General features: G+C 36.2%; 1 protein-coding gene across 2 annotated transcripts; it reads left to right on the plus strand.

Annotated features, from left to right (window-relative positions):
- The first annotated feature begins 35,463 nt into the window (after positions 1-35,463).
- Positions 35,464-119,474, plus strand: LOC131683554 (NGFI-A-binding protein homolog). Of its 2 annotated transcripts, none has more exons than XM_058965615.1 (7): positions 35,464-36,445; positions 108,696-108,797; positions 108,865-109,654; positions 109,807-109,900; positions 118,256-118,350; positions 118,530-118,602; positions 118,669-119,474. In XM_058965615.1, the coding sequence occupies exons 1-7, from the start codon at positions 36,100-36,102 to the stop codon at positions 118,888-118,890; spliced, it is 1,722 nt and encodes a 573-aa protein (XP_058821598.1). In that variant the 5' UTR covers positions 35,464-36,099; the 3' UTR covers positions 118,891-119,474. The 2 variants fall into 2 exon arrangements, with proteins under 2 accessions (XP_058821598.1, XP_058821599.1); XM_058965616.1 differs by having other exon boundaries at positions 118,256-118,340; positions 118,669-118,843.
- Positions 119,475-121,896: the final 2,422 nt, after the last annotated feature.

A 121,896-nucleotide genomic window follows, 5' to 3' on the forward strand; every position in this document is an offset into this window, starting at 1 on the left:
TATTGTAAAATTACTGTACTGTCACAGTAAAAATTATGGTTTTATTGCTGTGCATTACTATTCGGGGACGCCTGCTTTAACCGGTAGCTTATTAGATGTACAAATCTGATAAGATACTTGTAGGGCACGATGAGTAAGATAAGAAGAAATCCCACATTTTGGAAATTAATCCTTTGTACCAAACACTGTCGAATGTTTTTTCAGCGTCTAGAAGAGCAACTCCAGTGAAGAGATATTTGCCTTTATCATGTTAATTACTCTCACAAGTTGATGAGTAGTTGAATGTCCCATACGAAATCCAAACTGCTCGAGAAGGAAAATGGAATTCTTATTAATATGCGATATCATTCTAGTTAGAATGATTTTCTCGAATAATTTACTAATAGAGGAGAGTAAACTAATTGATCGATAGCTAGATGCTTCTGCTTTCGGTCCGGTTTCAGAATAGGAATAATCTTGGAAATTTTTGTCGAATATTTCGGCCAAGTATCTCTAAGTGATTTCGGATGGGTTTTTAAGAAGAATGTTGAAAATTCCATAACCTAGAACTTTCAATTTTTTTTTTAACTTTTTCATGATGGATTGGATCTCATCATAGTTTGTTTCAACAATCTCGTCTAGAGGCAATACCTGATTCGAAACGTTTTCATATTTTTGTAAGACTTCGTTTTCATTAGGACTTACATAGTTGAGATTAAAATTATGGACGCTCCCAAACTGCTGAACAAGTGTTCGAGCTTTCTCCTTGTTTGTAAGAAGTATGATGTCACCTTTCTTCAAAGCTGGAATTGGTTTCTGAGATTTCTTAAGAATTTTTAAAAAGTTTCCAGAAAGGATTAGAATATGGCTTGATTTTTTCAACCTCTTTCTCGAAATTTTCATTTCTTAAGAGTGTGAATCTATGCTTAATTTCTTTTTGTAGATTGGTACATTTACTATCAGGATCACGAGAACGTTTATATTGACGTTTTCGAACATTCTTCAAGTGAATCAGAAGTTGAAGATCGTTGTCAATAATAGGAGTATTAAAGTCTTTCTGTGCTGACGGTACATATAAATTTCTATCAGGACATCAACTACAGGAGCGATTCTCAACTTGGGGTCCGCCGACCCCTAGGGGGGCGTGAAGTAGTTACCAGGGGTCCGCGAAGAAGATTATTCATCTCGGAAGGAGCTTTTTTGTAACAGACTGAAAATATTATTTGGATAGTACACAAAATGGATGTTGGAGTGCGCATAAGAATTTCTGCTAATGGATCCAACCCTTTTTGGCCCTTCATACAGCGATAAATTAAAAGTCGTTTGATAGCAAATTTTGACTTTGCGGTTAAAAGCAACTGCAGCCACTAGCGTAGCCCTTGCACTGATGGAGGGTTCACTACATCATCATCATCAGTACACAAAATGGATGTTAAGCCGTGGGGGTTCGTTGATCATGATTAAAATTATTCTCAACACAAGTTTTGTACCTCTCCCAATTCGCTTTGTGATAATAAAACATTGAGCCAATGGGATTGGAAACGGTTTCTTGAAAAAGTGAAAAAGTTATTGGAAGGTGGTCAGAATTAAAGTCAGCAAGTGTAATCAATTCGCTACAAATGTGACTTTGATCTGTAAAAACTAAATCAATTGTTGATGGATTCCTTACAGACGAATAGCACGTAGGTCCGTTCGGGAACAAAATTGAATAATAACCAGCAGAGCAATCATTTAAAAGTAGCTTGGAATTGCTTTGAACATTATTCCAGGATCGGTGTTTAATGTTGAAATCACCGATTATAGAGAATTTCCAACGATTTCCTGTAAATTATTGCGATTCTCCTTTCAAGAAATTACAGTGCGCTGAAAAGACAAATACGCTGCAGTAACAAAATTAATACCAAGATTCGTTTCAACTTCGATCCTGCGATTAACCGCTATTGCGACTCCACCGACTCCAACAATTCGATCAAATCGATGAATATCAAAATTAGAGTTACTCTTCAATTTAGTATTTTGTTTTAAAAAAGTTTCAGTTACAACGGCTATATGCACATTATATACCTCAAAAAGATGAAAAATTCGACTTCGCACGTTTTTAATGAACGACCATTCCACTTTAATAAATTTAAATGATTATTTAAAGTCATTATTCAACTTTAAATTCATTAGAATTTTGTTAGCAAATTCCCACCCAGTTTGAAAAACTTCAAACATGAAGGTAGAATTTAACATTACAGTCATCAACTGAAACATTGATTGCTGCAAGAAATTAAATTTTTCTTCCGTTATGCTACCTAGATCCATTAGAACAAAGGAAGTGTTGTGTGAGAACGAAATTGTAGGCGTGGTAGTCATCTCTCTTTTAGCCGTGTTACCTGACACTGAAGCCATTGTTGGAAGTAGTGACGGGGATAGGAGATCCTTGTATAGGTTCAGAAGTTGTAACTCTATTATGAAGCAAATTAAGGTATTTTTTGTTGCTTTGAATGAGAAATTATATCTTTTCTCGAATAAAACTTACCCAGGAATTAGATTTATGGTTTTCGCTACAATAAGCGCATTTTTCTGTGCTTTCTTTCACCGGACAATCGTCCATTGTGTGCGATTTATCACCACAAATCATACCTTTGGAATCCAAATGACAGGCTGTGCCCAAAGCCCTGGCATCTACGACACTGTGTCAGATTTTGAATTCTGCCTCCATGTCACCTATAATGTTCCCACTTTACTCATAATTTAAAATTATTAAGGGGTCTATTTATATAATTGTGTCAAAAAGTACCTAATGTTTAATAGTTTTTTAAGCAGTAAAACGACTTAGACGTGTGCGCTATTCTGCAAAATGTTTATTAAGGGTTCATAAAATCAAAACCGCAAATTCGGACGCCATTTTTGACACATTACACACGATGTAATGTGTCAAAAATGGCGTCCGAATTTGCGGTTTTCTCGGAACAAGATTTTTCGAATCTGCGAACATTATCGTTTTTGAACCATTCAACCTTCGGGTTTTTCCCGCTTAAAAGAAGACAACATTCTCGGGCACTGTAACCTACAAAATCGCAATATTTTGATTATTAAAGGTTTTTTAAAGCCGACCAAAGTGGAAAAATCATGCGAAAAAACGATACTTTATTTTAAAGTGGCCGCCATTCATCTATATCGAATTTTTTCATGTTTTTTAGGTTCGGGCGCCCCTACGGAATGTAATCTTCAAGACCGTTTTGTTTTGCTGCTTGTAGACGACGAATTGCAACCTGTATCGTGCCCGCTGATGGAGTCAGTTTTCAAAACACCTTTTGCTGGAGCTACCATTTTCGACGCCATTTTTGACACCTTTTTGCCTTTCTCATTTTTGACTTTTTTGACTTTGGCACATTTTTGTCTTTCTCATATAGAAAGGTTATGCAATCGCTCTAAAAATCGTCAACCTAATCCCGGCCAAAATTTTTTTGGTTTGTTGCTCCTTTAAAATTATAACTAGTATAAAATTTCTTAAAGGATCTTCCTACTTGGTTCGCCGCTGGTTTCAAGCGATGTTTCAGTGTCTCAAGATCGTGGTTCGAAAATAATTATCAAACATTAGGTACTTTTTGCACAACTATATAAGAGGACCCCCTTGATCTCCTTACGGTTAAAATGAATTAAATAAAGCTCTTGGATAATTCCAGAGCGTTGCACAGTGGCACGACGAGTGACAAAACCCCAAAAATCAATGTCTTGTAATTCTTTTGTAGATATTTATTTTATTTTTCTCTCAGTTTGAATAAAGATATCTTTAAATTTTACTATAATTTGATGAAAAATGAATTTTTAACATGTCGTTGAAGCAAGTGATGTTGAGGATTTCTGTTCAATTCAATTCATTAGAATTTTTACTACCTTAGAGTTTCAAATGGCGATATCTCAAGAACTACACAGCCGATTGGAGCAATGTTAAGTTCATTGGAAAGAAGAATGAATATGCTAAACTATAAATGGGAGATTTTTGTACAAAACTGATTTACGTTTGTTTTGCATCAAAAAAATCCAATTAAAAAGTTTTATATCATATAAGTAATTTATCTTTATACGTCTTCCAATTTTTGAGATGGTCTCCCATGGATCACTTATCATGAATCTGACTCAAACTTTATTGTAGTTTCAAGATATATAGGGCTCATCTTGCGCATTTTTGCGCCGAAGTTGGTATATCTATGTTTTTGAAAATACCCATATGGAGACGCCCTGCAGCTCATAAATCTCCTTACAAATTAACTGCCTAAACAACATCATACATACTTATAATTTAGTGATTTTTACTAGTTTTGTCAACCATTTCTGCTATCCGATGAGATTGGCTACTATGATTAATGTTTATATTAGCCCATTAACGACCAACGCATTCAAATGGGTTTATATAAAATTAGTCAAAAAATGCAATATGGAATATCAAAACTGATAGCAGAAATGAATTCAGCGACCCAAAATTAGTTAAAACCCCAAGTTTTAGCCACAATTCAAACTTTGGCCTTGCGGTAACCCTTTCAATGCCTCTAGAGGAACTCATTGCTGGTGAACAGCCTTGAATGGCTATATGTCTTGAAATCATGCGATATTTATATAACGTCTCCGTAAGATTTGAGAGGGAGAAGGTGAAATCGGTCAAGAACACGGTAAATAAATAACGAACAACCAACTTTTTTAATGTAGAATACATTTAAGCTTTCAATATAGGGGTCCCGTTTCAAAATATCGGCTGCGGCGCCGCGTCAGATTTTGAACGTTAATAACTTTTATCATACTTAACAGAATGATTTGATTTTTAGGCCAATTTGTTGAAAATACGTTCCTCTATGCTGTATTAAAATTTGAAGTATGTATAACATGCATTAATAACAAAAAAATGTGTTTTGAAAAATCTTTCGAAAACGACTCGGAAAAGTGAAAATTTTCAGCCCATCCCGCACACAGCCGTCACTTTGGTAGACCAACCGAACAATAAAATAATGAAAAGTTTATATATAGGTCCACTACATGTTTGTTTCTATGATTATTCGCATTGGGTTGCTTGACGAGAGCAGTTGGTGGGGGAAAGACGGCATATTCCTTTGGTTAGGCCATTAGAAGCCGGACGGAAAGGAAAGGCTCATGCACGGCACGAGAACGAGCGAGAAAGCGATAGTAGTGCATATTAGCGCGATTATAAAAATATCTGTCGGTCGGTTTTTCTCATCATTCGTATTCGTTCAAGTTCAAGCACTAGCAAGCAGCCAGTCCGCCGAAGGAAAGCAGTTGGCGATGACGACGGTCGGAAAAAGTGCCCCAGCTACTGGTGACTCATCACAACCCGATCAGGAACTGTCGCCCTGCAAGAATTTCGCCCCAACTAAAGGGCAACAGAGAAACTAATCTGTGTTCTAATAAGAGTTAAACTGGCTCACCGTGTCCGCGGGGAGTGCGTCTGAATTATGCTCCCGCAATAAAACAATAAACGGTTCTTTACAGGACCAATTAATTGTGTTCTAATAAGTGTTAAACTGAAATTTACATTTTATGGTGTATAACAAATAATTTTCAGAAAGCTATATAAGAAATACGATGTGTGGAAAGAAAGAAAGAGAATTTAAATTATCCTCTCTCGCTCGTTTTCGTGCACTGCATTTCCATTCCTTTCTGCTGCTAATACCATCATAACGAAAACGAATGTGCGTATTCTCCCGCCATGGCCAGTGTTGCCACAATTGCATGTCGCTATTACAATTTGAATTATTTTATTGAACTATTTGGCAGCTTCCGTTGATTAACTACATAAATCGATTTGTTTGTGCAGCTCCTTGCTAGTAGCAAACTAAATATCCTTTATCAGCGCTAACAAATAAAACAAAAGAATTTAAATTTGTAAAAATCTTCTCTTTCCTTCTTTTCAAATCTGCAACATTCTTTGAAAATATTGTTGGAATGTTGTTATTGAAAAACTGAACATGCAAGTTTGCTAGCACTGGCCACTAGATTGAAGGCGATGGAAAGACAGAATATTCGTTTTGGTTATGCTAGTATTGGTAGCCGAACGGAAAGGAAAGGCACAGGAATGGCACGAAAACGAGCGGGAGAGCGATAGTAGTGCTTTCTCGTGTTTTCATATATGAATATTGGTCGGTCGGTTTTTCTCATCATTCGTATTCGTTCAAGCACTAGCAAGCAGCCAGTCCACCGGAGGAAAGCAGTTGGCGATGATGACGGTCCGCAAAAGTGCCCCAGCTACTGGTGGCCCATCGCAACCAACTACCGATCAGGAACTGTCGCCGTGCTAGTATTTCGCCCCAACTAAAGGGCAACGGAGCAACTAATCCGCTGGCTAACATTCCAGCGTCTGGTTCGTAAGGTTGTGTATTACTTCAAAGTCGAGCTACGCTTACAAAACTCAGCCATAATGAAGCCACTGATGCCTACTTGGTCGGTTTGTGGGAGTGGGCGTAAATTACAATAAAAGCAACGGTTCTTTTCAGGACCAATCAATTGTGTTCTAGTGAGAGTTAAACTGAAACTTTTATTTTAAGGTGTGTAGCAAATTTTCAACAAGCAACATAATACGTTGGGTGGAAAGAAGTAGCTTGCACACGGAACAAAAATTTAAATTATCCTCTCGCTCGTTTCGTGCACTGCTTTTCCATTCCTTTCTACTGTTATTATCAGTATTACCAAAACGAATGTGTTGTTGCATGTGTTTAAGAGAAACGTTGAAGTCGCATGCTTCTATTCAAGCTTTTTGGCAGCCCCCGTGAACTAACTGCATTAAATGATTTTTTGTGCAGCTCCGTGCTAGTAGCAAACAAAATGGCCCTACCAGTGTCTGATTCGTGAGATTGTGCAGGATTTCAAAGTCGAGCTAAGCTTATAAAGTTCAGCCGTAATGGTACCCGAAGAAGCCAGTCTTGTCGTTTTGTTCGAGGCTACAAAACAGTTCGCCAGGCACGTAACTATCATGCCAAAAATATCCAACGATCCAGCGCATCACCATCAACACCAACGCCGATACCAAAGGTTCTTTTCAGAACCACCATTATTACCATAGAGAATTATTTGAAAATTTCCCATTCAAACGTGATTCTGTTGAATATTATTAGATTTAAATTAACGTCTCGAATTGAAATAACGACGCTCCGGTTATGTGACAGACATTACCCACCCATCTTTGACCACGACACCCCATTTCAATATTTCTGAATGAACAGAAGGTCGAGTTTGGAAAGTTTGTAACTTTCATTGTACTTAACCAAATTACACAATGTTCGCACTAATGATTCAGAAATATGATCAGGAATCTTCTGTTAGATTTGTAAGTATGTATAATTTACATGAATAAAGAAAAATTGATTTTCAGGAATCAATTATTATCTGTTCTTCCATTGGCCAGTACTACGCGACTTCCTCATGCTAACAATTAATTTCATCGTTAGCCATCTCCCTCACCAAGGCCAACAACGCCAACAAAACCGGTCCTTTTCAGGACCACCATCATTTTTGTAAAGAATAATTTGAAATATTCCTCGCCCAAATCACCTTTTGTCCGAAAATTCCAATGAGTATCAACATATTTGAAGAACGTGTTCCTTATGTATTCTACATCTCTCCGGTTATGTCGCAGACATTACCCACCCATCTTTTTTTTAATTCAGTTGAACACTTTCGACAATCCTAATCATCGCAGCAACGGTTTTGAAAAAAAAACCTGTTTTAATCAACCTAGTGGTGCAATTGTGCCTTTTTCATTTGTCCACGATTCCATGGCTGGTTATGTTCAATACAACGGTGGAAATGAATATTACATATTCAGTACGATTTGCACATACATACAATGGATCGACAGTCACAATCTTGAGATGCTATGTGTCGACACTGAAACATCGCTTGAAACCAGCGGCGGATCAAGGAAGAGGATCCGGAGGGTCTTGACCCTGCCGAAAATTTTCAACTTGTTAAGAAATTTTAAACTAGTTTCAATTTTAAAGTAGCAAATCCTCATTGCATACTCCTACCTACGCCTTCAAAAGTCAAAAAAAAATCGCGGCCCTTCGCCGGCCGGGATTAGGTTGTCGATTTTTAGAGTGATTGCATAACCTTTCTATATGAGAAAGGTAAAAAAAATGCCAAAGTCCAAAAAAGTCAATTTTCGTCAAAAAAATTTTTTTTCGAGATTACATCAAATCTCAACGTTACATGTTAAAGTCATTTGGCATCCAAAATACAAATTCGATTTTTAAATTTTCCCTTACTCCCCCCTTTGAGAATTTTTCATTTCAGTTTATATGGGAATTTGCTGTGTGGTCGCACTCTTCAACCCATAATTCTGGAACTAGAAGTTCAATCAACAAAAAATTCAATAGCAGTCGATGGGAAGGTTGTTCCTTTCATTTGAGAGTTTGTGCAAATCGGTCCAGCCATCTCTGAGAAACAGAGGTGACATTTTTTCCACATGCACACATACATACACACACATACATTTTCCGATCTCGACGAACTGAGTCGAATGGCAGCCCTCCGGCCCGGGATTAGGATTGATTTTTAGAGTGATTGCATAACCTTTCTATATAAGAAAGGCAAAAACATGAATCCGACATATTCTTATTTGAAGTTTCAAGTATAGCCACGCTCTCGTAAGAGAACAAGATGAAAAATGGTATCACTGTTCTTCTACTGTATGAATTGCTAATGAATTTCTAAAAAACAATAAGATAACATTCATAACAACCTATATTTTAAGAAAATAGTTCGCTGATTTCTTAAACAATCTCAACGTATATAACCCTTTGAATAATGTAGGTAATTTAAAAAAAAAATATTAAAAAAAAGTAAAATATTTAAAGTAATTTTTTTCCTAACGCTCAGAAAATTACCAAATCAATCTTGTCAAAAACTTCCGACCCTATGATACTGACAGAATATAACAACGGAAGAAAGTATCACTTCCGAAAATAAGATAAATGTAAAATAATCTTGGCATGATGGGCAATCTCAAGTGTGATTGCCACTGGAAAGGGTTCAATGCTATTTTCTTGTTTAAGAAAACCACGAGAAAAAAAATGACGAAGGTAGCGCTAAAGAAACAAGAAATTTTTAACATTTCATCTCAGTTTCGTCCCATCCCCACACCGCGCTTTACGCGGATGCCCTTTTGTGGTTGATGGAAATTCATGCGCAACGTGCCAATGTCTTGTTCTCTAATGCAAAACGCCTCCTTCTTTTCGAATGAACAATTTCAGCAACGACGAAAAAAAGGATTCATACTTGTAACAAAGTTATTGTTTCTAGCTCCTATCATAATCGCCCAAATTTGTTTTTTTGTTTATTGAAGTTGAAATTTTATCTCGAAACTCATACAGATAGCCGCAGCGCTAATTTTCGCCCATCAGCAGCATCTCTTAGGGAGGCCACTGAGAATTTTTATGTTCGATGTTTCTTTCCCATTATGTCAAATAAACCTTACATGGAAACCAAAACCAGTCCTAATAAAAACACAAGAACAGAATTTCGTCCAGCCAACTTTTTCGCGCAATTTCGACTGTGCCGAAAATCTCTGAATTTTGTTTGCTTTTAGGCTGCTTTTCCAATTGCTGCATCTTGAGGCGGTTTAGTTTTTGCACCATATGATTTTTAATGTTTTCTCCCAAAATAATTTAAACTGGTGCCCGATGCGCGCAGAAGTCATTTGATCGGAAAAGTTTGGGAAAAAATCTTGCTCAAATCTACTGAGTTTCACATATCGCGAGAAATGATCGAAGCACGGGGAAGGATGTTTGACTAAAGCTTCAAACAAAAACGAGTAAATAATTTATTTTGTGTTTTATTATTTTAATCACGTGATCGTCGTGATGTAGAGTCATTTGTTTTTGTTACCAGTGCTTTTTTTATATTTGTACTGAGTTGCAATGGTGAATGTTCGCTTGATATTTGCCCGAACATTCCACTGCACTGCACAGATCGAAGGTATATGAGCGACGAAGTTTTTATCATCACCAAAGAGGAGTTTCAGATATGTACCAAGTTTCGAAATTCTTCAAAACCATTGGATTTGAGCGAATGTCGGGTCAATTGATTTAATTTGTTTTTTGTGCATTTCTTTCATGTTGTACTGTTAGATAACGTTTTCCAAAGACGTGGTAGATTATGATGCACACAATATCTAATTCTTAATTGAGCTTTAAAACATTTTTTTGTAATTTGGATGGAATGTTGTTCGTAACACGAAATTCCATTTTGACGAAAACAATTGGAATCAAATGCAAAACTTTCAAAATACAAGAACTGTTTCCTATCATTAAAAGTTCTATTTACAATGTCTCCAATAATGAAAAAAATGTTTGTACTTTATATTAATTCATCGGAAAAAGAAGATATTTTCCAAAAATATATTACTGAAAATTTGTAAAATTTGTTCGGATATATCACATAGTATACATTATAAGTAACATAATCTCTGTTTTTCGAATCCCGAGCTTTCCTAATTACCCCCTACAGAATTATGACCATTGAAAATCTTTAAGATCGTGATTCGTAGATTCCGATGAAACTTTATACATTTCACCGGCATGCAAGACTAAACATTTTCCAAAGTCAACAAGATTATCTTGACTCAAAGGCATTTTTAAAAGAGCGTAAGAGTTCTACATTTAGCATTTTCGAAGAAAAATTGTTCGATTGCTATATTTTATACAACAAAACTATCTGAGAATGAGTAACAGGGAATCAATACTTCAGAACGAAAAAATATTCACTGAAAAAAATGTCTCATTTTTCACAAAAGCAAAAATGTATGTTAAAAATTTAAAATGCATAAAAAACATTATTTATATTTTGTCAACAAAAACCTAAAGAGAAAAGAATCATTTTGAATGTGATTGTATGAAGGAGAACTTCTCGGTAAAAAAGTTTATCTAACGATAACTTTATACATGTTTTTAAATTTCATACTAAGTGACATAAAACTGTAACTTTATTACAGAATATGTCATTTCAAATCAAAATGCAATTAACAAATGGCTTCCAGAATGCGATAGTTGTGGAGATATTTGGAATTTTGCTCCAACAAAAACAATTAATTCGTGAAATTATGCCCTTGTTAAAAGTTATTCGAGTTTCCCCCATCATAAACTATCAATAATCAAATGTTGATCATTTCGGAGATGTACAAAAACTTTTTAAGAATATTTGGATCACAGAGAAGCTTCCACTCAAAATGTTTTTTCTAACAACAACTTTTAGCATATTTTTAAATTCCATGCTTTTTTTATTTTTTATATATAATCATATATATTCTATTTGAGTAGGATTCCAAATTCCATTTCAAATCATAATGATTATAACAAAAATTTTCAGAAATGTAGTAGTTCTCGAGATATTTTAAATTTAGTTATAGCAGCACAACTATACTCTTTTAGTACGACGTTTTCACAAGTTATTCGCATTTCTCCATCAACAACAATAGGTTTTTCAGAAGGCCTATTATATTATCTGAAACTTTCCCTTCGACATCAAGGCGATATAACCATTTGAAAGCTACATGAAAACAAGCAAACTTACCCCAACCGACAACTAGCCCGGGGCTCTCCTACTTTGTATTCATGATTAATGAACTTAACAATACCTATTATCTAAAATATCAGTTCTAGGACTATCCATAATTTGTTCTTCAACATGATATTCGTATTTCTTCTCATTTCGTTGAAATTTCATTATTAAATTTTTTTTCTGTAGTCGACTTGTAAGTGCCTAAAAGGCTCTAGCCTAAAAATATGCTTTATATTCTTATAACCGAGATATCATTGGAAAGCTGGGAACATTTTCTACGAAATCATGTACAAATATGTTTCAGTTGAGTGTACTAAGTGACGTTTTACCAATTAAGTAACTCAAAAATGGTTTTTGTCGAGGAGTTTTGTACTTTGTCTAATTACTATTCAACAAAATTCATCATTGCGATTGTCCATTTGATACTCCTTAACATTCTTTACAACTAGTTATTTACACTGATCTCTACTTATTTTGTTACAATTTAATAGTAGATATAACATGACGTCACCATAAATGCAGCGCACAGTGGTCCAGAATATAAATTTAGCAGAAATTTTAACTTTTTGCTAAACCTAAATGACTTAGTCTTACAATATAAATAAGAAAGTTGTTGTACTTTGCAAAGCCCTTCTTTTCGTTTAAATAGAAGTTAGAGTGGTTCTAACTTTAGCAATATTTAAAATTGATGAGTTTTAATTGGTCTGAAATAGAACATGACTGTCTTCGAGGAAGTTTTAGAACAAAACATTTTAGATAAATTTGCTGAAGGCACGCAAGCTCTATCTTTTATTCTTTCCATTGCACGAGAAACTTATTTGTAAGCTTTAGGGTGTTCCTTGAAAAAAAGGTTTTATTTCTTTAACTTTTGAAGTTTTTTACACTAAAGGACCATTTGGGCAACTTGAAGATTATTTTAGGGCGAATAATTTGCGTAAAAACTCCAATTACTAAACCTTTTTCGTTTCAAAGTTATGACAGCATTTACATAAAAATATATTAAACAATATTCAAATAGCATTATTTTCTATTAGGGCACTTAACGTTTAATACTGCTGCTATCATATAAAATGGCGTGCTTTGTAGTATAGATGATGATGATGATGATGATGAAGATGTAGTGAACCCACAATCAGTGCAAAAGCTACACAAATCGCTGCGGTTGCTTTTAATAGCAAAGCCAAATGTTGTTAGCAGACGACTTTCAAATGATCGCTGTATGAGAAGCCAATAACGGTTGGATCCATAAGCAGAAGCTCTTATGCGCACTCCACAGGAACAAAGGATCTCCTTCCAACTATAAAATCCAGACGCGTGGAACCTCCAATCAATTTGCAACCTTCAACAAAGGTTTTTTGTTATAAAATAAGCTACGTGACCGTAAGTTTTGAGGTATGCAGAGTTACTGAGGAATTTTATATTTGATTTTAAAGTTTTTATTTACGAGTTTCCATATATATTATTATAGAAACTTTTTTATATTGTAACGACATATAATTAGCAAGGGACTGGAAGGTGAAGTATTTTTCAACTATTAAGAGCCATAGTACTCAAGGGAGAGCAAGGATTTGAAGTAAGAAAGTTTAGAAAAGCGTGGAGTAGGGTCAATGAACAAGCTTAGAGTTTCCCGGTTACTTAGCTTTTTGTCTTCTGCAGCGCAGGAGTCAGGATCTTTTGGCATTAAATGCGAATCACCTGAGTCTGCGGCATGTCCCGACAAGCGTAAAGTCAATTTAATGACTTATGCTGTCGGAGCCGACTCCGCTCCGACAGCATAAGTCATTAAATTGACTTCAGAAATAATTTTAAAAAGAGTTCTAACAAACGAGTTTCGAAATTCTTTTCATATAATATCATTTATTAGGGGTAATAATCTCTTATTTCGTAAACTTGAAAATTGTAAATTATCCATTTTATACCGAGTCATCCATCAACGAGATTTGCGTGGTGCAACTGCCCATCTTTGAATGGATAAAAAACGAAATAAATATTAGATTTTTTTCAAACGTCGATTATAACATACCTCAATCCTTTCTAAACGTATCTTGGAAGAATTTTTCCTTGCACTACAATCCTGCTTAGCCAGTGCACGTACGAAAATTTTCTACATAAACACCTCCACATGTACAAATGGCCGCAATTTGACAGTTCATGTCCGAGGATTGAAGGATTTACCGAAGATCGGTACTTGAGAGATAATTTTACAATTCGTTCAGTATTTTTTTACGGTTTTCGTGAATAAATCAGGTTTACCGTACGTATTGTAATTTAATTTACAAATTCCGGTAAATCAGATTGTATACAACAGACTGTTCTGGTACAATTTTACGAAACTTCTGTAAAATAAGCTACGTTTACCGATGAACCAGTTTACCGAACAGTGAAAAGAAATCTGAGTGTGTGTATTCCCTTTATATAGAACATAAACCTCTTTATGATTTTGTATTGATTAGTAGTACGAAAAGTGCTGAATAATGTCTACATGTACTTTAGGCCTCCCCCTTCGTAGATAAACGTAAACATGGTGTGTCTAAAGATTTAGTACTCAAACACTTTCTCCGTTAATTTCTAAATCCATCGGGATAATTGACAGATATTGAAATTTGAGGTCTTATGTCAATGTTTCATATAAGCTACAATCATATATCTATAAGTTTAAACATTCGTTTATTGAAAACCTGTTTTAATCCACCTAGTGGTTCAATTGTGCCTTTTCATTTTTCCAAGCTATGATTCCCTAGCTGGTTATGTTCAATTTAATCGTGGAAATGTCCATTACATTCTTAGTACAGCCATATACAATGGCTCGCCATCTACGAGCTCGATGAACTACGAATCGACACTGAAACACTTAAAACAAAAACCTCTTTTAATCCACCTAGCGGTGCAATTGTGCCTTTCTCATTTCTCTAAACTATGGCACGGAGGCTTTTTATGTTCAACATAATTGTGGAAATGTCCATTACATTCTTAGTACACTTTGCACTTACACAATGGCATGCCAGCCACGAACTTGATGAGCTACGTGTCGACGGTGAAACACTTGAAACAAAATAATATCATACTCCATTAACCTAATCAGCATTAGATCAATGTTATCTGCTTGCTAACTCATTTTGTCATGCGGGGGTGGGTATGTGAGGAGGGCGAAAGTCCCATGAACGAACGACTCCCCAGCTTAAATTGGTATGCTTTGTGATATAGTGGTGGTTTAAAGATGATGGGGTTGAAAGGGAGGGGTATGAGGGCTGGACGAGGTGGTGGTCTGAGGGGTGATTTAAGGAGATTTTTAAAGGGGGGAGCGAACAGTAGAGGGGGGGGGGGGTGTAACCCCTCTCCGTAAACCATCAACTACGCCCCTGTCAAAATCCAGAAACCTTATGCGAGTCGAAAAAAAATTTGACGACACGCCGGGATTTGGTTGACGTTTTTCAGAGTGATTGCATAGCCTTTCTATATGAGAAAGGCAAAAATGTGCCAAAATCCAAAAAAGTGAATCGTCGTCAAATTTTTTTTCGAGTTTGCTTCAAATCTCGACGTTTCATGCACCTTGAACACATTAGCATCAAAAATAAAAGTTCTATTTTTAATTTTTCCTATAGTTTATATGAGAAATTTCTGTGTGGCCGCACTCTGAAACCCGTAATTCCGGAACCAGAGTTCCGATCGATCCAAAATTCAATAGCAGCCGATAGGAAGGTTGCACCTTTCATTTGAAACTAAGTTTGGGCAAATCGGTCCAGCCATCTCTGAGAAAAATGAGTGACATTATTTGACACATACGCACATACATACACACACATACATACACACACATACAGACTTTTTCCGATCTCGACGAACTGAGTCGAATGGGATATGACACTCGGCCCTCCGGGCCGGGATTTGGTTGAAGTTTTTCAGAGTGATTGCATAACCTTTCTATATGAGAAAGGCAAAAATGTATATCATACTTAGTTATCTTAATCAGCATTAGATCAATGGTGTTTTTTTCTAACTTATTTAGGCATGCGGGGATATATGTGGGGGAATGAAAAACCCACAACTCAGAGGCACCACCCCCTGCTTATTTTGGGTATGCCTGTTGGATGAAGGCAATGGGAATGAGAGAGTTATGGGTCTGTAAGAGGTGGGATGGAGTGGTAGCCTGGCGAGGGGGGAATGATGGAGAGGGATCTGAGGGGGTTTGATGGGCGGATGAGGAGCGCTGTTGAGGTTGTAAAATATGTTGGGGAGTAACCCACCGCCACACACCCCTATAAAAATTCAGAATATCCATTTAAATAAAAAAAAACCTGTTTTAATCCACCTAGCGGTGCAATTGTGCCTTTCTCATTTCTCTAAACTATGGCACGGAGGCTTTTAATGTTCAACATAATTGTGGAAATGTCCATTACATTCTTAGTACACTTTGCACTTATACACAATGGCATGTCAGCGATGAACTTGATGAGCTACGTGTCGATGGTGAAACACTTGAAACAAAAAATATCATATTCCATTAGCCTAATCAGCATTAGATCAATGTTATCTGCTTGCTAACTCATTTTGTCATGCGGGGGTGGGTATGTGAAGAGGGCGAAAGTCCCATGAACGAACGACTCCCCAGCTTAAATTGGTATGCTTTGTGATATAGTGGTGGTTTAAAGATGATGGGGTTGAAAGGTAGGGGTATGAGGGCTGGATGGGGTGGTGGTCTGAGGGGTGATTTAAGGAGATTTTTAAAGGAGGGGAGTGAACAGTAGAGAGGGGGGTGTAACCCCTCTCAGTAAACCATCAACTACGCCCCTGTTAAAATCCAGAAACCTTATGCGAGTCGAAAAAAAATTTGGCCGGGAACAGGTTGACGTTTTTCAGAGTGATTGCATAACCTTTCTATATGAGAAAGGCAAAAATGTGCCAAAATCCAAAAAAGTGAATCGTCGTCAAATTTTTTCGAGTTTGCATCAAATCTCGACGTTTCATGCACCTTGAACACATTTAGCATCAAAAATAAAAATTCTATTTTTAATTTTTCCTATAGTTTATATGAGAAATTTCTGTGTGGCCGCACTCTGAAACCCGTAATTCCGGAACCAGAATTCCGATCTATCCAAAATTCAATAGCAGCCGATGGGAATGTTGCACCTTTCATTTGAGACTAAGTTTGGGCAAATCGGTCCAGCCATCTCTGAGAAAAATGAGTGACATTATTTGACACATACGCACATACATACACACACATACACACACACACACACATACAGACTTTTTCCGATCTCGACGAACTGAATCGAGTGGGATATGACACTCGGCCCTCCGGGCCGGGATTAGGTTGACGTTTTTCAGAGTGATTGCATAACCTTTCTATATGAGAAAGGCGAAAATGTGCCAAAATCCAAAAAAGTGAATCGTAGTCAAAATTTTTTTTCGAGTTTGCATCAAATCTCGACGTTTTATGCACCTTGAACACATTTAGCATCAAAAATAATTTTTAATTTTTCCTATAGTTTATATGAGAAATTTCTGTGTGGCCGCACTCTGAAACCCGTAATTCCGGAACCAGAATTTCGATCGATCCAAAATTCAATAGCAGCCGATGGGAATGTTGCACCATTCATTTGAGACTAAGTTTGGGCAAATCGGTCCAGCCATCTCTGAGAAAAATGAGTGACATTATTTGACACATACGCACATACACACACACACATACATACAGACTTTTTCCGATCTCGACGAACTGAGTCGAATGGGATATGACACTCGGCCCTCCGGGCCGGGATTAGGTTGACGTTTTTCAGAGTGATTGCATAACCTTTCTATATGAGAAAGGCAAAAATGTGCCAAAATCCAAAAAAGTGAATAGTAGTCAAATTTTTTTTCGAGTTTGCATCAAATCTCGACGTTTCATGCACCTTGAACACATTTAGCATCAAAAATAAAAATTCTATTTTTAATTTTTCCTATAGTTTATATGAGAAATTTCTGTGTGGCCGCACTCTGAAACCCGTAATTCCGGAACCAGAATTCCGATCGATCCAAAATTCAATAGCAGCCGATGGGAATGTTGCACCATTCATTTGAGACTAAGTTTGGGCAAATCGGTCCAGCCATCTCTGAGAAAAATGAGTGACATTATTTGACACATACGCACAAACATACACACACACATACACACACACATACACACACACATACACACACATACATACATACACACACATACAGACTTTTTCCGATCTCGACGAACTGAGTCGAATGGGATATGACACTCGGCCCTCCGGGCCGGGATTAGGTTGACGTTTTTCAGAGTGATTGCATAACCTTTCTATATGAGAAAGGCAAAAATGTGCCAAAATTCAAAAAAGTGAATCGTAGTCAAATTTTTTTTCGAGTTTGCATCAAATCTCGACGTTTCATGCACCTTGAACACATTTAGTATCAAAAATAATTTTTAATTTTTCCTATAGTTTACATGAGAAATTTCTGTGTGGCCGCACTCTGAAACCCGTAATTCCGGAACCAGAATTCCGATCGATCCAAAATTCAATAGCAGCCGATGGGAATGTTGCACCATTCATTTGAGACTAAGTTTGGGCAAATCGGTCCAGCCATCTCTGAGAAAAATGAGTGACATTATTTGACACATACGCACATACATACACACACACATACACACACACATACATACATACACACACACATACAGACTTTTTCCGATCTCGACGAACTGAGTCGAATGGGATATGACACTCGGCCCTCCGGGCCGGGATTAGGTTGACGTTTTTCAGAGTGATTGCATAACCTTTCTATATGAGAAAGGCAAAACCTGTTTTAATCCACCTAGCGGTGCAATTGTGCCTTTCTCATTTCTCTAAACTATGGCACGGAGGCTTTTTATGTTCAACATAATTGTGGAAATGTCCATTACATTCTTAGTACACTTTGCACTTATACACAATGGCATGCCAGCCACGAACTTGATGAGCTACGTGTCGACGGTGAAACACTTGAAACAAAAAAATATCATACTCCATTAGTCTAATCAGCATTAGATCAATGTTATCTGCTTGCTAACTCATTTTGTCATGCGGGGATGGGTATGTGAGGAGGGCGAAAGTCCCATGAACGAACGACTCCCCAGCTTAAATTGGTATGCTTTGTAATATAGTGGTGGTTTAAAGATGATGGGGTTGAAAGGGAGGGGTATGAGGTGGTGGTCTGAGGGGTGATTTAAGGAGATTTTTAAAGGGGGAGCGAACAGTAGAGGGGGGGGTGTAACCCCTCTCCGTAAACCATCAACTACGCCCCTGTCAAAATCCAGAAACCTTATGCGAGTCGAAAAAAAATTTGACGACTCGCCGGGATTTGGTTGACGTTTTTCAGAGTGATTGCATAACCTTTCTATATGAGAAAGGCAAAAATGTGCAAAATCCAAAAAAGTGAATCTTCGTCAAATTTTTTTCGTGTTTGCATCAAATCTCGACGTTTTATGCACCTTGAATACATTTAGCATCAAAAATAAAAATTCTATTTTTAATTTTTCCTATAGTTTTTATGAGAAATTTCTGTGTGGCCGCACTCTGAAACCCGTAATTCCGGAACCAGAATTCCGATCGATCCAAAATTCAATAGCAGCCGATGGGAAGGTTGCACCTTTCATTTGAGACTAAGTTTGGGCAAATCGGTCCAGCCATCTCTGAGAAAAATGAGTGACATTATTTGACACATACGCACATACATACACACACACATACACACACACATACACACACATACACACACATACACACACACATACATACACACATACACACGCACATACAGACTTTTTCCGATCTCGACGAACTGAGTCGAATGGGATATGACACTCGGCCCTCCGGGCCGGGATTACGTTGACATTTTTCAGAGTGATTGCATAACCTTTCTATATGAGAAAGGCAAAAATGGCTTGGATTAGGTTGACGATTTTCAGTGTAATGGCAAACCCTTTTTTATGAGAATCAAAAAGTAAACATTATGATTGTGAAGGCATATGGAAAATTCCTTTAAACCACTCTGTATCTCCGGAACTGGAAGTCAGATCGGGATGAAATTTAATAGCAGCCAGTTGAAGCATTACATCAATTATTTCAAATTTGGAATATGGTGGAAATCGGTCAAGAGTTTTCTGAGGAATAAATGTGAAATTATATCTGAACATTGACAAGTTCCCTGGCATCATTGTTGTACCAGTTTATATGAGAATTTGCTGTATGATCGTATTTCTCAACCACTAACTCCGGAACCGGAACTCGGATCAGAATTTAATTCAATGCCAACCTGTGCCTTACATTTGACAAAAGGTTTGAGAAAATTGGTTCGGTTATCTCCGAGTCACTGATGTGCGATATAACAAACATACGCACACACACACATTTGCCGAACTCGACGAAGTGAGTCGAATGGTTTTATACCTTCGGCCCCGGGCCTCTGATAAAGAGTCGATTTTCGACTTTTGACTCGAGTGACTGCATAACCTGTCTATAGGAGAAAGGGAAAATATTCATTCACGGTTGATCGGATTTTTTACTCAACTTAGGAACCAAGACTTCGTTCAAATGAAGTTTGGTAGCAATCAAGGTGAATACTATACCGTTCATTTAAGACTAAGCTTGTGAGAATCGACTCAGCAATATATGAGAAACAAGTGTGACTCTAATTTTGGAACTTGGTAATTTTTTCGGATTTTCCAGAATCCCCAATGGTTCCCAAAGTGGTAACAGAGACTTTGATTTGCAATTAGTAATCAGGATCAACAATTTCAAGCAATTTAAAACTCATTTCAATTAGTTTTCTATCATTTAGAAATGTTTAAACCGGTTTATATGGGAACTTCACATGTGCTTCAACCCGTAGCACAGGAACCAAAAATCGAAATCAACTGAAATTCAATAGCAGACTATGGGAACTTTGTACGTCATTTGAGACTAAGTTTGATAAAATCGGTTCGGCCAGCTTCGAGTAAGCGACGTGCGTTTGTTGCTCGCATACATACATACACACGCACACACACATACGCACACACATATTACCGGCCTGGGCAGCTGCGCTGAACTCAAAACGGAACCGGACGAAGTTTTTTTTTTTTCAATTTGTTTATTTGATAAGGCACGTATGCGTTAGCTTAAAGGTGCCATTTTTTCATTGTTTTACATTTTGAATTTCTTAAAACTAGGGGGTTACACATTTCAATATTATTTTGTTTTATATAATGAAACTAAATAAAAAAAACTTCACAGCTAAAATTATACATATAAAAGAGGGTATAATATAATATTCGTAAGATTTGGGGGACGGGTCATTTTGTGTGTTCTTTGTATAGTAATTCACTTTATGATTTTTAGAAGGGAGATTGTAGGAGAAATTAATTATTAACTAAGCGGAACATTTTACAAGCTTATTAACTAGAAATAACTAGAGAGAGTGGTTCAAGATTAGGGGGAATTAATTAGGGCTATTTTAAAGTAGTGGTACTGTTGGGCATTTCTTAACGAGATTAAATATTGATCAACTAAAACTAGAAGATAGGGGGGCACATAAGTTTTGGGAAGATATTCAAGGGGAGGAGGGGTGAAGTCATACATCTGTGTATCAGAGACATGGGAGAGAGGGTGGACAAGGCTAAACGGGGGGGGGGGGGAATATAAACTTTCAGTTTCCGGCATCAGGAATCAACGGCCAGGATTACAGATTCGAACGGATGTATCAAGTATTGGGACGCCAAATGGTTTTCCTCGAGCCGGCAGGGGTTCCTCCAGACGATTTCGTAGTACGGTTCAGATACGGATCGGAAACACACCGCGCTGCGCGTGTGATGTTGTACTGTAGATCTCGTGTTGTTGGTTCATTCGACAGATGTTTTGTCTCGTCTTGGAGTCGTATCAAACCATCGTTGGGGTACGGTAGGCGGAAGAGGGCACTTCTGGGAATGATAAGAGAAAAGATAAGGGCATTTAAATTTGGATATTGATGGTTTTGAGGAACGTGTATATAAGGGACATGTAGAGAATATCGCGGCTTGCTAGTACATCTCGAACCGGAACATTGGGTGATCTTCCTCGGGCCCGAAGGGAATCGAATAGTTGAGATCTGGCAGAACAGTACTCGGCGCATGCCCAGACTTTCCGAACGAAGTTGACAAGCGCATTTCGCCTAATGGCTGTTTGTGTCGCGAGTGCGTACAGAATGATAACGTCGGAACTAAGATTCGTTGGCTAAGTAGCAGCAGACCCACCGACTCATCCTAAATGTGCATGATTGGGTACATAGGAAACATGGAGAGGTGAACTTTCATTTGACGCAGTTATTGTCAGGGCACGGATGCTTCCGGAAGTACCTGCATCGGTTTGGACACGCTTCGTCACCCATTTGCCCGGAGTGTGTGAACGTGCAAGAGACACCGGAACACGTGATTTTCGAATGCCCTAGATTCGAGGAAGTCCGAAGGAGTATGCCTGGTGTGACAGTGAACAATATCGTTGAAGAAATGTGCCGCGCGAGCGTATCTGGGACGCTGTCAACAGCCTTGGCTGTTCGGCCATCTATGGAAGTTGTCCTTTAATGTCAGCTTCTTTCTCTGAACAGCCTAGATAAGCCGTGTAGTGTCGGTAGTGGTTGTTTCAACCGGCTAAGAATTACACTACGGACTACCTATTCCAGTGGTAAAAATCCATCAAACAGGGAACCCTAAATCCATAGTGTCATGCGACCCGTGCTATGGGTAAAATTGTTGAGGGGGTTTAAAACATTCTCAATGGCGAACGGAGCCTGGGAAGAGTTGGGCGAACTCCCCAGTATGCTGTATTACGCAGCGGAACGTTCACTCTACACACCGAAGTTTTTTCACCGATGATCCACTTAATTTTGCCGAATTTTAGGTGGCTGGGGGTTTGCTGAGACTCTCGGCTGATGGTAGTTCGGTGAAGTTTTGTTGAGTTTCGATTATCAAATTTCGATGTGTACAGATGAACCTACCCAGAAGCCGTGTGGTATCCGGCCTAGAATTGAGCCACTGGGGTCCTGCTCCCATGCCGTAGGAGGCGACTGAAAGTAGGAGACCCTAAGTCAAGGTGTAGTCGCGTGCCGAGGACTTAATGAATCGTGGGAATCAAATGATCATGTCCCATTTAAACCTGATATGGCTCGCTATATGCGTTAACATCCCAACTCGCTTGGTGTCCTCTAGTTGTTGTGCAATTTATGTTGCAAATGAAATGTACAGTTCTCTAGTCAACAATGGTTAGAATAGCACAAATCAATCTCCAGCATATACGTACAGCAACTATGAATTTATCTCGACTAATGCAGGAAGGTAACGTTTCCATAACATTGGTTCAAGAACCGTATTTCCATAAACGAAACTTCTATTTTGGAAAGATACTTAACACTGCCTTAATTGCTTATAACAAGACAGGCATGACTAACCCACGTGAAATGCCTCGTGCTTGCATTCTTGCAAATAAGGCTATTGACGCGTGTCTCATATCGGAGCTCACAACTCGCGATATCTGTGTTGTCACAGTTACACTGACTGTCGGAAACGTAGTCAATATATATATATATATATATATATATATATATATATATATATATATATATATATATATATATATATATATATATATATATATATATATATATATATATATATATATATATATATATATATATATATATATATATATATATATATATATATATATATATATATATATATATATATATATATATATATATATATATATATATATATATATATATATATATATATATATATATATATTGACTACGTTTCCGACAGTCAGTGTAACTGTGACAACACAGATATCGCGAGTTGTGAGCTCCGATATGAGACACGCGTCAATAGCCTTATTTGCAAGAATGCAAGCACGAGGCATTTCACGTGGGTTAGTCATGCCTGTCTTGTTATAAGCAATTAAGGCAGTGTTAAGTATCTTTCCAAAATAGAAGTTTCGTTTATGGAAATACGGTTCTTGAACCAATGTTATGGAAACGTTACCTTCCTGCATTAGTCGAGATAAATTCATAGTTGCTGTACGTATATGCTGGAGATTGATTTGTGCTATTCTAACCATTGTTGACTAGAGAACTGTACATTTCATTTGCAACATAAATTGCACAACAACTAGAGGACACCAAGCGAGTTGGGATGTTAACGCATATAGCGAGCCATATCAGGTTTAAATGGGACATGATCATTTGATTCCCACGATTCATTAAGTCCTCGGCACGCGACTACACCTTGACTTAGGGTCTCCTACTTTCAGTCGCCTCCTACGGCATGGGAGCAGGACCCCAGTGGCTCAATTCTAGGCCGGATACCACACGGCTTCTGGGTAGGTTCATCTGTACACATCGAAATTTGATAATCGAAACTCAACAAAACTTCACCGAACTACCATCAGCCGAGAGTCTCAGCAAACCCCCAGCCACCTAAAATTCGGCAAAATTAAGTGGATCATCGGTGAAAAAACTTCGGTGTGTAGAGTGAACGTTCCGCTGCGTAATACAGCATACTGGGGAGTTCGCCCAACTCTTCCCAGGCTCCGTTCGCCATTGAGAATGTTTTAAACCCCCTCAACAATTTTACCCATAGCACGGGTCGCATGACACTATGGATTTAGGGTTCCCTGTTTGATGGATTTTTACCACTGGAATAGGTAGTCCGTAGTGTAATTCTTAGCCGGTTGAAACAACCACTACCGACACTACACGGCTTATCTAGGCTGTTCAGAGAAAGAAGCTGACATTAAAGGACAACTTCCATAGATGGCCGAACAGCCAAGGCTGTTGACAGCGTCCCAGATACGCTCGCGCGGCACATTTCTTCAACGATATTGTTCACTGTCACACCAGGCATACTCCTTCGGACTTCCTCGAATCTAGGGCATTCGAAAATCACGTGTTCCGGTGTCTCTTGCACGTTCACACACTCCGGGCAAATGGGTGACGAAGCGTGTCCAAACCGATGCAGGTACTTCCGGAAGCATCCGTGCCCTGACAATAACTGCGTCAAATGAAAGTTCACCTCTCCATGTTTCCTATGTACCCAATCATGCACATTTAGGATGAGTCGGTGGGTCTGCTGCTACTTAGCCAACGAATCTTAGTTCCGACGTTATCATTCTGTACGCACTCGCGACACAAACAGCCATTAGGCGAAATGCGCTTGTCAACTTCGTTCGGAAAGTCTGGGCATGCGCCGAGTACTGTTCTGCCAGATCTCAACTATTCGATTCCCTTCGGGCCCGAGGAAGATCACCCAATGTTCCGGTTCGAGATGTACTAGCAAGCCGCGATATTCTCTACATGTCCCTTATATACACGTTCCTCAAAACCATCAATATCCAAATTTAAATGCCCTTATCTTTTCTCTTATCATTCCCAGAAGTGCCCTCTTCCGCCTACCGTACCCCAACGATGGTTTGATACGACTCCAAGACGAGACAAAACATCTGTCGAATGAACCAACAACACGAGATCTACAGTACAACATCACACGCGCAGCGCGGTGTGTTTCCGATCCGTATCTGAGCCGTACTACGAAATCGTCTGGAGGAACCCCTGCCGGCTCGAGGAAAACCATTTGGCGTCCCAATACTTGATACATCCGTTCGAATCTGTAATCCTGGCCGTTGATTCCTGATGCCGGAAACTGAAAGTTTATATCCCCCCCCCCGTTTAGCCTTGTCCACCCTCTCTCCCATGTCTCTGATACACAGATGTATGACTTCACCCCTCCTCCCCTTGAATATCTTCCCAAAACTTATGTGCCCCCCTATCTTCTAGTTTTAGTTGATCAATATTTAATCTCGTTAAGAAATGCCCAACAGTACCACTACTTTAAAATAGCCCTAATTAATTCCCCCTAATCTTGAACCACTCTCTCTAGTTATTTCTAGTTAATAAGCTTGTAAAATGTTCCGCTTAGTTAATAATTAATTTCTCCTACAATCTCCCTTCTAAAAATCATAAAGTGAATTACTATACAAAGAACACACAAAATGACCCGTCCCCCAAATCTTACGAATATTATATTATACCCTCTTTTATATGTATAAGTTAGCTGTGAAGTTTTTTTTATTTAGTTTCATTATATAAAACAAAATAATATTGAAATGTGTAACCCCCTAGTTTTAAGAAATTCAAAATGTAAAACAATGAAAAAATGGCACCTTTAAGCTAACGCATACGTGCCTTATCAAATAAACAAATTGAAAAAAAAAAACTTCGTCCGGTTCCGTTTTGAGTTCAGCGCAGCTGCCCAGGCCGGTAATATGTGTGTGCGTATGTGTGTGTGCGTGTGTATGTATGTATGCGAGCAACAAACGCACGTCGCTTACTCGAAGCTGGCCGAACCGATTTTATCAAACTTAGTCTCAAATGACGTACAAAGTTCCCATAGTCTGCTATTGAATTTCAGTTGATTTCGATTTTTGGTTCCTGTGCTACGGGTTGAAGCACATGTGAAGTTCCCATATAAACCGGTTTAAACATTTCTAAATGATAGAAAACTAATTGAAATGAGTTTTAAATTGCTTGAAATTGTTGATCCTGATTACTAATTGCAAATCAAAGTCTCTGTTACCACTTTGGGAACCATTGGGGATTCTGGAAAATCCGAAAAAATTACCAAGTTCCAAAATTAGAGTCACACTTGTTTCTCATATATTGCTGAGTCGATTCTCACAAGCTTAGTCTTAAATGAACGGTATAGTATTTACCTTGATTGCTACCAAACTTCATTTGAACGAAGTCTTGGTTCCTAAGTTGAGTAAAAAATCCGATCAACCGTGAATGAATATTTTCCCTTTCTCCTATAGACAGGTTATGCAGTCACTCGAGTCAAAAGTCGAAAATCGACTCTTTATCAGAGGCCCGGGGCCGAAGGTATAAAACCATTCGACTCACTTCGTCGAGTTCGGCAAATGTGTGTGTGTGCGTATGTTTGTTATATCGCACATCAGTGACTCGGAGATAACCGAACCAATTTTCTCAAACCTTTTGTCAAATGTAAGGCACAGGTTGGCATTGAATTAAATTCTGATCCGAATTCCGGTTCCGGAGTTAGTGGTTGAGAAATACGATCATACAGCAAATTCTCATATAAACTGGTACAACAATGATGCCAGGGAACTTGTCAATGTTCAGATATAATTTCACATTTATTCCTCAGAAAACTCTTGACCGATTTCCACCATATTCCAAATTTGAAATAATTGATGTAATGCTTCAACTGGCTGCTATTAAATTTCATCCCGATCTGACTTCCAGTTCCGGAGATACAGAGTGGTTTAAAGGAATTTTCCATATGCCTCCACAATCATAATGTTTACTTTTTGATTCTCATAAAAAAGGGTTTGCCATTACACTGAAAATCGTCAACCTAATCCAAGCCATTTTTTTTATTTAAATGGATATTCTGAATTTTTATAGGGGTGTGTGGCGGTGGGTTACTCCCCAACATATTGCACAACCTCAACAGCGCTCCTCATCCGCCCATCAAACCCCCTCAGATCCCTCTCCATCATTCCCCCCTCGCCAGGCTACCACCCCATCCCACCTCTTACAGACCCATAACTCTCTCATTCCCATTGCCTTCATCCAACAGGCATACCCAAAATAAGCAGGGGGTGGTGCCTCTTAGTTGTGGGTTTTTCATCCCCCCACATATATCCCCGCATGCCTAAATAAGTTAGAAAAAAAACACCATTGATCTAATGCTGATTAAGATAACTAAGTATGATATACATTTTTGCCTTTCTCATATAGAAGGGTTATGCAATCACTCTGAAAAACTTCAACCAAATCCCGGCCCGGAGGGCCGAGTGTCATATCCCATTCGATTCAGTTCGTCGAGATCGGAAAAAGTCTGTATGTGTGTGTGTATGTATGTGTGTGTATGTATGTGCGTATGTGTCAAATAATGTCACTCATTTTTCTCAGAGATGGCTGGACCGATTTGCCCAAACTTAGTTTCAAATGAAAGGTGCAACCTTCCTATCGGCTGCTATTGAATTTTGGATCGATCGGAACTCTGGTTCCGGAATTACGGGTTTCAGAGTGCGGCCACACAGAAGTTTCTCATATAAACTATAGGAAAAATTAAAAATAGAACTTTTATTTTTGATGCTAATGTGTTCAAGGTGCATGAAACGTCGAGATTTGAAGCAAACTCGAAAAAAAATTTGACGACGATTCACTTTTTTGGATTTTGGCACATTTTTGCCTTTCTCATATAGAAAGGTTATGCAATCACTCTGAAAAACGTCAACCAAATCCCGGCGAGTCGTCAAATTTTTTTTCGACTCGCATAAGGTTTCTGGATTTTGACAGGGGCGTAGTTGATGGTTTACGGAGAGGGGTTACACCCCCCCCCCTCTACTGTTCGCTCCCCCCTTTAAAAATCTCCTTAAATCACCCCTCAGACCACCACCTCGTCCAGCCCTCATACCCCTCCCTTTCAACCCCATCATCTTTAAACCACCACTATATCACAAAGCATACCAATTTAAGCTGGGGAGTCGTTCGTTCATGGGACTTTCGCCCTCCTCACATACCCACCCCCGCATGACAAAATGAGTTAGCAAGCAGATAACATTGATCTAATGCTGATTAGGTTAATGGAGTATGATATTATTTTGTTTCAAGTGTTTCACCGTCGACACGTAGCTCATCAAGTTCGTGGCTGGCATGCCATTGTGTAAGTGCAAAGTGTACTAAGAATGTAATGGACATTTCCACAATTATGTTGAACATAAAAAGCCTCCGTGCCATAGTTTAGAGAAATGAGAAAGGCACAATTGCACCGCTAGGTGGATTAAAAGAGGTTTTTGTTTTAAGTGTTTCAGTGTCGATTCGTAGTTCATCGAGCTCGTAGATGGCGAGCCATTGTATATGGCTGTACTAAGAATGTAATGGACATTTCCACGATTAAATTGAACATAACCAGCTAGGGAATCATAGCTTGGAAAAATGAAAAGGCACAATTGAACCACTAGGTGGATTAAAACAGGTTTTCAATAAACGAATGTTTAAACTTATAGATATATGATTGTAGCTTATATGAAACATTGACATAAGACCTCAAATTTCAATATCTGTCAATTATCCCGATGGATTTAGAAATTAACGGAGAAAGTGTTTGAGTACTAAATCTTTAGACACACCATGTTTACGTTTATCTACGAAGGGGGAGGCCTAAAGTACATGTAGACATTATTCAGCACTTTTCGTACTACTAATCAATACAAAATCATAAAGAGGTTTATGTTCTATATAAAGGGAATACACACACTCACAACTCGCGATATCTGTGTTGTCACAGTTACACTGACTGTCGGAAACGTAGTCAATATATATATATATATATATATATATATATATATATATATATATATATATATATATATATATATATATATATATATATATATATATATATATATATATATATATATATATATATATATATATATATATATATATATATATATATATATATATATATATATATATATATATATATATATATATATATATATATATATATACATAAATATATCTTGCGATACTTGTAAGCGTTGGTGTTGTTGACAGCGATTGAAATGCTATATTGTCTTACGAAAGGAGTAAAGACGAGAAGGGAAATACAATGATAGCAGAGCAAAGGAGATTGAAGGTAGTGGATTATTTAAAAGCAACACCTAAATCGGAAGCTTAGAAGGAGTGAAGTAAAAGTGCAAATTTGATCCGGTTCAGCCGAAGCCAAAAGGAGCGTAACAAATAAGTAGTATTTACACTTTGCTCTGATAGAATTTTGCATGAGCTGGGAAATTGGCAGGTTCCAAATGAAACTGAACCGTCTCTATCCAATCATAAATATATATTTTTCGATCATTTTGATGTCACCTTCAATGTGGTGACATATCGTAATCCTAAATCTACAAACTGGGACCTCTTTTTGGAAAACTTGGCTACTAAATTTCATGGATATTTTCCAACAATTAGTCAACTAGACGACTTAGATGACGTCGTGGATACGACAAACTCATTCATATTAGCATCCTACGAAGAAGCTTGTCCACTTCGTACTGTTAAATCGACTAGGGGAACCCCTTGTAATGAGAAGAGCTTGGAACCGGCGTCAGCGTGATGACTACAGGGCTTTCAGGTCAGCTCGTAGTGCATATAAGAAATGTCTTAGGGCTGGCTGGCAAAACCTATGCACTAATGTCTCTAGTCTGAACGAGGCTAGCAGGTTAAATAAAATTCTCTCCAAATCGAATGATTTTCAGATGAACTCCTCAAAAACCAGAGATGGTGTTTATGTGACGGAAGAAAAAGATGTTCTTAATTGTCTATTCGACACACACTTTCCAGGTTGTATCGATCCGGAGTTGAACAATGTTCACAGATCTCATTCTGGTGATTCGGACTCGTGGGCGTTAGCACGCACATTGGTTTCCACTGAATCGGTCAAGTGGGCAGATGACAGCTTTGCTCCATACAAATCACCCGGAAAAGATGGAATACTTCCCGTGCTACTGCAAAAGGGGTTTGATATTCTTAAACATGTCTTGAAAAACATTTTGCTTTCCAGTCTTGCTACCGGGTATATCCCGAAAGCATGGCGAGAAATAACTGTTAGATTTATTCCCAAAGGGGGGCGCTCAAGCCATGAAGAAGCCAAGAGTTTTAGGCCTATCAGCTTAAGTTCTTTTCTTCTGAAAGCTTTGGAACGGATAATCGATCATCACATCAGGAACGTTAGTCAGAGTCAAGAAAGCGTGCATGGCCTTCGGGCAGTACAGAAGAACTTTTGGAAAGACCTGGGGCCTCAAACCTAAATACATCTATTGGATTTATACGACAATTGTACGTCCAATACTGTCATACGGATGCCTTGTGTGGTGGCAGAGGGGAGAGGTGGTGACAGTCCAGTTAAAGCTAAACCATCTGCAAAGAATGGCGCTCATGGCGTTGACTGGTGCTTTCACCACGACTCCGACTGTTGCTCTTGAGGCACTTCTAAATATCAAACCATTACACATACACCTCAAACAAGAAGCACTATCATGTGCATGCAGACTGCAAGTTACTGGGCTTTGGAACAGTAACCATGTTGATCTTGCTACCAGTCATACACGATTGTGGTCACAAATGGTTACATGTACTGTATTCCAAGCAGAAATCTTTGCGATTGTGTGCGGGGTACAATCAGCCCTTCAACTGAGTTTGTCCGGCAGAGTAATGAACTTCTGCTCCGATAGTCAGGCTGCAATCAAGGCCCTTAGCTCAGATAAATCCCCGTCCAAGCTAGTGATCGCGTGCCGAACCCAAATCGAAGAACTAAGCAATGTCTACACTATCTACCTTGTCTGGGTGCCCGGACATTCTGGTATTACTGGAAATGAATGGGCTGACGAATTTGCCACGGCAGGTTCAGCGATTGACTTCGTTGGTCCTGAGCCCGCGCTGCCAATTTCGACAAGTTGGATAAGGGAAAGAATACGGTCCTGAGCTTTATCCGAGCACCGCAATTAATGGAGAAATCTACAAACGTGTCGCCAAACAAAGGCGTTTCTAGAACAACCGTGCCCAGTGATTTCGAAAAATCTCCTACATTTTTCGAAGCTCAACTGCGGCATGCTGACCAGGGCTTTAACCGGCCACTGCAAACTCAATTATCACATGGCAACTATTCAGCGCGCTGAGTCTTTTTCATGTGATCTTTGTGAATCCGACTACGGAACCTCATATCATCTGATATGCAACTGTCCAGCGGTAGCGCAAATGCGATTTCGAGTCTTCGGCCGTCCTTATATAGACGAAACCATGTTTGGGCGACTGAAACTCAGAGACATACTAAAGTTTCTTATTCAATGTGGTAAAAAGCTTATGGCTTATTTGCAGGCAAGTTGAACTACTTGTGAGTTTAACTTACCTGTTGTTTATTTTTGTTTTTGTGCTGTTATTTTCCTACCCTTCCAATTCTACTTCCCCACACCTCCTTATCCTTTCCTTCTGCTCAGGAAATGATAAAAACACACGGCAAGGCACAAATCCCCGACTACATACGGGGAACGGGCCATTTAAGCCAATATATTCTGATTCCTGAGTGGTTACGAGTATACTCTCCGTGCTGCAGAGGAAGTGACGAAGGGACCAACAAAATAGTGCCATCGGCTAGAACGCCGCCGGGAAAACTACAAATCGTGCTTCGGGAGAAATTCCGCCACCGGGGAACTCTCCGACGGTGTAGACTAGGTCGATCGCCGGAGACCAGTTGAGTAGTACGCGATATTGCACCGGGTTTGGGTCGTCGGAACGCCAGTGAACCGGACGTCAGGCTTCACCGGAATCGCCGGACCGACCTCGACACCCTACCGGGTAGCTCGTGAGCAGGCTAGATCCACCGTCGGGGATTAGACCGAGTAGATCGTGTCGCTAGCTAGCAGTGGGTCGTTGGGGCGCCAGTGAACCAGAAGCTACGCTCCACCCGGAATCGCTGAATGGACCTCAGAACTTACTGGCTGGCCCATCGAGTAGGCTAGGTCCACCGCCGGGTTCTAGACCGAGTGAACAAAGTGGGGAGCTAAATAGCTCGCAGAAAGGTACATTGGCGTCGCACAGTGGCGGATCTTCGAACAAAAGTCGGACAAAACCTAAAATGTTGCCCGATTTGGCTGAAAATCACAAGTTAAGCTAATTTTGAGGTGCTGAGCTCACTTTCGATGTCAAAAGTCATAAAATATTTAATGCATTTTTCCATACAGTGTCATTGAACCTTTCTTATGACTATGATCCCATTTTCATGATGGATTTTCCTTTACTGTTCACCAATATCATAAAACATGAAGAATACTACTTTAAATCCATTATATAACGTGTTGGTTTACTGTAGATTATTCAATTATCTTGCACAAAACACCATGCGCCTCCATATCAGTAACAAAACATTAAAATCTCCTTCAACGCGTTTGCGCACCTAGGCGCAGAACGAGACATGATATTCGAAAAGTAGAGGTAGTTTCTCATAGAATGTATACAATAAGACCTTCCGAAATTTTTTGCATGTTTGTACAGAATACATTACTGAAAAAAGTATTTTTGATCTGACCACCTCAAACATAACTAAACGAAAAAGTCGTAGTTCCAAGCAAATTTAGCGAATATATTATAATCGCTAACCAAGTTCTTTCATTTCCCTACACAATGAAACCAGTTGTGCTAAAATCGGATCAAAATCAAAAGAGCAGCATACATTTGAAGTGAACAGAGCAATTGTGGCTTCGAAAATTAAAATCATTAAAAAGTCCGGACTTTGCTACGTTTAAATTAATGTTAAAAATCGTGTTGTTATTCAATGATCATAAAATTTTGAATATACATCATTCAATACATGTGAATTCTAGAAAATATAAAATATGAATATTTCAAACATAAATTTTTGAGGTTTTGTCCGGCCTCCAGATACTGTGCGTCGCGAGCAATCTAACGAATTCACGGTAGGGTAGATTCGCCGCAGTGGACTACCCGACATAATCGTGACGAAAAGGGGAGATAATTGGCTCACGAAACAAATTCCGGCACCGAGAGAAATTCCGTTGCCGGTTAATTCTTAGGCGGAGTAGGATAACATCCGAGTTAATCTCGATAAAGCTCGGAGCTAAATGGCTCAAGGAAGCGGTTATTGGCATCGGAGAAAATTCTTCCGTTGGGGAACTATCGGTCGGAATAGGGTGAGTTCACCGTCGGGGACTATCGAAGTAGATCGTGATAAGGCCGGGAGCTGAATGACCCACGGAAACATGAGCTAAATGGCTCAAAGAATCAGCACCTAAACGGCTCACGGATACGAGAGCTAAACGGCGACGTCATAGCTGGAGACAAGAAGCAAGAGAACCTTACCATATATAAATAGGTAATTGCCGGACTTATTAGACGAACTGATTCGAATGGTATAAGAGACTCAGCCCTCCGGGCCTCCGTTAAAACGTTTTTTCAGAGTGATTGCATAACCTTTATATAGGAGAAAGGTAAAAATAGTTCATCAATTTGGCATCCGGAGTTCGAAAGATAAAGTATTCAAACATTCAATTGTGGCAATATACCATTGACGGAATTGAAAGTTATAACCATTTGAATTTATATTCGGACATCCGTGGGTTTTCACGATACTTTACTCTTGGTGTTTGTCTATCGATTATCAAGAGCAGTCTTTGTTTTTAACTGAACCTCACTTTTCAATTGCACATTAATTTTGTACAGAAGGTGTTATTACATGCTGCACTCAAAATGGATTGACTACTAGTTATTGTAAAAAGTTAGAACGCTTACTTTAAATTGACCTATCGCAACGGTTTGTTGACTGATTCGAATTAATTCTTCATTATTAAACATATGATTTTATTCATTTCGTCAAACACCTTTGATCAAAAATTTGCAATAAGAAGAAAATAAAGTATAGTCGTCCATCTCAAATGATTGGGAAGGTTTTTACGTGCATTTGATAGGTCTAATCTTCAAATGGGCTTTTCCTCATTCAGCGTTTCATGTTGACCATGAAGGTCAGATGAAAAAAGAGAAATAAATAAATAAATAAAATAATTATTCATAAATATAATTATTTTCCATATTTGGTGCAAATCTTCCTATTCAAAACAAAGATCTATTTAATCGCATACATAAGTTGATTGCAAATAAAGGGGGGTGGAGATAGCGTAGTTGGTAAATCGATTGCCTTGTACACAGCTCACCTGGGTTCAATTCCCAAACATAGGGTTACAGATTTTTCTAAAGATTCAAAATTCTAATATTGCTCTACGTGTTTTATGAACGATCTCTATGAATAATTGGCATAAGATTTCAAATCTTTTGATTCTCCTGATAGATTAAGAAATTCACGGAGAAGACACTTAAATACTATATTTTTCGAATGACGAATGCCAAATTTGTTGTTATTTTCTGTTAATAACGATTTAAGACACACCGTGTGAACTTTTACTAGATGTCCACGTTCCCCCTCATGAGTCTGCGTAGTTTATGAACAGAATCTAATTTCCGTAATTCGACACATTATAACATAGAAATAATTACAATCTGCACACGTTTTTGACTACTCCATAGGCGATAAAATGTCACATTTTTTCATAAACACCCCTTCCCCCTACCCTTCCACTAAACGCGTTACGTTATGTATTGATGGTCCCTAACTGCTGAAAATTCGTTAATAAAATCTATTATGCTAAATAATTTTTTGTCACTTGTAATCTCAGCTTCATGTGATCAAAGACCGGATCCTAGGAATACTATTTTTTTCTTCGAGATAACCACCTTATTGCAATCCTGACATATGAACCCTGTACTCGGCACCGATAGGTTTATATGTCTTATGCTCCTTTCTTACGCCCTTAGAAAGAATGCCACATAGAAAAAAAAACTCCAGCGTCTGCTTCGATGATGACGACAGCCCCTCGTTAAGCAACCAAGTGGCTCTGCCATCATCGATGATCATCATCACGAAGGGGCTCGAAAAAAATTGGTTGTTAAAAATTATGCTGAGGGTTCGAAGCATATTGAACGCATAGGAAAAAAAACTTTGAGGCGGAGTCTGCGAGTCGCGCTCAACTACTGCTTCTCTCACACTCTCGATTACAGGTTCCTGGGCTAACTGGATTGCTCTGCTACCGTGTTTAACTCTTTCCTCAGCTAGTTGCAACCACGGGGTGTGAGAGTGAGAGGAAAATCCACCGAGGACCACGCGGTACACACATACCGGCTCGCGACCACAACGATACCAATTGCCCGCTCTTTGGCTGATTTTCCTTGGCTCGAGCCTTTTTCGTTCACGCGGCGATTGTTCAGATATTCTTTTGACTTCGATCTGAAAAGTTGTTGTCATTAGAGCTAATCTTTTTACCCTTTTTTCACCAGAGACGCAAACAATAAGGCTTGCAAAATTGTTCTCACTTTTTGTGAGCCGGCAGAGTTGACAAGTAAAGCAGTGCAATTTGTGTTGTCCGTTTGTTGTGATTTGTTCGGAGGTGACAATTCGCCAACATTGCTAATAACTGGCCGGAATTAGCTGCACCGGCACAAGGATACTGAACTGTGAGCGACGATTGCGCGCGCTGTGTAGGACAAGTGTGACAAACAATCAACGAGTAACTGTCACGTGCATGAGACTGAAGCGCGATAATTGTTTGATAACAGGAGAGAGAGAGAAGATTATAGGAATTGAGAGACACTTTTAAATGATTGATTAGTTTAAATATTCTTCGTTAATTTTTGGTTATTGGCTAGTGTATTATTATTAGTTTTTAAAAAGCTTTGGTTATTGAGGGTTTAGCTGCAATTAGATAGTCTCGTAGTATATTTAAATAACGACTTTGTTAGTAAAACGCGATTTGGCAATAGTTGTTAGTAAAACGAATAAACAGATTTATGATTGGCTCCGGTTAAATGCATCCTTGCATCCGCGGTAATTTTGCGATCGATCGCGCTTGTTTTCGAGCAATGCTGTAAATGTGCCTTGTAAATTTGCAACCGGGAATGGAACAGACTCCAGTTTCCTCGCCAACGACGGTATCTAGTGGCGTAATAGTACAGAGTTGTGCACCGGTAGACGATGGTAGTAGCTTACTGGGGGGTGCTAGCGTTAGTGTAGGTAGTCTTTCCGACAGCAATCTTAGCTCGACGACTGCAGTCCACAAACCGAAAATAACATCATCGGCAGCCGGTTCCACTACGGCCACTCCGGTGAAGGCATCATCCGGGGCACTGACGACGACTTCGGCGGCTACATCCTGTGTACCTAGCCCGGTACTAAGTCCCCAGCGAAAGGTGTGGGGCCGCAACAACAACGGTACAAGTAAGTGGAACATTTTTCCTTCTCATGTTCAAACGCAACGAATTAAAAGGAAGGGTGCGATGTATGTTTTTATTTTGGGGATTCGAGTACCGTAAAACGGGGGAACATTGATCACTTTTTCCAAAGTTTTTCGAATAACTTCTATCAATTCAACTGACAATCATAGATTGACAACGTCCAAAGTGTTGGGTGTTTTATTTCGTTTTAAAATAAAAATAACATCATAGTAAATTTTCATTCGTTGCTTTCGGGGTGACTTTGATCAGCAAATTATGTGTAACCATAAGGAAATAACGCTCGAAATGTTGTGTAAATTGCATATTTGCAAGCAATTCCACGGTCCGATAATTTGATGTTTCGAAAGAAAACAAAATTGCCGAGAAGAATTCAGTAGTCTTTTATTAAACTAGTTAACCATGAAAATTTCTGATTTTTTAAATGCATTATTGGACAAAAATATTTACCTTTTTAAAAAAGTGATCACTTCAGTTGAAGTTGATTGATTTCATTAATGTACAAGGGATTGTTTGAACATATTGAAACGACGTAGAAGAGTTGTGTCATCTTTAATTTAAATGTTTGTTCATGAAAGGTACATTAAATAACGAAATAATAGATCCCGATAGGTGCAGAACATGTTCAGAGTATATATTTTTTTTTGTTTCGACCATCTTATTGAACGTTACTGAAAAAAGTCTCATTTGATCAAAGTTACTCCAGTGATCAAAAATGCCCCGTTTTACGGTATCGTTATAGTTCTTGAAATACAGTTTTTGTCTGCTACTATTTTATGTACAGTCACATAAAGGTCCTTACATTAACAGTACGCACAATCACCACTAGCATGTCCTAGATTATGCCATGGAATCTGTATTATTTAAGGAGAAGCTTTTAGTTCTTTTGAAATTTGCTGTATTAATTACTGCAAATTGCACGATCCGCCTTTAAGGTTTGCTAAAATATCATCATTGGGATTGATGTTGGTTCATTGAATAGGCATATGATCGTTTTACTCCTACTTCGAGCTAAAGATTTTTCTTTTTTCAAGAGCTTTTTGAAGTGAGTAACAAAAGTTTATGAAATTTACCAAAACAATTTCGTGGGGATACCTCCCGATATGGTGTATAACCGGTTGTTTTACAGTCGTTGGAGTGCTTAATGATGCAAAATACCCGCTTTATCCACCTGGGGCTAGATGCCGGTGGTTAATATATAGACAACGAGAGATATCACGAAGTGTCTAATATAAGGAAAAGAGAAAGAAAGACAAGAGTTCCGATGGCGTATTCAAGCCAAGTATCCATATGCTTCTCTATTAAGTGTTTGGATTTATCTCTACTAAAGTTGCATTATACAGAAGGTAAGCTTTCGCAAAAACCATCAATATAATCTGTAACAAATTTCACAATTATCAAAATACCATAAAATAATTTCAACAACCCCTAAATATAACAAATATGTTTTTTTTTTCTAATTTCAAACACCCATGACAAATACCATGAGCATGGGGATATTATAGGCTTTATGTTTAGTTGGCAAATCAATCCAAGCTTCAAAATGAAAAGAAAAACTTTTGATATTTTCCTGTTATGTTTTCGAGATATGGAAATATCCCACAAATAATACGTTTAATTTCATGAACAATTCTTTGAAAAACAATTATTTCTTTGCATTTTTTCCGTGGACAATTATGATTGCATATAACAAGGTTAGATTAATACTTTCCAGTCCTGTGATCAGATAGCACATTACAAAAATCACACATAAAAAATGCAAAGGAAAACTTACGTACGGAAAGCAAGTCTCCAATATTACAACCTGAACAACAAACAATTGCCAGTTATTCAGCTGCTGTCAATAATGACAACTGCAAGAGCTGCATCCAGCATCTCAAAATCAATAGCCAGCACAATCCTCAAGAATTCAAATATTAAAGACGCGAATTCAAATTCGTGACCCATTCGAGAAGAAACATGAAAGAATATCTGATCGTGAGCACCAAAACACCATTAATAATGACACATGTGTACGATTAGAAGATAGAACTAAATAAAAATTCAAGGTGTCATCGAGGAAAGAAATCTATAGAAACCGCGAAAGAGGGTCTCAATTCCTCAAATTCTTCAACATTTTACTGATTCTCCGACTTCAATGATCGTTGAAATCTGCTAGGTTCAATTCGCCAGATCCAAGGGGCGGTTGGATCGGCCTTTGCTTGGAACAATAAATTGACACGACACATTGCTACAGATTAACGAAGCCACGGGTCTTTTATTTGTAGGGTTCGTCGCGGTGCGAGTACTGGCGGTAAATTGATTGTCCGCACCGCAACCGCAAATAATAATAAAACCGCACCGCTTACCGCAACCGCACTGTATTTACCGCACCATACAGCGCGGCAATGCAGTAAAATTGATGTATTTTTAAAAATAGTGTTGAAAAATTATTTATTTATTCTGTATAACCATATTATTCTTATTCACACGAAATTTAGCTTTGACGGACTTCTCAGAATGTAACGTTTATGGAAAAAAAAACTTTTGTGATTTCTTATTAATAAAATGCCGTACATTTTACGACAAATACTTTTGAAACAAGGTGAAATATTGCCCTTCCTCCAAATATTATAATAGCCCTAAACTCATATGAAATGTAACGTTCTTCCGCAACAATTAATAGGAAAAAAATTTCTTAGCTACCCTTCAATTAATTAAAAAAATGGAATAAAAGTGAAATGCGCAATGAAGCTGCATAATTTTTTCTTTCTATTTTCATATATTCAACGATTTTGACACATGAAAATGGAATGGATGTTTTCTGCAAACGTTGTAAAAATCACTTGTCATTCTTAAAGGAATTCGTCAAAAAAAGTTAAAGGTGAAACACCGGTACTTCTGCGGTAATTACCGCAACCGCGACGAACCCTATTTGTTTGTGTATATTGAAAATTGTTTATATATAAAAATATTAAATGCGGTTTCGTCGCATCCTACGTACGCTATTCTCCAATTTTACAATTTTTATTTAAAAAAAAAAGATCATGGTTTGAAAAAAAAATTCAAATGGACGTTAGAGTGGCTCGCGGTTGTATGGGAAAACTTCAAAATGATTTATACTAGCCAGCACAGCTTTTTTTGAGTTCCTTTTGTGGTCCCAAATGCCTGTGAAAAATTTGGTAGCGGTTGGTTGCTTCCCGGGTTTGCGTTCAAAGTTTGTATGGGATTTTATATGGAGAAATCAATTGTTTTGAATTTACGGTAACATAGATAGCTATTTTACGCAATGTGAAAAAAAGAACTTCGATTGAAATGAAATATGACAAATATAATCTTCAAGAAGAGTTGCATAACGAATAAACCCACAGCATTACAATGGCATTATATCGGCTTTCTACTTGCTCTATAATGGCACTAAATGCACATATAAAGCTTACATGCTTTAAAGATCATTGAAGCATATACGCGTTATATCAGTTTTATACACGCATATAGAGCAAGCGATAATGCTATATTTCGGCTGTGAATTTATGCATTATTGATGCTAATATAGAGCATTGTTAATGTTGTAATGGACTTTCAATGCAACATTAGTGCAAATGTATTGCCAATATAGTACAATGGCTCAATGATTATGGTTACTTGGGTACTCTTATGACTGGCCTTAAAGGTATATGGTTGTCTCATTATGTAGGGAATCCCGAACATGAAACAACTATGCATATAACGGCAGTGTAATGCTCCAAGAATCTTTAGTAGTAGGTCTTCGAAAAACTTCTTCATTACTCCAGGCTATCTTCTCACCTCGCACAGAGTACAAACTAGAAATTGCTCATTTATATCTATCAGTAATGAAAGCAAGCTATACTTTCAGCCGATTTGTAACTTATCTTAAGGGACCGTACACAAATGACGTAGCTTTTTTTGACGATTTTTGACCCCTTCCTCATCCCGTAGCATTTGCTAACAAAATTCTAACCTCCCCCTTGTAAATAACGTAGCATTTACATACCCCCCCCCCCCTCATCCTGTGCAACGCGGCCGGAGTATGAAAAAAATTACATATGTTTTACAATTATTCCAAGTACATATCCTTTCAAAATGTTTGACGATTTTTATCAACATTTTCATTATAACAGCAAATTGCGTACAAAATAAGCCCATTCCATGACAAATATAGTGTTGATAGTTTTGTTTTGAATTTTATATGTCAAGGGGAGCATTAAGAGAAGTTCTCTCAGTTCACAATCCTGCAGCTGCCAATGATTCTAACAAGCATACGTTCATCTAAATTACTAATTTTTGTTTGGTTGAATCCGAAGAGAAAATTTAATTCTGCTACCAAACCAAGTTTACTAGTTGGCAACATTAACTAAATAATGCAGCAAATTAAATACGCCTACAAAATTTTTCGGTATTTTTGCAAGATTGTAATTCCACGAATCGCAAAATATACATCACGAAAAACCGCATGAAAAGTAACTTGTGTGAACTTAAATTTATTTTTCTTTGGAATGGAGGAACATTAAATTGTTTTCTGTAATCAATGGGTTTTGATGCCCGTCAAAAAAATTTAAACTTTATGCTACGTCGCCCAACTACTGACCCTACCCTCCCCTTCGTCACACTTCGTCACAAATTTGGTTTTCCCTCCCTACTCCCCAAAGTGCTACGTCATTTATGCATGGGCCCTAAGCACAAACAGTACAGTATCGTTGCCTTTGGCTAAGCAGTAAAAGTAAAAATGCACATACTACGGAAGCACAATTCAGATTAATTTTACTCCATTCACAAGTGGAAAATATTCAAACAACTTTCTTCGAGATTATAGAATAAATCTGGCAAAAGTTCAAGTCATATGTTTTACTTACGATTATTAAATATTTTATTACACATATAGTGGGATCAAAATAAACTCGTCTTGCTGCATATGTTTGAGCATCAAAAATGACTTAGTTTTACTTTTACATGACGTTGAATTTTATTTTACTCCACATTGCGCATGTTAAAGAATATTTTTCATGTAAAATTAAAAGGAACACATCATTTCGTGAATTAACGATTCGTTAAATTGTGTCATGTTTGCAGTTACGTCAAAGATAAAATTCATATTTTTTGGAGTGCAGTAGAAGAGAAATGAAAGAAGATGATGAGGTAATACGTACCCCCGGGACAAAATGCACCTCTTACTTTTAACAAAATTTGGGAAAAATTTCTGGAAAACAATGGCACCAGCAGGAAGTCTTTTTTGGTAAACATATACTGTCAAACTTGCACAATCGTATATCAATTGCAGCCCGAGATATAAACAAAACACAATAGCGTGCTCTTATCGTATAATTATTGTGGCTCATGTAATATGGATTTTCAGCTCAAATAAATGCTGTTTTACCTTATATATCAGCGCATTCATGTGCCATTTTTGAAGTTTTTCGTTAATCTCTCTCACTACGTATAAAACACATACATCTACTAAATAATTCAGTTTTTGCTAGATTTATATCTTTACTCTTTCGGGTTCAAAAGCTCTCTGATTTTTTTATCTAAAACAGAAAAATTGTTCAGAAAACCTGATAAGTGCAGAACCGTAAGGCGATTTAGTGCTATACTTTGTGAAATCCCGACAGGAAACAAAATTACGTGCTCGTTCAACAAGCATTCTGCCCAGTTGTTTTAGTACATTATGTCCCCTTGATGGGGTACATTTTACCCCCACACAAGCGCGTTTTGCCTAGCCTATTTTTCAAAGCGTAATTTATAATGATTTTGAAACATTAAATATCCTTCATGTGTTTTGACTATTTTGTAAAGCGTTATGATTGCTATTACAGGGAGAAGTGTTAGTTAAATGATATTAATAATAAAACTTTCTCAATTAATGTTCTATAGCTAAGTTATGATCATACTTCCTTTGAGGGCGCCTCTTCCCTTAAATAATAATATGCTCAAACCTTAAACAAAGAAGGTTTCTTAGTGGGAAATTTTTGGAATATCCCTGCAATTGTTTTGTATGATAAAAATTCTGATTCTACGAATCGTTATAAAACTGTGTTTATAGCATAATATGCGATGATAGGTAAAACGTTTTCCCAGTTTGTCCCCAGGATCGAGTAGTTTAAGTTCCCCGGGTAGTGTAAAAATGCTTTATATACTCTTAAGTAAGCTTTACGAACTAACTCGTAGCAAATCATGAAATCGACATCTAGTAAGCCAACATTATATCCTTTACACGAGGCACCAACCAGTGCTCATCAAATCATCTATCAAACCCGCACTACCGCTTGCCAGAGGAAAGCGAACCAAATAGTACACACCAGTGCACATTATCATGTGTACACCGCAGTGCACCCTGGAACGCTCGACATGGTGAACACGTCTGACGCTACACATTTTTAAAGAGCAAGGTAGTGCGAATCTTTCGCGCCAAACCACACCATCGCCAGCATACACTTACAATCCATTTATTCAACTCCAAAAGATTCATTGGTGTTTGATCATTGTATCTTCTGTGTATGCATGAAACTGGCACGCCAGTGAATCATTGGAATGAAATGCTATCAGTGCCTGGCGGCAGTCATGGGATGTATTACCATCGAAGAACAGGAGCTGACACGAAACGCAAACTAACGAATTTTTCTTATGCTCCCTTTTTATACGTGTTGTCGGCAGTTCATTCGATGGCAAAGGAGCAGTCCTAACAACGCTCGCTGCTTGGTCGAATTACACGGATAGTTACCGCTTTCACTAAATCCATTATTTCCGTTATTTTTAGTATTTGTACATTCTACGGAATTAGTTACAAAATTGTTGTGCACATTTTCAGATTCACATTCTGTACAACAGCAGATATTCACGTTTAAAACTCGGGTAAAATTCCGGCCGAAAATTTGGAAACGGGGCCCCTATATTGAAACGTTAGAAGCATTCTACTTCAAAAACATGGTTTGTTTATAGTATATTTAGTATTACGGCATGCCAGTTGAACGAAGTGAGAAGTTTCATACATCAAACACAGATTAATCTATGCTGTTCATTAAAGGGAGGGTAAGGTAAATTCGGTAAAAAAGACACATTTTTAGAGAAATTGCCGTGGCTATACAAAGAGCTTTAGTATATGCATTCATTTTCTATTAAATAATGCCACCATTGAACAATATTTTCTAGGGGTCAACATACATTAGGGTACGTTTATCCTATGTATACTAACCACATATTTACAGGGTGCGGCACTCAAAGTGCAACCAACATTAGACAGAAATTTTGATTTTGGGATGAACATTGTACAATACGTTATGCGTAAAAACCTCACTTCATGAAAATTAGTGGTGGTGGTCAAATTTGGTTTGAAATGATTTTAAGTTTGAAACTAATATAAAATTGAAACTAATTCAACATTTCTCAACAAGTTGAAAATTTTCGGAGGGAGTCCGGACCCCCAGGACCCCCCCCCCTGGATACGCCACTGACCAGGAGGCAGCACCAACAACAAATAATGATTTGGGCCGCTGTAACCGCTGATGGAGAACTTTAGGCGGACGGGTTTTTTCGATTGGAGAGCACAATCGTTTTCATCGAGCCGTGCGTTAAATCAAATGCGACATATTATCGGCAAAGTGTTCTGGAGGCTGCTTTGAAGCCCTACACAGGCAAACATTTCGGTTGTAAACCATAAACGGTTCAACAAGACTTGGAACCGTCTCACAAAGCGCGAATGACCCACAATGGCTCTCGAATTCACCCTACTGGATTATTTTCACTAAGCCATTTTGGAAAGCAAGGTTCGAAGTAAAAATACACCAGCCTCGAAATGCTGAAGAAAGCCATTATCCGTGAGTGGGCCAAAATACTGGCACGTCACAATCTGGCAGCTTTTGAAACGATGTTTGACAGTCTTAAAGTCATAGTCAAGGTAAGAGGTGATCATATCGAACAAAAATGAATTATTTCTGAATTTTTGATTATTTTCACACATTCTGCACTTTAAAGTTAATCTAAAGAATTTTTCAAATCGAATTTGAGGCCTTTTTAATTGGTTACACTTAGAGTGCCGGACCCTGTAACTTCACCAAAATGGATGTGTTTGGCAAACATGTTCATCACTGTAATTTACCTTTTTTGACAGCCTCAGTAGGAACATAGAAAACCTTACGATAATTTGGATAGAGTTCATGGTTACTAACAACACATAAGCGATGCGACAAGTACAATTCTAGCCAAACATGTCAAATGGTCCTAAGTGCAAATGACAGTTTCTCTTTGTTTACTTTCTCTTTCGCTAATAACTCGGCAGTTTATACGTTTGTTACTCAACTCTTAACAGAATAAGATAGTCGAAATAAGAGTTTTTCGATATGTCCTGAAACTATATTAAAAAGTTTTAAGATGACGCTGTAATAATCGAAAGAGAAAGTAAACAAAGAGAGGCTCTCATTTACACTTAGGACTATTTGACATGTTTGTCGAGAATTGTGTGTTTTTATATTTGGTCTCCGTATTGTCAACGTTATCCTTATCGTTTTCATCTCCTTATTACCTTCTACTCTATCTCCTACCACCTTATAGGTATCCGATGATAGTGTTAAACTATAACAACCCCTTCCGCCAATTACAGGTAGAAGGTGTACCGGGTCCGTCATCCAGAAACAGACAGACAAGCACGTTCTTCAGTATAAATTTGTTGCAACTGCAAGATGTTAAGTTTTTTTGAGCTGTATGTACTAAATGCAAAACAAAGAGTGCAACAATTAGGCTTCTTTTATCATTCGTGCAAATTTATCACTTTTAAATTAGCCACACATTATCTATCTTGATCCGATTCAAAGCTATCCATTAAAGTTTGCTTGTTTTTTGCTCGGTCGGTCAGCTCCCATTTGTGTGACATGAAATATCAAGGAGAAAGCTTTTTTTTTCTTCTCCCTTCTTGCAACAGAAAAGTCCACTTTTTCTGCCATCCTTTGGCGGACGGGTTGTTTGTTTGCTTTTCAGCATTGAAGCATCGCCACCGCGCATATATGTTTAGGCACACATACGACGTCATACGTGCGCTTCCTCGTACAGTTTCCTTGTGCTGTACTGAGCGATTACTCCTTCACCTTTCCACATCCTTTGCTTCAAAACGCGCGCGGAGACCAGCTTAAATTGAACTCCCCGAAATGTGCTGTTTTTATTGTGCTCCACAGACGGATAGGAGCCACACGATACAAATATTCCTTCCCATATTTTTTACCCCGAGTATGCATTGCACCCCGGCACAAGCAGCAGCAGCCGGAGCCAGTCTGTGGGACGTTGCTCGCTTCGCGACCACCAAATGCCGACCCATCCTCAGTGGCAGCCCCGTTGTACTTCAACCTTGTGCACATTTTTTTCCAATGCCCCACACTGGCTATTCTCCCTTCAGAATCGTATTTTATGCTACGATATTTTATAGATTATACTAGCTCGCTAGCTGGCAGGATAAAGCTCCAATATGTCGGTCGAAGTTGAAGAAAATGGAAAGACCGAAACGAACAGAGAAGAAAATTTCTTCGTTTTCAAGTTTTTTGCTGCTGCGGCTGCTACTGGTGGTGGCCCACTGTTACTCTGTTTGCTTCTCGGACGCGCAAGGAGCAACAGCGGCAAAAAATGACTGCCCCGAATTCGTGCATGGCACACGGGATTGAGTGTGGCTCGGTGGATTGGGTTGTTCTAAGTACCTCTTTAAGGTCAAATGTTTTCTAAAACTTACCTTACAATTATCTTCACGATCTTATCGATGTTTTTGGAATTGAACGGTCACATTTTATGGAGACATTCATGCAGCGATCATATGGTATTTGTTACTTTCAAATACTAAAATCGACGGAAAAATCATTCTATGATATTTTAACGTTTCCAGAGAGCACATTGCGTAGTTTGACACTGACGCTTTATTTCGAGTATAAGCACCACCCCACAGCTTCTAACTAGCTCAATGCACAGTGTCGAGCTTTTTTCTTTCTTCATACGATTTTCCAACTGCATCGCTTTTTCTCACGTATAGATGATTCTTTTTCGCTTTTCCATGGCCTCGATCCGATGGCTGGTGCCATCGAGCTCGCCTCAGTGTACTGACAATTTTTTTGCTACAACTTTTCCTTTAGCTTTGGCACTTTTCCTTACGAGGCAGTCTCGTTCTGGTTCGACTTTTTTTTCACTTGCTATCCTTCGGTGGCGATCTGTTTTTTTTATCCACGGCAATGCTGAAGATCGCTGTGTGCCATTCTTTAATACCAAGTGAGAAGCTCACTTTAGCTAGATACCTTGTGCTATGAACGTATGAATATGGGATGAGTGGAACTGGGGGCTGCAGATATCCTCGTACCAGCATCGCCCAAGAAATTGCATTGATATAGCAGTTTTCTAGAGGTCTACACTGTCCGTGTTATATGTTCGTTTTTTTAATATTGTTTCTGTTTGCTCTTTTCGCATTTTGCTAGGGTCTATGTACCAACAAATATTCGTGTTATTAAGAAAAATAAAAAAATATGAAAATAAAAAAATATAATTTTTTTTTGGCGATCTTCCAATTCCTTTTATGTAAAAAATATTAAAATTGCGCATAAACATATAAATTCATTCAATACTGGCATACGTGTATCAGAAGTTGCACTATTATCGACAATTTTGGTTCCTAAATATGCACATCACATTCGTTTCAATAGTGGATGAACAGCGTCTCTTTCCAACAACTTTATTCGAAAGAACTCTCTAAAACTTTAGAATTTGAACGAGTGGAGTTTTTCTTTCTTTTAAGACCAAAAGTAAAATAATCGCTCGGTGGGTCTAGAGAAAAAAATTTAAAGTTCATATGTAAGTTTTATAATAAAACTACTACACATGTTTGCATTAGGGGATACATTACATTCGAATAATACAAAAGCCGAGAATCTGACGGACAATTTTGTTGTCTATTTTTTTTTCGAAAACTACAAGTCGGTTTAAATTAACCTGGGATATTAAAACTTCATCGAGAATAATTCAAGATTGGGTACCTTAGAATGAGCAAAAAAATGAAGAAATAAATATATGAAGGAGAAAACTGGTTTATGCTGTATTACTCAACAATTTGATAAGAAAAACCAATATTGTACAAATTTTATCTACACTTCTAAATATTTGCTTGTATGTCATCAAGAACCGTTGAATCTGGAATTATATTTCTTCCGTTCAAAGATGATACTTCGAAAGCACTCAAATTCTTCCAAACACACTTTCATATCATTTTTTTTAAAGTAAATTGTAAATTTCGTAGAAATCGATTTCTTAACCAATAGTTTCCAATTCGAAAATAAACTTCGATAAAATTTGAATACATCCCTCAATCATTTTAGATTGATTCGTAGTTTACTAGTAATGGAATGTTTGAAGTTCTAAGTAGGGGTAAAAATGCGCACTAGTTTCATTAAAAACATTAGAATAGATAGTTATTGTGGAACCCCCGACCGCTTTTTTTTATTTTTAGTAACAAATAAAATGGGAAAGCACGTTCTTTTGCATCCCGCAACTTTAAATATGCCATTTTTGCAGATGCCCATGCAACTATAGGTATATTGCTATATTTGATTTACTACTAGTGCAAAAATGTTCCAATTTTGCGAGAAATCCATTATTTCAATCATTTAAAATTTCATAGATAAACCATTTGCAGTCGCATGATTTGAATGCGATCTACTAAGCAAAAATTAATTCATGCAGGAATAACAGGTTTGTCTCACTACCCGATCAGAAAGACATAACAGAAAGCTATCAAATTTATATCTCATGTTGATATTTATTACTCACTGTGTTATCTTTGTGATATCCCAATCAGCAAGGCAAGCAAACATATATCAAGATTATATCTTCCGGTGATATGGATGCTAATATGATATTAATGTATGCATATAACGATGATGTTATAATAAGTTATACATATGTTCTTTCACAATTATCTTTGAACGCTAACGGTAAACTGTAAAGCGGGCAAATGACCATATGGTTAAAGCTCCAATAAACAAATCAAACAATCAACTGTGAATGATTGTTACATTACACAAATAACCGTCCATTTACTAATACGCTGAAGTCTCTTTTCATGCGTCGTTATTCAACTTTTTAAAGCAAATTTTCGAAGTTTTAGATGTAACTTGTCAGTAAGGTGTTTGACTTACTTGGTTGCATTTTGATTAAAAGATTATGTACTTTCTGAGACACTCGTATGGCACACAATTTCGAATATGGGGCTAATGATTTCAATGCCTTTATTCATTTTTTTTTGGAATCATAAAGTTATCAACAAGATATTTTAAAGTTTATAATTTTCATATAAAAGTTATTTTGAAAAAGATGCAGGAAGTATCAAGCACTCCAGATGAAATAATAAAACGCGAATTGAAATAAAAAAGCATTTTAAAACTATTTGTTATGGTTTAGTCAAATGGTTATATGATTAATTTTCTTTTAATCAATTGTGAATATTACGAAAACGAATTTTCAGAGCTTAACAACTTTCTGCATACTGATTTCTACAATATCGTTATGTATTTTGAGGATCTTCGAGGATCTTCAGTCCGATTTCTCCAATTTATGCGGGTTTTTCATGAACAATTAAAATTGGCCAGTTTGTGCGTTCTCCAAACTACCAAAGCGTTGCATGTTTTTAAACTTCGCATAAAAATGTTTGAGTTACTTGATTGTTATATCTTTTCATTCCACGTAAGATAAGTTTGACATTTTACGGTTGAACTGACAATTGCTTTGAATGCGCAATGTTCTAATGTTTCTGCTGTATTCGATTTCGAGCTAGCAAATTTTTGTAATAGTCAAGATACTTGATTCATTTTGTAGAAAGTTAAAACAAAATAAGGCGACTTGTTCAAATTGTTGAAATATTAATATTTGTTAGTATGCTGCATAAAGCTGGCCTAGAAATCTCTGATTATATACATATCCCAGCTGGTATTATCGTGCGCTGTTACAATTTAAATGAATTTTAAATAATGCTTGAAGTAGCTAAAAACTTTAATGTAAAAATATTGAATAATTCCCCTTAAAATAAAATAAAATTTAGAATGGAAAATATATTTTACAAAAACATGAAATATTCTAGAATTCGTCACACCGAAGAATCTTCAACAATTTCTCAAATTTTCTGATTATCTGTTATAATATCCGCAGTTGATAGATTGCATTTGTATTTCTGGGAATTATTAGGTTGCGATAATTGTACTGACTTCATCTTCCCCATATTAAAAGTGCTAATAACAAAACCTCTTGAAATTTCAAAAAGCAATCCTCAAAACTATGGTGTTTGTTTATTTGAATCTATTCGGAATCATAAATAACATTTGCCGTATTCTCCGTTAAATAATGTACGTAAATTATCCACTCAATGTTACCACATCGCGTCGACATTATTACTAGAAATCGTGTAAATTATGTTAACATACAAGAGAAGCGCCGATGTGCACTATTCAGAATCTAAAAATAGCCACTTTCCTAATCTGCAAAGATACCATAAAGCTATTCAGTCTATCGTAATTTATACAGCTGTAGTAGTGAGTAAAACTGCATGAAAACAAAGCGTATGACATAAGGAAAACAAACAGTCCTTAGGCTTTGGCAAAGTTCAATGTGTGCGTTCTGGAAACAAGATGCATCTATAATCGTTTTGGTCTTGACGGATGCGAGGAATATTATGCAAAAATTAAACATCAGTCGAAAGCAACGTCTTTGGTTAATGCAGGAAACATCCACATAAAACTCAGAATACCCAGGTTCAAATCGCTATAATCCACAAATAACCATCAGCGTGTCATATATTCGTAATAACCAATCAGCCAGCAAGGTATGCAATCATTTGACCAAACTATAAACAGCTTTTTGCTACATGAAGCTTTTCGCTGCCAAGCGAAAAGCGCCTTTATGTATGCTATATTTTTCTATTCTATTCTATTTTTAGACATGCACGCTAAATTCGTTGATACTATACAATAGGTAATAAAAGCTATATTGGCCGTGGGAGAACCTAACAAAATTTGTTATAATTCTGATAGAAGCCTATCACAGGTTGTCATATTTTTGATATATACTAGAAGAATTTCTGTTATGTTTTCTGTTATTTTACCAACTAACTAGACCAGAGTTATTACACAACTTGTTATCATAACAAAGTAACACAGTCTGTAATAATTTTGCTATTTCTTTCTGATCGGGTAGTGCCACAATTGACACAAATGCAACTAATCGAGCACTCACCCTATGTATCTCCGAGTTAGGCAAGGTTTTTCACAGAATTTTTCATTTTTTTTTCTCTGCGCTATTATCGAGCAGACTTTAAGATTTGGAGCCAATATGAGCAAAATAATATAGTTTTCTTCCCGTACTAGTGTAAATACCTCGTTTCGGAATTGAACGGTGCATTTTGTTTTTGTTTCTGCACCACTACACTCAACTCTGCCTTTTTTGTTGGTGACCACCATCCGCGGGAGAAATGCGGTTTTTCAATCATTCCAAACGGGGACATATACTGTGATTAATGATTTCCGTGTTTCCGTTAAAGTAACGATTTCCAATAATTTTTAAAAAGCAAAACTTAATTCAGAAGTCGCGCATTGCACCACAGACAAACAGATGAAATAATTTGTATACATATGTCAGCTTTCCATCATTAGGTACCCCTATTTAGCTTCTATTGAATTTAAAGAATTGATAGGAGTGGAGCTGTTAATATATCAAACCTGATCAAAATTATTTTGAAACTTCGCTGTTTTCATTTGTCATTTTATGTATTGACATATTGTAAATAGTTTGTTTGTAGCATTGCTAGAACTTTCAATGGTGCATCTTCTGAAGTAGTAAAGTTGTTATGTCTTCTATTTAAAAAGAAGAAAAAACGCTCTGGCAGTTTTTTTTTACCAAAAACGAACTCAGAACGAACAAAGATATAAAGATTTTATGAAAACTATTTTTATGAAAATTCAAATCTCCAAAATTCTCTAGAACCGAGCATTTGTGAGAAATATACACATTAAAAGATAATATAACCGGATTTTTTAATGGTTACCCTATCTAAATTTATTTGATAAAAAACCATGGACCATTAGAGATGATTAAATTAGATTGATTGTTTTATAACATTGTGGTGCATTACGTAGGATAATTTCGCATACCTAAAAAGTTTTTCGAAGATACCATACCTCTAAAACTAACGGATTATTCGGTAATTTTTAAAACAAACCTGTCAGAGAAAGAATTAGTTGAAGTTTTAGATGTCTTGCTAAGGAACAGTCAACTTTTGACGTAAAATACGTTTAAAATAACATGCACAGATAAATTCTATGAAAACGAAACTGAATGTGATTTTTTTCTATGGAAGCGTATTTTATAACCAAATTTTTTAATCTCGTAATTATTCAGAATTTTGGGGGTATATATCAAGTTTTGGCTAACCGATTTGGCAAACCAAGAACACAAATTTATGGTTAAAATTCTTCAACTTTCTAGTAGTTACTTTTAAAATTCATCCAGTACTTGGATGATGGGAATGTTAATAAATTAAAAAATGCCTTTTCATCGAACATAATATTACAAAGTTTATACTGCAAGAGAGACTAACCAAAAAAAATTGAAACTTGGAACTCAAAAACGTTTTATTAAATCAGTTTTAACTACGAATTTAATGCGCATTGAGCCAAATCCATTTTTTTGTAAATTGTGTATTGGAATATTGCATTTTTTTTTTTAAATTAAATTATGAATTTTTGACCCTTTGCAACCTGTGGTCGGCTTATTTTTAGCTTAAAAGCTGTACGGTTAAACTAGAATATTTATGTTCAGATGTGATATCTTTTTTGTTAAGTTGTTAAGTTTTGCTCTATTTATTGAGTTTCTTATTACCATCGAAATTGCTAGATGAATCTCAAAAGTATTTATTATAAATAAGTAGAAAACTCTTCAAGAATTCTAAATAACTTCCCAAATCAAAAACAAAAATGAAAATTTGTGAGAAAACGATTGAATTTTTTTATAAACCAAGGGTTTCGTGTTCATTGGGCAAATATTAGGGCGATCCGAAACTAATCACATAAGCAAAATAGATGTTAAAAGTGTTTTCAATTATTTATTTGATTTAAAACGCATGTGGGTCCTTTGAAAAAAACGTTTCCCGACTTTTAAAGCAGCTGCACAAGGTAGTAGGTTTCTATTTGTTGGAGCTAATAAGGCTACAATAAAAGTGTACAAACTAGCCAAAAATGCATGATCCGAAACCGACCCTCTCCCCACGATCCCATTCCAATTGTCTATTTTTATTCAGAAAATCTAAGGATAAGCCTGTCCTAAATCAATTTTGAATATTTTGAGTAATACTGAACAATTTACGAATATTTGTTATTTATTTTTGAACTTATTTTTTTATTTTACCCTTCTTTTTGTATCTATTTTTGCTTGTTGAAAAAAACGAATTTCTTTGTTCTTTTTTGCTTGTTTTAGTAGTCTTTTTTGTTCAGTTTATTCTCTTGAGTTTAGTTTTTCTGTTTGGCATCTTCTTGTGATTTTCTTTTTTGTTCCTTTTCGCAATGATTTTTTCATCTGTTGCTTTTCTTTTTCGGCTACTTGTCCCAACTCAGCATCTGACGTCAAAATTAATGTTCAGCCCTGTGCTCTACCTCTCTTTCTCAGACTGCGCGACGGACCTTTTAGGATAGGCACAAGCGACTCAAGACTTGATTCCATCAGACATGTTGATGGTTTCGGAGTTGTGTCCGTGTAAACGAGTTCTTGTTAAAAGTGTTAAATCTTTTCATTTGTTTCTTCTTCATAAATGTTTTATTGTTCATTTCTTTTTTAAATACTTGGACGTTGTTGGTCGCTCAATAAAACATATATAAATAATCGAAAACACACTGAAAAATCTGAAAAACGCGAAATCGCGGGAGTCAGTCTCGGACCACCACGACTCTTCTTGAAAAATGAATTGTCATTTACACAGAAGGGAGAAAGTGATATAAATTTAAAACTGCGTTTGGTAGTCTAGATTTTATGGAATATAAACAACCTACCTTTGAATTTTTCATGTCAAGAAACAGTACTACTAATACGAGTTCCGTGCAGTTCCAAACTCAACTTCACAGCTGTCAAACCTTAAAATTTTTCGAGAACCATAGGGCTTAATACAAGAAGAGAATGGCGTCGAAGTTCTGAATTATTTGTTATTCAAAAATCGGAATTATTTGTTATTCAAAAACAACCACTGATGAATTTGACGGCAGCACAAGAACTGAGAACTGTCTGAGTATAGGTTTGAAACCACCGGTCGGTTTTGGACCACATTTCCCTAATTATAATCGAAAATAATGTTCCTAATGTTTTATCTTTTATTTTTAGCTTACATTATCCTTTCTTTTTATTTTGTCATATCTTAATTTTGATATATTATTCCATTTTCGGTTTTCTTTAGAATTCCACATTCTTCTTACCACCTATAGCTTAATTATTCCATATTTCACATTTACATTTATATTTCTCTTTTGTTAGTATCACTTTTGCCTTTTTTATAAAATTGGACCCATTTTATCTTATCGGCACATTTTATTTTTGCTTTATGTATCGCTGTTGTATTTAGTCGATTTTTTCAATTTGCACGATTTCATATTTTTTAATTTTTTGAATTTTCTAATATTGTTCATTTTACCGATTTTATCATTTTTACCCATTCGCCATTTTTCCATATCATTATTTTTTCTATTTTACGTTTTTCCACATTTTTTCATATATACTTTTGCCCAAAATTTCTATTTTGATTTTATTTGTTTTGGGCATTTTTTCCACTTTCCATGTGATCAGTTTTGAATTCTATTTAGATATTCTTTTGTATGGATATACTCCGTTATCTCGTTTATTTAACCCAGATATTATTTTTTTTTTAATTTTCTCCCATTTTCTTCGTCGCTGTGCATATTTTGTCCATTTCCTCAACCATTTACCTTTTGCCCAATTAAAACAATCTTGATATTTCTCCTTTTTTCCGTGTTTTCCATTATGTCCTTTCTTTTGTTTAAGCTTTCCCCATTAATTTCATTTTGAGCTTTTTCGTTTTCATGCTTATTTTTAGTTTTTTTATTTCACGTGTAAATTATTCCTATTATTTAATTTATTTCAACAATTTCCTAAAAAAATCTTCAGCGTTATGTTCTTAAACTTTTTCATTTTCTTCAAAAAAATTCCATTTAGTTACTTAAAACTTTTTAATATGAAGAGATGGATTTTTGGTCACGGGTTTCATACGACAATATCTATATTTCGTCTAATACCAACGTTTCAAATGTCTACGCCTTCATCTTCAGGGCAAAAAAAGGGAAATGGTGCCCTAAATATGAATACCGAAACGTTGGTATTAGACGAAATATAGATATTGTCGTATGAAACCCGTGACCAAAAAGCCATCTCTTCATATTAAAAACAAAGTGTTCGTCCTTCCTACCATCGTTAAAAACTTTTTAAATTTTCTCTTTCTTTTCAAGGTCTTTCCTTTTGTTCATTTTTGGACTATTTCCATTTGTGTATAAGTCTAGGGGTTTGCGTTTCGACTTCGTCTTCTTACTTGACTATTGCACCAGGCTGACGTTGGTCCAAAATTGGAAACACTACTTGTGACCAAACTAATAAACTCCCAACTAACGATATCTCGTAAGGAAATAAGCTGTGTTTGCTGATGGCACATGCTTAAATCGGAACTAGTTTTTAGCCAGCAAACCAATGCGTACAGTATGCCATATTCCTCCCTAACCTTCTGGAAGTCGCGCTAATGCACTGAGTGCACGCTGCTCTGAAAATCTAGCGAAATCATCTAAGGGAACCAGCGGCTGCTCGTTCAGTGGGTCATAAGCGCGACTTCCTGAGGGTTAAGAAGAAACATGAATCTTGCATTTGCTCCTGTTTCCTAAATATTTCTTCAATCTATTTTGTTCAATCTTTTCCACTAATGCATCTTGCCATTATTCCATTCCACTTATTACATTCTAATTTGCTGGATTATTTAATTTTTTCGCATTTATTTTTTATTTTTATTTGGTTTTTTATCCAATTCTTGTTATTAACGCTTTTTCTATTTTGATACATTTTTACCACTCCACCCATTTTATTATTATTTCCACATTTTTTGAATTTTGTTCTAATTATTACATTTCAAATGTTTCATATTATTATTATCTCATCGTCCTACTTAACAGATTTTTCATTTCAATATTTGTTTACCCTTTTTAATTTTTTACATTTCTTACAAAAGAAATGTATAGGATTCGCTCAAACTTTGAAAACTTTTTCCGAGGCCCGGAGGGCCGAGTCTCATATATTAATCGACTCAGCTCGACAAATTGAGACAATGTCTGTATGTGTGTATGTATGTATGTACAAAATGTCATGTAATTATCTCAGCAATGGCTGAACCGATCTTTATGAAATTAGTTTCAAATGAAAGGCCTAACGTTGCCATTTGACACTATTATTTTTGATTTTCGATATGTTGTTTACTCTCTGAGATATTAGCGATTTTGTCAAAACACAGCAGGTTTTTGGCAAATAACGTTTGAACATTACAATATTGTCCAACAAACTGCACATAAAAAGAAAGCTTGTTAAAATACCTTTCTAACAAGCTATAGACTGTCTAAATCCGTGCACTATCGGCGGAGATATTAAACATTTTGTATTTTTAGTCCTCGCTTACCAATTTCCACTAGCTAAAAATGAGATTGTTTCATACAGAGTATTGCTTTACTGGTGTTTTAGGGGCAAAACTAAACCGATTTTGAATATCGGGGTATGAAAACACATCTACGTGATTCAAGGAATTCGATGTTGAGAACATTTTGTGAATTACCTTTATAATAAATTAACTATTTCTCAAAAATCAATTTATATAAGTTCACTTCAAACACAAAATAATGTGTTGATAAAGAAACAGTGAGTTCTTGTATTTATGCGCAGGCGAATGAACCATGAGTTGTATTATAGTTCGTTGTATTGGTACGAACTTTCATGAAAAATAACGGATCAAAGACCAAAAATATCCACAAACCAGATCCAGGAAAAGAAGTCTCCCAAAATACCCACCCTCGATGGGGGATGCAACTACAATGTGTCTTCTAACTTATCGTCGTCCATATCTGGATATACTGAGTAGTTTGAACCATTTATTTTTCACAGTATTGGTCTGTATAGGTCTTATTTATCCATATTTCCTGCACGATAATTCCGAACGAAACAATATGAAAGCTATAAGGATGAATTGAAAGAGACTGCATTGCAATCAACTGAATGCACGGCTTTTATGTTATCGATATAGCCTAGACATTTCGCACTATTTACTTCAATGCAAATAAAAACTTTGAAATATCTACCTGTCTCATTCACGAATCGCATTCTCCCTGTCGTTCTTTGTTCAAGGGGCTTGAAAGCACATGTGACCTTGTCTCACTTTACTATATTCAATTGCGCGTTAAAATACTGGACCAATAAATTCTATTCTGTACATAAATCTTTTTTTCGGGAATATGTGACCAAAAAGTAAACTTCGAATTCCAAAGCAAATTGAGCGTTCCAGGTTCCTGATAAATAAATATGGTCCAACAATAAGGTCGAAACACCAGATAATCTTAAAAAGACGCCGTCAAGTAAAGAAGAATGAAAACAAAAAGAACAAAACCAAAAAAAGATGGAAGCCCTAGAAAGTCCATTGCATATTAATTAGCCTTTTCTCAGAAGATGGGATTTTCAAAAACATTTCAAAACTTTTTGATGCAATGGTTCTCAAATTCGTACAATCCGGTTTATTCATTTTCTTAATTCAAAAATATTTTTAGCTTTAAATATATGACCATTTCATTTTAATTATTTCATTCCGCATCTTTTTATTCGTTTTGTTCATCTGCGTTCATTTTACTTATTTTATTCGTTTCATTCTTTGGATTCACTCTGGTCAGTTTATTCTTTTTGTGCATTTTACTCATAGCTCATTTAACTTATTTTATTCATTGTTTTCACTGTATGCATTTTATTCATTTTTTCCAGTTTAATCATTTTGTTCAGTTTCCTCATTTTAAAAATCTGACTGCTTTTTCAGTTTCAATCTTTTTTTCCTAATAATTTATTTGATTTAATTCATTTCTTTATATTAATTTATAACCTTTTACCATTCTTCAATTTTTCATTTTAATCAATGCATTTAATTCTGCTAATTTTCCTCTTTTTATTCATTTTTTCACTTCAGCTCATTTTGTTTATTTGATTCGTTTGTTTTATTTATGCATTTCATTTATTTTTTACTTTATTCATTTTGTTCATCCATTCTTTTATTCATTTGATCCATTTCATTAATTTGATTCATTGTATTCACTGGATGAATTAAATCAATTTGATTCATTTGATTAATTTGATTCATTTGATTCTTGTTATTCATGTGATTCATGTGATTCATTTGATTCATTTGATTCATTTGATTCATTTGATTCATTTGATTCATTTGATTCATTTGATTCATTTGATTCATTTGATTCATTTGATTCATTTGATTCATTTGATTCATTTGATTCATTTGATTCATTTGATACATTTGATACATTTGATTCATTTGATTCATTTGATTCATTTGATTCATTTGATTCATTTGATTCATTTGATTCATTTGATTCATTTGATTCATTTGATTCATTTGATTTATTTGATTCATTTGATTCATTTGATTCATTTGATTCATTTGATTCATTTGATTCATTTGATTCATTTGATTCATTTGATTCATTTGATTCATTTGATTCATTTGATTCATTTGATTCATTTGATTCATTTGATTCATTTGATTCATTTGATTCATTTGATTCATTTGATTCATTTGATTCATTTGATTCATTTGATTCATTTGATTCATTTGATTCATTTGATTCATTTGATTCATTTGATTCATTTGATTCATTTGATTCATTTGATTCATTTGATTCATTTGATTCATTTGATTCATTTGATTCATTTGATTCATTTGATTCATTTGATTCATTTGATTCATTTGATTCATTTGATTCATTTGATTCATTTGATTCATTTGATTCATTTGATTCATTTGATTCATTTGATTCATTTGATTCATTTGATTCATTTGATTCATTTGATTCATTTGATTCATTTGATTCATTTGATTCATTTGATTCATTTGATTCATTTGATTCATTTGATTCATTTGATTCATTTGATTCATTTGATTCATTTGATTCATTTGATTCATTTGATTCATTTGATTCATTTGATTCATTTGATTCATTTGATTCATTTGATTCATTTGATTCATTTGATTCATTTGATTCATTTGATTCATTTGATTCATTTGATTCATTTGATTCATTTGATTCATTTGATTCATTTGATTCATTTGATTCATTTGATTCATTTGATTCATTTGATTCATTTGATTCATTTGATTCATTTGATTCATTTGATTCATTTGATTCATTTGATTCATTTGATTCATTCGATTCATTTGATTCATTTGATTCATTTGATTCATTTGATTCATTTGATTCATTTGATTCATTTGATTCATTTGATTCATTCGATACATTTGATACATTTGATTCATTTGATTCATTTGATTCATTTGATTCATTTGATTCATTTGATTCATTTGATTCATTTGATTCATTTGATTCATTTGATTCATTTGATTCATTTGATTCATTTGATTCATTTGATTCATTTGATTCATTTGATTCATTTGATTCATTTGATTCATTTGATTCATTTGATTCATTTGATTCATTTGATTCATTTGATTCATTTGATTCATTTGATTCATTTTATTCATTTGATTCGTTTGATTCATTTGATTCATTTGATTCATTTGATTCATTTGATTCATTTGGTTCATTTGGTTCATTTGATTCATTTGATTCATTTGATTCATTTGATTCATTTGATTCATTTGATTCATTTGATTCATTTGATTCATTTGATTCATTTGATTCATTTGATTCATTTGATTCATTTGATTCATTTGATTCATTTGATTCATTTGATTCATTTGATTCATTTGATTCATTTGATTCATTTGATTCATTTGATTCATTTGATTCATTTGATTCATTTGATTCATTTGATTCATTTGATTCATTTGATTCATTTGATTCATTTGATTCATTTGATTCATTTGATTCATTTGATTCATTTGATTCATTTGATTCATTTGATTCATTTGATTCATTTGATTCATTTGATTCATTTGATTCATTTGATTCATTTGATTCATTTGATTCATTTGATTCATTTGATTCATTTGATTCATTTGATTCATTTGATTCATTTGATTCATTTGATTCATTTGATTCATTTGATTCATTTGATTCATTTGATTCATTTGATTCATTTGATTCATTTGATTCATTTGATTCATTTGATTCATTTGATTCATTTGATTCATTTGATTCATTTGATTCATTTGATTCATTTGATTCATTTGATTCATTTGATTCATTTGATTCATTTGATTCATTTGATTCATTTGATTCATTTGATTCATTTGATTCATTTGATTCATTTGATTCATTTGATTCATTTGATTCATTTGATTCATTTGATTCATTTGATTCATTTGATTCATTTGATTCATTTGATTCATTTGATTCATTTGATTCATTTGATTCATTTGATTCATTCGATTCATTTGATTCATTTGATTCATTTGATTCATTTGATTCATTTGATTCATTTGATTCATTTGATTCATTTGATTCATTTGATTCATTCGATACATTTGATACATTTGATTCATTTGATTCATTTGATTCATTTGATTCATTTGATTCATTTGATTCATTTGATTCATTTGATTCATTTGATTCATTTGATTCATTTGATTCATTTGATTCATTTGATTCATTTGATTCATTTGATTCATTTGATTCATTTGATTCATTTGATTCATTTGATTCATTTGATTCATTTGATTCATTTGATTCATTTTATTCATTTGATTCGTTTGATTCATTTGATTCATTTGATTCATTTGATTCATTTGATTCATTTGGTTCATTTGGTTCATTTGATTCATTTGATTCATTTGATTCATTTGATTCATTTGATTCATTTGATTCATTTGATTCATTTGATTCATTTGATTCATTTGATTCATTTGATTCATTTGATTCATTTGATTCATTTGATTCATTTGATTCATTTGATTCATTTGATTCATTTGATTCATTTGATTCATTTGATTCATTTGATTCATTTGATTCATTTGATTCATTTGATTCATTTGATTCATTTGATTCATTTGATTCATTTGATTCATTTGATTCATTTGATTCATTTGATTCATTTGATTCATTTGATTCATTTGATTCATTTGATTCATTTGATTCATTTGATTCATTTGATTCATTTGATTCATTTGATTCATTTGATTCATTTGATTCATTTGATTCATTTGATTCATTTGATTCATTTGATTCATTTGATTCATTTGATTCATTTGATTCATTTGATTCATTTGATTCATTTGATTCATTTGATTCATTTGATTCATTTGATTCATTTGATTCATTTGATTCATTTGATTCATTTGATTCATTTGATTCATTTGATTCATTTGATTCATTTGATTCATTTGATTCATTTGATTCATTTGATTCATTTGATTCATTTGATTCATTTGATTCATTTGATTCATTTGATTCATTTGATTCATTTGATTCATTTGATTCATTTGATTCATTTGATTCATTTGATTCATTTGATTCATTTGATTCATTCGATTCATTTGATTCATTTGATTCATTTGATTCATTTGATTCATTTGATTCATTTGATTCATTTGATTCATTTGATTCATTCGATACATTTGATACATTTGATTCATTTGATTCATTTGATTCATTTGATTCATTTGATTCATTTGATTCATTTGATTCATTTGATTCATTTGATTCATTTGATTCATTTGATTCATTTGATTCATTTGATTCATTTGATTCATTTGATTCATTTGATTCATTTGATTCATTTGATTCATTTGATTCATTTGATTCATTTGATTCATTTGATTCATTTGATTCATTTTATTCATTTGATTCGTTTGATTCATTTGATTCATTTGATTCATTTGATTCATTTGATTCATTTGGTTCATTTGGTTCATTTGATTCATTTGATTCATTTGATTCATTTGATTCATTTGATTCATTTGATTCATTTGATTCATTTGATTCATTTGATTCATTTGATTCATTTGATTCATTTGATTCATTTGATTCATTTGATTTATTTGATTCATTTGATTCATTTGATTCATTTGATTCATTTGATTCATTTGATTCATTTGATTCATTTGATTCATTTGATTCATTTGATTCATTTGATTCATTTGATTCATTTGATTCATTTGATTCATTTGATTCATTTGATTCATTTGATTCATTTGATTCATTTGATTCATTTGATTCATTTGATTCATTTGATTCATTTGATTCATTTGATTCATTTGATTCATTTGATTCATTTGATTCATTTGATTCATTTGATTCATTTGATTCATTTGATTCATTTGATTCATTTGATTCATTTGATTCATTTGATTCATTTTATTCATTTGATTCGTTTGATTCATTTGATTCATTTGATTCATTTGATTCATTTGATTCATTTGATTCATTTGATTCATTTGATTCATTTGATTCATTTGATTCATTTGATTCATTTGATTCATTTGATTCATTTGATTCATTTGATTCATTTGAATCATTTGAATCATTTGATTCATTTTATTCATATCTTTAATTTTATGCATTTCATGTTCAGTTATTCGTTTTATTTCGTTCAATTTGTTAGTATGAGTCAATTTATTCTATTAATCTTATAACTATATCTAAGTATAATCTTAATTTTTATTTAATAACCTAATCTAATTTGATTCGTGTATATTATAACTTTGATTTACATTAATTTTTCTACTCATTTTATGAATTTAAAAACCTATTATTTCATTTTTTGCATTACTTTTTCATTTCGTTCGTTTTGTTGATTTCTATAATTTATTCAGTTTATTCGAGATTTTATTCGTGCAAGACTAGAAACTGTTTTCATCCCACCTCTAGTTGGGTGCATACTTCTAGTGAGTTCTGCAAACTAATCCAATAGTGAAATGTGTAAGAAATGTCTCATCCTACTGCTAGGTGGATTAAATCGGTTTTTTTTAACTTTTTTAGCCTGATTCGTTTTTTTTGTATTTTTGCCATTTTTCCCGTTCTCTATGCATATTATAGTTGTTTCTCATTTGGTAATTTTTCATTATTTTTAATGTTTTTGCTATGTTTTTCTATTTCCTGAATTCCTTTATTTTATTTGATTTTTTTTTCAATTAATCAATCTTTTTTATTTTGCCTTTTTTTCAAGTTTCACATTTTTAAATTTCAAGTTTTCACTGTTTGGATTTAGTCCATTTTCTGTTGTTTCTTCGTTTTTACATTGTTTCCATTTTTGATCTTGGTAGGTCTTTAACAATTTGCATATTCGTACATATTTATCCATAAATTAAATATCTCTTTTTCAGTTTTTTTCACTTTGTTCCATTTTATCCATATTATAGGTTTTTATTGGTCAAGTATGTTTTTGTTCTTTTTTTATTTTTCACTTCATACAATTTTCTTCTTGAATATTCTTGTTGTGTTTCAATTGACTTCATTTCCATTTTTCTGCTAATAGCGCAATTTGTAAAATGTACTACTTATTATTGTTTTTAAAATAAGTTCTAAAATAATATTGTAACAGCTACACTCAGTTTTTTTACGCGGAGATACAACCGGATGAAAACCGCGTAAATTTCAAAATCCGCGTAAATGAAAACCGCTTAATTTTCAAAATCCGCGTAAATGAAAACCGCGTAAATTTCAAAATCCGCGTAAATGAAGACCGTGTAAATTTAAGAAGAAGGTCAGCTACTGTAAATATCAAATGAGAAGTTGTGTTTTCAGATGCAGGCAATGTTTTAGCACAATGTAGCACTTTGAACGAATAGGCCAAATGTGTTTTTCCCTTAAAAAAATCCTCATGAATTGATAAGGTCTCGAGTAAACCCATACAGCACCCAAACCTGAATAAATGTAGAATATTGAAAAAGTGTCTCTTTTCAAAGCCAACAAAACTTTTCGAAAAGGTAATATAAAGGGTTTTATAGTGAACAAACGAAAGTTTTGCTTTTGCTAAAAATCAACATAAAATTTAAGCTAAAAGCTCGAACACAGTTCTCTAATTTTGGCGTAAAGTAGCCCCATATGACGGCACTCCCTGGAGTAAGTTATAACCCAAAAGGAATTCAAAAATAAATCCAGAACCTCTCCAGAACCGATTTCTTCGTATAGAAATAAGGACTTCCTGATAGATGAGCAATTACGTATGAGATTCTGCCATACCACTTAAGATTATGAATATGCCATTTTTTGTTTACTCTTCTAGCTTCTTTTTATATTTTGAAGCATTGTGTTAAAACTTGAACTCTGCTTTAAACCAATCCCGCTTCTGGATATAAAGCAACGTCTGAAATCATCCACCAGCGGTAGGGCCGCATTCACCCCGGCTTTTTATAACTTGACACAAATCTGATTGGTTCGAGCAGACAAACCTATTAAATGTTTCCCGCCCAAGCCGCTCGATTTTTTTTGCAAATGCACTACTGATATTGTAATAACCTTTTCGCTCTTCAAATCCTAATTCGAAGGGTCGCCTATTTCACGCATTTACGGAGGAGAGGGATAACCGCGCAGCAACATCTAAACAAGGGCTATGACCCATCTCTTTTGCTCTGTGACTTTTGTGCTGCTCAGATCTGTGCGCCAGAGGGTTAGAATTCGAAGGGTTAAAGGGTCGAGCTATAGTTTTAGCCTCTCTCATGACCAAGAGGTTAGAGGGAAAGCGGATGTGCGCTGTCATTAGGGGGCCCTTCCGCGCAAACGGTGGTCCAGTGTGGTTTGATGGTTGTGACCGTTAGATTTATATGTGTGGACAAGTTTTTTTACATGGTTCGTTTTAGTTTGAGCGCGGACATCTGCCGCCTGGACTAACCTGAATGATGCGGACTTGTAGCCGGAGATGTTCGTTGAAATGCGTAATTTTTTGTGTCAACTGATGATTCGAAAGGTGAAATGCGACCCTTTCTCTTGGCTACTATAGAGGTTAAATTGGATGCTGCATTATGCAGAGTTCAGCAGATGGACGGATTATTTTGTGCATTAATCAAATTACACCCAGTGGAATAGTTTAGACCTTTGTATTGTGCACATGTGGGTAATCTAGTGTTTCCATGAACTAAAATTATTCAGCGTTGCGCGTCCCTAGTATACAACGCCATTTGGTCAATCTAATGTTGTTCAGCACATCCACAAATCGTTTGCAGGCTATGGGTCACGTGTCACAGAATTATCTACCACTATGTTAGCGAAGGGTGTTCAAACAGTATCAGAAAATGTCCAAAATAGATCGTTCGAATCTATACTATATTTATATTTGTGCTGCTTTTTGTATGCAATAATGTATATTTCCTTATCGGTTGATGATTTTTTTGCAGACCAAATTACACATTGGCACATACCTCTTTCGAAATTTAAAATAACCTTCGTTCAAGCGCAAGCACGCAAATTTTGAAAAATAACAGGTCATCTAATTTTAATAAATTGTGTGCACGGCATAAGGCCGATATTCGAGATGCCAGATACATATATTCAAATAATGCTCAAACGATATTGTTGTTGTATTGTAATGTCTTCGAATTAAAAAAGTTACATTGCACAGACTTAGATTAAAAACTAACTTAAACCTATTTATTACGATTCTTTACTTATGTTAAAATCAATCAAATGATGAAAAGAATGACTGTTAAAAGTTCAAAAGCTCAGAATAATTATACCGATTTCGTAAACATGTGAATCTACATTGGTATCATTTCATACATTTGTATTTTGAGTTGAATTTCCTGGGCGGCCCACAACCGGGCGCAAAATATTTGTTGGTCGAAGATCATGTCCTCAGAAAGTTGCTCATAACTTTTTAATTTCGCACTTGATTTTTTGAAGACATTTGATGTTGTTAAGATATTTTTTTCAATTTGAAATCAAACGAAGACGTTTTTTATGAAATGTGACATTTGAAAAATATACCTACCTGGTATCCCTTAGTGTGAAGTATATAGAATGACCAATGAAATTATTTACCGCATGAGAAATATTTCACACTGAGACTCTATTATGGTTACCACCAGATGGGATTATACGTGCACAATGATCTCACTCAGTTAATCTAAAAAACGAAATTTTATAGGAATGATATTTGCGCCACACAGGTTCTTATGCATCAATACACAAAACCCTTTTCAAGTAGAAGAAGTAACTATAAATTGTTTGGCTATCTAGTATCTTGTAGCAATATATCTAGTATATTGTACCAATATATCGAAATGAATTATTGACCTATTTGACTCAAATTTTGGACAGAATTAATGTGAACATTAAATGGTACTTTGAGGTATTGTCCGAACTTTTGATTGCTTGGATAGCTTTTGTTCCGTCTTGGCGGCACATGAACCGACTTTGCACAAAAAGCATGAAAATAGGTCAATGGTGACCCGGCTTGATAACAATGCACAGAAACAGAATTATAATATTGTACTTATGAACTTTTGGAAAACATTCTGGATTGAATCCAAGGGTGCTCCACAAATGTAAAGTTTCGTCAATGGATTTATCCATCTCTGACATTTTGTTCCCTGATTTCGTTTTCTATTGCGTATTTTGTATACAATCCGATCGGAATGAAATAACAAGATTATAACAGAATACAATTTTTGTAACATATTGTGTTATAAATTAGATCTCGTTAGTAGTTAAAATAACAAAAATTTATAACAAGTAACAATGCGAGATATAGTTTTGAAATATTTCTGTTATGTGTTTCTGATCGGGAATAGTCTGGTGAACTATATTCTGTGCATACTAAATTTTTTCGAGCTCTGGTAGAAACGGTAGCTTTGGTTTATCACTTATGCTTATAGATTGTTTGCTTGGTACATGATAGTCATTTGGCTCTGCGCGCATATCTTCAAAATCTTTGCATCACATCACAGAACTTCATTCGTACGGATTTATGAAACGTACATCAGTTCATTTTTACCTTTCTCATATATGGCACTCCTATTCCGTTTATATTAAACTGACAACTGACATCTCTGCGGGCACACAAATTATGGGCCTCACAGGGCAGTTCATATTGTTCTGCTCATTTTCATGCAAGCTCGCTCTGCACTAGATAGCAACGATACGGCATCGATCTTTGATGTTCGTAGCAGACTTAAAATATTGAACAAAAATTGAAGAAAAGTTATGATTTCGACATGACTTTCCACAAGTTTTCTCACATCGTACACAATGTTCGCTCTGGTTTTGTCCTCATATTAAAACCACACTTCGTGTACGAGCTCAAACACGCTATTTCGTACTAAAACACGTGCACATCCCAAGTACCAATTGAAGTTTTATAGCACGCTGCAAGTGTAATCTTTGTTTTATGAGTGGCTATAAAACTACTACAAAACCTCAATTGTTACTTTGGAAGTTAGCCTGCACATCCGAACCCCATGTACGTACATAGTGTACATACACATACGTTCGTGGCACCAGTTTTCTCTATCTCGCTTTGTGCGAATCATTCTCGTGTACGTTACACGGATGTTTGAACTAGAATTTGTACATCGTTTGCTTGGGTTCGATGTTCGAGGCGAAACTGTACATCGAGACGAACCATGTTTGGGAATGAATGCGTGCACGATTTTGTACAGAGGTACAAACTTTTCGATGCATAGAGGAGTGAATTAATTCAAAGCTGATCAAAAGTAAAACATCTCGAATAAAGTTAACATCGTTATGTGCTGTTTTATTGTGTAGTGTGATAATTTCCGGATCGTTTGACAGATTACTGGCTTTTAAATATGTGTTTACCCATCTTACAGGAGGTACCAATTGACAAATTCTAGCTTAATTTTGCATTGCATTTTATCCTCAAATATTTTAAGTTTAGTTTTAAAGTTCAGGAGTGTCCGAAGCGATTTTTATTCAAAACAGCCATTGTAGTTGTAAAAGAAGTTTAATTTTAAAGTTCAGGAGTGTCTGAAGCGATTTTTATTCAAAACAGTCATTGTAGTTGTAAAAGAAGTCTTGTAGACTCATATTGTACATTTCTAGTTCAAATAAATTTTATTAATATTTGCTGAGGTATCATAGGTATATGTGTATTAAATATAAGAATGAAAATTTTCAAGTTCACTCAAAATAGAAAATGTTGATTTTCCGGTAATTTCCGGTTGAATGAAGTATATCATATGAAAGATCAGTTTTTCCTGTTATAATAGTGAAATAAAACCTACCGAATGTTGCCGATTTCGCATATTAATCTGTTTTGAAAATATTAGTCAAATTTTATCAAACTGCATATTTTTCAGGATATGGTGGAACTCTTACCATAGTTACAGGAAAGTATTTTTGTGATTTAATGGAGGAATGTTTAGAAAGGTGTGTTATGAGTTATTTTACAAAGTAGATGTAACACTTGAGGCCATCAATCGTCTCTGGCCTACAGGACAAAAGATCATAGACATTAGCAAAGATCATTGACATTGAATCGCTAAAAATCCGCAAATTAACACAAGAACATATCGAAAACTTACTCCTTCGCATCCTTCCTATTTCTGTAGAAGCTTATCTAAAGTGACGAAATGTCCTGCATTGGGTGGGATAATCCCGAATTTCTTGTCCCGCTTGTACCAAAACGCTGATTTCAATTTCAAAATAATCATATTGAACAAAACACTCAAAAAAGTTTTGATTTACGTGCTGCTGAATCTTCGTGGGAAATGTGCAAATTGAACCAATTTATTCGAATTGTCACGGTGGCCTTTCCAACTTCTAATATGAGCCAACTCATAAATCCTTACGAAAAGTTCCGTACAGATTTCATTTCAGAGCCATTTATGTATTTTTAATTATTCATAGATTTTAACTAAAAATATGAATTCAACAACGAGAAAACTAAAATATCACTTCTTCGTGGATTAATTAGACCATTTTTTTCTTCCAGAACCCTCTAATACACCTTCTATTAAGTTATAAGTGTTGTGTTAAACAAAAAACTTTCAAAATAATTATGATCAAGTTTGGTGTATTGAATGCTCCACTGTGCGATGTTCATTGGAAGTCTGCTTTCCACCATAATCGATCAATAATAAAACGAATTCATGACGGCGAGGCAGATACCTGATTGAATTCCAAGACGAATACAGGTGGTCACATTTTTCCTAGGTGCGAGTGCGGTTGTAATTTTTATTCGATGATGCCGAAAAAACAAGAGGTTATGAGGAAGAGAAGCATAAACAAATGACGTAGTTGGCCTTTCTGTTGCCATAAGTTTTGTTTTGGTTCGGTCATAATTATTTTTAATCGGCATTTTCGAGGTAAAAAGTATCCCTAAGTGTTCGAATCGGTAGATCCGAAGTGAAGCTCGGCCTTTTCTCACTTTTCATCGTGCGCCAAAGAATCAGGATGCTCGTTCGGATGTTTATGTTTACTTCAAAGGCCCCGGACGCCATGCTTTGCATGTATAAAACTAATACACTCAAAAGTGTCAAATGTTTCCGCCTTTCTTTCTCTTTATCTTGATTGAATTCATTGTAAATAGGGTAATAAGCTCATTTTCGCCCTGTTTCTATTATCAAAATAACCATTTGAAGCTGATCGCTCAAATGGTAGGGCGATAAATGTGGCACTCGATTCGAGTTTTCGCTGCACTCAAAGAGCTGCAGCGAGTGTTATTATTTTGAACCTTAAGAATGAAATAAAGATGATGATGCCTATATATACGCATTACATCGATTGTGGGCCGAGTAATTAATGAAATAGTGAGGCTCCCTCCATAATACAGATCTTTACTCTAGTTGGATTTGCTTATTTCACGAACTGAAAACATGGCGACTTGAAGAACAAAAATTTTCCTAATTTAACATGCACGAAATATATCGTCGATGACGAAACTATTTTTCGTGATTGAATCGAAATGTTTCGTTATTTACTACTACAGTACGAATATTTTTTTGGAAGCGCGTTTTTTATTTTTCATAATTGAACGATTTCGTTAGCCCAACAAATTAATTTTCGTTCATCGAACATAAGTTTTCGCATTTTTATATTTCCATTCGATCTTTTAGCATCGATGTTTGACAACATCGAAAACGTTGTCAATGTGATAATTTCAAATCCAGAGAAAATTTTCAATAGGACGTAAGTAACATTGAGAGCCTCTCTTTGTTTACTTTCTCTTTCGTTTATTACGACGTCATTACAACACTTTGTACTAATTTTCCAGTACATATCGAAAGCCGACGGTTTTTACTACAATATTATGCAAAGAGTAGAGTAGTAAATGTTGAAATGGCCGAGTAATGAACAGAAGAGAAAGACCCCAAAGAGAATCTCTCATTGTTACTTACGTCCTATTGAAAATTTTCTCTAGAAATGCTGCTTTTCTTGCCAAGAAAATCTGTTAAATGGATTCAATACATGAATAGAAAAAGCTTCAGCATTTTAGATATTTCTATTGTTTTTATTGCCGCATAGACTAATTCTAGACAAACACGTTAAAGGGCATAAATCCAAATGAGAGTCACTCTTTGTTTACTTTCTCTTCCGTCAATAACTCGGCCGCTTTTACGTTTGCTCCTTAACTCTTAGCAGAATATGCTAGACAACATCAGAGTCTTTCGATATTTATTGAAACAATATTGAAAAGTTTTGTGATGACGCCATACTAATCGAAGGAGAAAGTAAACACATTTGTGCTTATACCCTTTTCATTTGTGCTTATGCCTTTTTCATATACTTATCTAGTATTCAACACATGAACTGTAACCAACGGTTTTCCTTCCCTTCTGGGGGAAGAGGTGATCACAGATTTTTCAACCTCAGAAAACCTCAACAAGTTCGACTGGGATTCATCCCGAATTCACTGCGGTGAGAAGCGTTCATGATCTTCACTCAACCACCGCGGTGTCAAATAGTTTGAATAAAAGGGATTTTTAGGGCATAAGACATAAAAATGATAAACAGCTTCAAACCCGACTGATTCATCGAGAAAATGTTCTTATACCATTATGGACGATAAAACATAAACTACATACTTTAAGTATCTTTCAGAACTAGCTTTATATTCCACAATAAACAGACATACAACATCTGTTGGTCAACATATCGAAGTTCCCAAAAATATACCTTATGTGGCAAGCAATATGCACTTTTAGCACAAAAAAAAATCACTTATTATCTCAGATACACACTCCCAAAGAGTGTCAGTAAAATATACACCTTATTGCTGATTTTGTACCGTATTATGCTTGGAGTAATTTAGCTTTCATTCACTCCAGGTTGCTCCATGTTTTCTGAAACGTATACATCCATTTACTACCATAGTTATTTCGGATCACAAAAAACACAGTCCAAAACGCATTTCTCAAACCAGTCGTCATTAAAACATGCATCACAGACGTGTGAAAACCGATGATCGTTATTCCGACATAACCTGTATATATGAAAGAATGTGTCAATGACGCAACTCGCTATACTGAAATATTTCACCTAGTGCGTATTGTTGCAAACAACTCATTTCCGTATAATGACCTCGAATACAATGATTTCAAATGAATTACGATACGAGTCCCGGATGACCGTTACGAAAGCAGTAGACAACATAGGACATGTGCTGCTCTGGTTGGTTTTGAATCTGTGATTCTACAAAAAAAAACAAGAACATCTTGTTCTCAATCTACGTCTCCAAGCATCTGGACAAGGTTTTTTTCCTGCATGATTACTAACCAGTCAACCAATCTCAGAAAATCAGGGGAAAAAACTTTATTCCTGTAAGGTAACAACACAGCACGCTCCTAAAGAAGCATTTATTTAGATTAAACCGTTTTTTCTGCCCGTTGATTTCTTACGTTCATCACAATGCGCGCTTTTCCATATTGCATAGGATTTTTTTCTCGATGATGCTGCTATGCTTTCTTACTGTCCCTACCGGCTCGCATAAATATGCTCCATGGAAGAGACCAAACACGTTGGCAGAAGAAGGAGAACCGAACACGGCAGAAGGACACTGGAAAACACGAAAGGGTAATTTCTATACACGACAAGCCGGCATGGACACAAGCTGAGAAATCTTAGTGGATGGAAAAAAGGCACCTCGAGAGCTATGTCAGCTTTATTATGTGCGTAGCCGACATAAAAACATGATTCGAACAAAATAAATATATGTATACGGATTTATTGTGATATGAATGAGATGCATGATGCACATCTAAATATCGGTTAGAAGCCGAACACCTTGTGTGCAATGTGTTTTTGTGTAATATCTATACAATAGATGATTTATTTCTACGTAGGAGTGATATCAATATTTTTACAGTAAGACGAACATTTTTTTTCTTTAAACAGGGTCTCTACTGTATACCACTGTTTGTGAGGCGGCAAGAATAAAAAATTAAGAAATTTATTGCCGTTTTATATGTGTTTTTCTGCTACGCGTTATTCAGTCTACTCTTCCTGCGAACGAATCTTAAGACAATTAGGAGACAAATAAAAAATCAAACACCATTACAAGACAAAACTGACCGACAAAGGCTGATAAAGAGCTGGCGACAAGGCTCGTACTAGCATCGAACTAAACGTGAGACCATAGCGATTACGAAAGTGCAAAAACGATTTGGATGTTGCGATGATTTTTTTTTCTGTTTGTTGCTGGAACCTGCTCATCTCATGACCAGACTGCAATGTTGCAATGGAAACGCCGCCTCATATATCTTGGCCAGGCCAAAGGAATGTCTTTCGGGAGAATTCGGCTTTGATAAAAAGTGTGTGCCCTGCCTATACCGTGATACGGCTGAGGAAGAGACCACCGAAAAATTCGCGTTTGGCGAGTCTAGTTTTTATTTATCCTTAGAATTGTTGCTTAGTGATAAATCATCATGTGTTAACAAAAACCAGAATTGGTGCTCATTCGGCTCCTGCACTAATTCTTAAAAAGACTTCGATTAAATTTACAAAATTAAAATCCTATCCCGCTTTCCACAACGAAAAAAATCCTCCTAGATCAAATTTCAAGAAAAAACATCACAACTCCATTATGCAATTCCACTTCAGTGATTAATGCGGTTGTTTGCTTTCCAAAATGGAAAAATCTTCCGAAATGATTGGCTTCATTTTGTGCGTAAGTCCGAAGAATCCCATTCCTTGTTATCTAACCCCTCACCCTCATCGGCCATCATAACTTTTTGCAACCCTATTTCCAATTTTATCACACGTCTTTTCCCTTCCCGCCGCGAATCTGCACTTCTTGTCAGTCGCCGGCACAAATTGGTTTTCCCTCGACCGAAAGGGTGCGAGAATACTCATTCAATTACAGCTTATTTAATTTAAGATCAAAAATCTCCTTCCATCCTGTTCCAAAAAGCGGCATCTCAACCAATCGGGGCAGTATCTTTGGTTTACCCTCCGGACGGTCCCGCGCGGTCTAATACTTTCCGAGCGCAAACAAGTAGAGTGATACCCGGGGAAAACGCTTCCCATCCTCCCCCAACCATCCGCGTGACAGCAGGGGCATAATTAAAAATGATAAAATTTGTAATTAAGGGTGGAACTGCCGTTGCTTTTTTTTGTTTTTCTGCGTTTGGACTTCCGCTGTTTCAACAGGACAAACCCATCCTTGTCACGATCAACGGTTTCTTTTAACTGAAGCATCTTTTTTCTAATCGTCGAAGAATGGTTCCTGGGGGGAGTTTATGCACCCTATCAGAGAAAGGGATTTTCCCGCAGGCATTTCCTTGTGGAATCGGAAAGAACCGCCTCCGCGTTGATCAAGTGATGGCTGGTGCTGGTCATTGGACCAGAAATCTGGAAATTTGGAGTCAAATATAGGAATTATTTTGGTTCTAGAATGCTTCATCGGTTCTGAATTCGCATGGAATGGAAATTAGATCAGTGCAGCATTATCATAATAAAATAACATGTTTAAACTATTGTACCTCCGAAAGATATACGATTACAAGTCTTTTGAAATACGTCCATCTGTCTGAATTACTAAAGCAAATTGTTCCCATCGTATAACTATGCAACTAATCGGAAAGCTTTTCAAAAACATGTGGAAAGGGACCTAAAGTGCGAAAATGAGTTTTCGCGTAGATTTGACTAGGACTAAGGCAGTCATCTCATTTCAAAAATTTAAAATTGGAAGTTGCGCTAGTGCACTGAGTGCACGCTGCTCTGAAAAACTAGCGAAATCGTCTTAGCGCACCAGCGGCTGCTCGTTCAGTAGACCATTTGCGCGACTTCCGGAGGGTTAACCGCGCTTTTCTCGAGTCTACTTTTGAAACTGGCCAGAAATGTAAGTCGAACAAATCATTTTTGCTCGCTCTGAAATTTTCACAGAGTTTGCAGAATCGTCGTCTCCAACGACGTACCTAGGATTTTATTTTTTAATGGCCGATTTTTACAATAAATGAAGAAATAAATAAATTAATTAATATTAAAGAGTCGCCATTTCACGAAAAATCTAAATATTGGAATAAAAAAACTGGTGATAGTTTTCCGACCGCTGACTTTTTCCAAAAAAAACTCTACGCAGAGAAAGGCTGAACAGCCGCCATGTTGCGATAAAATAACCAGGAAAAGATTTGTTTGTACTTTACAACTAGTATCCAATTGTACAGGATCTCGCTTCATCTCTTTATTGGCGATTCTACGTTGAAACCGCTCGCAGATAGCGCTGGAAGGAAAGTGTTACTGATTTGATTCTGTTCTGTCATAGTGCATATATTTTCTGTAAACATGGGTAAAAATGACTTTTAAACACCAAATTACAGAACAATTTGTTGATAATTGTTTATGAAAATGAAGGAAAACCATCATTTTATAAGATGATGAGTAAACATCTTGCGAAAAAAGTGTAAAACATAGTGGTTTCTAATATTATTCGTAGAGCTATATGCGCGCTGTTTCGAAATGTAATTTGTTGAGCACCGTAGCCGCCGCAACAGCATTTCCCGTTCGTCCTAAGTTAAGCTAAACCTTCATGAGATGGTGTAAATTCATGAAACTCTCCAGATCAGGCGAGGAAAGAATATATTCGGCTAATAGGAAAGTGTCAGCTTTGTATCATGCACAGCAGATTCTTCTCTCCGATAGTCTTCACTGAATCTCCTACGTAGTTCAAAATATGAAGGAGTTTGACATTGGTACTGATTGGGTCTCGGTTTCGAGTTGGAACTTTATTTATGGGACGATGTTTTATAACCACAATAATACCCCGATTACATTTCGAAGAAATGTATGAGTGAAATAGTTGCAAATGGCTGTAATTTCAGAATAATTGCAAATAAAACTAAATTTCTTACTCGTTTCATTCATATTTTGGCAGTGGTAAGCTTTTTCCGAGAAGATAATGAAGATTTTGTTGTAAGCTACGACTCACTTACGGGTGAAAAAAAGCAAACTGTATAACTTTGCCAGTTCATGAGCTGAATCATAGGTGTCGCATGACTAATTTTGGCTTTGCCGCAAATTCTCCAATTGCGCCAATGAAAATCCTGAAATCTTTTCACTTATTTTACAGTACAGATCGAAAGACGGTGGTTTTAACTAGCATATTATGCAAAGAGTTGAGGCATAAATGTTAAAGTGACCGAATAATTAACAGAAGAGAAAGTAAACAAAGAGAGTAACTCATTGCAGATATGACGTTTTGAAAAAACGCTTAAGAAATATGCCTATTTTTCCGTCCTCTACAGTGGTATAACCCCTTAACCGGGTATAGCGCACGAGATTTTATGAGCCTTCAACAAATTGAAAATTTTAGTCGGTGTAAAAAGTTATGTGATGTCAGATATGATAGTTCCGATACATCTGCCAGTATTAGATCTATTTTGACAGACCTTTCGACGCAAACAAGAAAACCAACACAGAAATGAACGATTTTTCTTGGGATAGAATGTATCATGTTTATTTGTTTGTTTAATTTGTTAATGTGATTGTAATCTGCAATATGTTGCCAAAATTTACGAAATATTATATTCTGCATATGTTATGTGGATGTTTGGTCATTATATAGAATTTCCTTTTTTTGTTTTTTCAAACCGAAGGCAACATGTCACCTGTCGATGTTCTGTAAAACAGTTCTCAACCTGGGGTCCGCGGACATCTAGGGAGCCGTGAAGTCGTTGCCGGGGGTCCGCGAAGAAATTATTTTTTCCTAGTGGATATTGAAATTTCAAGCCTTGTTTCCTAACAGACTGAAAATGATATGTAGGTAGCAGGGTTGTTAACGTTGAATTCAACTTTAGCGCCGATAACGATGATAATTTAGCGCCATTATCGGTGTTGATTTTCACGTTAATTTATTCGTCATCGTCAACGCACTTCGTTAAATTCAACGTTAGCGTCATCGCAAATTTTCGCGTTGAATTCTGTTTAAAGTTTTTTTTTTCGTCAGAGAAATTGTATAATTTATTCACATGAAATTTAAATTTATGTTTAGAAATATTTTTGTAAGAAGGTATACTTTTTATTTTATTTAAAGTACAGATTCTGAGGCTAGTTGTTGGAGCATTCTTAACGTGGGAATAGACCCCAAGAGAAAAATCCAAATTGATCTCGATGGCCAGTAGATGTCTCCTTGGTACAAGTCCACATGTAATGGCGCACGATCATGCAACGCTCGTGCCCCATGTTCAGCAACTGAATAGCAGGTTGCGCCATACTATTGAGAATTATTGTGGTGAGGGGCTCCCATAACTAAACTCGTGTGAAACTGCTCAATACATTCAATAAAAATGATTACGTATCATTTCGCTGAGACGTTTAAGGTTTCTAAAATGAAAATATTGTAATGGCAATTGGAAACGTAACAGAACATTTGAAGGTTAGAAATATTCGAGCGAATTTCTCTTAGCTGCATACGCATAATATTATTAGCCTTTATTTTTTTAAGAGACTTTTCCCGATTCTCACATTCCTTGTGCAGGATACAAATAATGATTCTTTGTTGCATTGTATCCTTTTGAACGAATTGAGCTTGTTACATATTTCGAATGACGTTCAATGTAGTCAAGGAAGATGTATAAAGCGAACTGAGCTATGTACACTTAAAGAATAATAATAATTTTACATTTCCATAATTCTCAGGAAGAACTTTCAATGCTTTATCTTGTTAAAATTTGTTTAAAATTGCTTTCAAAGCGAAACATGAGTATTTTGCGAATCTATAAATATAAACGGCACAGCTCATTTTAAGACCAATCGTTCATGAAAGAGAATCGAATATAAAATACTGTGGCCCATAATTTGCCTTCGCGATTGTCGTTTATCCGTAAATTGAGGTTATGAATTGACTATCGGTTAATTGAAAATTATTTTAAATTCTTTTTTTGAGGCTATGAATTGAATTCGGGTGAATTTAATTTATTGGTGTTAAAATGTTGATTTCTAAACCTTTGTTTCATTTCATGACTATGGTATACCACATTTGTAATGCATTTTCTTTCCAATTTAAAAAAAGAGACCGAAGTGATGCTTTGGTGCTGATATTTACAGGCGACAATACGAATGGCTCAGAGGAGTTTGGGTCTACTTGATAAAATTATTTCATCTTGCAAGCCTCACCCATATTCATTTCGTTGGTGATATGGCGTCTTTGATTAGATTTCATTAGAAATCTTTTAGTTGTACTCGTATTTGGATCCTTTTGGTAGTCTGGTAGTCCAAACAAAATCTAATTAGCGCCTCCTTATTTTTTATATCTTACATAATTGCGACCCGGTGTGTCCATGCATTAAGGCGGTTCACCCTTTCGACTTTTATATAAGTTGAAAAATGTGCAAATTAAAAATAGGTTTAAGTTGGCATAGTCTGTGCGAAAAATTATTTATTTGAAGACAGTGTGTTTATATAAAAATATTTATCTACTAGATAACATAAGCACCATTCTATAAGTGATCAAAACAGAAATCAACGCAAAATTTTCGTTAACGGTAATGTTACTTTCATCGAAGTGCGCTGACGATGAACGATGACATTAACGCCAAAATCAACGCCGTTGAATTAAACGGAAAAATTATCGATTCAACGATATCGCGTTGAAACGATAACGTTGAATTCATCGCATTAACAACCCTACTAGGTAGCATACAAAATCGATGTTTAACCGTGAGGATCCACAACTACCCAGGGTGATTTCTAAGGGGTACGTGGTACAAAAAACATTAAGAACCGCTGCTGTAAAATATCGACAAGTTTACATTAGCATAACCATGTGAAACTAATTCATGCATAGCGTACACAGAGATGGTCATTTTCACTCATAACTAAACACATCATTGAAATTCGAACTGAACTCGAGCATTGACCGATTTAAAATTGCTAAATGGCAAGCTGAAGTAGGGTAGACGCTCCCTAATTCATTTCAGTCTCTCTATTCATTCATTTCCTGACTACTCAACTTTAAACAAAAAAAATATAACAATGCGAATTTACAGAATCAACCATTTCAATAGTTAGCGCGAATCATATTATCAACTATTCATTGCGAATCAAATAGTCTTTCTAACCCAAAATAAAATAAAATTTAACGTCTATCGCACTAATAACAAAAAAACAAAAGTAATATTCCATTTCTCCTACTTTTTGTGATGGTTCACAACTCCCCACGAAACTAAAAAATGCCGATTCCATGCATTTCACGCAATCTGCCATGAATCAAACAAGATATTAGTTATTTAAAATTGCTATCAAGAAGTCCTTTACAAATATGTATCAGTTCAAATATTGCGAATCGCCCAATGTTTGTGGTAGTTATACCCCGAAAATAAAACTATGATCTCAACTCCCCACCATCCCCTACGTACTGTACCACCAATCTTTGAAGACACCAACAAGGTTATGAAACAGCAAGAGACAGCGAGTGCATAATGATTGTTTTGGTTTGAATTTTACCGCACAAAGGGCCACAATACCTGCAATTAGAAAAACGATGACGAATACAAGAATAACTTTCCAGGAAATAAAACATACATAAATTATATTTTGCAAATATTTCAAACATGTTTTCATCGTTGTTAGCATTTCGAAAGTACTGCTTTTTCGACAGACATACACAGAAAAAAATATTTTGTAATTTTAAGTTTATTTTCATGCACATATTTGGAGCATGAATATAAATGTAAAATTAAGTTCCACCACAAATACACACGACTTGTTATGCTTTCTTCAACGAATTTCATTATAATTTTACAGTGGATTGAAAATTATAGTTTCTTTAAACGGAAAACCAATGCACTTCAATGTATTTTTATTCGCATATTGCTGTAAAATGAATGGCATATAATATTACACGAATTAAAATGTAAAATTGTATGCTTTTTGGCGCTCCAATTGAATGCATTGTTTTTAATGTAATTTCTAATCAAATTTTTCATTCAAGCTTTGTATGTTTACATTCGTATTGATTTACATGTCGTTTAAATTTCATTATTTTTTGGTGTGTATATGCGAATTGGAATGATTCAATATCCCTTATAGTGCGAAATTGCATACACCATTCATATATCCCCTGTATTTGAACGCCTGCTTTGAGAGCCTGTAGAAGTAACCCCTAAAAGCCAGCTTTTGAGTAAATTCACAATGTCTACACCAGAGTCATGATGAGTTAATGATAAGCTCTCGACAATTGGGCTTAAAAGCTATTTGTCAAATTCCACTTTAAGTGGAAATTCCAGAGAAGCCGTTTTTGGCAAAATGCAGTTCAGTTAACTTTTAAATTATAATTACTTTATAAGCAAACAATTATGTTTACTATATAAACAATTGTTGAACGTTATGATTTTTACTGTTTCCGCTTCTTTCGATGCAGAGTTCTTCCAGAAAATTTATAATAATAGTTTAGGTAACAATATATTTTATCGCCGCGCTATGATGCAGTAAACTAGCATTGAATGCTACTGTCTTCAAGATCAAGTTTGATTTTTAACCTTCGTCGATTTTACATTGCAACTTGCAGTTAAATTGTACTTTAACATAACATCCAAATGAAATTTGCAAAACTTCTAATAAAACGTCAAAGTCCCAAGAGTAAAACCGAATCACTAACTTTGCATCGCAAATATAAAATTATTAGAATGCGGGGAAAAGAAGCAATATTTATGCATATCAAATATTAAAAACCTATTTTAATCCACCTAGCGGTGCAATTGTGCCTTTCTCAATCATGAATCACGAGAATGTGTGCGTTGTTTATATTCATTAAAAGCTTTTAAATGCATATATTACATTTTATTATTATACATCACATGACAACTATGGGTCATTCCACGCGAAGTGATCAAAAAAAGATGCAAACTTGAAATCGACCTTCACGGATTTGAACAAAATTTGGAGGAATTGTTCATCTAGGGCCAATATATAAAAACCCAAATTTTTGTGTCAATTGAACCACCCCTCGGGTCATGGGAGCACCCCCCGTTTTGGCAAATTGCCACAACCCTTGATTTTCTTTTGATCATATCTCCGGTTCTATTTAATCTAGAATCAAACCACAAGATGGCTTTTGAAGAAAATTGTTCAAGGAGACTATAAAAAATATTATTTTTGCCGACAGTGTTGCCAATTATGCAATTTTTTCAGTTAAATATTAAAAGTTAATTTTTCTCAAAATACGTATATTTTAATTTTGAAAATTTTAATGCCATCGCGTCCCTCAGACATTTTTACATAAAAAACACTTATCATCCCAATATAATATGAGCGCATCCTGAGATATACCGTTTTGAAGGGAAAAACTCCGATTTTCTCATATAAAAATCCATTTTTATTGGCCAAAATTGAGAAAATCTTCAAACTGTCATAAAAATCGACCCTGATCTGCTAGAAGCAAACCAAATACGTAGTTTTTCATCATTTCTCGTCTACTTCACGAAAAATTATGTTTGAACTCAGAATACTCAAGTTGGTTTTTTAGTGTTGTGCGCTTTCGATTTTATATGGAAAATTGCGGTTTTTTCTCTTCAAAACGGTGTATCTCAGGATGCGCTCATATTATATTGAGATGATAAGTGTTTTTTATGTAAAAATGTCTGAGGAACGCGATGGCATTAAAATTTTCAAAATTAAAATATACGTATTTTGAGAAAAATTAACTTTTAATATTTAACTGAAAAAATTGCATACTTGGCAACACTGTCGGCAAAAAATAATATTTTTTATAGACTCCTTGAACAATTTTCTTCAAAAGCCATCCTGTGGTTTGATTCTAGAGTAAATAGAACCGGAGATATGATCAAAAGAAAATCAAGGGTTTTGACAATTTGCCAAAACGGGGGGTGCTCCCATGACCCGAGGGGTGGTTCAATTGTCACAAAAATTTGGGTTTTTATATATTGGCCCTAGATGAACAATTCCTCTAAATTTTGTTCAAATCCGTGGAGGTCGATTACACGTGCCTTGATCACTTCGCATGGAATGTATATATACAGGAAAATAAATCATTATTCGAGTTCTAAAATTTTGAAAAAGAAAAAACAGCCACGGTAATATTGAACTAAAAAAGCTGCAAAATCGGCAAAGTCCCAAAAAGTCGATTTTTATAAAAAAAAATTTTCGAGATAACATAAAATCTCGACGTTTCATGCATTTTAAAGATGTTTGGCATCAAAAATACGAATTCGATTTCTGAAATTTCATGAGGTCCCCCTTCGAAAAAAAAAATTTGAGTTCCGGCTTATATGGGAATTTCATATGTGACTGGACGGTTTAGTCTATATTTCCGGAACCATATAAGCGATCCGTACGAAATTTTATAGACATCTATGGGGATATTATAGCTATCATTTGGGACTAAGTTTGTGAAAATCGGCCCAACCGTTTCCGGGAAACTGATGTGAGTTCGTAAATTTTGAAAGATGGCCGCTTTTTCGGGCACTTCCGGAACCGTTTATGGTGGTCAATGTAGTCAACGAAAGTTTGGTTGGCCGTCGGTGACCTAGAACAGCAAATTTAAGTTGTTTGAGAGACATTTTAGCGAAATTTTTACCTTTTTTGCTTTCATCGGAGTATCGGTTTGAATCACAATTTGCTATGTGATCGCACGCCACAACCTGTAACTCCGGAACCGGAAGTCGTATCGGGATGAAATTAAATAGCCATTTACGGGGACGCAATACCTTTCATTTGAGGCCAAGTTTAGTCGAATCGGTCTAGCCATCTCCGAGAAACCGATGTGACTGTTATTCTGAATTTAGATATTTCCGCCGGGGCTTCCGGAACCGAGGATGGTGGCCAATGTGGCCAAATAGACTTTGAATGGATGTTAGTGACCTAATACTACAAATCGAAGCAGTTGTGGTCGTATTTTGGAAAAATTTTCACCTTTATACATTCATTGCAGAATTTATTAAAATCGACATTTTCTGCGTGTTCGTACTTATCACCCTGTAAATCCGGAACCGGAAGTCGGATCCATTAGAAATTCAATAGCAGCCTATGGGAACGTTGCACCTTTCATTTGAGACTAAGTTTGTCAAAATCGGTTCAGCCATCTCTGAGAAAAATGAGTGACATTTTTGGTCACATACACACACACATACACACACATACATACATACACACATACATACACACACAGACATTTGCCGAACTCGACGAACTGAATCGAATGGTATATGTCACTCGGCCCTCCGGGCCTCCGTTAAAAAGTCGGTTTTCAGAGCAATTGCAATACCTTTCTATTGAGAAAGGCAAAACGAATAATACTAAAAATGCATATAATAACAGCTGTTTAGTATTTTTCTTTTTATCCGTGTACACGAAAAACTTGTACTACCTAACAGTAAATAATTTTGAATCTGCGGATGTCCCAGTCAAAAAAATGCGGACGAACATCTGGTCAAAAAAAATGCGGACGAGCATGTTCAGGCGATTTAAACAATTGGACTCAACTCGCCTGTGCTAATTGCCCCTAGGAACAAATGCAATTTGCGAATGCGATTTAAGAGCAATTTCAACACTTAGACAAATTTTCTGGCGGCTGAAATGGACTTGGTTGTTTTTTGCGTTTTTCAAACATGGCGGTTCATGTTTGGCTTAAGCTTAATTTTTTTTAAACAAATGGCGTGTTCTCGCTTGTATTTTATTTGTCTAGTGCACTTCATTTAGCCAACGAATGTGGGAAATTGTGCAATCGTGTGTAAGTATAGTGGAACAAGATCTCTGACCTAAAGTCTTAATGAAAGTCAGATTGTGGTAAGTTTGGTGTGCAATACCAATTTCACCATTGATTCTTCCAATAGTTTGGTGGTGATTACCTAATATGCTGATAAGTTTATGTGATAATGTGATATGTAGGTAATGAATCCGAAAGTATGCATTATTTGTACTTTTTATATTAGGCAATTAAAGGCGATTAAATGGCGCGTTCCGTGTCAAACCGAGACCCTCGTGTTAATCAACAATTATCCGACGTATAGCAACAAGGACTATTCTACCTCTATTGAAGCTCTTTTGACTTTGGCGGTTTGACGAATGGTGCTCGTAAATATTATAAAGACTTTCGTATATTGCAGCGAACAATTCCTTTGCCTAATGAAGACGTTTGGTAATAAGCCAACGAAAGTCGTTTCGTGATTTTCACGAAAAACTCGCTTATAAAAAATAAAAGTGTTTCAATAGAACTACGAACGATTTATCATATGTACGAAAAATTCGTGTATTTTATGAAAATTGTCTGTACGAAACTAATTCGTAGCGATTTATAAATATATTCTATCAGTGTATTACATACTTTTGAACTGAGAAGAACAAATTATTGAAGCGCGCCTTTTTAAAAAATCATGCCGTAAATCTCAACATCAAAATACAAAGATGTTTCTAAACTACCAGCCAAAACTAAATCTTTCATATTTGGACCTTTTCAGCGCATTCAATATTTCTAGCAATTCGGTTTTGCTTTATAAACTGTCTTCGCATCAGTTCACATGCCAAAGCACCGTGCAATCATACAGTTTGTTGTCCTTGAAGTACCACAAAATGTGGCTGAAACGTGTTGGAATTCCGTTACACAAGAGAAGGTGAATATTCCCCATCGCTAAAATTGTCTGAAACCTACCGTGGGAAAATAGAAAATATCCTGTAACGAGGGCAAGGAAAAGTAACTGTTAACTGACGCATATCATTATCACGCTGTAGCCGTAATGTGTGCTCTTCTATCCGTTACGAGTTCAATTTCAAATCGAAGAACCGCGCAAGCCACCACAACACGTGCATAATTTCTGTACATTCTGTTTGCTCGGTTCCTCCTTCTGACCTCCAAACTGTAACGGTACCAGGACCATGTTACTGGGCAATTTACCGTAATTAAAAAAAACAACAACACATGAGCATGGGAGCTCGCAGAATTACAACTCCATAATGCGCCAATTTAGCGTAACTGAGCAGCCCTCAGAACCTGCCAACAATAGTTCATCGTAGCTCACAAAAGGCACGTGCTGTTATCACCTTGTGTCCCCGTGCCGATGCGTACAAAAAAATGGCAACAAAAACTGAAAAGAGGGGTCTTAATTTGGGCGAAAGTAATTTAATTCCCATCGCCAATGCCTGCGCGTTCGATCATCAATACATGCGTACGACATTATTATCTTAATGCTGAATGGGAAATTTTAATCATAAAGAATTTACTACTTTATTTTCCTTCCTTGTTAGCATTGTTTGTTCGCCGCAACAATGCGTAAGGGAACTTGCTTCCAAGAGTCTTACTGAGCCTTGCCTTTCTCAGGGAGAAGACAGGAAATTGCGGTGACAGCGGTATCCTACCTGCAGTAGTCAGAAGCAGAATCCCGAGTGCATCATATGACGAGGGAAACATCGATGCAATGCCACCAGTCAGTCAGGTACGAAATTGTTACCTGTGCTCAATGATCAATTAAGGGCGATTTCCTTTTGTAACTATTATTATTGAAAAACGTCGTGCGAGGCAGTGAAACGGTTAGGCAATTTTGGCATCATTCTCGTCTCTCTTTCGCTCGTGCCGCAGAAAGTGAAATTGAACCATACAAGACATGTGCAAAAGGAATATTCCCAGGCTCGGGGTAGCGTATGTTTTTAACACCCGGAGGACCTGTTTACTTTCGGTTCGCAAGCAGCGATGCAATGTCAATGTTATCGACACTGGTTTCCTGACAGAACATAAATAATTAGCATCACAATCTGTAAAGATTTGTGCGAAAAGTGAGACAATTTTAGCATGAACTCGGTATTGATTTTAATCGTTAGTTATGCTAAGTGGGATGTTGACATAGTACGCAATCGGGCAACTATAAGCTTGGTTTATTCCTAAATTAGCATTACAGTAGAAATGTTTCATATTCATTCGATACCTTTGCTATTAAATTATGTCAACGCTAGATTGCTGCATCTAGCAAGTAAAGTCCATCAACGATTAAATTAAGATAACAAGGTTCCATTCAAACCATTGAAAGGCGCCAACCCATACCAATTTTACGTCGATGATTATAATAGCGAAACTTGCAATGTAAAATGAGTTAGTTGCTGGCTGAATGTAAGTTGTCCCTCTTTCCTACATGTAATATATCCTTATCCAGGTGCAGGAGATAGGAGTCAGAAAAAATTGGTTCGATCGATTCGGTTCCCACGGTATTTGCAGAGACATGTGTTTTGCAATTGCGTCTTATCATTTTCTGGCGGGGTACACCCCAATCATTTCGTCGCTGCATCTCTTCATCACCGAGAACTGACATACAAGTAAACTTTGCAATGTGTGTAAGAAATAAAACTGTTGTTTTAAAATACCACCAACAAGTAGCAACTTGCCACTAACCGGCGCAACGATCGGACAGCAAACGCTATACGGGCCTTGCATGCAAGCTTGGATTCAATGGTGATTTTCAACGTATTTTCATTTACACGTTTTTTCGGGAAAGTTTGTTATAGCTTGTATGTCTGTTCTCTGTGTCTTCTTACATTACAATTGACTTTGTCGCATGTTTCACTGCTTTCTGATACGACACCTAAGAGCATCAAGTAACAACATGCTATTAAACTATTATTTTTTTATCGCCATATTTCGTCACTTCGAATTGAAGATGATGACCAAACTCTACATAAATTACACAGACGCTATTGCTAACCTTAATGTGTGGATAGTGAAGCAGTAAACATCCCACACCCTACGAATATTGTGACAGGAACACGAATGACATAGACGTTAATTGTTGCTGCTACCACGCTCTAGAAATTCTTCACATCTGAATTCATGTAAATTTCATGTAACCGGACGCCAAATCACCGGTACAACTTGACAAATCAATCTTTTGTTGAACATATATTTGTCAGTGTCAGTGCTTCAGACAGGTATCGTGTTCCAAGGGAACCAAAAAGGGATTGAGCTCTATTGAAGGTAAGGAAAACATTATTCAAGTTTCTTGTAGACATATAGTAAATGAATATTTAGGTAGAACAGCTCATGTTATAAAAAAGGAAATATCCACAGAACCTTTGGTAAATAGAAATCCAACAATAAATTGGCAGCATTCAATTTAAAACAAAAAGTCACATTCGGTATTAGTTAGTTGGCTGTTAGTTCGTATTTATGAATATATATTATGGTTATTCAGACAAATATTCGGCCTAATCACTCATTCTACCAAGTGATTCTTGGTCCATAGCCATTCGGCCAATTGGCATTCATCCAAATGGCAACCGACTTAATGTCATTAGGCTAAATGACCCCTTCGGCCAATTGAAGCTGGACCAAATGACCCATTCGGTCAATCGGCCAAATGGCGTTTCTCCGGGCGTTTTATTTAGATGGTATAATTTGAAATCGTTGACTAATGATAGTTTCAAACAAAATAATTTCCGAATATAGTTTACCATGTCGATTGAGTGCAATGAAATTGCATTTCCAAATTACACTTCTGCTGAAAAGTGCAAAACCAGTGCCTTCCATCACCAAAATTATTAAAAACGGTAGTAAATTTGGGTGAAAACCACTATTTATGTTTCCAATCAAACGACTGTCCGTGATGTCCCGTTAGACTAGAAGCTCTGTCAAGCGGATGAGACACATCGAAGCCGAAACTTGTCCTGGCTTAGCAGGTCAATGCGAAAGCACCTAAACGCCTCGGATCTTCTAAAATTGTGTAACATTCTGCTTGGTATTGTACATGTAAAGCGAACATAATGTGAAGAAAGATGGGTTACGTTTTTCGCTGCTCGATACATGTTGTATTTGCAGATCGGATCACACAAAAGAGATTATAACTACTAGAGGAAACAAAGCGCTACTGTCTCCATGTATTCACGGACTGGAACATGGGGTCTCGCTCTAGCATGTTGTATACCATTACTTTGACATATATGTACCCCAGGGGGCGCTGTCTAGCAAGTATTTCGTACCCAACATCAGCTGGACCGGACCTGATTATCACGGTTAAACAGCAATAAATAATAATCTGGTTGCAGTTGAAAATCGAAATAGTGAACTTGCGTCTTTCGATTTTTCTCCTATTTTCAGCGTGCGGAACTAAAGCGCAACTGGTGTAGATGATGTGCAAGTTGATTCCCTAACATGTACACAAGATGCGCTTTAGTTGCCCACTCTGCAAAAAACGAAATGCGCAAGTCAATTCTTCGATTTTCAACTGCAACCAGAATACCTTTCACAAATATGTCAACGACATAAGAGACATTCGAAAACGCTTACCCTATATTCTCTTTTTGGGGTGAAGTAACCAAAAAACGGGATCCAAAATGCTGGACCGAGACGAGATGTTGGGTACGCGCAAAATATATGCCACATCCTACTCCTGGTATACCCGGAGCAATATGTGTCAAACTAATGGGCCTAGTATATGTGAAAGCGAGATGATAAATTTTCAGTGTTAGCAGTGACATGCGATCTCTAGTAGTTATAATCTCTTTTGATCACACTCGACCAATTTTAATCACAGTCAAATGAAAAACCAACTTGGAATAGTGGTAGGCAGAGAGAATAGGGAGAGAGACGAATAGTGTGAAACCAAAAATACCTTATTGAGCGGACCAACCGTACAAAGTAAATAAACATTACTCATGCCTGAGTTGGAGGAGATAAGTATTGTTCATCCATCAAAAAAGAAACTTAAATTTTCTTAAACAGAGTTTTTGGTCAAATCGTGATTGTAAAATGCATTCTATTGTATATCAAACAAGCTTTAAAAAAATTTCATCTCATTGATTCGAAATGAACATCGTTTGCAAAACAAATCCAACGATCACCATACGGATTATTTCAAAATATGATAGGAGACATTTAAAATGCTGCCTGTGGAAGCCGTTGCCAAAATGCTAGTGTTGAAATCATCACAAAAGTGCTGCTATTTTGACTGATTTCCGCTACTCGTCTCTCTCTATTCTCTCTGGTGGTGGGGTATTTTGTGCCGTGTTAAGCTTAAATTATAGTTAATATATTATAGTCAATTCATTATATAGTAACTATAGTTCAAATCCGGACGTCAATAGCAAGGTAGCGACTGCACAAAATATGAACAGTCCTTCCAGTGATCCCAGGTGAACAAATTAGTCTGTGTTTCACAGATGTCCAGTGTGCAGCACGGAAATTTTAAAACTGCAAGTGAGAAGCAAGATTTGCGGTTCTCATCCGCGTATACGAACTGATGGTTCGGATCCAGGCATTTGTCTGGATCTAAGATCCAAGCCTAGACCTGGTTCAGGTCTGGACTTGGTAAGGGGAAAGGGGATGGGTTAGAGCCGTGAACTGGTTTGGATCCTGGAATTATCTCTGATCTAGACTAAACTAGTTTAGATCCATGGACTGGTCCATATCTGTGGTCTGTTCCGGATTCTTGTTCTGGCCCTAAATCGGAAACGAAGATCTGGAACCCAAGGCAAGGAGGGTCCGTACAAAGCATCGTATCGATTTTTCAAATTTTTATTGTGCAATCCAACCTAACCAGTAAAAAATCGGAATTCCGGCTGGTTTCTGCTTGTGCGACAGAAACTAGCCAGGATTCCGGCTGGTTAGACTCGATCCTAATATAATTAGAAGAAGTCTACAAACTAGTCATCCGTAGAACATGTCCGAGTTATTATTTCTTCGGTATTTTCCCAAGCAAGTAAAAGTTCGTTTATGTTCTAATAGCGGCCTAACCAGCTTTCAAGTTCCATTAAAGCTTAAGTAGCTTGAAAGTTTGCTAAGAATTTTATGTGAACTTTAAAGTGTGCTTTTTAAGTATTATCCGAACTTCTGGTTGCTTGGGTTACCTCATGTGTTGTGCTCGTCAACGTAGAAATTTTAAATTAGTTTCAATTTTTCGATGGTTTCAAACTCAAAATCATTCAAAACCAAATTTATCCACCAAAACTGATTTTCAATAAATAAGTTTGTTACGTACATATTACAAATTGTACAATGTTCATCACAAAATCGACATTTCAAAGACAACACTCCTCCCCCCCCCCCAGTTTTTCCTTTTGATGCACTCATCGAAACTGCTACCGATGATAAACAAAACGGCAAACAGGTTTATTTCCGCATTTTCGAACATGTATCTCATGTCGTTAATGTATAGGATAAACAAAAGTGGTCCTAGTACACTACCCTATGGTACACAAACGTTAATATAGGCTTCCGATGATGTAGCGTGGTTGTACCTTGTAACTTGCGTACGTCTTTCTAAGTATCGATTTCATTCGCGGTAGGTATATTTGAGCAGTTTAATGAACGTTTGCCCTCGGAAAGTCAAGTTACTAACTCCCTAAATATCTTTAGGCAGGTTTGATCAGGAGAAAGATAATAGTGTTATAAAGTTCCTAGTAGGTATCAGTGTTCAATGAGCATTTACCCTCGAAAAGTCAAGTTACTAATTCCCTAATCGTCTATAGGCATGTTTGATCAGGAGAAAGATGACAGTGATATAAAGTTCCTAGTGGGTATCAGTGCCATTTTAAGGCATTATCTTAAATTATTATTGATTAGGTGAAAATGTAGATAAGGTCATAAAATACTGTTTCGTTCTGAATCATTCTCTCGTAATTTCTAACACCCAACCTCCCGTCGTATTGTATCGCCATAATTTTAACACCCTCTACTCGCTAAGCAAATTATGTACTTTATGGATGCCTACTAATTTAAGTTATACGCCATGAATTCACAACAAACCATACGATGTTGCAATGTTCTTTGTTTCTCTTCGCCATGGCGTCACCGGAAACCCGAGCCATTGAGCCGTATCGGCATTTTAGAGTAAAATTCATCGTCTCAGGCTAAAAGAAAAACAACTGTTTGATAATATTGCAGTAAAATATACAAATATTATAAATTTTGCAAGTAACGTGTTAAGAGTATTAGAATTGTAATTAAAGCATTAAAAGTAATTTTGTTTTCATATAAAAAGCCAATCTGTTACATACATAATTTAAAAAAAATGTGGTGCAACTAAACTGCGAGTAAAATTTGTTGTAATGTATCGATTGTATTTAAATTATTTTTAAAAAGATTTTAAATTCACAAAGCCATTGACTGGCTGTCAAGTTTTTTCTCGCTGGTTTTTGTATGGTTGATGGATGCGAGGTCTGAACATAATCGAGAGTTTTGTATTATACTTGCTTTGGTAGAAAGTCTGAGTTTAACCCGCTTTTGTATGACGACATAGTCTGTAGGATATCGAAAGAACCTGACACTTTTTAACGATTTATTGGGTTTATTTTTACAATATCATGCCACGCATTTCAATGACATTTTTCACAATACTAATAACAAATTGAAACAAGAACATTTAATTTACGCAAAAGTCATACGGAAAACATTCATTCAAATTAAGTCATTCGAAGTTTACACAAAACTTCTTGTTGCCAAAACTACCGGACAGACTTACATAGTAAACCGTGCAACCAGATTTGCTTTAATACCATCTTCTCAGTACCGTCTTTACGCATGGGCACGCTGGGCCAGGGCCAGGGGCGCCGGGCTTTTAGGGGCCCCCAACTTAAGATGAATATAGAATCATTCTGAAGGCTATGTTCCAAAAAATAGTAGCACTTAATAGTTTATAACTCTTTAGCGTGTGGGTAACCATGGATCAAATTCGCACATCGCACCTTAACCCATGTGACGTTTTAAAAGCATGAGTTAATCAAGCGGAGTGATGGTAGGAAACGAGGCACTGCATGACCAGGATGGTATTGGACCAATTCAAATGTCAATCCAACATTTAGATTGAAATTTCAATTAATTTGGAGCAAAAACAATGAAATGTTTTCCAAGCAGGAGCGGCAACCGACAAGGTGGAAAAGTTTTCACAAGGAAGCTGCACAGAAAGTGGAAGAAGAAGATGTCGAAATTCGGTACACAATCCTTGTTTGGCAAGCGATCCGCGCATGTGGCAACATTTCATTCACATCAGGGATTGTGAATGGACAAATAAACATGAAAACCTCTAAAAATTTCTCATGGATTTCTTGAGTTCTCACGAAACTCTCACGGCTAGATTAGGCATTTTCCATACCGCATACCGTCGTCTGGTGCAGAGCCAATTATGTTATTTTTGTACGACATTCCGCTTTATTAAAAATTTTTTTGGGGCGTCAGAATTAGGAATCAGAATATGATGGCTCAAATTGGACTGTTTTACATGATTAGTAGAGAAATGAATTTTTTAACTCAAATTTTTATTAATTTATGTTTGGGTTCGCATTTTTTATAATATTGCAGTCTAAGTGATATAGCATTTGCTTTTCATCTTGTATGACCTTGGTTGGTAGATGGATGCATTTCTGTTTGTGGCTGATTATGAATGAACTGTAAATAGTTGTGGTAGGGAATTATTGAAATGAATTATTAGGCCTTTTTCAAAAAGACATATCTACAATGAGAGATTGTTATTGATTACTTTTTCTTCTGTTATAATTCGATCGCTTTAACATTTGTTCTTTAACTCTTTGCATACTACGCTAGTAAAAACCGCCGTCTTTCGATCTGCATTGCAAAATAAGTGAGAAGTGCTATAGTGACGCCGTAAAAATCAAAAGAGAAAGTAAACAAAGAATCACTCATAGTAGATATGACGTTTTGAATAAAAGCTGTAGAATTGTGTTTCTCATATTAATCGGTTCGATAAACTTCGACGTTTCGCTGTGTTTATTTGATTACGTAACAATGAAGGTATTGAACATTTGTACTTTCGAAAGGTGATAGGGCTAATTATTGTTATTATTTTTTTCCTTCGGTCTCTTTCTGTACTGAGTGCCTACCACCCACCCAGAGAGGCGTCTTTACCATCAAAACCCTAGACATGTCACTTAACTACCGTCGCCGTCTTTGAGATACTAATTCATTGAATATAAAAATATTATCATAACTTTAGTGGATTTTCTTTTCGATATTCCAAATTAATATTACTTAGGACCATTCAAAAATTACATAACGTATTTAGGGGGAGGGGGTTCCACAATTTGTGACATATTGTTACAAATAGGGGGTGGGGGAGTAAGCTATAACGTTACATAACATGTTTCTACTGAAGAAAATAAAAATGTTAAAAGAATTTGTTACGTAATAGGGAAGGGGATAGATAAATTTATGACAATTTGGATCATGGGGGAAGGGGGAATCAATTTTGGGTAATTGTTGCGTTACGTGATTTATGAATGGTTCCTCTTCAAACCGTTCACTATGTAAGAAAGCACAAAGCTTCTGCCAGAATATATAACAAAAATCTACAACCACCAACAATTTGTGCACGAAGAGACACTATTTTAAAAAAAATCATTCTATTCCTGCAGCAAAAAAGGCGAAAATTTAAAATGAATGAACCTCGAATCGCTCAATTAGATTTGACATAATATCGATTGATTTCAATGGCTGCAACATTCAATATTGTCATCTGTAAATGTAGTTGAATGATGATCGAAAAAATGTGGATTGTTTTTAAGCTGGCAATTGACTTTTTCCAGCTGCATCATATCAGGAACAGTAAAAAATTGATAACATTATTGTACGAATTAATGTAACTTTTGTAAATCACGTAATCGTCATTTATTAACAAATCGAATTTTATTGGCATATTGCTAAATAGTTTTCCTAGATTGTTAGCGTAAGAACAATAATTGAATAAATCGTCGACATTGTGGCGTTGATGTTTAATCCGCCTTACTGCATCATTCCTCATTATTGACGGAGGCACTCTTCAGCCTCAAACGTCTTACAACTATGAAGGTCAGAATATATCATATAGGTAGGAACAGCGCAGCCGGAAAGTCCATTACATTGTACGCAGCTCACCTGAGTTCGAACTCCTACAACCGCATATAGTATGTTGGGCCCTTTGCTACTTTCGGTCAAATTGGTCAGAAATGATAATATCTTTTTAAGATCTATAAAAATAATCTTCCGTTTTTCGACGGTACCTGGACATTTACAATGTCACCTATAGTGATGGAAATTTCAATTTTTTTTTCTCCATATATTTTGATTCGTAAAATATTTTTTAATACTTTCACACAGTTGAATAATTTGTCTAAAATTTGAAAAATAAATCTCAACGTGGTTGGTATGGTTCCCTGGGGATCATTTTTTGATCATCCTACTCTACAGAAGTTAATACCTGTTCAAATATAGGGGCCTCTCCACTCAGTTGTGCCCAGGGGCCCCGAGTGGTCTTAAGACGGCCCTGCATCTTCTTTGTTTTTACCTAGGTTACGGTAAAATGATTTTGTTGAAATAGTCCGGAGAAGAATCTGTTATGACGTGTGTCCATTATTCTCTCTGCCAGCTCAATCGCAACAAGAGAAGAAAAGCACTGTTAACTTGCCAAAAAAATATATAACGGGAGATTCAAGGCAGATCTTGCAAAAAACCAATCCCTTGCAAAGAGAAAGTGAAACAGTTATTATCCCATCTGAGAAAGCATCGACGATCGGAAAGCAGCTCCTTGGTTGCGTGATAAAATGTTAGAACTTCGAAACCGTACTCCGCAAAGCATATCATTAAACCGTCTATTCTGTTCTGCTTGCACAATCCTGGAAACTTTTTCTCGGCCTTAGTGATAAACTGCCATGAAAACGATTCAAACTAATCATCAGTCCAAATAAAAAAAAACATCCTCAATTCAGCCACCGAAAACGCCAAAAGGAACTCTTCCCAAGATCCAAAAAAATTGTTTAGATATTCACAGTATTTAAGAAGCATCAATTTTTTTCTGCGTCTGCTCCCATCAACCCAAGTCGTCCAGCTGCCAACCGGAATCCTGAGAACGATTTATGATTCACGAAATCGCAGCACCAAAAAAATGCTCTGCCATCAGACGTATGATCTTTCTCCCGCAGTTCCCGTGAAAAGTAACTGTGATTACGTGAGGAATCCCGTAAGACAAAAAAAATCATCAAACATGCATAAATTATCCACAATGACCTTGTCGATACCTGCCAGGTCTGCTTCTGGTGCTGTAACGCCTCGAGAAAGAACTCGCTCATTCTGATCTCATTGAGTGTCTCAAAGACAAAAAAATGATGATAAAAAACTACCACCAGATTGATTATTCAAATTTTAGGTGCCGGCGATACGATTTGAATGCCCTCCTAAGCCAACGCGTCTTCCTTCAGGCACAGCAACAGAGGAAGAGGGGTGAGAAAAACCCGTTGACCCCTTGCTTGTGCTCTGGAACAATGCCACCCCGGGCTTCCGGGACGACCGGCGCGGTAACGACACCGAAGGGTTAAAGATGCTGCTCCGGCGATGTTTGTTTTGTGTTCTACTGCTGCCGCATCGTCATCATCGCAATGATCACCATCCCAGCACCCTCCTGTTAGTGCGAACGAAAGATTAGAATGATCTTGACGTATAATGCCTACAACATATGCCCGGCGCACACCTTGGAAGGACAGTTTTTTTGTTTCAAACTTTGGTGGTTACTTTTTTTTTGTTCAAGTCTTCTATGATGATGCTCGTATGTAAATGAGATTCTGTGGGAATCTTAATTTTTTTGGTACTTCCGAAGCGATTCCGTGTGACTGTAGTGTTTGGTGCCGTTATTTGAATACCTAGAGATTGGAAGATTTAGGCGCATGTTTATAAAAAACGAATAACGGATGCCTTTGGAACTAGACTTTAAAGCATCTTCTATGTAACGTGGGATAATTCTGAGAGCAACATAGGAATTTTGAGAACAAGTTTTCGTGCAGTCCTAGGTCGTATAGAAAAGGGATGGTTCCTGTATATTTAACCTATTGTAATTCCAATAACCAATTAGTTCCAGAGATATCAACCAGAAGTAAACATCCAGAAACTGACTTTTATCACTTCAAATCGAATTGAGTTCAGTTTGGTCTCTTCTGCTTTCTGTCTTTTAGGTTTTTTGTCTGTTCTGTCTTTTTGTCTTTTCTGTCTTTTATGCCCTTTCCTTTCTGTCTCTTCTTTTTTCTGTCGTTTCTGCCTTTTCTGCTTTGAATGCCTTTTCTCTATTTACAGTCTTTCTTTTCTTCCCTGTCTTTTCTTTCTTGTCTGCCTTTTCTGTCTTTTTAGTTTTTTCTACCTTTTTATGTCTTTTCTGTCTTTTCTGCCCTTTCTGTATTTTCTGTCTTTTTGTCTTTTCTGTCTATTCTGTCTTTTATCTCTTTTATCTCTTTTCTGTATTTTCTGTCTATTCTGTATTTTCTATCTTTTTTGTCTTTTCTGTCTTTTCTGTCTTTTCTGTCTTTTCTGTATTTTCTGGCTTTTCTGTCTTTTCAGTCTTTTCTGTCTTTTCTGTCTTCTTGTCTTCCTGTCTTCCCGTCTTCCTATCTTTCTGTCTTCCTGCCTTCCTGTCTTCCTATCTTACTGTCTTCCTGTCTTCTTTTATCTTGTTTTTTCTTAGATCTTTTATCTTTAATTCTTATTTTACATCTTTTATCTTCCATCACGCGTTTTTTGAGAATGCATCGTGAGAAGTATTCACAATTTTTTTTTAAATCGCTAAAGAATTTGCAATTTTGAATTTGTTTCTCAAACAGTCTAATACTGTTTCAGGTGTTAAGAAAACAAATCATTATTATTTTATTCCTCAAATGTTAAACTTTCTCACACCACCGGAGTATTTTTTTTATAAAACTCTAAAGATCACCAAATCACTTCATGCAGATTACTTTTTTTACTATAAACCATCCGAACAGGAAAATAACTAATATTTAACATTTCGAATAAAAAAACACTCCCTTCGTCTAGGTCGTGATCCTGCAGTGGCCGTGGTTCACACGGTGCGTTCCCGAGCCCATTCCGACAGTCATCGGTCTTACTCGGCCACGATCCAACGACCACGGCCGAAAGGATGAACATTCATCAACCCGTCTTTGTTAGGCGCTGTAAACAGTAAGACAAAAAAAAACACCACACAAGAAATTAGATATTCACAAAAACCCTCCGTACAAAAGGATCTCCGGTAGAACGAAAACGAAAGTGAGGAAATCCTTAGCCACGGCAGACAGCACATAAAAAAACCTATCCTGTCTCCTTAGCTTTAGCTCCCGTACTTGCGACGACTATCATCTGGTAAGGAATATGCAAATTAGTTGAGAAGAAAAAATGGCCATAAAAACTACTGATTCATATAAAAACTTGCTTTCCTTGCGATACGCATAACCCTTTCCACCGAAATCCTGCTAGTCTAAGACGCGGTAAGAACAATCCTGATAGTTATCCCTTTAGGTTTTGCTTTGTTTATATGTCAAGAGAAGTTATTGAACCATTGCGATCGTTTATTAAAATTTCAGTTATGATTGCTGAAAATTTTCGTTGTGGACAGATCGTAAATCCCTTTACCCACCTTTACAACAAAAAATCGTTTGTCGAATCGCGGCGAAAGGATTAATTGTTGCCTGACAGATTACTCAATCATTCCAGTAGTTTTTGTTAAAAAAACTCCCTCCAGAAGGTAGTTCTTCAAAAAACCAACCCACTTAACCAACAATGCCAAAAGTCATCATAATTTTCCAAACAAATTTATTTCCACTCTCAATTACGGTGGCGGTGCGATCAAACAACCAATTTAGACATCGTTTTTTCACAACGACTTATGCAAATTTCGTTAGGCAAAAAAATCAAGTCAAAGTTGTTAAAACATCGTCAAACAATTTATCGCTTTGCCACATTTTTTGTCTGTTCGGTGAAAATTCGGCATTATCTGATTAGAATTAGCGCTGCATACCGCAGACAGGCAGGCAGATCAGTTTGGATCGTTCCACCCCTTTACTTCATTCAGCACGACCGCTCTCGTTTGTGTCGATGTGGGGTGAAGAATGCAATGCATTTACACCCCAACGCCATTCTCTCCGTAATTGAGTCGCGAAAGAGTTAACAACTGCTCAGTGCTTGACAGTGCAACTGTTGAACAAGTTTTTTTTCAACCTAAACGCAATATAAAAGCAATCATCGCGGTATAATCGGAGGAGTTGAAAAAAATATTGTACGAATAATGCGTTCAATGTGGTTCGACGTTAGGCAGAACTCCATCAAAACGTTCCGAGCAAAGCAATCCCTTAGCGACGTTTTTCATTATTAGTGAATACGTTCCGTTCCGCTTGTGAAAACCTTATTAACAAAGTTTTTTCCTTTGAAATAATAATGCCATTTTTACAGTTAAAAGTGCAATATTAGCACTATAATTATTTCACTTAATCTGAAACATTCTACTTAGTTTAAATGTTTAAAAGTGATGAAAATTGGTATCAACACAGGTTTGTTAACTTTTGTATTTATTGTTGCTTTGAATCACTTGAGAAATGTCAAACTTGCGAAGCAACAATCGTTGTAGTGTCATCAGTATATTGTACACTTCAAATAGTTCTAACTTCCTGAAAGGATGTATTGCCCCGATGAAGCGGTTTTCAACATTTCACTTTACACACATGAACTCAACGGGTAACTTTATGTAGCTTGCACACCATAAGTTGGATATTAGTATAAAGCAAGTATAATATAAGGACAAAAATGGAATTTTCAAGCAATACATGGTAATTATTGTAGAAATAGACCGCATTTCTGCAATAGGTACGACTTACTAGATAGTGTATAATACACACTGTGTATTAGGGTGACAATAAAACGACCATTTTTGAAATCACTAATCTACACCCCCTAGCGTCGTTCCGAATCATGAAAAAATGACACTGTCCAAATTTGAGCGAAACCGGTTAACCCTAACCCCTCCCCCAAAGAGCTTAAAGTTTGTATGGGATTTTTGGCCAAAATGTATGGGGAAACACTCGCAGTTCACAAAATCGCCGCTAGAGGTCGCTGTAAACTTCCGATCACGGGCTTAGGAAGGAGTTAAGCTTTTGAAGATATGCCGAACAAGTTTGTCGAAGACTATAAGACAATCCAACCAACCGTTAAAGAGTTATTAACGTTTAAAGTTGGATACTGCTGCTTAACATTCGCAAAGGGCGTACTTCGCTTCTCTCATGTAAGTGAAGCACGCGTGAAGGTGGGACAAAGTTAGGAAAAACTCATATATCTCTGAAACGATGAGAGATAGAAAGTTATGATGCCCCACAAAGTTGTAGAGGAATAAAAGGACTTTTTGGTTTTACTGGAAAGTTTCAGTATTTCGCCGCAAGGTGGCGGTAGTGAGCCAAGCAATTTAAAGGGAATATTCCTATCTGTACAACGGTAAGAGATGGAGCATTTTGATGTTGTAGAGTAGCAAAAAATATTTTCTTTTCTCATTTGAAAAATGCAGAATTCTACCACATGGTGGCGCCAGTGATCAAAATTAATTCAAGGTAATACTCCTATCTATACAATGGTACGAGATAGTGCCATCTGATGTTCTGCGAAGTTATACAGTATTTCAAATATTATTAGCAATTAGGACGCATATAGGGTAAGGTGGGGCAAATGCGGCCGCTGGGTAAACCCGACCCCCTTCTGTTATCGAAAATCGGAAGCACTACGCGAACTAATATCAATGTTGTTGTGTAGAGCATCGAAAATAATCATAATGGTGGCATGACAGCATTTTATTAGTCTACATTGAGATGCTCAAAGGACAATAAATGTGTTTTTACAACTTTTTATTTGATTTTTGTGCTTCATTGACTACAGGATATTTCTGATTGTTAAAGTGATTGCATAAAAAAGGTAAGTGGATTTAAATTTTTTGATTAAATTTGAAAAACAATAAAATTTGGGAAATATCTGTACTAAATCAACCAAAAACATAGGCGGTCGGGTTTACCTCACCATTTCATGTGCTGCAGAACAGCAACTAATACAAACGTTTCCAAAAAAGGTAAGCTTCCATTATTGTCCTGTAAGCATTTGATTTAATTTGAAATAGTCAGATTTGGCTGAATTGTCTGATTACTAAATATAATGTTAGAGAAGCTTTTCCAATCCTTGGAGTGGCTAGAGACTAACAATACAACTGTGTTGACATCTGTAACCAGATGTCAACCATTTCTCTCGTCGATGATGATCGCTACATTCTGGGGCGCGATGCAGTTGATTCGCTCTCTACAGAACCTGATCCGTCATCCAATAACATCGAGATTTAATAATATCATCAACGAGAACGGACGTACATTGGACCTCTGCTTTGTAAGTGCCCGGGACTACGCTCCCAACTGCTGCGCCGCTCCGACACCTTTAGTCCAGCATGTGCGCCATCATCCCCCACTACATCTTGTACTCGCTGGTAACCTAGGAGTGAATTTTGAAGACGTCTCAAGCTCTATCGTCTACGATTTTAAAAACGCTGACTACGACAGCATCGTTAGCACGCCGTTGGATGTAAACTGGGACGAAAATCTTAACAATGATGATGCGAACGAAGCAGCGATGACGTTTTCTAATATTCTTAACTACCTAATCGACCGTCATGTGCCAAAACGAACAGTCAGCACAAATCAACACCCTCCTTGGCAATCAACAGTGCTTAGACGATTAAAAACTGCCAAACGAGCCGCATTTAAAAAGTTCTCGAAGCATAAGACACTTGCATTACGAAACCACTACTTTCAACTCAACCACGAATACAAACAGCAAAGCAGACGTGCCTTTTTTAGATACCAGCGAAACGTCGAACGTCAACTGAAATCCAAGCCCAAGTCGTTTTGGAAATATGTGAACGAGCAGTAAAAAGAATCCGGGTTACCATCTTGTATGTCATTAAATGGAGTTATAGGCACCGACACTAAGGAAATTTGCCAATTGTTTTCCGACAAGTCAAGTCGTTGCCGCTTCAAATCTAACTCCTTCTCTAGGACACACCATCAACCGAATTTGTGTCGATAATGCTGCCATTCTTGCAGCAAATTCCAAGCTGAAAGCATCTAGTTCCCCGGGCCCAGATGGCGTTCCCTCGATTTTTGTCAAAAAGTGCATCAACGGGCTTCTTGAACCACGGCGAGTCTTTGTGCTATCACTCAATACTGGAACATTCCCTTCCTGCTGGAAAGCAGCGCACATGTTTCCAGTTCACAAAAAAAGGAAACAAATCGAACATTGACAATTATCGAGGAATCTCGTGTTTAAGTGTACTATTCGAGCTGGTTGTCTTAGACCCTCTTTTCTTGCACTGCAAACACTACATTGCAGACGATCAACACGGCTTTATGCCTAAACGATCGACAACGACTAACCTGCTCTTGTTCACAACATATGTACTATTTACATGGATTTATCTGCAGCCTTCGACAAAATCAATCATGATATCGCAATAGCGAAGCTGGACAAAATCGGTATTCATGGACAACTACTGCGCTGTTTTCGTTCCTACCTCGATGGAAGGCAACTCCAAATCAGCATTAAGGACTGTCTATCTACACCATTCTTCGCTACATCCGGCATCTCACAAGGTAACCATCTCGGTCCAGTGATATTCCTCCTCTACTTTAATGACGTCAACATCAAATAACAAGGACCCCGCCTTTCTTTTGCCGACGATATGAAATTTTTTCAACAAATACGGGATAAAACCGATGCCGAGCTTCTTCAGAGGGAACTGGACAGCTTTAGTACGTGGTGTGATCTAAACAGAATGGTTTTAAACCCGAGCAAATGCTCAATCGTTACCGTTCACGCGGAAACGCCATCCGATTCAGTTTAACTACCATCTCTTCGACTCGAGTATTCCAAGACACTCTAACGTCAAGGATCTCGGAGTCATCATGGATTCGACACTAACGTTCAAACCACATACATCATCCGTTGTGGATAAGGCTTCAAGACAGCTTGGGTTCATCTTCCGAATAGCGAAAAACTTTAAGGACGTATACTGTTTAAAAACTCTCTATTGTGCGCTGGTTCGCTCAAAACTGGAACATTGTTCTGCTGTTTGGAACCCTTACTACCAGAACGGTGTCGACAGAATCGAGGCCGTCCAACGCCGGTTCATACACTTTGCACTCCGACATCTTCCTTGGCAAAACAGATTTCAGCTGCCGAGCTACAAAAACCGTTGTCAATTAATACAGCTCGATACTCTAAGCATCCGGAGGGACTGCTCTCGAGCCCTGTTCGTCTTGGACTTACTGTCTGCCAGGGTGGATTGCCCTACAATCCTCGGACGCCTCGATCTTCAAGCTCGCGTTCGAGCTCTGCGCAATAACTCTCTTCTGCGAGTCCCGTTCAGGAGAACTAACTATGGGCGCCAGAGCGCTGTTACCGGCCAAGGGGTCTGTTGGTGACGGTACAACAAATAAACAAATATAAACTCTATAACGTTCACGATAGTATGCACCATTATTAGCAAAATAGCGAAATAACGTTGTATACCATGTTCACGCTACAGAGTTAAAACATGTGTTGATTATTAGCAACAAGAAAAATGTCATCGACATAGCGTTAAAACACGTTTTTTACTTGTTGTGTGAACGTAGTATTAGCCACTTGGATCTTAAATAATTCTAATGTTACTTTGTTTAAGCTAAATCGAGGATTCCAAAATTATTTTAAAAATATAAATATATCAGACTAGTATGTGGCATAAACAGTGAATTTTCAATTAACCTCATTGTACGATTTTTAACATTGCCGTATATTGCCGATCAGAACGCAGTAATGCAAATGGCAGCATCATGTTACCGGAAAAAGACAAAAATATGACATGTTCCTCTTGCGCATACTTCGTTATTTTCAATCCTCTCTTCGGCTTTCTTCTGGATCAATATGGCTCTCATTGCTCGCAATAAAGATGGCAATAAATAAGCCAGTTTTAACAGGTAGGAAAGACAAGCACCGTCGAACTATATTTACCTGTATTTTTTAATTCTCTATTCTTTCCTTCTCTCTACACGCTTGATTCTAATTGCTCATCGAAGAGTTACAGAAGAGCATTTGGATAAATCGAATCGATTATCACATATTCAGATCAAAGTTGTTTTTGCGAATTGGAATCAAAACTGCAATAAGAATTGTTTTGATTATTTTCTTTTACATATCGCTGTGAGAATAAGTGGGATCATTTTATTCCTTAATATAAATCAATAACATGTTATCACGAATTAATACCCATATATCTGTCGTATCTCACATCAAAGAAAGTGAATAACGAAAAAAAAAATATTTTTTTTCATTGGCTAGATCCAAATAAATGACAATCGGATATAGATCGTAAAATGCACTATTCTATAAATTTTCTTATTTTCACTCCCAGTTCACAAATTGAATCAGAATGTTAACTGCTTACAAAGTAACTCCATAAATACCCTAGGCAAAGATTAAATAAAAGATTTTAAATATCCCCTTTTTACCTATATGCATAAACTCACAAAAAACATCCAAATAAAAATATTTTAAAATTGATCGCGGACGCAACGGCGATCAATATATTTGTTCGTAAAAATATATTATGGGGATGCTCAAAACTTTCATTTCTGTTTATTTATAAAATAGTAGAAATTTTGTTAGCAAATAAAATCGTTCCAATCTGCATTGATGTATTACAGAAATATGCAATCAACAATATGAAATATAACACTTGTGATCATTCTGTCAAAGTTTAATTTTTTGTTTGACCTTTGTTTACTTTTTATTTAAGCTTCGCTGAAAAAAACGTGTACAATTCTAATTCGCATTCGTGTGATCTAACCTATATTTATAATTGATATTTATTCCAAACTTGTGAAAATTAGCTTGAAACGAATATAAATATTCTCCCCCCGTGTCGACAGGTATCGTGTTCAATTAGAATGATATTCACAGTTCATTTTGAATTCAAATTGAAATATTTCAACCAATTTTTTAATCAAAGTTTAAAATAACTATCATGGCACCAGTTACAAACGATGGTTCAACCACTTCAAACTTATTTTCTTTTATGCATTAAATATTATGTCACTACAAAATGCTGTAGATCATCGGCCAACTATAAAATATCCACCAAGTTAAAGTTCTAAGTTCAGAAACATATCAGTTACATGTTGACAAAATTGTTCTCACACGCTATGGAACGAGACATATGACAAAGAAAAGCTATTTTACTGCAAAAAAATATCGGAATGAAAAACAATTCTCCATGTTGTCAAATTTACTCATTTTCTTTAACATGAATTTGTTGTTTTTTAACATTGTCGTGTATCGTTGTTTTTTAACATTGTCGTGTATTGGGTTAAAGCTTACCAAATAGTTTAGGCCGGTTTAATAGTTAGTCCGGTTTAAAAGTAGTTAGTACGTGTTTGAGCTTACGGCTATAAGTGGCCTAAGTTCTATTTTCACAACGAGACACGAAAGTCTTTGAAATACTACCTCTTACCATTGTATGGATAGGAGTATTACCTTGAATTAATTTTGATCACTGGCGCCACCATGTGGTAGAATTCTGCATTTTTCAAATTCAAATTCAAATTCAAATTCAAAGAAAAGAAAATATTTTTTGCTACTCTACAACTTTGTAGAACATCAAAATGCTCCATCTCTTACCGTTGTACAGATAGGAATATTCCCTTTAAATTGCTTGGCTCACTACCGCCACCTTGCGGCGAAATACTGAAACTTTCCAGTAAAACCAAAAAGTCCTTTTATTCCTCTACAACTTTGTGGGACATCATAACTTTCTATCTCTCATCGTTTCAGAGATATATGAGTTTTTCCTAACTTTGTCCCACCTTCACGCGTGCTTCACTTACATGAGAGAAGCGAAGTACGCCCTTTGCGAATGTTAAGCAGCAGTATCCAACTTTAAACGTTAATAACTCTTTAACGGTTGGTTGGATTGTCTTATAGTCTTCGACAAACTTGTTCGGCATATCTTCAAAAGCTTAACTCCTTCCTAAGCCCGTGATCGGAAGTTTACAGCGACCTCTAGCGGCGATTTTGTGAACTGCGAGTGTTTCCCCATACATTTTGGCCAAAAATCCCATACAAACTTTGAGCTCTTTGGGGGAGGGGTTAGGGTTAACCGATTTCGCTCAAATTTGGACAGTGTCATTTTTTCATGATTTGGAACGACGCTAGGGGGTGTAGGTTGCGAATTTTTTTTTTCATATAAATCATTGTCACCCTACTGTGTATGATTTGTTTTATACTCATAAACAAATTTGGTATACACAAGACGCACTAGTTACGATATAACATTTATTTTGCATATTGCGTTCCATTAAGTGATTTCGATACGACTTGTATACTGATAAGATTGATGTGGGTCATCTATCTACGCTACCTTCTAAATTGAATCGTTTCCCTACCCCAAAGTTTTTATTATTTTAAATATTTTAATGGAATAATCGTAAACTTAAAAAAAAAACTGAGTATTACACTGCCCATGACCGCAAATCAGTGCCACTAAGATAGGAAATACCACAAATATGCGATCATGGCCAGTGTAGTATTTTAAAAATGCAAAGGGTCAAATCTTCCAAAAGTGGGGACACTTAATTGAAAAAAAAAACAATGACATAAAAACTTACATTACTTTTGAAAAAATATGTTAAAAATTCTACCATAAAAAATAAATATTCACAAGACTCTTCCATGTTACATTACTTTGTTGTTTCCTACCACTTTGCTATATATTTTTATTGAATTTTACATGAGTTCCACCGAAGGCCTGGTAAGATCACACTGGGCTCCCCTATGATATTACGCAAAAATTCTAGCCAAACATGTCAAATGGTCCTAAGTGAAAATAATAGTTTCTCTTTGTTTACGTTCTCTTTCGCTAATAACTCGCCCGTTTATACGTTTGTTCATTAACTCTTAGCATAATATGCTAGTCGAAATCAGCATTTTTCGATATATCCTGAAATAATAGTGAAAAGTTTTATGCTGACGCCGTAATAATCGAAAGAGAAAGTAAACAAAGAGAGGCTCTCATTTGCACTTAAGACTATTTGACATGTTTGTCGAGAATTTTCCTGCGCTGTAAGCGAGCAAAGCTTATTAACAAACAACAGTCGCTCGAAGACAGCGTGAATGATAAAACACCGTTAGTTGTTCTTGCAGTAGCGATACTACACTGCTTTGTTTTAAATATCGCCCGATCCTCCCCAGTGTTATTGTATTGAAGGTGCGAATGTTGCTTAAGCTTAAGGAATCTGATGCAATTCCACCATATACGCAATGTTGTACACTCAGGGAAAAAATATATAATTTTATAACAATACGTTTTAGTCACAAGAAAAACGCACTTAAATCATAAGATAAGCTTATGAAACAATGAATTTTTTGTCAAATCGGTTTCGTAAGATATCGTCGATATACCCTAAATAATAAAATAATAATCTGATTCTAACGAAATGTTACATGCGATATGAAAATCACATTTGAAAAAATGGCAACCGCCAATACTGGGACTCGAATCAACAACCATTTGCACACTGAGCACGCCTTATTTCTAACTGGGCCATACTAACACTAACACTGTCGAAAAATGGCAAACATAAACTTCGGCTAGTACTACTTATAACAATCTTACCGAGCTGTGACTCGTAATTGCGCAGGTTAAAATATGCAAAATTCTAAGATCAGCCAGAAAATTACGAGGCGATGGCTTTTACATCAACTGTAAGAATAATATTTTTAGTGTGTATACATTTCTCTTATGTTTATGAGAACTCGAGGCTACTCGCATGAATTTCAAATCAGTGACATATGCATTTTCTAATAAAATATTAAGATAATCATGAAATTCTTGTGTTTACATCATAATTTTATTGTAACATATTTCTGGGACTTTTCATTGCATCATAAGATTTTTTGGCTGAGCTTTGCGTGAGTGTTCGTGTTGTGAGAATGCGTGTGACCAAATCAATTCTTTCTCTACTAACGCTACAATACGAAATAAGAAAAGTTAACAATTTGCAAACCACACTATGTATATATGTAGGACAGACTCCTACGTGCCGATTGTTTAAGACCTCCAGCTCCAAGATTCAATAGCGAATGTCCCGGAAATGCACTGATAAACGACTCACCCAATGCCGAATCGCTGAGAGCAATATCTTGAGCTTTGCTGTTCACGTCACTTAAAAAGCTTCTTCCTATACGACATCACGTGTACTCGTAAATCATAAAAAATTAATGGCGCTATAATTTCTTGACGGAATATTCACCCTCTATTCAAGCAGAATCCGCAGCCGATTCTCAACGTACAGACATACCATGTTCAGCTACTGCAGCGATGCTACTAATATCGAGAACTCATTCATTTTCGCATTTTAATATACGAGGACTGGCTTATGATCCCCATTCCTGACAGTTTGGATTGCTCAACAGACAAAAAATACGTTAGTGTGCTGAGACCTCCTAATGTTTTTCGGAAAGTTGTAGGAAAATGATGAAAAATGGCGCTTTCAGTTTGTCTCTAGTACGTACGTACGTCTATAAGCATTTGAAGATTACCAATTTTAAAAATAGCCACCTCGGGAATTAAAAATTAAGAACAATGAAGATAAAATCAATCTTGTAGCTATTTATGGTGTACATTTGAGTGCAGAATTGAATGGCGTAATTAGATTTCGTATACAAGGTCTCGATCTCAAGTTATGAATCTTTAAGGTCACTTTGTGTCTTCACTAATGTTATTGAAAGTGATATTTGAACAATTGGTTGAAGACATTGTAATTGTTGTATTTCCTTATTATAAACAGTAACATTAGAAAAACTTGTTTGCAAGTGTTTTTTGGCAAATAACCTAATATAATTCGATATCCTGGATACATAGAGCATTCAAGCCTTCAATAAAGTTGTCTGCAATAGTAACTGAACAACTTTTCTAAAGTCATTTAATCTATAAGTAAGAAGGACTCATGTGCTTCTAACTCTACTTCAATGAAGACTTAGAGCAACACAATTTCACAGAATCTGCGATTTATGTAGCGATATAAAAAAATCCTAAAAGATGTTGTCAAGCTTAAATAATCCTCACATTTTTCATATATGTATGTATGAAGGACAGCCTCCTACGTGCCGATTGTTTAAGACCTCCAGCTCCAACATTCAATAGCGAATATCCCAAAAATGCACTGATAAGCGATTCACCCAATGCCGAATCGCTGAGAGCAATATCTTGAGCTTTTCTGTTCACGTCACGTAAAAAGCTTCTTCCTATACGATATCACGATATCACGTGTACTGGTAAATGGTTAGTGTGCTGAGACCTCCTAATGTTTTTCAGAAAGTTGAAGGAAAATGATAAAAAATTGCGCTTTCAGTTTATCTCTAGTACGTCAGGATTTGATTTTATAAGAATTTGAAGATTACCAATTTTAAAAATAGCCACCTCAGGAGTTAAAAATTAAGAACAATGAAGATAAAATCAATCTTATAGCTATTTACGATGTACATTTGAGTGCAGAATTGAATGGTGTAATTAGATTTCGTGTACAAGGTCACGATCTCACGTTATGGATCTTTAAGGTCATTAAAACGGAAATAATATTGACTTTATATTTTCACTAAAGTTATTGAGAGCGATATTTTTTTTATTTCGTTTATTTGATAGGCACAAATGCGTTAGCTTGGCGGTGCCAAATTCTTTTGTTTTAACATTTTGGATATCTTAAAACTAGGAGGTCACAATGTTGAATTTTTTTTTATAATTTAACGAATACGAGGTTTATTATCCATATTTTCAGGAAATTTTTTCGAAACCCGTTCAGTTCCTGAAATAGTGATTCTTTCATGAATGTGCGAATAGATTTCTTTTACGAGCGGGGATGAGCTGAGACAGCTCCGAAACCAACGCCAGTTTCTAAAGTTAACAGCTGTTTGGCAGCAACTACCAATCACCGCTGTCTTGAAGATCAATATTAAAAAATCTCACTATTTCATAACAAAAATATAAATTATATTCAGTATACAAATTCATGAATCGGACAACACGATCAGCGGTTCAAAATTATATTCAGACAGTAGCCGGAAGAAAATCATTCTCTCATCCACATTTTCTCCCAGCCTAAAAACGTGCAAACCAACACGTCGTACGGAACTGCCACGACCATCCCTCCCTCTTGCTCATAAACCTGTGGGTACCGGGAGGTGTGGTTTCAGACCCACAAGCGTTTTTTTCCCTTCTCGATTGCTCTTTCCTCCCCTCACGCGTTAGGCCCGTCCGGATACGTCCCGCGAAATGTCTGTATTTGTTGAAAGTTTTGTGTGATTTACTTCGTGGGTCGTGATTTCTACAACCAATCCCTTCCCACCGGGTAGCAGTCCGCTAGCAAGTTCCGACCGAAGAGGAAACCCAAAAATAGGAAGATGATGAGATGAAGAAGATTTTTTTTGCATTCGAAAGGGTTGAAATAGATTCTTGCAGAAATCGTTGAGGGTTGTAACGGTTTCTGCAGCATCCATTCTATCGAATCTAGCCGTTGGTGCGCCATATCTTGGTGCCGTTTGGTTCCTATCCAAACTTCTTAGCACAATAATGCGGCATTCTGTTTTGTCGAGCGGAAAGATGATGAAGAAATTAATGATTTAGAAAAAGGAAAAACAAGCAGCGTTATGAATGATAAAAGCATAAATTAGACAATCTTAGTTATAGAAGAGGGGGTAAAGTTTTGGGACCTATTTTGTTCGTTACTTCTGAAAATTCACGCTTTTATAGCATTGAAATAATTAGAATGCTTACTTATCTTGTTCTTCATCCCCTTTTTATTTTTTTTCAGTGGTTGAAACTTCCACCCCGTCCAATGAGGCTGAGCTTCAGCTGTATCGAGTGCTACAGAGGGCAAGTCTGCTAAGCTATTATGACACTTTGCTTGAAATGGGTGAGTGATCTTTTTAACTAGTTTGCAGTAACCTGAAATAACGATTTTTTTTGTTTATTCATTCAAGGTGGGGACGACCTGCAGCAGCTGTGTGATGCTTGTGAAGAGGAGTTTCTGGAAATAATGGCACTAGTGGGAATGGCATCGAAGCCTCTCCACGTAAGGCGCTTGCAGAAAGCACTTCACGAGTGGGTCACGAACCCGTCCGCCTTCCAAAGTCCTCTAGCAAGCGTAGACACACAATCACGGCTGACGTACAGTCCCGGACCAGGATCGATAGCACGTAGTGTCAGCAGTTACTCTGCAGCCCCGGCAGCAACGTCTAGCTTCATTGTGAATCCTTCATCCAGTACAAATCTACAGCCGTCTTCGTTAGGTCATCTAGCAACTAGTCTTAGTAGTAGCATTAGTAGCAACGTGGTCAGCCCAATCGGTTCAACCACGGCAAGTTCGTTGCAATTGACACCCAGCCTAACCGAGGATCAAATCATCAAAATTATTCAAGCGGCCGAACGACTGTCTCGAACGATACCTCGGCACCTCGAACCACGGCAGCAGAATGTAAAAAAACGGACAACCCGCGACCTAGAACAGGTGATCGCTATGAGCGAAAACGATCCCCGCCGAATGGAGGAAATACGAAAGTATTCCGCCATCTACGGCCGTTTCGATTGTAAACGGCGACCGGAGAAACCGCTGACTTTGCACGAGGTCTGCGTGAACGAAGCAGCTGCCCAAATTTGCAAATACGTTCCAGCTCTGCTGACCCGGCGGGATGAACTATTCCCGCTGGCACGGCAAGTTGTAAAGGAGTGTGGCTTTGGGCATTCCGCCAGCATACGACTGACTGGATTGTGGTAAGTAAAATAAATTATAATCAGATAGGATTGGTACAAAAATCTCCCCAAGGTACAAGTTGTTGTATGAATATACGTCCAGCAAATGGCAAAGCTGACATTGTGCAAACATCCTAATAAGGGCTTTTATTTTTTCTTCTATTCACAAACAGCCAAACCCAAACTAGTCGGCACGATGAAATGGACACCTCGCAACAGATGAAGCGAGCCCGCCTCTCAAGTGATACCAGTTCCGATCTCGGAAAGGTACATACACCTTACCTCCCAAGACGGTGATCTGTGATAAGAACCCTCTAATGCTGCTTTTGGAGTGCTTTTGCTAACGCTAATAATCGCTTTGTTGAGCTTACACATTAGCCTTAATTTTGATTACCATTTTTTTTTTGCAATCCACCAATTCGGCAAAACATCCCAGAAATTACGCTTCTGTTTCTTCCGTTACAGCTTCCTCCCACAACGCAGTATATGTGCTTATGAGCTTCTTACCGCTGTGCTGCCTTACAATTAGCGCAAGAAACTCACCGCTGGAAACGCATCCACGGCGAGGCGCAATCGTTATTTGCTTATAGCCTGCTTTGCTTAGATCGCGCACAGAACCAATGGCTTCCGTTATTGTTGTTATTTGTTGCTTATAGAGTTGCAATATTAAGCATTTAAGTATCCTTTTATTTACACTTGTTTATTTATTTGTTTATATTTTTACTATTGTTGTTGTTTTGCATAGTTGTTTTTATTTATTATGTTATTAGGAATTGCTGTAGTCGCTATAGTTGATATGCGCTAATCTGGACTAAACCGTTGTCTATTTTAGCACTCAACTCTTCTATTGTAGTGTAATGTAGTGCATGATAATCGCTTGAAGCTTTAGACTAAGAAAGCATAAAATTTATTTTTTATTTTTTAATGTTTACAATATCTAACCGCAAACACCCAAATGATGCTATTACCCTTTTGCTTGTGATTTTAATTATCGACACAATGAAAAAAATATATACCATTAGAAGTATTTTAATCAAGACTCTTGGAAGAGCAATAACTTCAGAAACAGTACGCGTAATTGACCGTACAGCTTATAGTAATATTTCGAAAAGTGAAGTGGAAGAAATCTAATTTCCTTCAAGATGGCAATAGACTTTTTCGACAAAAGAGAGATACTGTAAAGAATTTTCAAATCTCTCTTTCAGAACCAGTAAAAAATCGCTTCGTAGAAAGCTGTGTAGGCTCGAAATGAGATATAATTCTTACCAAAAGTGAACTTATATTTGTTACGCTTTGATGGGTTGATTAAGTATTCCTAAATCGGACTGTTATGAACCCTAACCTAAATGTACAGTTTACATATTTTTGAAGATTTCCTATTTCTAACTTGAGCGCATCTACTAAAAAATATTATCATCAACTTCAAAATCGTTTTTCTTCCACTCTGAGTCCATTATCAACCATGATTGATGCGTATTTAAGGTAAAGCATCAAAAAATTATAGCGTAGATATAAAAAAACACACAAACATCCACCCACAGATCTGTGATCCACCTTATCTTGTTTACGCTATTAATTTGTAGATGTCGCAGAAGGTAATTGAGCTTTGCAGCAAACTCCAATTCATGACTACGCTGGAATTTGATAGATAGCAATAACTGCCAACGAATCTTTCAATCTTAGCACACCGATTATCTGGAATAATGAAATCACTAAAATAAAAAAATGGAAGCCCTCTAATATCAATATCCTTCTATCAACGTTCCAACGTTTTTGAATGTTCTCGGTTATATTTAGGTAAACAATGATGACTGATACACGGAGAAACTCAGATATGTAGGGGAGCCCAGGGGTAGTAGAAGGTGGTTTCTATTTTTATTTTTATCTCCTTGATTTAGGTAGATCGGTGACGGCACACCAGAAAATAAGTAATCAAGGGCTCTATTCTCACAGTCACGTCACCTAGTGACTAGAAAAAAATTTCCTTCTAGTCACCAAGTGACGTGACTGTGAGAATAGGGCCCCAAATAAAAATATTTTTTTTTGAGAATTTTTCATAGAACATATTGAATGTCTTTTCAATAACATTGTACATCAATCGACACCTACCATTATTTTTCGTGTCACTTTCGAATCGACGCGTATTCCATATTCAGATGTCAATTTTCGAAATTCTTTTGGCGATAGTTCGAAGAAAATGCTCCTTGCATTAGCGAGATACACATGTAAAAGATTGTCTTGCTTATGGAGTGAATTTCAGAAATAAAAATAATTTATGATCATTTTTGTACTGTGAATAGTACTGTCAATTTGCACCGCGTGTGTCACTTACTCAAACCGCACATTTTATGAAAGTAATAAAATAATCGCTTTTGCTTTTTGTGTGTGTAATATCTACACTGATTCTTCATGCTTTCTTCTGGCTCTATGGAAAAATATAATGATCCGTGCAATAAATGAAAATGTTAGGAGATATATTTAACGTTACTTGAAGTACACACCTAGAAAAAATCGTGTAAATTATCTTCTCCTGAGCCTGGCATATACGAGCAGAAAAAAGGCTTAGTTTTACGTTTGCTTTTAATTTTACATGACGTTGAATTTCACAAATCACGTAATTTCATTCCACACATAGCGTTTGTTATGAAGTGTCGAAAATGTAATTTCATGTCATTGTGCCATGCAACGTATATTTTTCATGTAACATTAAACGGAACACTGTAATTTTTCGTCATTTCATGAATTACGGTTTGTGAAATTGTATCATGTTTGCAATTACGTAAACGCAAAAATTTATATTTTTTGGTGTGTACATAGCAAGAGACAGCACAATATGTCTAATAACGGTCGCCCCCAATGTTTGCATAGTTCTTGCCTGTAGTCTTGCAACAGGCTACATTCCATTAGCGTGGCCGGAAATAACTGTAAAATTCATTTCCAAAGGTGGCCGCGTCACTTATGAGGAGGCAAAGAGCTTTAGACTGATCAGTCTGATCTCCTTCCTTCTCAAATCATTGGAATGTTTCATCGACCACTACATTCGGGATGTTAGCTTGGGCAAGCACCCGCTGCATGCAGTGCAATATGCATATCAGCGGGGAAGTCTACAACCACTCTGTTACACAATGCTGTCTACAACATTGAACAAGCTTTTTCACAAAAGCAATCAAGTTTAGAAGTTTTTCTCGACATTGAAAGTTCTTTTAATAACGTGTCTTTCGAATCCATTTTGGAAGCAGCACGAGATCATGGGGTGCCTTTATATATTACGAACTGGATACACGCAATGCTTGGCAACCGACATATATGCTCATCGTTAAGACAAGTAGAGATAAAGAAACTGAGTGTCAGCAGATGTCCTCAAGATGGTTTGTGGTCACCACTTCTATGGAACCTTGTCGCCGATGACTTGTTGAAGAAACTTAATAAGATTGGGTTTTTCGACATATGGTTTCGCCGATGATGATCATGTTGTGATCACCATTATTTGCATTAACACATTTGATTTAATGCAACCAGCCTCATGTGTTGTTGAGCAATGGTGTCTTCATGTTGGACTACCAGTCAATCCAAATAAAACATCAATGATGCTTTTCACGCAACGAAGGATTACAACCGTCCGCTGTAGTTCTTTGATTCTGAAATTATTGTCGAAGATCAAGTTTAGTGCGTTGGGGTAATTCTTGACTCAAAACTTAATTGGACAGTTCACATCGATTTCAGAATCAAGAAGAAGGGCATTCCGCAAATCTTGGGGACCCAAGAACATTCAGTGCATCTACACAACAATTGTTAGACCAATACTGGCATACGGGTCCCTTGTTGGGTGGCATAAAGGAGAAGCCATGACAATTCAATCACAGTTAAACCAACTTCAGAGGATGATCTTGATGGCGTGCACACCGTCTTAAAGTCACTGAGATCTGGAACAGGCCACACAAGGTTGTGGCCCCAAAATGGTTACTTGGTATGAGTATACACTTGTTCCCAGTGACCATACACTCACACGTAATTCTCCTTTTAAAATTTTCAATGTGAGAATTCCTCCTCGCGAGGAATGACTGTCTGGCTGGATGGAGCGACCAGTTCAAGAATACGTAGTTTGTTATACTGACGGTTCTTTGTTGGAGGGCCGAGCCAGTGCTGTTGTCTATTGTCGTGAATTGAGACAAAACCAATCTCATCCGCTTGGTAGATACAGTACCGTATTCCAAGCAGAAATCTTCACAATTCTGTGCGGCGTACGATCGGCACTTCAACAGGTAATTTGCGGTAAAAGAATCTATTTATACTCTGACAGTCAGGCTGCACTTAACCAGATTCGAGATCAATATAGTCAGGTCGAAGTCAAATCGATGAACTTAGCATGTCAAAAACTATCTACCTTCTATGGGTGTCCGGTAATTCCGGTATTAATGGAAATGAATGGGCAGAACGATTGGCTAGAGCTGGCGCTGCGACTGCCTTCATTGACTGGAATTTAAAATGACCGCAAACTACATAATCATGCTTGTTTTACCCTAATTCCCCTTCTTTATTAGTGTTTATTTTTATTACTGGCTATATAACTTGAAAGAAAACCAAATTCGGGCTACCACAGTTAAGGTTTCTTATGCAAAAAAGTTCAATGATTCTATAAAAAATAGTAAGATTGTCTTCATGAAACGTGTTTTAATCCGCTTTATCCCAATTCTCCCCAAATATTGTGTTTTTAGTTTAACTTTACTCAGCATCTCAGAAGCAAGCTTAATGCAGCTGATCAAAAGTAGTATTTCTTATACAAAAAAGTAAAAAAAAAATCGAGTGAAGATAGATAGAATAACCACACGTAACGTATGCACCCATTTTACCCCAATTTTTTCTCAAACTCAAGATGGAAATTAATCATGGCAATATAATTAGGAAAGAGTCTGAATGAAATTTATTAACAATTGTATTGTTTATGTAAAAGGGTTTTAGGAATCCAATGCAGATAGTCAGAATGTCCGCATGAAATGTTTGAACCCGTTGTACCCCGAATTCAAGTAAATAAATAAATAAATAGATAAATAAATAAATAAGTAAATAAAAAAAATAATTAATTAATTAATTAATTAATTAATTAATTAATTAATTAATTAATTAATTAATTAATTAATTAATTAATTAATTAATTAATTAATTAATTAATTAATTAATTAATTAATTAATAAATGAATAAATAAAATAAATAAATAAGATGCTGAATGCGAATGATCAAATTAATTATATAAAAAGCCGGGGAATCGGTTGAAGATAATTCAAACAACCGCACGAAACATGTGTATTCGTTTTACTCCAATCCCCCGAAATCAAGTGTGAAATTAATTCTTACTCCACATTTAAGAAAAGCTGAGTGCGGCATATCAAAAGTAATATTTCTTGTTACTGAAACCCGAGAAATTTATTACAGATAGTTAGAATGATCGTACGAAACATGTGAATCCGTTTTACCCCACTTCCATTTCGTGTTTTCAATTAAACCTGACTACATTTTAGAAACGGTCTGAACGTGAATCTTTTGTACATAACAATTACTACTTTTCATCAGCCGCATTCAGAAACCTACAGCCTGATTCAACTTCACACTTGAGTTAAAAGAGGAATTTAGGGTAAAACAGGTGCACATGGTCATTCTAACTATCTTCAATCGATTCCGTGGACTATGTAATATACAAAATACTTTTGATCAGCCGCTTAAAGCCTCTTTCTGAAATGGCGTGTAAGGTATATTTGCACACTTGTATTATGTGAAGAATTGGGGTAAAACTAATACAAACTTTTCGTGCGTCATTCTAACTATCTTCAATCGATTCCCCGGATTTTTCTACATAAGAATTACTACTTTTCAACAACCACATTCATCCTCGTTCCGAGGAGCACAGCCAGATTCAACTTCCCAGTTGAGATATAGAAAGAGTTAATGGGAAGAGGTAAACCAAGTACGCACGTTTCGTGCATAAGAAATATTACTTTCGATCCACCGCATTCAGCCTCTTTCTGAATTATAGAGCCAAATATTACTTTATACTTGAGTTATGGGAAGAATTAGGGTAAAACGGGTGCACACGTTTCGGGCGGTAAGTCTAACTATATTCAAACTTGGACTTTTATACAGAAGAATTACCACTTTTGATCCGGCGCCTACAGCCTTTTACCGAAATATGAAGCCAGGATTAACTTCAAATATTAGCTGTGCGAAAAATTGAGGTAATATGGGTGTATTCGGTTCGTGCGAAAATGAAATCGTGCAACTAACGAAATATTTGTGTTTTGCGTTATGCGGCAAATACGCCGAACAATAGTCGACGGGACTCAGTAACTTTTCAACATAGAAGTTTCCGCTTTGAAAATGCGATTCTTGAACCAACGCTATATAAGCCTTTTCTTCTTTCAGACGGCAGAATATAGGTATAATTGTGGTACTCTTAACCACTGTCGATCAGAGCACTATACATTTCATATCTCTAGCTCTCATTGTACAACAACTAGAATGTAACAAAGCCCTGATAAGTTTATTACAACCATGACCATCTTTTGCCTCCCACAATTCAAGGATCTGTGATATAGATTCGCTTGACACAGCTACTCCGTTTGCTGACCTATTTCAATACCTTCAGCGTTTTAGTCTTCAGCTCGGACTTTGAGACTCCTGTTTTTGTTGTCTTCTACAAACTAGGAGTAGGAACCCAGTGGCTCAGTCTTGGCTGAGAAACTTCAACCAGCCGGAAGCCACACGGCATCTAGACTGATTTAGTCCGGAAAGAGATTAGAATATTGTGGTGGGCATAGCGTAGTTGGTGTGTCGGTTGCTTTGTACGCTGCTCACCTGGGTTTGATTCCCAACCCCGCACATAGAGTTAGAGATTTCTCTAACCCGAAAAGAGGCGAATGACCCTAAGGTTAAAACCTCTAAATTCTAAATAAAAAGAATAGAATGCTGTCAACCGCCTAGTGGACTACAGCCCAGTCATATACTTGCCATAATACTACGCTAGTTTATCCGTAATACGGCTTGTAGTAATTGTAATGCAACAAAGGGTTTGTTATTTGACGCAATAAATTAAACAGTAGAATTTTAGCGGAAAATATCGAATCCAGTATTTTATTAATCTAATAATAAGGAGATTTATCACTAAAAATACATCATCAAACGAAAGGGCTGGACACACTTCTATAAAACTCGCCTTCAGCCGTTGCGGGCTAGTTAGAGTAAAAGAAGCAACAGTAGTAAAAGATTGTTAATTTAATATTCTAATTTAAGTTATTTTGCTATGCATGGCCTCGCAAACGCAACGCAAATTTGCGGAAGCAAAATTTTGTGAGAATCGTTTACTAACAAGAATTGTTTTTTTGTACCTATATTTCGCAACAAGTATCGGATTCGCTAGTAGAGTAACTTCTATTATTCAGAGGTCCTGAAGCATACGATATTATTTATAATCTGACAGCCAGAAAGCATTGTGAAATGAAAAATTGTCCACATTTCCACATTCTTTGAGCCTTATGAAGATAAAGTAATCTGATGAGAGCTGCCAAGTAGAACGAAGACCACACCTCAAGAAGACTAGCAACTTTGTTCAGAATTTGGAAAGAATAACAGTAACACCTCTTTCGGATAAAAGTAGTATTTTTTATAGTTAAATACGCACACATATCTCTTTTTCACTGTGTACCTTCGTACAACAGAGACGCCCCAACCTCTGTTGCTTTTCATTTGTATGGGGAAAGGAAAAAGATGTCAGTCTTCTTGACAAGTAGTTTTCGCTATGACGTAAAAGAGCTGTGTTATTGAAAAAAATCATTTGCTGTCCATCAGATTACACTTGAGCTTCGCAGGAGGCGCCACATGTACCCGAATGATAAAATGATACATAGAATCGGATTTATATTTATATTTATATTTTCATTTATTTTTTGACAATAAACAGATAAAGCTCAAACGTAAACAAGCTACTAAAATACTCACATCATTTTTCTTCCGTCAGTGCACAACAAGTTGTCCATGGTTTTGGTAATCTATCTAATTCCGTTCAACTCAAATGTGCTAGACTACCCGCTTACTGCTTATCGCTTCTGCTTCAGTAGCATTCAACATATAGAACCATTTATAAATTATGTAACACAAAAACAATCACCTTTGCCACAAATTTCTTTGCTACAAAAGTGAATTACATATCAAATCGTTCTATATTTTTTTTCAACAAAAGCATTTTTTTGTCAAATTTTGGCTTACTCTTCCTCCTACATATATCACAATTTGTCAGACCTCTTCTCCCCCTAATTGTGTGAGCTAATTTATGGAAGGTTTCTATTATTTCTGTATCACAGCTTTTAGTACTATGAATTTACACCTTTCCGATCCGTTTCAGTGACGGTTATGTATCCGTGATATACGTTAAAGCGCACATTCGCACTTATCCGGCACTGAATTGGATCGAAGACGTGTAGACTTCGCTTTTTATGTTATTCTAACGAAAATCATTAGATTAGTTTGCATGTTCCTGCTAGCTTCGAATCATTCAAAAAATTCATAGCACGGCGAAGTATCCCCAGTTTGTGAAAAACGTGTACACTAATTCTCTGTCAACTGTTTCACCCTAGGAAAACTCCGATGACAACAGGGATCTGTCCAGCACCTCACTGTACCAGCACATGGGCGACAAGCCGTTCGACCTAACCGATTCAAGTAAATTTTCGTGAGTATGTAGTGGTAATGTTGGCTCTTCCGGGAAATGAACGTTTTGAGATCGACAATACTCTCGAAATTGAGCTAAATTTTCTACACCTTTCGGAAGAGCTGAAGCTTGTTGCTGTTGTATATGCAGAAACACATGCAATGTTCGCTGAAATGCGTATTCTATCTTTTTCTTCCTAGGTTTACCCGATCCGAATTTGATGACGCAGATTCTCGATTTAGTTTTAGCAATTCAAGTTCGTCACCAGTTCAAGTAAATGAATCTATTCTCTGAACAAAATAAAACAATCCCTTACAAAAGTCATTTCACTATTTCCAGACTGGAAATGGAATCGACCGAGATTTGAACGATCACGACTTTCCGGAGCACCTACGACACGCGGCCAGGTCGCTGATCGCCCACGACAGCTCCCTCGGGGTGCAGGTGATATCGTCATCCGGTGGTCACATCATCGCGGTAGCGAATCCAGCATTGGCACTGAGTCCAGCTCTGAGTGAAGCCATAACGATCAAGAGGGAAGCAATTTCACCTGATTTATAACGATCCCGCGGAGCCGTTTGTACAAATTTTCAGCATACCAGGCGCAAGGAGACCAATACATTGTAAAAAGGCTATTATCACTTTTTTTTCTTGAAATATTTTGCGATATTACAAAACCAAAAACAAAAATTGGCAACTAGTCCACAAACTTTTTAAAAGTTTAAAATTCAAAATTAGACAAAATCACTAGAAAAAACTTTTTTGGCACATAAATAAAAAACGATTAGACTGTTCCTGACCAACTTTTTGGTTTGCTTAAATTTGATTTCTTTTGAATTTACGCATTTACGCATCTATGTTTTTAAGGTATAGTGCAAAAAAGTTGAGCCTTGTTTGACTCAAGAATAATTATGAGACTGTTCATAACGAATAAACTTTTTTTTTGTTGTTACAATTCTAGTTTCAGTTCTTTATTACGTTTTAGGTACTTATCATTTTGATGATTATGTAAATAGTCTATTATACATATATCGTTGTGTATAACTTTGTAGCTGTAATACAGTGTAAACCATACGTTGAAGTATACTTGGAAGAATAAAGGAAAATAAACTAAATATGTATAAAAAATCGTACAAATTAAACAACTGTAGTTTCAAAGTATCATTAAATTAAATTAAATGTCTTTGTAAATATTTTTTCTGTTATATGGAAGAAAGCATACCACAAACGCAGTAATAAAGTAATAAAAAAGAAGAAAAATATCATTTTAAGACATTTGTATTACTTAAGCATTGAAATAAATATAAAAGTATCAATCAATCCTTTCTTTATTCATATTTTTAATTTGCTTAAAGTGTCTCTATTTGACAAGGCTAAATTAAGAATGAAAAATCTTTTTAAAAATGTTTCCAAAACAGCTTGCATACAACGGAAATTCTATCCATGTTTTAAACTATAGCATATTAGACCGGTACAAATATTTACACTTATTCTTGTTTGGGACGAATGCGAGATTCGCTCGAAAGTGGCTCGAACGAGTAGTAAGTCGATTTGATTTTATGAATATGAATATGAACCGCTTTCGTTCGATCTCGCATTCATCGTAAACAAGAATAAGGATGAATTACTTTTTTCGGATCTCCACAAACAGTATATCAAATAAAAAGTTTGTGTGTGAAAGTAAGCAACTTTTTTTTCCGAAATTGACTTTTTGCATATTTCCTACTAATTCACGTGTGGGGAGAAATTTCAATATTATGTTTGGGTTTCATTTCTATTGAATATAGTAAGCCTTGGAGGTAAAGGTAACTTCAGTACTAGCTAAAATCGAAGACTACATATCAAGAAGGCTGGCAACTCTGTCCAGAATCTGGAGCCAAGAACAGCAGCACCTCTTCCGGGTTAAGGAAGTACTTTCCACGCAGGCACGCACACATATTATTTTTTAAGTTGAGCTTCCTTTTCGTACAACAGAACCGCTGTAAACTCTGTCGCTTCTCATACATGGGATAAGAGTTGCCAGTGTTCTTGATATGTAGTCTTTGCTAAAGTCCAAAAGGGGGCACGCTGCTGCCTTATCGCGACGCACTTTGCGACGACCGGATACAGCCGAGCACCTATATACAAGATCCTGGCTCTATTGGAGAAAAAGGGGACCTTCCACCTAATCTTAATCGCCTTAATCTTCATTATCCCTTATTGCTTGTCTATTGAACAAAACTGGGAATAATTTGGTGAATCCCGCTTATTTAGAAAGAGTACAAATTAAACAGCTTATTTAGAAAGAGTTGTGCTCTATTGTCGTGGACGCATACAGTGCACAGTGGATCCACTCCATACAAAAGCTGGACAAAACCTCAAAAGTAGTTTAAAATGTCTGAAAATATCATATAAGGGTAATTTTGGTGCGCTGAACTCGATTTTGATTAAATTAGGACGCTAGAATGAAAATTAGGCAGCATAGGGTGGTTCTAAATGTTTTTTTTTAATTTCGCAAAAGTGAATTTTATTACCTTCTCAAAACAGATACTTCGTAAGTGAACAGAAACATTTTGATTTCCTAGGGTAGTCCTTAGTAACGACTTAGCTAGGGTGGTTCCAATTTATCGAAATCTGGAGAATAAAAAATGATGTAATTTTATACATTTGTTTGTAGATCTTCAGTCCAATCTGAATACCATCGTAGAAAAAATCATTCCTTCATAGCTCTTTAAGAGATAATCCTCATGTACTAATTTGTGAACGTATGCGTTTAGAATAGTTATGAAAAACAGCATATCTAAAGGTGTTTGATAGAATGCCTTAAATTTTTGTTTTTTAGTTTATTTAATTATAGATATCAAAGTTATTAAAAGATGATTGGTTTATTTGATTTTAATGAAGATTTCAAATCATGCCCTACCATGCTCTATTCACAGTTGCTCATACGATGCATGCTGCAGCTAAGCCGCTCAATACTTTTCCATTGATTTTCAATTCCAATGATGATATGAATATCTCTCCTTGTGGGTACTGACTTTTTTTTCGTACGAAAATATCCACAGCATACTTTGCACTGTATGTGTATGCTTTAAAATAGAGACGTGAGCGTTTTTGCATGAAGCTCTCGTCAATTTGGAAATGAATTATTGAGGGAGATTTTGAATTTGATTGTTGATTGTGATAGATTCAATAGGGAGTTTGCATTTGAAAATAAATGTTGCATTACATTGATTACAAAGAACACTTCCCACACTCACGTGTTTACCTTACATCGGTCACCAGTAAAGCTAACGACCAATTCCTAACAAAGAGATAGGATTAATGGAAAGATATAATAATAGTTGCAGTTAGTTTGCCTCGTTGGCTTCTATATATTTGAATTTTTCTATACTGTGAAAATGTAGAAACACGAGTCATAGTTGCAAGACGGTTAAGGCATACTTATATTTGTATCAAGGAAATCGCCCAAAATCCTGAATTTACAAGTAGCGTTCAGAAAAAGAAATCCACCGGTGAATAATAACGCCAAACTTCATGAAATTAAAAAATACTACGCGTCTCCACGAAAAAACGAATTTTACAAAT

Source organism: Topomyia yanbarensis, chromosome 2 (assembly GCF_030247195.1).
Source record: "Topomyia yanbarensis strain Yona2022 chromosome 2, ASM3024719v1, whole genome shotgun sequence".
NCBI classification, from domain to species: domain Eukaryota; kingdom Metazoa; phylum Arthropoda; class Insecta; order Diptera; family Culicidae; genus Topomyia; species Topomyia yanbarensis.

Coding starts and splice junctions, on each gene's coding strand:
- LOC131683554 (XM_058965615.1), top strand. CDS start 36,100: ATGTGCCTTGTAAATTTGCAACCGGGAATGGAACAGACTCCAGTTTCC. Junction 36,446..108,695: donor CCGCAACAACAACGGTACAA/GTAAGTGGAACA, acceptor ATTTTTTTTCAG/TGGTTGAAACTTCCACCCCG. Junction 118,603..118,668: donor CAAGTTCGTCACCAGTTCAA/GTAAATGAATCT, acceptor CACTATTTCCAG/ACTGGAAATGGAATCGACCG.